The sequence below is a fragment of the Calidris pugnax genome, unplaced genomic scaffold (genome assembly GCF_001431845.1).
Source record: "Calidris pugnax isolate Ruff unplaced genomic scaffold, ASM143184v1 scaffold28, whole genome shotgun sequence".
NCBI classification, from domain to species: domain Eukaryota; kingdom Metazoa; phylum Chordata; class Aves; order Charadriiformes; family Scolopacidae; genus Calidris; species Calidris pugnax.
This window is the reverse complement of record NW_015090842.1, coordinates 6,167,108-6,303,434: the sequence shown is the minus strand read 5'-3', so window position 1 is coordinate 6,303,434 and position 136,327 is coordinate 6,167,108. Positions and strand designations below refer to the sequence as shown.

The 136,327-nt window shown below is 41.5% G+C and overlaps 4 protein-coding genes and 1 long non-coding RNA gene across 7 annotated transcripts in view; 2 read left to right on the top strand and 3 right to left on the bottom strand.

Moving 5' to 3' along the window:
• The window catches only part of LOC106888089 (arylamine N-acetyltransferase, pineal gland isozyme NAT-3), an 11,057-nt gene extending 4,321 nt beyond the window's left edge, over nucleotides 1–6,736 (bottom strand). Inside the window, exons 1-2 of one of the 3 annotated variants that reach the window (XM_014942115.1) lie at nucleotides 6,585–6,736; nucleotides 3,938–4,097 (exon numbers count right to left, since the gene is read on the bottom strand). The gene's annotated coding sequence lies outside the window, so the exon portion shown is untranslated. The remainder of the gene's footprint in view (nucleotides 1–3,937; nucleotides 4,098–6,584) is intronic. The other 2 variants (XM_014942114.1, XM_014942116.1) reach the window with 2 other exon arrangements.
• On the top strand, nucleotides 566–2,932 carry LOC106888090. The gene is made up of 3 exons (XR_001412032.1): nucleotides 566–685; nucleotides 1,136–1,432; nucleotides 2,761–2,932. It is a non-coding gene; the product is annotated as an uncharacterized LOC106888090 (long non-coding RNA).
• Nucleotides 6,737–34,596: 27,860 nt separating the features above from the next.
• Nucleotides 34,597–45,929, bottom strand: HSD17B2 (hydroxysteroid (17-beta) dehydrogenase 2). The gene is made up of 5 exons (XM_014942225.1): nucleotides 45,527–45,929; nucleotides 40,891–41,103; nucleotides 40,402–40,587; nucleotides 37,189–37,326; nucleotides 34,597–36,662 (listed from the first exon to the last, which is right to left on the bottom strand). The coding sequence occupies exons 1-5, from the start codon at nucleotides 45,801–45,803 to the stop codon at nucleotides 36,304–36,306; spliced, it is 1,173 nt and encodes a 390-aa protein (XP_014797711.1). The 5' UTR covers nucleotides 45,804–45,929; the 3' UTR covers nucleotides 34,597–36,303.
• Nucleotides 45,930–64,567: 18,638 nt separating this feature from the next.
• SDR42E1 (short chain dehydrogenase/reductase family 42E, member 1) lies at nucleotides 64,568–68,149 on the top strand. Its single transcript, XM_014942222.1, has 3 exons — nucleotides 64,568–64,616; nucleotides 65,091–65,192; nucleotides 66,533–68,149. The coding sequence occupies exons 2-3, from the start codon at nucleotides 65,125–65,127 to the stop codon at nucleotides 67,638–67,640; spliced, it is 1,176 nt and encodes a 391-aa protein (XP_014797708.1). The 5' UTR covers nucleotides 64,568–64,616; nucleotides 65,091–65,124; the 3' UTR covers nucleotides 67,641–68,149.
• A 3,857-nt stretch (nucleotides 68,150–72,006) lies between these two features.
• PLCG2 (phospholipase C gamma 2) lies at nucleotides 72,007–123,861 on the bottom strand. Its single transcript, XM_014942591.1, has 32 exons — nucleotides 123,623–123,861; nucleotides 113,824–113,964; nucleotides 112,012–112,105; nucleotides 110,859–110,906; nucleotides 108,066–108,150; nucleotides 107,222–107,305; nucleotides 106,058–106,101; nucleotides 104,843–104,915; nucleotides 103,714–103,815; nucleotides 103,425–103,543; nucleotides 101,984–102,069; nucleotides 100,916–101,036; nucleotides 99,600–99,768; nucleotides 98,685–98,789; nucleotides 98,376–98,465; nucleotides 97,183–97,361; nucleotides 96,186–96,386; nucleotides 94,784–94,903; nucleotides 93,556–93,736; nucleotides 92,162–92,230; nucleotides 90,853–90,962; nucleotides 89,954–90,050; nucleotides 88,995–89,061; nucleotides 88,591–88,748; nucleotides 85,843–85,945; nucleotides 84,661–84,870; nucleotides 83,911–84,056; nucleotides 82,780–82,894; nucleotides 81,373–81,540; nucleotides 80,560–80,648; nucleotides 75,666–75,850; nucleotides 72,007–74,938 (listed from the first exon to the last, which is right to left on the bottom strand). The coding sequence occupies exons 1-32, from the start codon at nucleotides 123,816–123,818 to the stop codon at nucleotides 74,896–74,898; spliced, it is 3,798 nt and encodes a 1,265-aa protein (XP_014798077.1). The 5' UTR covers nucleotides 123,819–123,861; the 3' UTR covers nucleotides 72,007–74,895.
• Nucleotides 123,862–136,327: the final 12,466 nt, after the last annotated feature.

Here is a 136,327-nt window from a genome sequence, read left to right as displayed (position 1 = left end):
GGGTTTAATATTTTTCCTAGAACTTTTTTTTTTTTTTTTTTTTTTTTTAATGAGGGGAAAAAAAAAAAAAAAAAAAAAAAAAAAAAAAAAAAAAAAAAAAGCAGAAGGGTGGAGCACGAGAGCTGGAGTGAGTGAGCAAACCCAGCAGCACTGACTCAACACATGCACGACCTGGTTGTTATTAGAGCAGAGGCTGCTTCGCGTTCTCACTCATTTCATGCCTCCTGCAGGGGCTGGCCTGGGCTGTGACACAAGGGGTATTTCTTTTGTTTCAGTACCTAGCTGAATGCGCTTGGGCAGTATTATTTTTTTTTCTCCCAAGTATTAGGTTACTATTTGTTTGGAAACAGGGGGGAGAAATCCTGCATGCGTTCAGTCTGGGAAGGTTTTTGCACTGTTCCTGAAAAGCAGTGAGATTTCAGCACCATAATTTGCCCCTGCAGCCCCCTTACCTCAAATAGCACACACCAGAACGTCAGCACTGCTGTTGCTTAATTTGTTCCCTATGATTTACATGCTTTTTTTTTTTTTTATTACAGTAAATCCCAGAGAACGTAAGAAAGCACTGGGAGAGGAGTGTGTCTTCCTCCATCTTTCCCTACAAGGAGCACCTGAGGATGTCGTGGTGGTGAAGATGCTATTGGCAACGTGGGGACTATGACACATAGGGAGCTCCATCCTTTCGGTGTGCTTCATACTGATCCTGTATCTATGAACGTTGCTTGCATTTTGTCAAGCTAAGTCTCTATTAATTCTCTCATATATGCAGCTGGATTCTTTCCCGTTAGCTCCCCAACAGTAGTTGCAGTCCTTCACATTTAGTAGCAACAGCAAGTTTCATTCAAACACTGATTTATTGGAATAATTAGCAGACATAATAAATCAGACCAAACAGAGATGTCTGTGGCAACCCGTTACACAGCTCCACTCCTGTATCAAAACTTGGCTCTTTATAATCCCATCAGTTGTTTGACCCCACAAGCAAAAACCTATACCCAAGCTGAGAGGCGCTGAGGGCAATGGAGGGCCTGCCCTCACCATGCTCCTCTGGGCAGATCCAATTTGGTACAAAGAGAAAGTTCATATTCCTGGGTGGATCTTGCTGTATGTGGAATAACCCTTTCTCTTCCCACAGGGTGAGCGCCCCTCATTCTGACGAAGAGAAGCCAAAAGCCAAGCAGACAGACCTGCAGTTCCAGTGGGAACCGTACCCAAAAGAAGCCCATGGACCTGACACTCTGCGATATGTGAACAGACCCCACTGTGCTCCTTGCCCAAAATCATTTCAGACCACAGATGGTGCCACAAGCAGTCACTTGGCAAACTTGTGAAGTGATTGAGGATCTGTTCCAGCTAATTTTGGAGTCTTGTTAAGACACAAGTGTGTTCTAACCAACTAGGAGGAGCAAAACCCATTTCTCCTGGTACTCTGGTACTCAGCTTTTCTCAACTCCTCTCCCTATAACATAGTGCTGATATTGAGCATTTCTTCCCATGTCTTTCAAATTCTCTTCTCAACTCGCTATCCCGTGCTGTCATTCCTGCATCACTCTCCTTTTTCTTCCCATTCTGCACACTTTGCTCCTCAAGCCATTAAAACCACGCGCTGTCATTCTCCCCAGGTGTGCCCAGGGCCATCAGGGGGCAAAGCTCACCCAATGAGCCCTAAAGGTAAGAAAAGGCTGATCTTGACCCAGGAGCCTTGCTGGAGTCTCTTTGCATTTCATCTCTGTGCCAGATCATTGGGGCTAATTTCAGGCTTGATGGGGCAATAAACTGCAATCACAGCGACTGGGTAATGTGGCTATGGTGGGCCTACACCCATCCCCACAGCACAGAGGGCAAAGTCCAGCTCGGGCTGGTGGGGTTACGAGGAGAGTGACCGTGGGGTGAAGGTGCAAACAGGAATGTCCTTGGAAAGGACACTGCTGTCCACCTGGATGCTGTAACGCAGTTTCCCAGCCTTGGCAGGACCTGAAGCTGGTTGAGCTTTTCCCAGAAGACCCTCAATGTCATTGCACTTGCTTTTACTTATTTATTTATAAATTTAAACTGCTGACAACATTTAATTTATTACTGAAATCCTTCTCTCATCCTAACTCTCCTGAGAGGCTGCATCAAATAACTCTCCCTCCCTGCTTTAGCAAAGTATTATGTGCTGCGATGTTTGCCTGGGGAATTAAAAGCTTAGGGTGCCCTGTTTGGGGTAACAGTCAAGTGTCTGCTCACTGTTAAGCAACTCCCCTTTACAATGACCTCTGTGATGGGCTGTATAACAAAGCAAGGTATGTATTATATTGTATTATATTATATTTTAATTATATTACATTACATTATATTATATATTATTGGATGCTTAATATACAGATTATATGGCATTCTACTTAACTGCCTGGTTTCAGTAGGGAGGACAGAAGAGAGACTTTTAAAGTAATAAAACAATCGAGGTGTTTTAAATGGAATTAGTATAAAATCTTACATTCTGACACAAGGGCTGTTTCTCCCATCCTGCTGAGCTCTGGGTCACTGGGAAAGGGAACACTGCATACCCTGAGCCTTGGCTGGCTCCAACCTTTAATTTCCAAAGGGAATTTAATAGAAGTAGGCTGCCCTGATACAAGGCTGGTAAATAATATTCATGGCCTATAAACATATTCATAATGGCAGAACTCCCTCATGCTTTATATTCATCGCCTTCCTTCAGTAATTATAGACATCAAATAGCTGTGGCTACATATTTTTCCTGATTTGTTTCCACAGCATCCATCACGTGCAGTTTTGGTGGTGTCCACCCCCTGGACCGAAGGATGAGCCCACAACTATGGCAGCACCTTTTGCCCATGGGACCACAGAAGGGAGTAGCTGTGCTGGACTTTGCTTGGCTTTTTCTTGGCGAGGAAGTGACCACATCTCAATTCTGGTGTTTCCACTATCTGAGGCATCTTTCTGAGGGCTGGTGAGTATCAAAAATTATCTATCTCCTCCGCTTATCTTTACCCTGTCAATATTAGGTTTTTCACACAAGCCAACTCTGAGGGTGCTAATGCAGAGTGAGGAGACCACGTTGGTCTGTAGGGCCTTCCACTCCTGAGGGTTTCAGCATAAATCTCTTACATGTAAGTGGTCGTAATTCAGTTAAATTCCATTACAAGGGGAACAATCGGCTTTTCTACATGAATGGCTTTATCTTGTGAGGGTTTGAAGCAAAAAAACCCACATTTTAAGTAGCTGCTTTGATGAAAAACCTGCCCATACATCTGGCTGTTACTATCAAGACAGCTGTGGTGGGACACATCGGGGCGGGATCCTCACTCAAGCGTGGTCACAGCCCCGTGGGGACACCTGTAGCTGCTTCTGCCACCCCAGCACAAGGCTCCGGGGTGCATATGAGGAAGGAGAAGTTGTCTTCCATTTCACAAGCAATAACTAACGTGCTGTAGCTGCCTCCATCTCGTGGGCCACCTCTCCTGGAGATGCCAGCAGTGTTGTCAAACTATGAAAACGTTGAGGAGAAAGTTCTGAACTGTAAAGCAAAGTGTCATGCTGGTTTTTCTGAACATGCCAGTAGGTGGGTCTGCAAGGGCTGGGGAGTGGCTGGGGAGGCTCTGAGCCACCGTAGCAGTGACTTTGCTGGCATCTGGAGAGGAGGAGAGGTGGAGAGCGCTGAAGAGAAGGACAAAGATGGCAAGGAGAGCAAGATGGTGCATATGCATGACCACTGCTTGTCCTGGTAGCTGAAGAAGGGGCTGGAGGAGAAGCCAGCAGCCTGGTTAACAGCCTGGGAACCTTCTGTATCCCATTGCCCACCTTGCCCAGGGCTGCTGTGGCCAGTAAACTTTTTACCAAATATTTTGGGTCGCTCAGGCTTTTGCAGCAGCAATTTGACCACCTTTGCCCCATCCCCACTAGCTGCTTCATGAGAGAAATGCTCTCCTACCTGGGCTCACATACTTTTCCTGTTGCCCACCTGGTATGTCCACAATCCCCATGGCCATGGATGACTCTGGTTTTTCCTTCTGAAGGGTCTGGTTCAAGACAAGCCGATCAGCAGTTAGCAGTGGTCTCCTCTGTGATCTGGGGTGTGCAGGTAACTGATTCTGGAAGCAAAATAAACCAAAACTCACTCTGCCACACTCAGACACATATTTCTCATGCAGCACTTGGACATGCCAATAAGGCAGCACCAAGAGGTCAACTTGTATGGGTGGGCAGGGAGGGAAGTCCCCTGTCCCTGGCAGGGAAGGGAGCTCCTGCAAGGGGTCGGGAGACACCAGCCCTTTCCATGCTGAGTGTTTGGAGCTGTGTTGCATCTGCAAGAGGCAGCTGATGTTTGCAGTCCTTTCTTCTGTACCTGATTTTCTCCCCCTCAACTCCCACAGGCAATGCCCAAAGTGCCCTTTAACAGAGTGGAGATAAGACAGCGCCAGCAGGGTCACCTGGCAGTGGTTTCAAACAAGAAATTCAGCTCAGCAGGAACAGGATCAGAAGCCATCTCTCCTCCCCTGGGACAGAGCCAGCGACTCCAGTCAGGGCAGCCTCCTGGCGAGCAGCAAACGGTGGGTTGGTTTGGTTCTTTTCCCCTTCCTGAAAGTTCAGACCACCAAGTTATCACACACCACCGCCACTTCCTGCAATGCTGGGCAGAGTGGGTCCACCCCACCGCAGGGCACAGGGCACCAGCTCCCTCCCAAAATCTTCAGGAAGGTAGGGATTGCCTCTTGGCAGCCTCCCAGGGAGCTCAGACACCCAGCACTACAAGTGCCTGAGATTTTACTGCTGCGGTTTAACTTCACAAGAAGCGCACAGATTCCCTCCCTCTCTCAGCCTCTGGCCATTGCCCCCACTGCCTCAGAAATACCCCAGTGCTTCCCAGGTCACTGTGCAGCCACAGCACCTTTGGAGACCCAGGACGTTAATCTTTCTCTCTTCATTTCAATGTTCTATCTATAAACTGGGTATATTCTGTTTTATTGGCTTTTTGTGCAGGTAAGTGCTCCCGTGATTAACCAGTTAATAATTGCCATAATATAATAGTGTTATTTCTGAAGGGAAGCACAACACTATACCATGTAACAGGGCATCAGCATTGCTGACTGGAGCCTGAGACAGAGTCATGCTGTCAAAAGCCTATTTTGGATATTTTCCAAATGGGAAAATCTGGAAAAATTTGGGGCTATTACAGAGGTGTAGCCAGACAAAATGGACATCCATAGCAGAGCCTGCAAACAAAGCAGATGGTCTATGGGGAAATACTCAGTTGCTAAAGACTGGTTTATAATTCTCTTAAATTTCACCACATTTTCATCATTATCAGTAGCTGCTCAGTAATTATAGAGCAATGTATTTTCCTGTGCAGGGACAGAAAGGCCTCATTTGACAATGAAGACGTTATGTTGGTCTAGTCCAAAAGCGAACATAAGACATCCCGTTAAAATTAATTAGCTGTTCATCTGCAAAAATTCTGTACAGTTGCTAAACCAATATATAAAATAGCCCGTGACCTGGGCTACATGTAATTCCACCCACCTAGGTATGACCTGCCTGTGCAAAGAGGATTTGCAAGTCAACAGTCTCTATCATTATCAGGCACATAAATGCCTGGGTATTCAAACCTGTGTACCATATGCAAGGAATATTGTTGCGAGATATTTTTAGAGGAAAATACTCCTGGCTAATCAACAGGTGCACTCACAAAAGGAGAGCTCTGTATGTGTATGAATACAGGGGGAAAAAGGTAAATTCACTCAGCCCTCTGAAATGTCTCTGGGGAGCTCACATTTGGGACAGCAGAGAGCTACTGACAAAACACTTGCCGTATTTCTGCGACTGGGATATGCAGCAACAGAAAGAACATCTCAAAGGGACGTATTCTTTAATTTTCCTACATGGAAAATATCTTGGCATTATAATTCATATGTTCTCCATACTGTGATCTAATTTATATTACTGGACAACTTATATATTTATATATACGCATATATATTAGCTCTGAAAAAAAGATCTTTGTACATGCGCCTAAATAACCATTTATGCTCAGTTATGCTTATAATGAACGTACCAAGCCCCATCCTCAGCAGGGTTAAGTTGTCCTTATTCCACAACAGCCATGGAACAAGGCTACTTGCACTTGCCTGGCTTTGAGCCTGCTCCTCCATAAAGCTCCTCCAAAACAAAGCTGTTGTTTCAGTGGAAAGGCTCTCATTGACTTCAGCGGGAATTTGGATCAGCCCTTATTCAGGCAATCAGCCTGGAAACATGCAAAGCGGGACCAATTACATGAGTTCTGTCATTCCCATTACTCAGATTTTTTTTTTTTTTTGGAGGTAGGTGGGAGGGAAACCTTTAATCTCAGTGAAGAGTAGGAAACAGAGAGTTAAGAGAGCTACAGTGACAGTAAAGGAAAAGAAAAAAACCCAACTGCACCTTCGGAAAACACATATTCATTACAATGCACTAACACATCACAGAAATAATAGATGTTTGTGATGACAACATATTCCCTCTGCCCCATTGCTGAATCAGGAGTGCCATTGGGGGAAAGAAAGGAGAGAAGCTCTGGATTCAAAACGCTCCCCCAGACTTACCTTTATTGGGGTTTTTTGGCTGCATGGAGGGGAGTCTGGAAGTTGTGGGAAGATTCAGAAGCAAGAAGATGGTCCTGCAGGGCTCTTCATTGATTCTTGGCAATAAATAGCCCCACCACAAATATTACCAGTGTCAGGCACGTCCATGGAGCTGGGTGTTTACAGACTGAAAGGTTTTCCCCCGTGTAGAAGCCAAAGGCAGTAGAATAAGGGTTACTGTGGCAACCCAGACTCTGGAGCTCTTGCCTTTCCTCCCTGCTACGTGCTCGCCAGGGACACTGGTGTGACTTCTAAGTGGCACTGCAGGGACTCATGGATACACATAGACCCTTTTCACATCTGTTGTCCACCTCCCCACGCACCCACAGCTGGCACGTACAGCAGAGAGTCCTGTGCACCACGTATAGGTATATGGAAAGGGAGATGAAGAATCCACACCTGGAGCAGGAGGAGAGCAAATGGAGCAGGAAGAAGTGGCCCGTGGTTTTGCAGGCTGGCACCCTGGGCACTGCTGTACCCAAGGAGGGATGGAGGAGGAACACAGCCCTCCAGGGGTTTGGGGGGGACTAGGGGCTGAGAAGCAGGTTTTAGATACGAACAGTGCAGGGAGTTGTATGCTGGAGAGCAGAGTGGGGAAAGAAATTTACTATTGACAAGGTAAATTGTCCTTTCTGGTGGGATCTAAAATCACATTCACATCTGCATTGCTCAGCTGGGAACTGAGTGAATCTTGTAAAAAAAGAAATAAATCAAGTTACTGAATCTAATTGTCTTCCAGGAATCAAGCTATGCCAAGAAGCAGCCCTTTCCCAAAAGCCAGCTCCATGCCTGCTGTGCTGCCCCAGTGCCAATACCCACAATATTATTATTTTTTTCCAGGAAGGACTGGTTTGATCCTTGATCATCTGAACCAGGGAATGGCCTTTGCTGTCAGATGATGAACCTGAGTAAAGTGGCATCGCCCCTGTGCGTTTTCATTCCACAAGGTAAAAGGCAACTAATTTCCATGCAACGGCAATGGTGCTTTCTTTTCATCATCACACCATTGCAAATTGATGCTACATCCAGGTCAGTGTTTCCTCTCAGGCGGACGCTGAGGATGCTGTCATGCTGGAAGGTTGTCATCCGCCTTTCCAAACCTTTATTTAATAGGAGCTGTGGTATCAAATTCTGGTGAAATAGTCCTTGAAAAGTAACCACCTGCTTTTTAAGCGGCTAGAGGCATACCTCTGCTGCTCCCCCTATTTAAAATAAATAGACCTATCACAGAGAAAAGCCTACGGTTCAGCCGCACACCGTGAAGTCCCACTGAGACCAAACCCAATGCTAAATTTGTCAATTCACACTAATGTTATTTTTAATTGCTTTCTCGACGGTTGTGCTCAGAGCCCGCCCGGCGCCGGGCACTGTGTGTTGGTGTTTCACAGCAGCTCCTGCCCAGAAAACCTCCTCATCCCCCCAGGCTGGAGCAAACGGAGACAAATATAACATTGACAAATATAGTGTTGTCACTGGGGCTGGAGACCGGGACCTCAGACCCCGACAACCAATGGGAGAAAGAGCTTTCATCCCAAGATACCTTTCTGCTAAAATATCAGAGCTGTGCAAACCCTCTGGGAAGTTTCCAAGGTGTAGCAGGACTCAGCAGCCAGCCAGGTGAGCAAAGTGGGTGCAACGTCCTTTTTCCCCCGATTTCCAGCTTTCAGAGGCACCGGGTGTTTCCCAGCCCTGCAGGGAAGACAGAGTGAGCAGGTCTGTAAACCCTCCAGTGAGTGAACCCTGTCCCCTTCACCACCTGTGAAAGCACTAAGTGACCTCACCTGAAGCAATCACTGGCCCTCTCTCAGCTGTCATTTGTCAGGTCATCACCCACTTAGCAATTACTCTTCTAATTCCTGCCCATGCCAGTGTAGCTAATATTTTTCCAAATAGTGTTGTATCAAAAGGTTTACTGAAATACAGAACCTGACGTCCCACTACACATTTCTTCCTTCTCGAAAAGCGCTTACCTAATCACAGAAACCCAGTAGTTAATTTGGGCTACCATTTTTAATCAGCTCCTGTTCTGTTATTATTGCTCACAACAGTCAGAGGCAGCCATAGCATCTGATGTGCCTGAATCTGTCTCTCCCTTAAACATGTATCTGAGGCATATTCTCCAGCGGCTTCTGAAATCAGATGGTGTGAATGTATATTCTGCTTTCAGCTAATAATTGAGAGACTAAACCTGCCTGCCTGCTAGAGACTCAAGGGAAGGGCTCAGAAATTGGCCAGGAGCTTCATTCTCAACTTTCATCAAAGCAGCTCCTGAACACTTTGTCATAAGGAAATTTGACTGCATATTTATACGGCCACAAAGATACCTGGTTTAAAAAAAAAACAACCGCAAAATCAATTCACCAACTGCATCAGTTATCACTCTCTGCTGTTACTCCAGCTAACCCCACTCACTTGATTTTCATCACTTTGCAGAATGAAGAGGCACTGCCTTGCCCCATCCTCATCAGAGGAAGTGCTTCTCTTCATCATTGGCCCAGTAACACTTTATCTACTTAAGGCTTCAGCTACAGCAGAATTTAAGCCCAGCCTGACCAAGTTGGCATGACTGTGGTCAGATTGCCCATCTGATATTCAAAACAAGAAAAAAAAAAATCCGTTTTTTAAAACTATGTCATCAGTCAATCAGTAACTTAGAGTAAAAAACACTCAATCTAAACATCACAAATCCAGTGAGCTCCTACTGCTGCTGAATGCAAACCCAAATCTCGCTTTGATTCGAGATGCAAACCTGAATTGTAGCTTTGATGCCCAATTGGTATTCTCTCTTTATTTGCTTTTTCCTTCAGTGTTGGTCCGACGCTCAGGCAGAGCTGCTGCAGCACCGCATATTCCTGCCATGGAATAGGGTTCATTTCGCTCTTCTCTCCCTGGGGACTAGCATACACTTTTCAAAGCTGCACATCATTTTATTAGTTCTATTCCCAGTCTCCAAAACGTCGAGCTTCTTTATATGAATGTGCTGCAATTTAGTACCATCAGCAAACTCTGCCGAAACAGGGAGAAATACAGACCCAGCAAAGATCCCTGTGGAAACCCACCCACAGCTGGCACTTTGCTCTGTATCATCCCTGCAGCACTTTAATTCACATAATCTACCCTCATTTGTAACCCACCTCATTCCCTGGGCTCGGTTAATGATCTGATTTTGTGTGTTATGTATTTAAAATGCTGTCTAACAATAAATGTTTTATTTTCTCGCTGGTAGCACCTCTGTGAAATATTTATGATCACTAGATGTCACTGTAATTTTACTCTCTCTCCAGCCCTACTGAACCAGTGTGATTCCTGGGCTCCAGCGAGCTCGCTTTAAAATCCTTTTGAAGAATTTATTAGCGATCAGAAAAACACCCAGCTGCTATCCTGATGGAGGGTTTCCCGGGGTGGGAAGGGAGAACCAGCCTCGCTCCAGGCTGTGGCACAGTTTTTATGGGCAGTTGTCAGGTTGTCGTGGTGGGAATAATGCAAAAACGTGCAACGTCAGAGCCAAGCGCTCACACGTGTGTGTGTACGTATTACCCGTGGCTGCACACACAGGTTTCTGCTCAACACATGAAAGTCCTGTTAATTTTATGCTATTAAATCTCCCCGGTGCATGCAGCAAAACATGTGTGCCCACACTCACCACCCTGGGCTGGGGCAGTTCACTGGGGCTGGCACATCTGCAAGGCCACTGTTTGACTGCAGATTTCCTGTAGCTTTAATGACCAAATGCCCTTAAAATTTTGTTGTTGTTCTTCAACCATGCCTCCACTTCTCTCCCAAACACACAGCCCAAATCCCTTCACCATCATCTGAATGGTCCCACCTCCTTCCTTTTAGTCCAATCATCCCATTCCTACTTAATTCAGTTAATTACACTCAGAAATCTCTACAGAAGCATCTTGCATGTTTCACTCACCTTAAAAGATTTTACAGAATATATTTCTTTAAGGCCAACTCAAATCCACACTCCCTATTTCCTGAATTGTTGATTTCTCCATTGGACTCAGCCTTTGGGATATGACAATTTAAATATTATAGACCACACTCCTGCATAGGCACACATGGGATATTTTTTTTTTTTTTAATTAGAAAAAATTCAGCACTGAAATTAGTGGAAACGTTTGCTTAAAAATCATTTGTCTCCATCTGATGACATTATCCTGATCAGCAGAAAATGTCTTCACTCTGTACACTGGGGAATATGCCAAAAGCAGGTCATTCAAGAGAAATCAGTTAGCGGGTGTGCAGCACAGAGGCACCTAATGCAGTGCTGGCAGCTGAGCCCGAGGAACCAAAGCTCTTTGCTGGCATCTTTTGGTGAGCAAGGAGAAAGGTCCTAGGCCCACAGCTGTCTCCATGTCCCTGCAGTGGCAAGGGATGGATGGCAGAGCCTGGCCACGGCTGAGGGACCTTCGCAGATGGGGAAACTAAGATCTGCTGTGAAGCAGTTAGATGGAGCCGCAGCTGTGTGAGGGCTGCTGGGGTCATGTGTGCTGGGTAGAAGCTAGTTGCAATGTCTGCAGCAACATAATTGCCTGTGAACTAGCCCACACTGGTTTTGTAGAGGTCTAGTCTGGCACCAGTAGGTTTTGAAAGGGTGCCTGCTGTTCCTGTAGCAAGAGATGGGCTGCCTGGGCAAGGGCTACCACCACCAATGAAAGGCACCTTCTAGCTTGCTACTTTCACCCAAATTATATGGCTGTCCACCTCTATTAATCTCAACATCTCTGCTGCTCTAATACGTTACATTCTGGTATCGACACCATCTCACTTTTGATGAGCCTTTCTATTCAGGATTCATTAAAAAGAGCCTAAATGAGCAATAATGCTTCTGGACAAGCATTTTCTTTTTCTGTGGAGCCACTAGAGGACCTTTGCTGATTCCCATCAGGTCAAACACCATTCATCTTCCATGCCAGCCACAGCCTAAAAAGTCCTACATTTCCCTTTAATTCAGTTGCTTGGTTGAAGTGACGCAGTCCTCTCTTTAGAAACTCCCACGTCAATTTAGATTAGTGGCCAGTAGAGAGAATTATCTCCTTGTTAATTGGAGACTCATTAGTCCTGGGTTAAAGCTAATGTAGAGTCATCAGTGCTTTGCCTGGGGCAGGAGGAGTGGGTTTGGGATGTGTTAGGTGCAGCACCCCAGCTTTGCAGGCACTCACTTGACAAACTCAGGGCCCCAAGGGAGGATTTCTGTGATGGACACTTCCAATCGTGCCAGCTCCCTCATTGGGTTCCTCTACCAGGAAGGGCACTGAAAGGTCTTTCATCAAGATAACTGGTAAAAAAAGGTAAGGAGGGACAGAGAAACTGAAGGACTAAAGCAACTAACTAATGAAAATGACATCCTGGATCTGTTTTGGTATATATAGCAGACTCTTCTTAAGGATTTTCATTAATTTTCTTATTCGTTTTGAAGGGCTATAAATTACGCAGGAGCCTGATTGTGCATACACGAAAAGTGTTGAAATAGTTCAATTACAGGTGTGACAACTTTAAGCCCCATTTAAACACGGGCAACTCCCATATAATCCCTCTCCAGGTCATTGACTTATTTCAATGTAATTCAACTCAATCAGGAACCCTTTCAGCAAATCCCCACATAAACTGTTGTCAACCCAAAGTGAGGGATTGCGTATTGAGAGTTAGCACACGTTTCATTTCATCGGCTGAAAAACAGATTAATATTACATGGAAAACGGTTCAAAACAAGACTAAAGTTGTGTGGAACACCCTTTCATAAACATTACTGTAAATCATATTTTTTTAAACAGATTTAATCTTTGTTTACCCAGAAATACCCCAGAAGACTAACTTGAACAATACAGGGCTATGAATTCATAGCACAAATTAGTTAAAGCAGATGGCGAGCCTGTGTGGATGCGCTCCGTCAGAAAAAATGTGGTCATAATTGGATTTATTTTAATTCACTTATACTTTGACTACAGGAGAAATGCTGGTAAAGTTCATCACGCAGACAAGCCCTGAGGTTAGGGCTTTCAGGGAGCTGCTGGCTTTCTTCCTCTTAACTCTATTTTGAAAATTGGACTTCAATGCAAAAATAACATTGGGTGCTTATAAATGAAAGCGAATCCCCAGTCTTAAAATGCTTATTCATGGCCACATCTTGCCTCCTTAATTCACTCTGACTAGCACTTCATGCAGGCGGCCCTGAATGACATGATTCTCCCCATAAACAGCATCTCAACGATCAAAGCATTTTGCGTGGCGTGGGCTGACGCGGGGCACGGGAGGGCATATGGCTCACCTCCAGCAGCTTCAATTCTCACACACTTTGCATCAGAGAGAGGGGATGAGTTCTCCAGGAGGTGCCATCCCTGCCACGCCGTGTGGAGCTGGGGGAAGGCAGGTGACAGTCTTCTCCAGCCGCATCTGCTGCTTCTGCTGCCTTGGATGTGCTGCATTCCCACCTCTGCAGCCCGCCTCCCGTCAGGGATTTTTCCTTCCTCCGCTTGATTTGTAGGCTTCTCGCATTCCCACACAGGCTAGCTGCTCCCTGGATGGTACCTAACCATCACTTTTAACCTGAGTTCTTCTTAAAAAGATGAAGGCTTGCTTTTTCCTCCTGGAAAAAGGTGCTGGTGGTCTGAGCCCTGACTTGCCAGAGGACGCACACAGCCAGACATGTGGAAGGGGTTCACTTCTCTCTGTACTGAGCTGTAAACGGTGTAAATATAACCAGTAATTACAGGCATAGTGCCGTGCAAACATATAATAAATGCAGCTCTCTTTTCCTTATGAATTATACGTTATGGACCACCCACACCACTGGCTGGACCACAGCTATTGCATTGACTGGCCATGCCGAAACCTGCCAGCAGCATCATCACAAGCTTCAGTTTCCCTTATAATTTCCCAAATGGTCTCGTTTTCAAACTGTCCCAGCAAATGACGAGTGCGGGATGCATGTGAGCCACTGACCAGCTGCCAACCACCCGTGGCTGAGGTGGCTGGATGGCCACGGGGTTGCGTGGAGATGTGTGACTGTGCAGGCAGACGGTGCGTGGGGAGGAACGACCTGCCTGTAGCTACCCCTCTGGTATCCGTGTGTTTCACCACATTTAATTGATGCTAGCTCTTCTCTGTGTGTGTGTGTGTGTGCTTATTCTATGATTTAATCTGAGAAATACCAGCTGGCTGAGGCAGCAAACGAAAGGCTACGGTGGCATGCCGGAGTAGGGAGAGCACACCACCCCAAACACGGTGCTGCCAGCCCTGGCCCCACATTAGCCAGGCTGAAATTATTGCTGAGTTGTTGAGCAGAACCCAAGTATTGTTCCACTCGTTCATTACTGCAAAAATCAAAGTATGTTTCCCCATCCAAGGCATTCGTGCTCAGCCCTGCGCTGTGGGCAACCCTTCCCTGAGCCTGCCCTGGGGGAAAGAGCTGCCAAGAACCCTCCAATATACAGATTCCTTCCTGCATTTGTTTTTATCAAACATCTCCTCAGCCATACTTATCTACGTACCCCTGATATATATTGGCAGTAGCCTGTTCTTGCACAGACCTATGTGTTTAAACTCAAATCACATCAATCACACTCTGTGATTCAACATTTCTTGTCAAAGAACCAGCTCTACTTGGCATGAAACCAGTCTATATTCTGGCACCTCACCCCAAAGCTCCCAGCTTCAAAGAATATTTCTTTCTGTATTTTCTAATTAACGAATAATGCCGTATTACTTTCCCTTGCAATTGGCTTTTCGAAATATTTCTGTAATTGGTCTACATTTCTCTGACCAGACATCTGCAAACAAACCTTGCTGTGTTACGTTTCAGCAAACAGCCAGTCCGTGGGGACTGGTGAGCCCACAGAGAGTGGGGCTGTGGGACACAGGAGGCTGTCCTAAAGGAGAGAGGGATTGGAGGGACAAGAGGCTGTTTTGGTGACATCATTACAGGCTTTGATCACTCTAAAGCATCCCAGATGCTGGGTATGACCAGGAACATGGGGACTACAGGGAAGGGTAGAGGGACTGCTTCGATAGCTGCGTTATTCAAAGAAATTCCAGCAATATTGTCCTTGAGCAAGGCTGGGAGGTCTCTAAATTCAGGCTGGTCTTGAAAGGCTCAATATTTCCATCTCTGTTTTGTTCACAGCATGCTTAAACGTCCAGAGTGAAGGTATTCTCACCTCCCTCACACCGAATTCCCATCAGCCACTAGATGTCACCACGATTTTATTTGCTTTCTAGTCTGTAGCCAACCAGGGACCGTAAGAACACAGGAAAATAATTAATCATTATTAATAAAAAATTATTCATCTATTACAACAAGCCCAGAGGAGTGGAAAAAGCACCCCAGACTCCTGCTTTTGGGCATGCCATCTCTGAGAGCAGACAGAGCACCTGTACCCATGGATACGACTTTTAATTTGTCTCTTGATGGCAGATAGTTTCGTATCTTAACGATCCCGTTTCTCCAGCTAGCAGCAGGCTAAAACTTTTGTTAATGCCTTTATCAGACCCCTATTTAATAATCCAACCGTGCTAGCTTTAAAGTTATCCCCCCCAGCTGGTAATCCCACCTGGAGAGAAGGAGGTAACAGAGAGCAGCATCACCTGGGCAGGAAAGTGGACAAGGAAAGATTTGGGGATGAGATGAACCAAATGGCTCCACATGCAAATAAATCAGCAAAGACATTTCTGGGAACCCCCCTGCCTCCAAAATGTGTGAAGCTGTAGGAAAACAAAGGGCTCCAGTCATCGCTGCAGCTGACACATTCATTTTCATTAACCTTCACTGGTTAATGATTTACCTATAACCATGCCATTCATAATCTGGAAGATAAAGATTAGAAATTGTGTTTACGAACCTCTGAGGCTCCACTTTATCTCTCCCCTCACAGGCCCAAAGTCACGTAAAGGCAGCCCTGGGCAGAGGTGGGATTTGAGCAGCCCCCCCCAGGCTCAGGGAGCGCTGGAGCCCAACCACGGTGTCCCAACCTCTGCACCTCTGCCAGCCTGAAACGCAGGAAACCTCCCCAGAAACGTGCTCAAACATGGGATGCACAAAGCAAGTTGTACGTGCCAATCCTACCAGCCTCCCGCGGTGGGGGCACAGCCCACGCTGTAGCCATGCCAAAGCCCAGAAATCAATCTCTGCTTTTGGTGATTCTCTCTCTCTAACACTATGGAACTGGTGCTAGTTCATGTGTCTGTCCATCAGACTTGGAACCTAAAGTCTGGTATTTAAGGAGCTTAGATACTGAATTGTGCAGAATTCTTTGCTTTTTCTTAAAATTCCTGGTCTCCAACTGTTGGGGTTTTTTAACACAGATATTGTCATAGTCCTACCCCACTGGCCTAATACTAGCACAAGCCCTACTGCCTGCCTGTTCCTCTTTGGCTGTTAAATTCTCCATCCAGCTCATCTCTTCAATCAGACCATCCTTGTCCTGTTCTTCTACTTCTTTAGGTCCAAGAAGATGTTTGTGGAAGTTCATCCCCCTTACTTGCACAAAAGCCCAGCTACATAAACGTCCTTCAAAACGAACTGAGGTCAATACCTCATTTCCTAAATCATGCAGAAATTCAGCAGATCCCTGTGAGACTGTTTGGCTTTGGATAAGCCCCGAGTGGCATAAATTACTGTAAATAAGGGTCCCTTTCTGAATACATTTCCTTCAAGAGTTCCACAGTCAACCCTTAGCAAGATGAAAGTGTCCGCCCCCCCCCGTCGGCCCCGGTTAAATCCCATTTCTCTGCTCAGCACTAAAGGCAATGACCCCACAGCAGTAACTACTGGAGATGCTCATGTCTGCTTAAAGGATTGTTCCGTGTCTCCCACAGCACATACCCTTTCAATCTGAAATCCGCTGCCTTCCAAGAAAAGTCAAACACAACAGACTTTACAGCTCTGCCTGAAGACAGCTTTTTAGGTTAAGTCCGGGGTTATTTTCATTTTTCCTTCATGACACATAATATATTTAATACAAAAGAAAATATGCCTGGCTCAGAACTTCAGCTAAAGATGACTCGTCCAAAATTATCTCAACTTAGAAATATTACAACCCAGGTTATTAGTCTTAGGTTTGGTTTATGATCACTTCTTCCAGCCGTGGAATTAATTGCAGCTTGTGTACTTTCTGTACAGGAGGCAGTGAAATAGAGTACGCATTTTATCACTACTTCTTGCACAAATATAAAAAGAGCAAAGGTTGCTTATTTTAATTTCTTTCATGCAAGTATATCTGCAACTTTGTTACTTTGTAGCCTTCTACTGGTTAGGAAGTTGCTGTAGGTTATCTTTCATTTCACTGTTTTCCTCAAGGAAGTAAGTATCCCTCTTTTAGGATTAAGAAATTCATTTACATTTCAAATTACCTTTTTTGATAAAATATCTTTGCTCTGATAGTAAAACGTGTGTAACACCCAGTGGGACTGGCTGGATCTCACCTCCATAAGAAAGACAAAAAGAAGTGCATATCTATCTTTTCATGCCTTGTTTCCTGTAATCCTCTCTTCTCTCTTCTTGCTTCCCACACCCCCCTGAGCAACATAGAAAAGACTCACCAGACAGGCAGGGGAGGGGATCCTGTACCCTGTGCCTGCCCACCCAGGGACACAGCTCCCACCCGGGATAACCCCCCACAGACACAGAGTCACAAGGTCTCTGCTCAGAAATCAGAAGTTGCTCAAAACCCCCAGATTTGGAGACTGAGATTTGGAGATTTGCCTTTTTTGTTTTGTTTTTTTGTTGTTGTTGACCAGGCAGACATATTTTTCCAGGGCTTTGATTTCTTAAGAGGTGGAAAAAACTACCAAAACTGACCATTTTATTCCTTATCTCTAACAAGGGTTGATGAATCCTCCCTACACGTTGATTGCATCATCGGGTGAGAGTGGCCGTCATTGGGGTAGCGTCTGCTTCAAGCAATGGTGCTGCCAGCATCATCAGGAGCCCCAGGAGATGGTCACCTCAGCAATCTGCTATGAACTCTAATTCACAACCAACACTTCAAAAAAAAAAAACAAAAACCAAAAACATCTGCAATGGGCACAGAAGGATAACTTCTTCTCTAGTAAATCTCCAGGTCAAAAGCCTAGTGTCTCAGTGCCGGGTGGATGATAAAAGCATTTGGGGGCCAAACTTTCCATGACTGCCCCAGTCTCTTTAACGGTTTGACGTCCCTAAAGCAAGTGCCAAAGTGCTTGATGGATGCTGGGAAGGTAGGTGGTGGAGAGGACCTACCACTGCCATGAATAATGCAATAAAGCAATGGCATCTTGCTATTCCTCTGCCTTGTTAGTTTAATACCACTTATTTAACTTGTCTATTTGCATTAAGCCCAACACTTTGGACGCCCTGATGTATTTTATGATACTTTCTTACTATTGCTTTTGATGGTCTTATTTGTGATTCAGCAAATAGTGCCTAAGTAATCAATATTCTGCCTGGGTGGACATTTTATTTATCTACAGAGCCACCATATGAATTTAGTTGGTTTACTGGAGGTCAAACGCTTTTCATCTTCTCCATGAGCCAAAGAAAATTGAAAGATTTAAAGTCTCTTTGAATTCCTTTGATTAACTCAGGGAAAATATCTCACTTTTTTTCCCCCCCAAACTCAGAAGCAGAATTGTCATCACTATAAATCTACCTCATTTTGACACATTGATCTCTGCATAATGGGTAACATCAAGTGTTGGGCATAAACTGGAAGATGAAGGAAGCTTTGGGAGAGTTATGAATGATGCTGTTATCAATTATCATCCATATATACACACCTCCTTTGGGTCGGGTTTAAAAAAAAACCACACACATAAAATCAATAAGAGCTGCATAATTAGCTGTGGGGGAACCAGGGCTGGGATCCAGGCATTTGTAAATTGCACCCTTGTGGCACAAAGCACCCACACTCTATCAGCAAGTGGTACCCCAATGTTATGTACTTACACCAATATCATCCCCTCAGTTGGACCAAATTGAGACTGCATGAGTGCGTGCAAAGTCACTGCTTTCATCACACTGTTTTAAAAAGCAAGAGGAAACCTGATGTGTTTCAGACACGTGGAGGAGAAAAGAAGCTGAAGACCAGATTTTGGCTCCTTCGCACCTCCCCTGAGCAACTCCACAACTCTGCAGTGCCCCGGCTTGCAGGGCTGACAGGGACAGAGAAACCCAATGACTAAATCAACTCAATAATGAAAATAACATCCTAGATCTCTCTCATATGCTTTCTCTGCTGGCTTCTATGATTATCTTTTCTCTTTTGTAAGGTTTTAGAGTCAATTTTTAAGACTGCTTAAATGATCCAAGCCTTTTCACATAAAGTTCCATCATTTTAAATAAAAACGTGACTTAAACCCTGTTTAGTTAAACAGGGAAATCCCTATACAAATACACATATCCGTTTTGGTTACTTGCTCCTAGTTACTGTGTTTGATCTGGAACTGGTTTAAGATTAGTTAAAATAAGGCACTCTTTCAATACACTGCGATTTGCATTCGTTTAACTAAATTAATGTGAAAAGTGGGGCCAGGTTAAGCAACTGCAGATTCTTCACGCTGACAGGACTTAAAGTTGATTCTCAGTGTGATTTAGACACTACTGCCCAGGATCACAGAAACTTCAAATACACTTAGTTTAATCAGCTTATACATTATGCAAGTGAGAACTGACTTCTTCCCATACAATCATGGCCTGGACAAAACATCCAGAAGTTTGCCCCGGATGGTTTTCAGAAATTCAGACCTGAGATTATGAGAAGGCCAGGGATGCTGGAAGCGAAGAGAGAGCAAGAGCTGCTGGGGTACCACCCCCTGCGCTAGGGCAGATTCAAGTAGAACACGCCTGCACTGTGCAGAGGAATTAAAGAAATCCTTTGTATTGTAATGCCAAATCCCAGATTTGGAACAAGGAGATGGTGAGCTGCCTCACCTCCCATCCACCTCCTACCCCATCACCTCCAGCTGCTGCCTGCTCCCCATCACCTCACCGCTCACCTCCGGTCAGCCAAAAAAGTCTGGTATTCCTCTTCAGCTGTCTCCCTCATGGACTAAACAAACCCTGTTCTAGCCACAGTTTCTGATAAGGGAATTTTTTTTAGAAAGCTTGAATTATTTTTGGTGGCTTTACCTCCAGCTTCCTTTCTCCCCCTCAGTGCATCCCCTCCTTCATGATGTGCAACAAAACCAGATGCATCTTTACCTCTAAATCACTGCAGTGCTTGGACCATTATTCACAGCTCTTGGAAAACAGTCCACGTTGTTGTGAATTTTTTTAGCCTGTATCTTCTCTTCTGGTTTTCAGGAATGACAACAACAGCGTCGATAGTCCTGTGAAGATAAAGACAGATCAACACATACTGCAGCTCCATTTTAGAAATAAATTAGATTGGCTTGATATTATTTGTTCTCAGAAATCTGTTTAGCAACGTATGTTCCTGTAGACATTTATATATTGCTTAATAAGGCTTTCCAGCAACATGCTTGGTACTGATGGGAGAGAAAGAAGGAATAAAAGGGGATAGAGAGAGAAAGAAGGAATAAAGAGGGAATAGAGGTTAAGCAGGTGAACCAGTGGACCCAGGACCTGGAGGTTGAGGAAACCATGGTGGACACTCCTCCGTGGTTCCCTGTGTGATTTCAATGGTGTTCTTCAGTTCTTGCTTTGCTTTTATGCACCTCAGGTGTATTTTTCTAGAGTGCTGACATGTTTTAACCTTTGGGTCCAACAGGCAGGTGGGTGCGTGCACATCCCCGAAACACCACCCCATGGTGCTCCCCCTTTGGGCTCATTTCTACTCTCTGCTCGTTCAAAATTTCTCATGCTTCATTGGCATCACTAAATATTTACATGAGGCAGCAGTGATTTTGGCTGTGGTTAACAGGGAGTTACGCCTTTGCAGCATCTGTCAGGGTGTTTGTTTTTGTTCCTGTGCTGCTGGCTGAGCGAGCACCCACACTGCCTCCCGTGCTGGTGGAGAACCAACCCTTTCCTCATCGCAAACAGTTTTTATAACAAATTACACCTAAGAAAATAAGGATGTTGAATCCTCATTGGGTTTCCCCTTGGTGGGGAAGTAAAATCAGCTCTTGGCTTTCATGTCTCCGTTGCGACACCACGTGACACTGCTGCCCCTGCAAACATCTCTGGTTCACCTAACAGCGATGGAGGGGGGTCTTGCTGGAGCACAGGAGCTGTAGATATGAAATGCATTTGTCAACACCGCAGCAGTAACAGGAGGTTGCCACAAGGTCAAGATAAAAGTGTCCAAAATGGGTGTAACAAGCTGGCAGAGAGCAGCAAGGGAGGCCACTGCAGCTGGCAGGGACAGTCACGGACCATGTGGTCCCCAGCTCTCTGGAGGTGGCACCACTTCACAGGGCTTTTTTTATGCCCTTAGAAAACTTGAGTGAACGAGTTTCCATTTCCAACCAACTGCCAGGTAATAACAATTTGTTTACTACCAACCATCTGACACGGAGGTGCTTGGCAGCGCCGTACCAGGGCTTCTGTCAGACACCAAGCAAAAAACAGACGATCTGCCTCAATCCAATTTGGCCACGAAAATGCTTGTGAGGCATTCACAGCAGCCCTGGCCTGCCAGCAATTTGGCTCTGAAGATCTTCAACAGTGTTTCTGGCCACCTGATTGTCTGCAACTGGGATAAGATGACTGGCTGGCAGTCGAGGAGAGGAAAAAGCCAGAGAGGATTGAAGCAACTTGTGGGTGGTGTTGAGCCTTGTCTCAGCGGGCTGAAGAAGGTGACCTTCATCTTAGTAGCCTGAATGATGCTCTGACAATGTCTGGGGTGTTTTTTTAAGGGATAATCCTTTGCCATGTTGAAATAGTCTTCCACTGAACCCTTAAAAAACATCTCCTGGTGAGCTGGCTCATGGCTCCATGAATCATCAGACATTCAATCATCAACTTTTGTTTTTTTGTGAAGTCGCTATTGATGTTGTACGTTATTAGTTTCTTGGCACCTCATACTAGGCTTTCATCAAGGCAAAACGCTGATGCAATTAGCAAAGGATATCAGTTTATGCAGCATTTCACATTATCCCTCAAAGCTTCATTAGCCTCAGCAGCTAAGGCACTGGAGAGAAAATTTGGGGAAGTGCTCCGTTACCTTCTGCAGCTCAGCCCATCTGCGCTGCCGCAGCGCTCCAGCGTTCCCAGATCTTCGTGGCTGGGACAGGGAGAGGTGACAGCCCAGCCGAGAGGGTGACAACAGCCTCCATCCACCCACTCCAGCCTGGGGACCAACTCACTCATCTCACTTGGGTCGAAGCTATTGTGTGGAGCTGAGCATGTTTCAACAGCCAGAGTCAGAGAAGCCAGGGTCATTATTTGCAATGAAAAAGTAAAAATAAAACTCAGGTTTCCTGTCCTAGAGACACCCTGGAGCTCCTGCCTGCGAGTGATGCTCTGCCACCGTGGCAGTGTGCCCTGACCGACTCCTGCTTCTCCTCTTGTTCTCTACGAGCACTCCTGAGGTCAACAAGGAGTAATTGCCCCATTATTTCACAGAAAAGCCATCCACGTCATCAGGAAACAGCTGCTGGTGGGATTGAAACCTCACTTAGCAGCCTTTTTGCTGGGAAGGTAATTTGGTCTTTACAACTCCAAACACAACCATCTCTTTATACCTGTTTCACTGCATTTACCGGCAAATATTTGGTCTCCAGGTTTTTGGTGTAGTTTTGTTTTTTTTTTTCTTTTTCTTTCGGCTGAATAACTTTTATTATGTTGATACACATTGTCATCTACCTCTCTGCAACTCTGAATACAAGCCTTGCCCTTGACTGCACAACACAATGAAAGCCTTCAGGTCACAGCTTTTAGAACACTTGATATTGTTTTTTCTTTCTGGAAAGAATAAATAATGTTCGTATCGCTGTTAGCGTAGAAGAAAAAATGAAAAGGAAAAGGCTATCAGCAGCATGTCAAACAGACTGGTATTGGGCTCGGATGATTCTAAACCCATTGACTAGTTTGCACAGCTCGACACAGAAATTAGCCCAATTAGCTGAGTAATTAAAGCGCATCATCAGATTTCCAGTTATGTGCCATAGAAAGACTTACCGGGGCAGCCGTGGCCAGGTGAAACAGTATTTTCCTTGTTTGTGCCTATCACAGCTGGAGCTGGTTTGTAGAAAAGGCAGGTATTGCCCCAGTGCTGCACCTGGAGGAGAAGGCTTTGGTGGGGGGACAGGCTGGGGGAGAGCTCGGGCTGGGGCTCACAGCAGAGTAGGCTCCATCTCTGGACACCATCACATCAGGAGCTGTGAGTGAGGTTTAGTCACGTACAAATCGCTCAGCTCAACAAAAAGGAACTGTTGAATGACACTGCCTACCATATTTAGTGATCTGTAGCAAGCTTGAGTATCTATGGATTTATAGAAAACTGAAAAAAGTGAAGGAACTTAAGTGACTTGTTCATGTCTGGTATAAAAGCAGCGCTGGAGTGTCCCGGAGAGACACTTGGCTGAACGCACTCCTGTAGAAACCCAGTCCCAAGACAGTCAGCAGCTCCCCTTCCTCGCCGGGACCCCAAGCCCAGCAGCAACATGGGTTTGTCTGAAGCTGGCAAGGGTGCCCTGTCGAGGGGGTGCTGTCTCATCTCCTGGAGCTCACGTCACGGTTTTCAGGAACAGGAGGAACTCCTCCTACCTTTCCAGGATGATAAATTTGATTCCCAGCTGGCAAAAGCTGTAACAGCCCTAAGCAGAATAAACTGAACAGCTGAGAACAACGTTGTTTTCTCACCCCCTCTGCCGAGGGGCATCCCCTTTCTACAGATCCAGCAAAAACAAAAAGAAGATGGAACATATGTTCCTACGCAGAGATGGCTGATACGTCCCACTAAAACAATAACTATGTACTAAGGTAAATCCTACCTCTTATTACTTACCCTTTTTCACATCCTTTCATCTAGTTTTTAAATCTTCTTGCAATTTTGCAAGAGGTCAAAAAAAAAAAAGTAAAATGCAATTAATTGTGCTACAACGGCTTATGCCGGCTACAACGGCATAAGTTATTGTCTCTTGGATTTTTTTTTAGCAGCTTGGAAAACAGCAGGAATTAGCAGAGGGTTTTTTTAAGTGAACTGCTCCATTTAAACCGACCGCATTATCCAGCTTCCGTCTGGCTTCATGCATGAAAACGCCAGCAAGCCCAATTGCTGGGCTGGGGGTGAGGACAGCCTGCTGGTAGGGACATCAGCACGGGACTTTGGAGAAGTGCAGCCAGTTCCAGGTCGCACGGCAGGCGTACGGTGTGCTCAGGTACACCTTGTACAGCCAAGGGTTTGGAAGCCATCACGGGCCTGACGATGCAGATCGGTGCCCCGACGGGACTCGGGGGCAGGAGCTCAGCATTTGCCTCTCCGAGGCACTGAACCACAGGTTCCCAAGTCTCATTAACGTATTTCAAAATGTCGGCGTGCTCAGACCTTTAAATTAATTGGATCTTAAATTTAATTAGAAGACCACTTTAGAAGATCAGGTAGAAAGAGCCCTGTGTGCCCCAGTGCACACCATGAAGCCTTAATGTATGTGGCAAGGTCAGACCATTCCTTCAGCTGCCTGGGATGGGAATACCCAGGAAGAAAACAAATCCCACTCTCAGCACCTTGCAGGGGAAACACTGGAGCTGCTATTCTCTTTTCTGAATCTCACAGCCCGGACAGGGAACACAGCTTAGCTCCACCAGGACTTCTAGGAGCTCTCCTATTTCTGGTTTTTCTAAGTAGGTGTTTCAGCAGTATCTGTTAGCACCCAAAGTTCACACCTAATTCACTCTCCTGATCCAGCTGAGGGCCCCTCTATGACATAAAGCAAAGATTACTTTACTGAGAAGTCCAAGACACTGCCTCAAACTAGTGGCTAGGCTGGCTTTGGAGGAATTACTATGTCTGATGAGATCATCCGGGTGCTATCTTCAGCTCTCCCTTCCCTCCACACCCTGTCCATTCAGTCCACGACAGGATCCTGTACATCCAGACACAGAAGGGCTGAGCCTCTCCTGTTGCCATCTGGGGAGTATCTTCAGGAAGAGCCCACATCATTCATTACCTCACAGACGGCCAACCATCCATCGCTGACTACCCTACGGCCATCTTCACAGACATCCATCACTTGTGGCCAACCACAACGTTGAGACGTTGAAGCTGAGTGCCATTCCTGCAGGACAAAGAGGATACCAGGCACTGCAAGGATGCGATGTGCTGTAACTTCCACCCTTTTTGCCTTTTCAGCTGTATTTTCATGACAGATGGCAGATTGCAACACGACAGTAGCATCTCCTGCTTAACTGCAGAACAACTTGCCCTTCTGGCTGCATAAACTCCATCATCGTACAAGCCCTCGAAGGCAGCTGCTGCAAAATCATGGAATATTAAGAATATTTCTCTGAACCTCTGCAGAATTGACAAAAATTGTGTTTCTGGATAAGATTTGAGAGAATAAAAGTCAGTCATCTAATTAAGCAGCACAGCCAGGCAGTCTCCTAGATAAAGAAGCAGCAAACGAAGTTTCAAGGTGTAAAATTGAATCTGCCTAGATGGACTGAAGAGAGGGATGTAAGGGCTCCAGAGAGAGAGATGCACTTTAATTAATGCACTCTGACAGGGGTCTCTACACCAGATACAGCCTGAGGCATATTATGGGCACAAAGAAACAAACTAAGAGCCCACAGTCATGAAAGGATTAGGTGAGGAGAGAGCTGTCTCCAGTTAAACCTTAATATCAGTAAGCTGAGGCAGTTTTTCTCCTTTCTTCATGTTCACTTTGGTGTTTTTTTTTTTAATTCAGACCTATGTTGTCTATTTAGACATACGAACAAAGAGTTGAGTCCTGCCAAGGGGCTGATGGGCTTCAGACCTTTCCTGCTTCCCTGGTGAACATTAGATGACCACGAGATAAGAAGCTTCTGGTGTTGGGGTTTGGCTTCCTTCTCTTAAAATGCTTTTTGATGAGAATAAGCAAATGAGGAGCCCTGGCAAGACTCTGGACAGCCAGCTGCATGCACATGAAACTGCAGTGGTTCTCATGCCCAGAGAGATTTCACAATTTCTTCTGAATGGTGCATGAAATATGATTTCATTTCCAAATTCAAGCCCTGTATTAGGTTGGGTTTTTTTCCCCCTTGGCTTTTGTTGTTTGCAAGGATTCAGATTTTAATCAGAACACCCTGTGAATCCCATTCTGAGTATTTCTGGCAGCGAGCACTTACTCAGGATGAGAATGGTGGTTGCCTCAGCCCGGTGAGTTCAGCGAAGGAGGGGAGGCTGAATGGTTGGCACTTCTCACTCGCCTTAGCCCAGAAAGAAAATTTGCAGAGTTAATTTCTGTTCAAACTAATTAAGGCCTTAACTTGGGACAGCGTGTATGGCGCACCTGATTGCAAACCACCTCCGTGGCTCACTCAGATTGGCTCTTGCTGGTTTTATCACTGTGTTTACATTCATGGAGCGCATAAAACTAAATTTATTTTTTTTTTTTAAAGAAAAAGAAGCCCAGACTTGCTCGTGGCAAACAACTACCTAGAGTCCCATGCAGACAGAATTATTTGCTGCAGGTCTGACACTGCAGCAAATATCAGCTGTAATATCAGCAACTGGACTCACATCCAGTTCCAAAAATGTGTATGAGGACAACGACGCTGCTTTTATAAAAACACCACAGCCTTTCTACAAAATGCATGACCTCGAAGCTGCCAAGTCAGAGACCTCCCTCTGCTTTCTGGAGACGTCAGATTATTGCACCAGTAAGAACCAGTCTGGTTGGGTGCAGTTCAGTATTACCAGGTTAAGCCCTCGGTACCCCCCTGCCCATGGGGGTCATGCTCACCAGGACAAGGCCATCTCCTGGCTCCTTGGAAAGGCAGCATTAGGTTTGGTGGGACATGTCCTGCAGCTAACTGAATCTCCTGTGCCTGGCATTCAGCATGCCTCGTTAGCTCCCTCCTGACAGCTCCCCAACACACCAGGATGCGTTCCCTCGCTTCCCATCGTTTTCACCTCCATCATTGGGAGACAGGAACCATTTCATCTGTCCTTCTTGGCAGCACACATGGAGGTGACTCCTCCCCAAAACACTAGTCTCCCCAAATGCAGCACAGTCATGGAAATCCCTGCTCTTCCTCCCGTTCTCCAGCTGGTTACCTCCACTCCAGTCTGACTTGCCTCATCATCTACAACAGAAAAACAACTAAATCACCTGCTTGTCTCCCTGTTAAATCTTACAACAATTAGATTATTGGAGTTAAAGAGACCATAGCTCAGCTGCAGAGGAGATGTTTGTGTTGGGTAAAACTAGCGTGACTTCTCAGGATCCTTGGGATTATTGTTTTTTTTACCAGTGTGTTGTATCTTTCCTCGCAGCCCAAAGCATCTCTGTAGGTGAGAGGATTTGTTGCTAGAGTTCAGGTGTCAATATGCTATAAATATTTAGCAAAGCGTAGTAAATTGTCTAGTTAATATGCCAGCAAAGAGCTGCTGGCTCTGATTGCTGTCTAAACAGAGTTATCAAAGCCTTCGCAGCCGAGCAGGCAGCAGCATGTTTTGCTGTCTGAAGGGGGATTTTTACCACTGAGTGTTGGGCAGCAAAGTCCTACCCCCTGGTCCCTGTGAGCACCAGCACCGAGGTGCCAGAAACATGTTGTTGTGCCCAGCAACACCTATTTTTCACTTTTTACCACTGGTCCCAAGTCACACTGCAGTCTCTGAATAAATCAGATCAGAGAGGAAGAGGAGCTTCAGCTGGTTTGGGTTGGAAACGGGTAGAAAGCTGCTCACAGGAAAAATTAGCAACCAGTTCCACTGCCTAAAGGGAATGGGATTGTCCAAGTCAACCTTGACACAAGTGGAGAGGAAACAGCTCGATGGCATGGAGGAGTCACAGGAGAAACAAAGTACTGTCACTAATGCTTCCCAAAAGATACCAGCAATATTTGGAAAGGAGAGATTTCTGTGATGTCGAAACAGCTTGTGTGACAACCCATGGGGAATCCCAGTTCATTAGCGTAAAAATTAAGACACTTGACTTAAATGCTCTGGTATTGAAAACTTAATTAGCACACCAGGAATTTGTTACATGTAGAAACATCCACTAAGAGCCAGGAACAACCCAGGCTGCAATACAGCTTCAAAGGATTAAGGAAAACAAGCCTGAAGAGCTTTCATTTCTCTACGGAGACATTTGTTTTATCTCCAGGGGCTCCCGCAATAGCGACACGCGTTGGACGCTGCCCCCGACCCTCCTGGTGCCCAGGGACCCCGCAGGCATTGCTGGTGCTCTGGCTGCCTCCCTGCCAAGCTGCACCCGGGCCCGTGGTGTCTCGATGGACGAAGCCTAACTGCCCATTCCCCATAGGAGAGCCAACACGTACCTTCACTCCCAGTGACTCCACTCCCAAGAGATAAATACGCTCCAGAGCTGTCAGATGGAGGCAGCTGTAACACAGCTCTGACGTGCAGGTGTTGTCCCCCTTGAGCAAACAGTAGTAATGTCACTCTGGGAAGAAAAAGGCCTGTGTAGGAATATCACATGGTCAGGTAGGACCTCGCCAGGTACCTCACAGGTGCCACCCACCATAGCAGAGCCAGAATCGGTCTTCCAGTGGCTGTCCCTTCACGTTAGCCATAGCAATGCTGCTTCCATTAGATTCATTGCTGTACACCAATAGCAAAATAGTGAGAACTTCCCAAGACCAGTCCAAATCAAGACCAAGCAGAGGCTCAGGGGAACCAGATTCCACAGTGCCATACGTGACCCCAGGAATATGAGACCATCAGACCTCAATAAAGGGGCAACCACAGGCAAACCCTATTCCATCAGCCCCATTTCCCTCCTCACACTGACCAGAACAGAACATCCTCTTGAGCTGACCAAGTACTATGAAGTAAGAGGAGAAACCCAAAAGCAATGCCTACTTTCAGTGGATACCAGGAAGTTGTGCAAAAGTTTACAGGGGAGACTCCAGAGGCATCTGGCACTTCTAAGCCATTTCACTCTAAGTGGTTGGACTGAGTATTTTCTACAGGCACTGGATAGGTTTATTGCAGTAAGATACACAAAAGGTCACAAGAGCCACCCCTCAGCTCACAGAGTCAGGAAACACCCCTATAATCCTTTCCTCATACCGAGAGGCTCACCTCTTAAGTCATTAATCCCTTAAAAGACAGACAGCAGGGTGCAGACACTGCTTATCACAACCGAAATTCTCAGATAACTTTAGGGTGAAGGTCCACGTTTCCTCCCTTTTTCACAGAGGAATTCTCTGTTGCTTAGCAATGCTTTCAAGAGACTTCAAAACAAACGTACCAACGAACATGCAAACCCAAAATACTCACTTTAGGCAGCCTCCTGTCCCTCCACACAGCACTCCCCACTGCTGCACCGGTGAGGACACCACCTCTCCCCAGCCAGGACCTCCCTTTATCTCCATTGCACAAAGCAATGGTTTGTTAGATTTCAGCTTTAAGCTCTACCTGGTAGATGGCACATCCATCACATCGCCCTCCTTGGTGCTTAGGTCCCCTTTGCTGCCTGATGCTCCAATGCAGGGACCACCACTGGAGTCGAGCTGCCGTGCTGCTACTCCTTGGACACAGCCATCCATTACCACACACGTGCCTCTGTCACCACGTCCCATTTGCTTCTCCACACCATATGTTAAACCAGTAGGCTGAGCAGAATCATTTATCTTCTTGGTTTTAATATCTATCCCTTTTTATTATTACTATGAGCCTTTTTCTATCCTTGAGAACACCTGAAAAATGTGAGGGGAGCAACGGCACGGCCCAAAGTCATGTCTCTGGGCCACTGCTGGTCAGTGGCTGGGTGCCTTTCTTGGAATACCTTTTTGTTGTTGTTTGTGGGTCTTGCATTTCTTTTTCTTCCAAGAACACTGCTTTCCAGTCTAACATCTAAGGCAACCCATTTGCAATCACAGTGGCAACATTTGGGGTGAAGGGATATAAACAACACTGTATTATTGCACGAACATGCAATTCAAATGAGGCCGTGAAACAGCCAACTCCCAACATGAACTTCTAACACAATTCTTCATAATAAAACATTTTCCAAAATGCCATGTTTTTAAGCCTTCTATTCCCTTAATTCATCTATGCCAAGCATGCAACATGATTACCTTGCTGTACATACATTAAAACACAATAATTGTATCATGTTTGCTCTGTTTCCCCCCATTCATCTTTTTAATTAAATTAGCCCTTTAGGATTTTGTCCTTCAGGCAGTGAATTGAGTTTGCTTGAGAAATAAAAGGCATTAAGGTGCTTTCTGAGATATGCAGAAGCCATAACAGTGATTTCTAGCCCTTTTTCTGAAAAGGTAGGATTCGCCAGCACACAGCAGGGGCATAAATCACCCTGGGGCCATTCTCAGATGCACATCTTCTTCTTGTTTGCTTTGTTGGCGGTGTCATACACGCATCAGAGATTTCCACATGCGCGGGTGGACCGGTGTCAGCGCTTGTTGCTGACAGTGCATGCCCACAGGAAACCGGGGACAGACACAACGCCTACTTTCACAGATTGCTGCTGTGGAAATTACTATGGCCAAAGGGCAATCATTTTTTTTTTTTCTTCCATTATGAAACAAAGTACGGCGTGACATTCTTTCCCCCAAAAGAAAGAGAGCAAAGAAGTAAACGCTGACAGACTTGTGCAGACTTAGCGTGGGAGCACTGATGTGCATTGTCCCACTGCCAACATCTCCTCATTTCCAGGGATGTGAAAACAGGAGACCAGGTTCTCCCATTACGACCCAAAGCCACTGAGAGCAGGTAAAGCTTGGAGCACCCACCCCATCCCTGCTGCAGCCCCTCGTGTCCTAGCAGGTCACCCCATTCATGTGGGATGGGGTGCTAGAAAATTCAAGCAACGGAAGTAAGGCTCCAAAGTCATTAACTTTATCACAGTTTACAGTCTCTTAAACAACACTTTTTAAAGTCAGGTGTTGAAAGGGGTGGTGGAAGAGGTGTGGAAGACAACAGATAGGCTAATATGACCCAAGCATGATGTGCCAACGGGGCTGAACCTGCTCGAGCCCGTTTCCTGAGCATCACTGTACCTACCTCCCTCCGCTGCCATTTTACTTGCTTTAGATCTGTCACTCTCACACCCCTTAATCTTTGCTTCATCTTTCAGCTCTTATTTTGAAGTTTGAAACACATTGTTTTATACCACAAAGGGAAAGTCCCAAATCCACAGGGGCTGGCTGGAAACATGGCCGGGATGTGAAACCGTCGGAAGAAAAATAGTCTAATTAAGAGGTCACTTCTGTAAGTCTCTGTAGAAAGAGCTACACACTCTGCACCTCCTAGAGCTCTCCCTAGTTATCAGACTAGTGGCAAAGGCAGAGCTGGCCCCACTAAGATTTGAGAGCCATCCTTTGACCACTGAGCCACCCTTACTTTTCTCACTCACGGCTGTTAGCGAGATCCAAATTCTTAGCTCACAGGACTAGTTTTCTGTTCAGTGCTCTTTCCGAAGCTAAAGGCAATACAATGAAAAAGGATACGAACTTGGATTGTTTAACCTACATATTCCAGGCATTAAACCTGTGGAGGCAGTTTATATCATCGTAATTACTTTCATACAGGTTGTTAAAGCCAGATTCATTAGCTTAGGTTACAATGACCTATCCAACATGCTTAAAACCCATTTACCCTATTAAATAGATTTAAAACTCTCCTCCTTTCATGAGATGTCAGTGATTCTTGATTTATGATTTGGTCATGCTTTAAAAATAAAAGCAATTACCTCTCTTACTATAGTAAAAGCCCACTGTCTCAAGGTTGCCACAATACATCTATAATTGAACAGCAACAGCTCTAATCTTCAGCTTGGATGACAAAAGCATTGGCTATTGAAATACTGCCTACGACGGTGTCTGCATTCCAGGGAGCTCTACCTCAGCTGACAAGTTTGAGCAGGAGCAATTGCACCTCAAGATCCAACGCATCGGGTGTTTCCTGGCAGCGGCGATATTTTCCATTTACGTATCCTAACCCTTTTAACAAAAGAAAAAAAAAAAAAAAACCACAAAAAAAAAACCAACCAACACCCTCCTGTTAATTTCATTGCAAGAGCCAAGATCTTTTGTTTGAACGCTTTTCCTTTGAAGCCTGCATGAATTTTATTTCAAAGGAATTTTCTTTGAGCGTTCCTAGAAATATGATGACTCCACGATGCACAATACGCTTGGGCATTGCATCATGTTGGGAATCCAGCTGGCTTACAAAACACAGCCATAAAAAGGCTAAACCAGGCAATGTTTTGTCCCAGGAAGGATCCCAGAACCAGTCTCTTTAGGAAAAATTACCAAACTCACATAATTATCCCAAATGTGCTGTAAATATTATTGATACACAAGTGGGTGCTGATGGCCAGAGGTGGACTCTCCGATTCAAGTGACTGAAGTGTGACCCATTTTACTGCATCTGAGCTATGTTGTGCTCAGATTGGTTATTTTACAGCAAACTGGCGCGTTTTGACATCACTGAGGTCTGAAAATTTCCTGGAAGCCTCTCCTTGGTATAAAGAATACATACAAAAATCATAAACGACTTTTCTTACACAACTATAAACAACAAACCCTTATACACAATAGGGGACACACTCATAGGAACATGGAAGTTATTCCCTCTCTTCTCAGGACAGCAGGGACTCAAACTTGCCAAATCTGGGATTCTCTAATATTCATGCATATCTTAACAGTAAGAAGTTGTTTTACCAGTCACATAGCTGAATTTTAAATACATTAATTTAGAAATAACTAAGCTTCTCCTCATGCTTAATAAATTTTAAAAAAAGCAACTATTCCCTTTCTCCCCGTCCCTGTTTTTGGCCTCTACCGGTGAAAAAATGGCTTTAAGATTACTGTATGTATTTGATGCTATGTCGATGGCTTTAGCTTGAACAAAGTTGTGTATAATTCTTATCAAGGCAGCATAAAACAGCCTGAGGCAGAAGGGGCTGCTCAAGCTCCTAGAGAGCTTGAAAGCCCTTTTAGGACTAATCCCTGTCCCCACAAGGGTCCGTAACCCTCATTGACCCAGAGCTCCTCACTCTCCTACACCTCAAGTTTTATCCAACCCAAAACTCACTGTCAGAGCTCTCATTTGAACACACTTTAAACTGTCACAGCCCTTTTCCTTACCTCCAGCCACACCGACAGTCCCACACACTAACGCTTCTTGAAACGCAGAGATGGTCCTTTAATAGGTGGCAACCAAGACTTCCACACTGTGGCTTTCTGCCATGGCCAGCCAGTGACATAACCACAAAAACACCTAATATTTTGAGCCTCTTCCCCAGCTCACAGTGCTAGAAGCACATATTAGATATGGTTATAAAACCAAAATACTTTATAACTTACCTTTTGTCTCATCAAATCTACATGTCTTAAAATCCATTTTCACATGAAGTAAGAACAGATGTCAGCCAGAGGAATAAAGGCAAAGTAGGAGAGAGGGAGCCCCGGGACACCAGCCAGGGATTCACTTGGTAAAAAGCCTCCAACAGCATTTACTCTTGGTCACAACCTGCATTCCAGAGGCTGGATCAGAGGGACGTGTTTAAAATCTACTCTTTAATCATGATTTCTGCAGCACATAACCCCTTTTAAACTATACACATGTGGTTTTTTTAATGTATACACTCTTGATTAGTGTGGGGCATTAAGTGAGATTTCAGAGCATTATTTATTAACCCTTTTCTAGGGCTACAGCCAATTTCTCAGATGCTTTTCTTCACGCCATATGCTTTTTGTAAGAAATGTTGTCTTAGAAAACAGGCTCAAATAATGGTCTTTAGTTTGGGGTTTTTAATACATCGGTTTCCCCTGCTAGAACTAAACATCCTCTCTTCCCACCACTAAACCAGCTTTGTATTAAATCAGCCTTTTTAGTAACCAAAGGAGCACAAGACCTAGACATTGGTCCTTGAGAGCACAAGCTACCACCAGCGTTAGCATCCACACGGGTGCATTGGCCACAAACACCCACAATTTATTCTGCAATTCTCCCAGTCTCAGTTTGGATTATTTGCAGTGCAAGCTATTAGGAAAAGAAATTTACCTCTAATGCTACAGCCCATTAAATGACACATAATTCAATAATGTGTTACAACAGAATTATCTTTAAAACACAAACTAAGATCCCTATAGGAACAAAACAATAACAATCTTTGATACCACAATTATTTGAGACTTGCTAAAATATCTTTGTAGTTAGGTGAAGAGATGCAAAATGGCTATTTAGAACACAAATTTCCAGGGAAATAAAAGTAAAAAAAAAGAAATTAAATCAAATCTTCCATGTAGATGCCTAGTTTAATATGTCTGCAACGTGCAAGACAACATACCTATTAAAAAAGTGAAGGGGAGAAAAACATTTACATTTTATAACCACAGCCAAATAACAAAGCAACAATTAAAGATTGTTATGAACATTGCTACACAAAACAGCTAGCTGGCTGTTAAGAACAATTTTGGTCGTATAATGCAAAATGTGCCTAAGGGCAAAATTCCAGCCCACCTAAGTTACACCTAAATTGGGTGTCAAGTGAAAAACAACCACCTCCGTCCAAGATGGAGATGGAGATAGGGTAACTGGCAGCAAGCTCCCTCACCCTGAAGGCAGCCAAAATTCAGAGGTTGCCACCCAGCACATCCCTGGCTCCACACCCACCTTTCCTTTCAGCTCACAGGCTGCCTTTGAGCCGTTGGGGTCCATGTCCTGCCCAAAACAAGGCACCGACTGCCACTTCATCCCCTTTCCCTGGAGAAGGTCCCCAATCACCTTCCTCCTCAGTGGTCTCCTACTGTGGGAACAAGGGCAGCCTGGGAAGGGAGGGGCTGTAGCACCAGTCCCCAAAAGTACAAAGGGTCAGATGAGACAGAAGAAGTATCACTACAAGCCAGTTACTAAATCTTTACATTTTTTTTTATTATGCACTTGTGCTGACAAATTAAAAAATTGGGAAATAGATAAAGGAAGAAATGGGAAGAGAGATAGAAATAGTCCCAGATTTTCTGAGTGAAAAACATTTTTGGTCACACTTTCTGAAAAGAAAAGCAAAAGTCTGTAATGAGGGGACTGATATAAACTCACAAGGAGATAAGCCTCAGTAGCAAAAGCAATAATCATGACAAAGTTTACAGGACAGGAGGATTTCCACACAGGGCATGAATTAAAATGGTGGGGGAAGTCTGCTGAGCATCCCCTGGGCACTCACCGGAGTCTTGCACTGATGTAAAGATGCAGCAAGAGATGGAACAAGTACTACAGATGCAAATTAAATTGTGATTTTGTTCAGTTGACGGCAAGAGCACATCACATGCGTTGGATTATGATAGAAGACTAGGAGTTGCTCAGAAAGGAAAGAAGAGTGCATCTACATTTAAAGCCCAGAATGTAATGACTTTGAATTTTTCATCATCAGAAAAGCAAGCATATTGTCAGAGCAAGGCACAGGACAGATGGCCAAACCAGGGAACCCAGGAGAATGAGGCTTTCTTTCAAAATATCACAGACTTTCAAAGCCTGAGGATGTGATGGGAAATGCAAAAAGGGAGTGGGAAAGGAAAAATATAGGCGAGCTGCCCAACTTGGCATCACTGAACATTTTATGGTACAGGGCACAGGGACAGCCAGCAGCAAGGAGGGCACCTGATGTTCCTAGAATGAATTTAGGGAAGAGGAGTGACCAAAATCTGTCAGAAGCCAGATGCTGGACTCCAGTAATGCCAACCTGAAGGCTCGCTGATCTTAGAGGAGTCAGCACAAACTCTCCCCAAAGCAGCAGGCGACACTGGAAGGTGTCAGGAGAAGAGGGCAAAAATGTGAGTTCTTCATAAGCCCAGAACTGAGTAAGGAATTGTACAAAAAGCAGAACTGAGATCAGAGTTTACTAATAATTAAAGAAGCACAAGCATATACAGGCAATGTACAGAATGACCAAGACAGTCATATCAAATTAGCAGCTGATATACTTACTATTACTTTTTCTAATACTGTAGAAAGGAGATTGTTCGCTTCTTCGTGAAGGTCTTGATCTTTGTTCATTTTTCCCCCCACCTAATCTACGTTGCTTAGTCTAGCAAAGAGTACACATTACAAACATCACAACTATACTTCACAAAATTTTGGGGGAAAAACAAGGTCAATCATTTCTCAGCTCCAACAGCAACAGAACCAAAAAAAAAACCCATCGTATTACGCTGAAGCTGCAGTGAGAAAGATTTCCATTAGACATTGCTAAATCTCTCCAATGATAGCAACATATGCAACTCCTTAGAGTGCAAGAAGGCTGTTAACTCTCAAGGTTTTTTTTTTGTTTTGAAAAACAGGTTCTACATCTCTGTGTGTTGGTGGTGCCTTTTGATGCAGAGAGGAACTGTATAATCTCAGGAGATACCTTACACAGAAGGCAGGATTCAAAGACATCACAAAATCATTGGAATTCCTCCAAAGATGCCCCATCTGGGGATAGCTTTCTATTTCTGTTTATCCACTGCTTTTCCTGAACATTACTCTTCACACAAAGATTTACCTCTGTTTGTAAGGCAGCGTAAATGGAATTTAGCAAATACAGTACAATAAATAGCAGTGTCTTTAGAAGAGTTTTTCCCCAGTTATCTCCTCAAGCAAGACAAACGCTGATGGATACCTTAGAGATTCTTGCTTTCAGCTTCTGCTGTTCTCAGCGCCCTTGGGACAGGCTCAGTACTCAGCATCTTACCCATGAAAAAGTCATAGAACCAGAGGGGAAAGTAGCAGAAGATGCAGAGGGGCAGGTAAGCCCCTTTGCCAGGGGTGTACAAGCCGTGGGGTCTCTTGGCCAGCAAGGCGTGCAGGATGGCGCTCAGCACAGGGGAGAGGTCGGCATCACAGTAGGCAGGCATGTGCAGGAGGTAGCTCTTCAGCCCCAAGAGATAGTCCTCACCGTAGTCTTGCCTTGTGTCTGCTGGGAGGTTCTCCATCAGCTCCTTTTCTTGCTTACCCCACAAGTCGGATGTGCCTTGTATACCTGCAAGAGCAGCATCACAGGATAGCAAGTGGGTTTGGGGCTGAATTAAAAAAAAAAAATCATCTATAATTAATAGTGAGCTGTTCTCCACCACCACCCCGGTTCACAGTGCTCATAAACTAGGTCAGTGAAGAACAAAACAGCTGGTTAGCTGAGAGGGCTTCTACCCGGAAGAGAAGGGAAGGGAAGGCACGAAGCACAGACTACACAAAAAACATGGGGTTTATGCATTGTTTGGTTACCAGCTGTACCTAAAAAGGTGCTCTCACAGCCAAGTCAGCATTTATTTATTTTCCTCCTTCTCCCTGCTGAGGGGAAAGCTACACTCACGAGGCAGAGGCAGGTAGCATGCAGAGCTGGAGGGAGCATCTCTCCCAAAAAACACCAATCTTAATTTCCATAACCCATGTGAAAAATGGGGGAAAAAAAATTCTGACTGAGAATCACCGAAGGCTCTGTTTGAGGATGCTGGACTACAGGGAGAGAGGAGAGGCAGAAAGCACTACCCAAAATGTCAAACACCAACCTGTTCGGAAGCCTGACGGATGAATTGCAGCAACTTTAATTCCCCATTTGGAAAGCTCTTGCCTCATTACTCCAGAAAACATGGACAGAGCTGCTTTTGATGCACCGTATGCAGCATACCTCGGTAGTGGAATGCCTCCTGCAGGAGCAATATAAACATGATAAAACTCAACGGCAGCTCTTTCCAGCCTTTATTTTCGTGATTTAGAAGGAAGATTATAGTGCAACCAAAATTATGCGTCTCTCACTGAGGTTAAAGACAAGTCAGTGAGGGAATCATTCCTTTCTGGAGGTTAAAAAAAAGTGAAAGTTGTAAATTAGCAGTTGCTTATAGCAGTTATGCTCAGTAACACCTGATAAGACACCTTGTATGGCAGAAAAAATAAATTGTATTGCATTTAAGGGTAAAAACTACTGAAAATTATGACTGTTGGTTTCAGAAACACAGATAATGTTTTAGTTCATATAAATAGTGAAGCAATAGTTTAATGCCGCTGTTCTTGTCACTGTAACACGAATTTCAAGCTCCTACTATAAACCACAGTTACAACAGGGTAAGTAATCTCAATCTTAGCTTTATAAAGCCAACTTATCTTCCAGTTCTTTCCAGCTAGTTTCAGAAAGACCAGAGACAGCAGAGCAAAACCTCTACAGATAAACCAAAGCTGGAATCACACCACCCAGGCAACAGGGCTCTCCGAGACCCATCATGGAAGCAGATCCCTTGCCTGGAGTTATATCTCATCTCTTCCAGTCCCAGCAGCATTTTTTCAGATGGAAAAAAAGATAGAAAACAGCCAGTATTTTTCATTAATTTAAAGTAAATCCATATGCTTACAAAACAAAAGCTTCCAGAAAAGACTCTCTCCCAAATACAGAGATTTCCTCTGTTCCATAAACTGGCAGACTGTCATTTCTTTAGAAAAATCCAAAGACGCTTTGATTTGAACTTCCCTTCTTCAGCTCCCCACCTCAAGATTTCTCCCCAAGATTGGTGTTATCCCCGCACAGAATATCACTGCCAGATTTAGGGGTCATCACAGCCACCATGGGCTGTGTTGACACAGCGGTGAGGAGGGAACAGAATGGCCAACCCTTCTCCTTGGGCCACACAACACCTCCTGCCTGCATAGCCAGTTGGGCACATCCTCTGGCACGGCCTCCCTTCCACACGTTACACATTTATCTCCAGGTATTCGAATCTTTTAATAGAAAATACTTCAACACGGGAATTTTCGAGTAAGCCACTGGTGCCATTTATTGGGTTTTGTACCACAACGACCAAGGTATCACGGGGGCTTCTCACGCGGAGTCATCCCTTTGAAGAACTCAGGCCAATTATATGTTAATTATTCTTCTGTATGCATCTGAATAAGTTTGAGTTCCAATTGGTTTGAGCCAACTGAACCGCGTACTCTTTCCCTCTGAGGTCAGGCTAACCGAGTCCAGTTAAATTAGCTCTGTGCAGACAGGAATAGATTCGGCACAACGAGACCTCACTAACCTTTTCTGCTAATGTTCTACCAAAGGACCCTCAGACCCTGCGTTAAGAGGAAGCTATTTACCCAAACCAGCTCGTGTGTGAGAACATCTGCGCGAACAGCTACAGTTTAAGCAGGCTCGTTATCAACTCCTGTAAGGGCAAATTATTCAGCACAGAGCAGCTCTCCATTTATCCCTACAAGGCAGCTTGAAAATTCATGCCAAGAATTAAGACATCTGCCCCAAAACACCACCCAGGTGCTCAGAGAAACAGAGGTCTGTCCGCTGTCTCCGTTCTTGCAAGGGTTGGTGGGCAGAGCAGCACCAGGAAAGGTCCTTCTTTTAATTCAGCTCTGATTTCTTAAAGTGTCAGCAACAAACCACAAACACAGACATACAGATACAAAACATATTTGGGATTATAAAAAGCAAACAGAAGACACAGTGTCAAAGCTGGGCTGAGGCCACATCCTCAACATAAGCCATGAACACAAGGTAGTGCTTGCACAAGCCACCTCAGCAATACAGCAGGATTCAAGTGGACACCAACTGCACAGAAATAAGGGTCCAAGAAGAAAAGGTGAAGAAACATTTGGGAAGCAAAGGAAACAGTAAATGCTTAAGAGGCCTTAAGCCAAAATACTTTCCAGCATCATGACATCCTGCTTCTGGCAGGTCTCATTTTTAAAGGAGCATTCTTGCTCCCCAGCTGTTGGCTACCAGACACTGTATTACTTCAGTTCCTACAACTTAGCATCTCAGCTGTCCTCCTAGACTAGAAGATTATGTTATAAAGGCATATATATAGTGAGAACAGGACCCAATTTATGGGTCAAAACTAGAAAGTATATTATATGCTGTTTTTAAAGAGTTATTTTATTGATTAAAAAAGTACCACTTTGCTAATAAATTAGGCTAAAGTATTTCTAGGAAGATAACCAAAATATTTTTAGACAAATATAAACACACACAGTCTGTTCAGGTCCCAGGTTATTAGCAGACCATGCTCTAGGACTGCGCACTCTGGAGAAAAACATAGAATGCAGCAAAAAATAAAACTGCCTTCTGGTCTTGAAGGACTAAATGTTTCTCTTCAGGGGATGCTTTATCATCATGTTTTCTCACTTTAACATGAGCCCTACAAGGGTGCAGGGGTAGAGCTGCCCAACTGAAATATCCAACATTTATTATAGACTGTTACAAATGGCAAATGTCATGAACATACCCAAAATATATTTATGCTTCAATTTTAACCCAAAGTATTAAAAAAAGGTCAAAACTTTAACTGTAACCAGCCCAAATGGAAGAGAGCCCATCTCTGAAAAGGCAGACAGCTTTTGGGCATCTCCATGATGTGGTTCAACAACACACAAACCGAGATGGTCACAGACTTCTGCAGTGATATGTTATAGAAACATCTGTGATTTACCATCCATCTTTCTGGAAACTCACAAAGCTATCACCCATAGCATCTATAACACATGATCTGAATTTCACCATCTTTTATATAACAGCACATTTTTAGCATTACTAAAATCTTCTGCTTTAAGGGCTGGTTTTTGGCAACAGTCTCCCAAACAAAAGAAAACCCCACACTTATTACCTAGATACCAATTCCCTGGGTGTATTGACAAGCAAGGCTGACCAACACCTTCCTCAGCTTTTTTGCCAAGGAAGTTCCTTGTTTTTTCTGTTGTACCAGAAATTCATTTGGTGCTTTAGTTCAGCTCACCTGCCATGCTGGACATGTTAACCAGCCTCCCCTGGGATTTCCGAAGTAATGGTAAGAAGATCTTGGACACCTCTACAGCCCCAAAGAAATTCACCTCCATGCATTGCCTGTAGGTGCTCATGGGGAGCAGCTCACCGTCAGCAAGGAAGCCCAGGATGCCTGCGTTGTTCACGACTCCCCAGAGCCCTGGGAAGAGGAGAAAGCACAGGACAGCTATACAGCAAGAAGTCAAATCCATAAAGATTACCTCCAGATCAAAGCAGATATTATCTGCAGATACAGATGCACAGTATCCCCTCCTTGAACAATCATCACCATTTTTCATAGGTCCCAGAAAGCAGGAATTCCCAATATAAATACCTTGACTGTCCACATACTGCAGCATGGAAGTGACCTGCACACGAAAGCCACAACGCAGCCAACGGGTAAGAGATGGACCTTGTAAGCACCTACATTAGGATGCCCATTATAATGTCAAAAAAGCCATACCTGTATTTTGCACCTTCTCTGAGACTTTTAGATAGGCTTCCTTGACTTGGGTGGCATTGGTTATATCCAGCTGCAGGAGAGAGAGCCTCTGAGAACAGGTCCGTCTCAGTTCCTCAGCTCCAGGTCCGTCCTTATTCAAAACCCCAGCAAACACAACAAAACCCAAGTTATCCAGGTATTTAGCCAGTGCATGTCCAATCCCAGTGTCGCTTCCTGAAAGCATCGAAAAAGACATCTGAAGAGTAGGTCTGTCCTAAACCATCATCTAAAAAAACATTAATTGGAAATACATGCAAATATAACCAAAAAGATGACGAAATAAACTGGAAATATACCTGACTGTGGGAGGAAAGGTTCAGATCTGAAAGTTTGAGGAGATAGATCTCTGAATGTTCCACAAAGAGTGACAGATCTTGGCCTCTTGGCTCACAGCCAATGGCATCAGTTCATAGTCTACCACTGACAGATTTTTAAGGCTTACTTCATACATACAGAAGAAATAAAACCCCAGATTTAGTTTATACAAATATTCAGAATGAAACCTGATAACAAAAGTATCTAGGGGGAAGAAAAAACTACCCAAGAAAAACGACACAACTATTTTAATTTGAAATCTCAGATGAACAAAGCAACTATAGGGCATTGGAATTCAAAAAAATTATTGGATTATATTTCTTAAATCCAAGAAGTAGCATTATTTTATTCTAATATCTTCCACGCAGATCCTTCTGATACTTTTTTGTCCCAGGTTGCCACCAAGCCAAAGCTGAGCTACTGTTTCTTTACCTGAAAAGGAGTTCAATGTTTTCAAACCCTGAGAAAGCTTCAGAATTGCATTTTTAAGCTAAGCCAAATAGCACCAACTATTTAATTCATGCAAACTTGCGTCAGGATTTCTCTTATCCTCTCTATTCTCTTCTAAACTTATTCCCAAACTTTGTCCTATAAAGCAGTGAACTACCAAATGCAGGAAGCACTCACTGTTAGAGCAAATACGGAACAACGATCTTTGCAACCATGATTGTTACCGGGTGGGAGGAACTGAACAATGATTAATATTTAACTAACAGGTCAATCGATTCACAAGTTTCTCCCGTTGACACAATATTTTGCAGCCACTATCTTAAGACACTTCTAAGTGTTCTCACTCCTGTGTCTTTTTTTTTTAATTCAGGTTTCCATTCCTCCCATGTGCTAGTTGGCGAGGAAGGAACCACCTCGCCCATCTGCCCACCAAGACTCTCCGTGAAGGATCCTTTTGTAAAGGACAATACCAGGAGGAAAAAGAGGAGTTTAAGAAATTAACACAGTTTTTACACTGTAAAGCAGAGCTCCACCAGCACATCCCACGACAGGGCACTGCACCCTCTGGTGTAACTGCAGCAAAGAAGGCTGCTGGATGCTGATGTGCACCAAGATCCCTGGAGCTGCCCCAGGGCTTGGCCATCTCCTGTGATGGACATTTGTTATATAAATGCTCAGCTTCCAAACCCACCTGTGTGGCTGGAAACCTGACCGTGGGACAAAGGGATGGGACTCCTGCCAGTTTTGTTTTTTTTTTTCCTCATTTCCTCATTTGTGAAAGAGCTGCAATACTCCTTCCTTACCCCTACCAGCAACTTACAAGGATTAACCTGTGATTTTGGCACACCAAGGCGCATATCAGCCTAGTCATTCACAGGCCTGCTCCTGCACTCCAAATCCACAGAAAAATAGAATTTGGCTGCCAAAGAGATTAATCTTAATCACACTAGATCTTCATTTCTGGGTTCTGTCTTTTAACTGGGGATTTAGTGCTGAAAGGTGAAAAAAAAAAATTAATTCCAGGTGATTTGAAGGAAACACATACATTGATTGATCCAGGAATTTAGTAACATGTTGAGAAGAATTACTCATGCTCTACTTAATTCTTTAAAAAAAAAATAAACACCTTGTGGCATTTTTTGAAGTCTGCATTTGTTGAAGATGCACCAGAACACCACATACATCACACTTTGCTTCTCGCAGCCCTGATCCAAAAGAGAAGAGCAAACCTGCATTTTTGGAATTCCCTAAAGAGACATGAAGAAGCCTGCAAATATCCCAAAGACATGACAGATTGCTGAGTTTGAGGGTGGAATGTTTTTCCTTTTTTTTTTTTTTTAGTGAATAACCCTATTTTCTGGATCAAATCCTTTCCCTTTCATCCTCCCCAGCAAGTACACAGCCACAGAGCTACATATTACTTAAGTTTTACAGCGCAGTTTTAACTTGGGAAGGAGCAAAGTGTTAACAACTTTTATCTCCTGAGGAGGAAATAAAAAGCAGTGCTTGTCTGTGCGTGCCACAGGGTTTGTCCCCAGCTTTTATCAAAACAATTCTGATTGGGTTTCAGATCTCTTACTGAAGTCCAGAGAAAACCCTTCAACTCATAAAATTCAAAGGGTAGTTAGGTCTCTACAGGGAAGAAATAGAGAATTGCCCCCTACCCCCTTGCTTCTATGTCAAAAATAACAATTGGTGAATGATTAGATGCTTTATTACAAGAAAAACACTCAATACTGAAAGTAACTGAGAATTTATCACCAGCTCACACTGAGCATCAGAAACACCAAGTGACACATCAAGAATGACAAGACCAAGTTAACTGGAGACATTCATCCCACTGGACACAGAATAACCGAGGCAAAAATGTTTTAATTCCTGCTACTTCCAATCTTCATAGTAATTTAATTTTTAGGGCAGCTGGCTACTGGGTCTACCAAACTACACTAAAGCGTTCGCATGCCCAAAAGCTTCTGTTTAAGGACACTGAAGCACTCACTCCCAGCAAGAGGATCAACAGAAATGTTTCACCAATGACTTTAAAACTGCTCACATGCCCACAGTTACTCATGTGAAAAAGCATTTTGACAACTGGCTGGCTTAAATAAGTAACACACAGCAGCACCTGTGCAAGGGACACTCAAAAGAGGATCAGAGCAATATTTGATAAAACCCAGGGAGAGAAGCACAGAGATGACTCCATCCTCTGGCCAAGGGCAGTCAGCCCACAAGTGATGCGCAGAGCACAGCAGCATTCCCCAACCCTGCGGGGCTGAAAAGGGTATGGAAAGAAAAAAAAATAAAAATAAAACCCCCACCATTTCCCATGAAGTGCCTACTTCAAGTCCTGTCTAAATTGGAGAAAGCAACATCAAAATTGATTTCAAGGCACCTCGCACCTACACATGCATGCAGACACACATCCCACCACTGGTATGGGGAAGAGCAATTTAATCAAGAAATGTGTTGAGTAAAACTTTTGTTTCAGAGTTTGATTGAGTGATTGCATACCAGTCCGGATTCAAATACAGACCAAGAAGAACCTTCTCAGATGTGTCAGCTGCCAGAGGTGTCCAAACTTGCATTTCTTCAGGACAGCTGCAGCACAGGTACAACAAAAGCACATTCCCTCGCTGGAATATACCCAAGTGTTCTTCACTTCCCTATATTCCTCCAATTCAAGTTCTCTAGAGCAGATAAGCTCTGAGACAGTCCTCTTTCTTGAAAAACTGCAGTCTTGCAAAGAGCAAGAAGATGCCCAAGTGCAAACAGAAAAACCCTCACCTGCAGGGGTGGGAAAAGGAGTACTCCCTGTCCCCCCCACCCGATACTCATTTTCATCTGAAACACCTGCAGGGAGAAACCCAGCTGGCAGATAAACCACGAGGGGAGAACGTGCTGCTCATCTTGTCCTCCCCTTCACTTCAGCATTTAATCCCTGTATTAATGCTTGCTAGGCAAATCTAAATTATTTCCAGGTGTCCCTATAAAACAAAATGAAATTCTGCAAGAAATAGCTATATAAACCAAAGCAACTTAATTCAGCTTTCCAGAGGGGGAAAAATAAAACTAAAAAAGAGCAAGTTAACAGTGCAAGAAGCAGTTGGCAGGCTCTCTGGTAGAAGGTTTGATTAACACAAATAAACAACATTTAAAGTTTTAGAAGAAACAGGAGAAAAGCCATAAAACTACAAAAATGCCATCCCTGCAAACTAAAAGTGGCTTTTGAGTAGATCAGAGTGTTAATAGAGGCTGAATTCATTAGCGGTGAACTTTCACTGCTTGTGAGGGAAATTACTCCCAAATGATTTCATACATCATTTCAAAGAAATGGCACCAAACCACTGCCTTGAAATACATGCATGATATACACGGTGTGCACTGTGTAAGCGTGCACACCGAAAGATAACCGCACACCCGTCCCCAGCGCGATGAATTCAAGTAAACAAAAGTAATATATGAATGTAGCACTCTGAGGGCTTCCAGAAATTAACGTCTCTCCTAAAAAATTAGACCACCGTAAGTATTCTCATGCCTTTTGCACCAGTTAATTTCACAAGTATGTCTAAAAAGCTACTTGTAAAGATTAAATGAGACACTAAAAAATAATAGCATCTATCAAGATGCTTTTCTACTTAATTTCAGAACACTTACTTACCTGGAAAAAAACATCTCAGGCAAAGCAAATAAAACAAGAGAAAGAAAAAAAAATAAAATAAAAATAAGAGGAAACATTATGAGCACGCATTTCATAGATACGTAACCTGAGGACACAAAGTTTTCAAGCCCACTTATGAGAAAAGCCAGTTTTTCCTTGCCCATGGCACCTTACCTGTGATGAGCACGGCTTTCCCAGCCACAGGCAGCAGCTCCTTGCTGCCCAGGTACGTGGAGAAGACCAGGCTCACGGCGCAGAAGACCACCAGCCCCCCACCAGCCCCCAGGGTGGCCACGCACAGCAGCCCCAGCAAAGTGGGCAGGAGGCTCCGGATCAGCACCTTCCTCTTCTCCACCGGGTTCTTCTTGGCCGTGCAGAGGACAACCATCCCCAAAAGCGCGGTGGCACCCACGCAAAGCCATCCAAGGGGGCTGGGGGTGAGAGCATCCATCGGCAGTGGGGAGGAGCAGGCACACACAGCCCACCACCAGCTGGGTAAAAGCAGGTGTTGCTTAAATGCAGCACGTGTTATATAGGAGCAGGGGGTGGGGCAGAGAAAGGGGACTCTATCTTTAAAGGTTCAACATAATCTCACTCACCCTTGGCATCAGCAAGAAGCAGAAGCTTTCCTTTTCTTACCTTTTATTCCTTCTGCCTGACAGCTCCACCTTCTGAACAACGTGCTGGCTGGATAATGATTGACAGCACTGGGAATGGACATGATGTAACAAGCGTTGGCTTCAGGAAAAAAATTAACTGCTATACGTTTTATATGTGTAAAGTACATTTTCCTAGACAGTAAAAACAGAACAGCTTCGTTTATGTGAAATAGTTGGAATTTCCTGCCAAAAAACTTAGGGTGTAGTTTCAGTGGAACTGATCTGTGATAGGCAGTGGCAAAAATGAGTCAGGACAGGGTTATTTACTCTCTGTAATACAAACTATGTGGTTAGTGCCGGACTTTATCACACGTGGACCACCCTCCTCTTTCAACAAAAACCCCAAAATGACCCCCTTTGGTTTAGTGTGCACCTTTGGCTATTTATCTTCTTCACATTCAGCAAATACCTATGGTTAATGGCCATTGAAGGAGATTCAGCAAATACCTATGGTTAATGGCCATTCAAGGAGGGCTGGGAAAGGTTCAACATAATCTCACTCACCCTTGGCATCAGCAAGAAGCAGAAGCTTTCCTTTTCTTACCTTTTATTCCTTCTGCCTGACAGCTCCACCTTCTGAACAACGTGCTGGCTGGATAATGATTGACAGCACTGGGAATGGACATGATGTAACAAGCGTTGGCTTCAGGAAAAAAATTAACTGCTATACGTTTTATATGTGTAAAGTACATTTTCCTAGACAGTAAAAACAGAACAGCTTCGTTTATGTGAAATAGTTGGAATTTCCTGCCAAAAAACTTAGGGTGTAGTTTCAGTGGAACTGATCTGTGATAGGCAGTGGCAAAAATGAGTCAGGACAGGGTTATTTACTCTCTGTAATACAAACTATGTGGTTAGTGCCGGACTTTATCACACGTGGACCACCCTCCTCTTTCAACAAAAACCCCAAAATGACCCCCTTTGGTTTAGTGTGCACCTTTGGCTATTTATCTTCTTCACATTCAGCAAATACCTATGGTTAATGGCCATTGAAGGAGGGCTGGGAAGGGGTGATGGCTGATTTGCCATTAAGGGCACTTCGTTAAGTGAACACAAGCAACACACCTGAGATTGAGCCTTCAGTTGACCTCCAGTGGTGACATTCACCTTAGTTTTGACATGAGTCACTGGTTCAATACCCACAGCAAGTTGGGAGGGAAAAAAGGCAATCAATGAAATGTATTGGAGAGATTTAACACTTCCTGTGGTGTACTCTGAAAGTTATTTAAATAATAAGAAAATTGTAAAATCCATCTGGCTAAAAGGATTGCAATACAATGAAGGCAAATTTAACCCAGTTTAAAAAATCCCTGCTAATTGGTTTGAGAGATGAGCCTAAGTTATTACACAACCAGCTAACACGATGTAGCTGGTTTTCTGAAAGAAAATGCAGTGCTGACCTATTTTATTTCACACAGACAAGGGAAGATTGAAGTGCAGGCTGCAAACCTAGCATGAGACACCAGCACATTTCCATGCCATTATTCCTTTGAGGTTTTACAAGATGACAAATGTGTTGAATAACATTTTTTTACAGCCAGTGAAAATGTTTACATACCTCTCTATGCAGTTTACATGAGCCATGAGGTCGCTTTCTTAAAAGAACATTACCCTTAAGGGCGGCTTGTCATTCATTGCTGTTGGGAACACCCATTCATTCATCCTTCCGCTGGTGCACAGTGTGTCAACTATTTTAACTTCCCTTCACCATTTGCTGACTCTGCTTTTATCAGCGTGGTGGTCTTGAGGTCAATTGTAGCCTGCCCTTCGTTAAGGTGTCTTCTCAAAGATCTCCTCGGAGAACTTTGCTTTCTCTTCCTGATTGGACTTTACTGCATGATGTAGATGATCACAAATATGCTGGTGTTTAAAGCATCAGCTCTCACACTGGTGATGGGAGTTTTTTGCATGGTGGGAAGAGGGGTAGGAGTAACCATGTGCAGCCCAATGTCCACCCTGGCTCCCCTCTGCCTGCAGGGAAGGGACCGAGGTGGGAGAGGGGCCAAGCCATGGTGGCCACCATGCCTGGTCCTTGCAGAGCAATCTCCACTTGAGCCTTCTCACCTGCCAGGTCCCCCATTGAAATGCATCTGTGCACACACACACACCCTCTCACCCACACACTGAACTGGAGGATGGGGACACTGGGGACACCACAGACATATGTTGTACACACGTCTGCTGCTGTGTGCTGGCACAACACCCACAACACTCCAGAACGACTGTAGGGACGTCTGTTCTGAACTGATCTCTGTCTGAATTAATGTTGATTTTATATTTTGAATACAAAACGTGACCAATAGAGGTTTGGGGGGCGGTTTTTAATGATAAGCTGACCACACGTTCACCCTGGTGTGTGAATATGTAAGTGCATAGGTTACACATACCATGAAACGGGTTGCTATCAGAAAGGAGGGCATGATCTAAAATTATTTTACTAGACAGTATTTTTACTTTCAGCACTTTCACTTTGTCCAGAGGTACCACGTGCCATACCTAACAGTTGCTTTCTGCTGATATTCTTCTGTCCCAGCTGCAACACAAATTACATTTTCTAGAAGCACAAACCATTCTTCTGCTGCCATGGCTGCTTCTGCCAGTCACAGATTTGTTTTTCAGTTCAGGCTGGAATTTCTCACAGAACTCTTTAGTTTTCCATTTTGTTCTATTTTGGTTTGCTGATTCAGGCTTTTTCAGCCATGCAATGCAATGACTGTCACTCCTGAGGGCTCCTGCTCCATGTGCTTCGGGTGCTTTTGTGGCTTGGGTAGGGGACCTGCACTTCAAGTTCTATAGGGAGGACCTTGGCTACAAGGCTTTTACTGGAAAATAATTTCAGCAGAAAATAGGTTGGACTCAGTTTCACCAAATGAGTCACTAACCAAGACAGAAAAATTATTCTCATGAGCAAATACATATATGAGCACAAAAATATGAAATTATTTACTTCGATTGACTACAGCTTCTGAGAGTACATAAGCACCTTCATCCATTTGGATTTTGGTGGATTTAATGGCTAGACAAACACTTGTCAGGCTGTAAGTCCTGGATGCAGAAACTATTGAACTTGCATACCCAAAACTGATCTGGGCGAAAGCTTTGCTCTTACAAATACTACTCAACTTCTAGACAAAGGTTGAGATAATCCTCTGCCTTCAGTCAGTTACCTGTTCACGCACTCAACTGGAAGCACATGAATGGTGCCAGTAAGGACAACAAAACTATCTGTCTGCCTAAAGCCAGGAATGTAGCCAAGTACCTTCGCGAATTAAGATCTCTGAACTCACAAGCGTGTACTGAATAAGGGCAAAGATTACCTTTAACTGAAAATAATGCTGTGTAACCTCTCCTTTGTTTTCAAACTACTCCTTTAATAGGCTGTTAGAGAAAATAATTCCTGTCAAATAAAGTATGTATCCATTAAAGAAAAGTAAGAAATACGTTCTACCTCTAAGTTACTGGAGATTTTGTTTTTAGAAATACAGTAATTGTAAAGATTGGAATTCAGAGACAGACAGTAATTCCTGAAGATCACTCAGCAGTGAAGAAACAGCTGTAGCTCACCATTTCTCAATATTCATATCTAACAAAAGCTAATAACAATAATTACTTCCTCAGCTGAATCTCCTGTTACTTTCTTAAGTGTAAGAACCTCAGAGAGAGAAGCTCCTGTACTGATGACCAAACTGGACTTGTAAATCGTTTTGGCAGGTATTCATGCAACACACACCTTAGCATTATACAATCTTCAAAAGAAATAATTGCAGCCTGTATTTCCCATGTGAATCCAGTGCCTGCAGCAGCGCTCTCTTTGCTTTGAAGCAGGTCTCATAGAAACATGCCATATGAAATGTAGCCATGAGTTCCACGTTCTGCCTTGGTATTTACATGAACTCTAATCACCCTTTGTAAATTTTCTGCAATAGACAAAACATCTTAAATCAGAGAAATCATTAAGATTATGAGCACTCTGTATTTGCAAGGGAGGTTTTCTTCTCTGACTCTTCAGACATCTCTGTATCTCCAGGCTTTCAAGAACAGCTAAAAGTAGATTGCACTCTATCCAAAATAAGCCATTTTTATCAACACAGTTGTCATTATTTTCCAAAAAGAGAACGGAATCAAAAACCCCAAAAGGCAGTTAGGTACTCTTTAGGAAGTTAGCCAGGAATCATCTCTAGGTTATCCTCATGAGAAGTTACACTTGCCTGCCTTTCTTCTGTCATCTGATTACATGAAACGGCTTTCACAGAACCATTAGTGTTAGAGAAGAAAAAATACCAGTTTATCTTAGTCCACTTCTCTGACAGCAACAGACTCTTCCTTAAAATTTCCTTTGGTACATTCAGAGTAAAATTCCAGCCCTGGACATTGCACAGCACAGTGGTGCCTTAATATATGAGAAATAAGGATGTAAGCTCTACTCTGGACTGGAAGATTAGCTTGGTTTTCAAACTAGATTTTAATTGTATCTCTCTGTTGCCTTTCCTTTCCTACAGCTTTGCCTCTCTGAAGTTAATGGCAGGATTTACCTGCCCAAACCATGAAAGATTTCTGCATTTTCCTCGCCCTCAGTCTGCTTATTTCTTTGCAGATGCTTCCTGAAATGCAGCTTTCCCTACCCTACTTCTCGGTGGTTTGTCCCAACCACAAGTCATACAGACCGTAGGCACATCAGAAAGAAATACTCTTCTGCATCTTCCTTCTGTAAGTTTTCCTCCTCCACGTCTCCAAACAACAGCATATTGGGAGAAAGATCTGTTTTACATCCAACCTTTTCTATGCATGTTAACAGCAGACCACAAAACGTTTTCAAATAGGTATTATCCATGCAAAAGTCACGTAATTTTTACCATTATTTTACCATTAGTTAAATTAATAAATGGCAATGTGAATATGGAGGCACAGAGAAAATTAGGCATACATGGCAATCAAAAGCCTGATTAAAGCATGGGTGGACAAACTGAGTAGCTAAGACTCAGTAGCAGCACTGATGGAGATGCCAACCTCAGCAATCCCAGCTTAGCAGCGGCTCCAGGTGCACATGGTAGATCATTAGTTCCCATTGAAATCTAGGTCCTGTAGCACCTTCAAAAAATTTAACCAACTAGTGCTAACTTGCAGCTAGCATAAAAACATACCTTTAATCATACCTTTAGGTTCCATCTAGACAGGGGCCGATATTGTCCAAAGCAAGATTTTGAAAAAAAAATAATCCTCAACTCCAAGTCCAGTTGCACTTCTCTCTTTTGCCCTCGGGAAAGAGTCCCTTCAAAGTGAGGGGATTTACTACATCCCCAACATGACTTGTCATTCATGGTAGATAGTGACACCATTAAAAATAAATCCCATAAAACTTGGAGCCCCAGAACACGTCACTGAGCTCTACGTGTGGATTCTGCAAAGGGGATGAAAGAAAACGAGTGGTGGCATCTCCTCGTTGTCACTTGGGTTATTAACTATGCACATCTGTGACATGCCGCCCCTTCCATTTGCAAACTCTTAAAAACATCTCTGCCTCTCATAAACAGAATTCACTTATTTTTAGATTTTCCGCACAGTTACAGCAGCTAGTCTTTGAAATGAAAGCCAGAGCAAAATGAGATGAAAAATGAGCGATGATTCAAAAAGCATTAAGTGATCAACCATGACAAAGCGTCACCTGCCCTAAACACATTCTGTTTTCTGTCACTTGAAGGACAAGTCCCTCGCTTCCGAATGGTGAAGCCATGTATTTTTCCTGTTGAGGAATCGCGACCTCACTCTGTGTGTAATCAATGACTTACATTATTATTTTGATGGAATATGTGGTTGCCACATTCTGAATGTCACCGCTTTCTCCTTTAATGCTGCTGATCTGAAGGGCATCCCCGTCGCCTTTCGGCGATGTTTGTGTTGCTTGTAAACCCCCACAATCACAGTTCGGATGTTGTCAGCGAGACCAGCTGTTTGTCAGGAATGACTTTGTGATAGATGATCCTCCCGTGGAACAGGGGGACAGACTAGATGACCTCTCAAGGTCCATTTCAGAATCGGTGGGGGCTCTTGATGGTTCTATGGCAGGTAGCACTTTAGTTAAATGGTATTTTTTCTTTAGGCGATTCACCAACTATGGAAAAATCTGTATATTCGGTGTCATTTTTTGTTGTTTTGTTTCCCTTTATTACATTGTCCGTCTTAGGCATTTTATATCACACACAGTAACCTCAACCCCGACTCAAAAAATTGTTTAGATGTAAGCATATCTAATCCCATTAAAATCACTACAACTGTCCTCACACGAAACTAGACAGACGATATAATAGGTAACTGAATGATGGTCCCAATACCCATTAGGTCTAAATGTTCCCTGAGAACCCAAACCCACAGACACGTACATCCTTAAAAATGAACACAGATACTCATACACAAGGACAGAAATATGCAATACCCAGGTATTTAAACCTGTGCACACCTGCAGAATTAGACCCTGCCTTAAAGACCTCCTCCACCTGGATTTGAGACATCCTAACAGATTCATGCAAATGAACCTACATCATAAAACTATTTATTCTGCTTTCCAGCTGACAAAAATATCAAGTGCAACTTAAATGAACTTCTCCAAGTTTTAGAGTCTGTATTAAAATATTGTCAAGCCCCAGGTGGAGGTCATACCCGAACAGGCAGGGATTCTATGGGGACAAGTCTGCACAGGCACTTCACGCTAATCATCCCTTGCAGGGGATTCCTCCTGAGCTGCACATAGTTTGTAACTTGTTTTATTAATACTGTAAACTATCACTCGACTTTTAGTTTTCAAGACTGCTTTTTAACAACACATACAACAGCCTCAGGGCAAACCTCTCTCTTGGATGCACGCAAACTTTGCTAGAATCACTAAGGGCTATGCAGGCGTAGCTTCAAAGGCAGATTTGGGACCTATAACTTTAATTCATCCACCAAATGGAGCTCCAAAATCCATTAAGGAAAAATAACTAGTAACCATCTGTCTTTATTCATCAGGCTGAAAGCAGTTAATCAAACCTAGTGGACATTTTTACTTTCTTCTTTCTCTCTCAACAGCTTTGAACACAGATGCAGCCTTTCCATAATTAAGCTGAGCATAGTAGCTCCTAGACAGATTAATTCTGGGGAGCTTGTCAAAAATGTCAGATGGCATACAGGTTGTGTGTCTTGTCCCTGGGATTTCTGGGAATTTTATATTATTTTTATATATATTTTATATTTTTTTTTTCAATATATATACATGGTCAGATTCAGAACACAATTATTAAAATTAACAACTATCTATAGCCCATGGTCTTAACCTATCACAATGAAAGCAGTGTTAGGAGAACCTGTATAATAAGGTATATTTTTTCTCTCTCTGTTAGGGATGCAAGTCAGGATATCACCTCCGCAGCAAACAAATGTTTCTGGGATCCAAACTGAGACACGGGATGCAAATGGCCACCATAAGGCAGCTACTTTTACTCACTGCTGAACCACATTTTTACTAGTTACTGAAGGGGAAAAAATTTGTAAACTCATTGACAGTGTTCTAATCAACCTAAAGATGCTCCAAGTTACAGGAGTTATATTCTAACAAGCTGGAATATAATTAGATAGTTCACGCCTAACAACTATTCCAGACACGTGTTTTCAGGAAAGTTCTCAGATATATGACATCGTTTCTATTAAATTTTAAAGGATATGCCTAAATATCCAAGGTGGCTTTTAGATTTCAATTGCTATTAATAATGAGCTCATATGTGTTTTCAATTTCCCTTTTCTGAGTTCTAACATTTTAAAGCAGAAAGCATCTCCAATTCTTAAGGATTTTATGTTACTTGTTAAATATTCTGGTTTTTCAATTTAACTCTACAATCAAATTTATGGGCTGAAACTAGGATTTAAAAGTACCAGCCTAGGAGCAATTTTTGCTTCCTTCAAACCGGGTTTTTATTTTATTTTTAAATAAAGTAAAAGCTCATGTCAAATATATCTTTGTGCTATTGAAATTAGAATTTCAATGTCACATAAAAGTTTAAAAGTTCTTACCTTTATAACTGGTTACAGAGAAGACTTGATTACTATTACTTTCAATTAAACAATGCAACTTGAAAATGAGTTGGGCAAAATAAGGAGAGACTATCCCAGAGAAAGCTATTCAATGACTCTAGAAAAGAGACAGGCTTTCAAAATAGTCATGAAAACTGGAGCACAGGCAGTGCTGATAGAAACTAGCAGATACTGGCCAAACTTCACAAGTCAAATTCAAATGAAATTTAAAAATTTACAGGAATCTAAAACGTGGAATCTGTTTGTGTACTTAGGAGTATAATTTTGCCTCCATGTTTTCAATTGCTGGTAACTGGTTCATCTATCAGTCTTCTGTCCCCACAGATACATTCAAAATAGCAAATGGAAATGAGGCACCCAACTGTACTTGGAAAAGTCAGGAGGAATAAAGTACCCTTAGTACCTCTAGATATCAGACTCTACAGGAGAAAAAAAGAGAGGAAAGAGGCATTTTGAAGAAAAACTATGATGGCATAATCTGTCTTTAAATGGTGCTCCTTTCCCTCAGGAATATTTAAGCACTTAGCTATCATAAATGCTCTAAGAAGCAAGACAGAATTACTGTTCCCACAGTACACATGAATGAACTGAAGCAAAGAGAGGTCATCTTCTAATTAGTCAAAAAATCAGAGATGAAAACTCCCGTTATCATGGCACTTGGTCTGGACCCTGCTGCTTGGATATGCTGTTGGTAGAGATCAACTTGACAGGAAGTGCTCTCTGAGTACCAGAAGCCTAAAGACCACCAAATAATGTTTTATAGACACCATAACAGAGTTTAAAGGTCAGCAGAGGATCGCGCTGTAAATGCTTATACAGAATTTCTCCGGAGACTGATAGGAACACGAGAACAAGTAGGAAGATGCTGAAAAAATAAGAAGCGGGCAGTGGAGACTGGAATTGTGGGCTCATCAGAAGAGGGTGTGAGCATCGCTCTGCTAAATCAGAGATAAGCATAGAAGATAAAGACATACATGTGTAAATAGTCACACAAATAGTGTAAAGTGGAAAAAAAAATTACTTTTACACAGAAGGCAGAGGAAGAGAGGTATTACTAATCCAAGGGAATTATGCCAAAAGGCTGAATAAAAAAAGTTATTTTACAAAGACATTGCCATGGTCAATTGCCAGCTTTGACACACCTGGCCTCATTTGTGTGATTCACAAGAGCGTTTTCTACACACAAGTTATTCCTCTTCTATTTACTTTTGCTGATACTATCGTCCCCACTTACTTCACATCTGGTATCATAAACTAAATTTCAGTATTGCTAAACCCAAGCATAATTAATAAAAATAAACAAATTCATTTTTTAAAAGGGCAGGAGTCTAAACATTCTAAATGTGAGGCTCTTCCTACTTACTGTTTTGGTTTTGAAGGCACAGTGTGTTCGGACTTGAACCAACTTGCCAGCAGAACAAGTCTCAAATCCCAGATCTTCACTCAGGCACAAACTGTATCTACATCGTGGCAGAGCCACGTTCGGCTAGAATTTGTGGAAAAAGTACCAGCTAAGCCAGGTGAGGTTCCTTCCAGGATGCTGTTTTGCCGAACTGCTACAGGTTCAGTCCTGAGCACTGCCTCAATTTCACAACTCTGGCAGGAACTGACTGCACCCCGCTCTTATCTTTTCATCTTTCATACATCTTCCTTGAATCCACCTAGAAGAACCTGAGTGGGACTCTTGCCACCCGCTCTGTCCCTTTTAAGAAAGGATGCTCCATGCAAAACTCTTTGGTTTTAACCAACTGAGGCCAGAGAGGAGGTATCTCACAGAATGGAAAAAGTACAAAGCTGAGCCTCAGCTCAGGCAGATGAGTACCTTTAAGGGCTAGGAATTATAGGACCATTTAGGTTGGAAAGGCCCTTAAGATCATCGGATACATGACAGAAATTAGTATTACTGGAATCTTTAAAACCAGAAGTTTAGATTCTGTGAAACTTTGTCAGCATGTTAAACAGCTACTGCAATCACATGAGGCTAACCCACAGCCCAGCGCTGTACGGCAGCACACCTGACCAGATGGGGATGCAGTCTGCAAGTTATCTGTTAAAATGAAAATTCAAGTTTACAGTAATGCAAGCCAGAATATTAAGAGGAAAATACAAAGTCTTTTAATGAAAAGGTGAGAAACGGCAACAATTATTTTCATCCATTCTTTTGAATGCCACTACAGGCATGTTGTGTTGTTACAAAGAAGACTCTTTTGAATCTTTCTAATCCCTAAAGTGTCTAAATGGCCAGAGAACACATAAAGCTTTTATATAATCAGTATTTATTTAAAGGAACATGAAGACTTAGCTGAATAGTATTAAAGGTTTACATTTGGTACCTCAGCTGCAAGAATAGAGTTCAGCTACTAAAAGAGTCAAACTTGGACAACTCCATCACCCAGAGACTTCAGAAAATGCATCTGAAATATGATGGTCATAACTCAAAGGCTGCAAATGCAGCCAGATAGCACATGCACCAGGGGAAAAAATTACTCCAACAACCTTTCTTACAGTGCTGTTGAGCAGTTCTCCAGCATGATGCACTGAATGAGCTATAACTACTATGTGTGAAGTATATTCCGTAGTATTTACATACATATGTTTAGTTTAGCCTTTTTTTTTCTTTTTTTTTTTTTTTTGTTCCCCCCGGGCAGCGGCCCGGCCCTGAGGCGCCGGGGTCCCGGGGCTGAGCCGCCGCCGCCTCCTCCTCTTCATCCTCCTCCTCCTCCTCCTCTTCCTCACAGAAACCAGCGACCGCCGGAAAACCCTTTTCTCCTCATTTTCTTTCCCAAAGGGCAGGGAGGCCGCTGGCCTTCCCCTCGGCGGCGGGGCCCTGCCGGCGGTACCGCCTCGGGCTGTCCCTGGGCCTGGGTTCATTAGAAACAAAAATAACCCAACCCCCTTTTTTTTTCCTTTTTTTTTTTTTTTTTTTTTTTTTCTTTTTTTTTTTTTTTTTTTTTTTTTTTACTAAATATTCCTCTTTTTATTCCATAAAAGGAGAAAGTAAATCAGAAGTCTGTAACTCACAGCACCTTCATCCCAAAGTATCAGGCCATGATATTAACTTCAGCTATTATGGTCAGAAGCACGCAAGGGTCAACTTGCTAAAGAAATTTAAAAACTCAAATAACCAATTAATTCTAATTTTAAGAAGTTTATATTATGGAACACATTAATGATGTAATATTGCTCCAAGACTACCTATAAAAGCTGGATTCAGTGGCAGTAGATGTCAACCCCCTTCAATCCTTCAGTCCTGGATGGAGTTGGACTGCTTCATTTCTTAGCAGAGATAATAAGGGGAATGTACCTGAATGGGAGGAATGCTTGCAGCCCAATTTGAAATTATCTTCAAGTTAATAAACTTCATAATGAAAATTTTCAACGATGCAAAGATAAACGATGAGAAATCCATCACTGACAAAAAACTTACTGAAAAGGCAAAAGCACCATGACCGCAAACAAGACACAAAGAGAGTTAGGCTGCACAGCATATTCTTATTAACACTTACAAACTGTGAGTCATTTTGGTTTTTTAATTACAATTATGGAAGGCATTTTCTTCATGAACAGATAAAACATCATGGGAGGTGGGATGATTCTGCCTGCTAAGCTAATAATGTGTATGTTGCTCAAGTGTGATTAACTGCCTGCTTTAGTTGATGCCAGTTCCTAGCAGAGAATACCTTTATTTATGATGGTAGGGAAAGGAGCCAGGATGAAAACTGCATGAGAAACATAAATAGAGAAGTTTGTTTGGCTGTACTATTAACAATATGGCACTCAAGAGATTCTCACTGGCCACTCAAACCACTTCCCAGGCTTTCCCAGACGATTTTTCGAAAGGGCAATCTAATATATCTAAATATCTAAATTGATTAGGCAAGTAATTTTCCTCTATATCATTTTATTCAGCTAGTGCATAAAGAACTCCCGTGGTAATTATTATTTTTTTTAACTTGAAGATTACATAGTAGACTTGAGAAACTTTCATTATACAAGAAATCTGGTTACTAGAACATGTCGTTCTTCTAAGTCATTTAGAAGAACATTTCAGTTTATACTGCTTGTCCATAATGTGTTTGATGCTTGAGTCTTCCCTGTTCCTAGGATGAACAAAGAATTAAGTTGATGTACATCCTGGAATTAATCCAGCATTTTCAACTGGCACAAATTCTGTTTCAATGGGCTGGACACTCTCTGAAAGACAACGAAGCAGCACTTCAAATGCAAAGCTCAGTCAGAACTCTTTCACTGCAAAAATCAAACAAAAAGTCATATATTTGAATCCCCTGGTTATTCAGATCTTGTTTCTCCCTCAGAAGTAGCAAAAATTCAAATGTAGTTATAACCAGACGCTGTGCCCACAACTTGTTAAGTGGAGTGACAATTAAGAGCAAGAATGCCTTGCAGTAAATTAAGTTACAGCAGGCTCACACTCCCAGCTGAATAGCTCCCACTTGGAACATGTTCTTCATGTTACCATTCTGGGGCAAAACATGTCCAAATAAGGCTTTTGAACAGAAGATAAATGCACGTTAGAACTATCTCGTCTCTGTAACTTCAGAAGCTTTGCTCCATTGTAGAGTTAAGGGATTTATTTTGTTTTGACCAAGTACCTTCAACTTTCAAACTTTTCGGTTCTGAACAAATCCGTTTCAAAGGAAAACTCAGTTTTGTGCCAGAACTATTTGATTTGAGATAGAATTAACTTACACATCAGGCCACAATAAAATACTTAGGAAATCTGAGTTCTGCAGTCATTAGTTGAGTGGAACAGAATAAATAGTATCACAGATACATAAGAACACTATGCTATTGTAAATACCAAGGTGCCATTAAGTAAGCCTTATAGAGGTTATCTAACTTAAATACAGCTGAAGCAAGAAAGCGATTGCATCCTTTTTACGAAGTTGTTTTCCTCTGCTTACATGTTCAAACTCTTACCTAATCCTTCCTCTGCAAAATTATGTAATTTTTTGCAACGTTTTCAAGGTAATTACAGAACTAAAATGTGTGGTACCATTTTTAAGCCAGTGTCTGTTCTGCTTTCTTGCTGTTATAAGTGCCTGAAAATGGGAGACCACTGCCTAGACCTTGAACACAATATCACGAACATGAGAGCACCAGAAGTAAATTTGGAGATGGATAACATTTCCTCAGCAAATATATTTCCGTTCCCCCTCAGCAAATACAGCTTCCACTGAGAAACCCCCAGAAATGCTACAACAAATTCAGGCTTTGGTGATCTTGCTGACACATCTCTTCTCGTCCTCACCATCAGCACCTGCAGACTTCTTATTCACAGACAGAAAATTAACATAATACAAAATACAGATTAAAGAACACATTTTGCCTTGAGTTTGTTCCACATACAGTGCAGCACACAGTTAGCTGCCGGTGAAGCTGAAATATACTTTAGATCCTTCCAAAAGATCAAAGTAGTACATCTCCAACCATCAACTGGATGTCAATTATTAGTGTCAATGATTCTTAACAGACCAACCTCATCTTGGTTTTGGTAGCTAAGAGGGTAAGGTGTCTGTAAACCTATGGATAGCTGAATTAAATCTAAATTACTACAACAGGGATGCATTCCTCGTTATCAGTGTGGTACAAATGGGCAGAATGCACATCAAACACATTTGAGACCGAATCAGACAATTACTGAAATGTAAGTATATAATTCTGCAATAGTTGCCTATTTAAACTTACGAGAAGGCTTGCTTTAAGTAACTGAATCAAAGACAGTTGCACTGTCTTTTTTTTTTTTTTTTTTTTTTTTTTTCGGAATTTCAGCATTGCATTCCAAAACCTGTTCTCTCTCACCTTGAGAGTGAAATCATCTCTGAAAGTCTTTTGGGGAATATTTTGCTAGTCTTTTCGTAAGATGTTTCTTAAGGTGCTAAGTTTTAAAGCATATAATCCTTTCAGGTACACAGAAGCTCAATTCTTTAGCCCTTGCAGTGCTGTGCACCCCCTCTGCATTACTGAAATTATTCATGAAGTTACAGGGTGGGTGAAAATCTGGCTTTTTACCTCTAAGGTGCCGCAATTATATTGGATAACATCCTTTTATACCGTTAAGTACTAATATCTTTGCAACATACTTTGCAAACAGATATTAGCGCCTCAGAACATCAGGTAATACATCAGGTCAAATTATATCTTAAAAGAACCCTTAGGCTTAAGGGAGCTCAGGATCAATGTTGTTGGAGCAACCACTTACTTCAGACACCCAGAGTGAAACACTTAGGAGTGGCTGTTAAGAGTCCCTTGAGACTTTGTTTAGCTCCATGGAGGTTATGAAGATTAATATCCACTCATTCTGAAAACTGGGTTATCGTCGTGCCCTGCAGAGTGCCCAAAGAGACACACGGACCATCAACAGCGATTTGTTATCAACGTGAAAAGGGAGAACACGGGTTATTCCCAGTCCTGTGCTCTAGCCATTCGCTTATTCTAAAATATGTAATCTTTCTTCCCTTCCTCTTAGGATAAATAACTAAATGTTACTTTTGAAAATATGACAATGTGCATTTTTCAAGCATTACAGAACAGAAAATAAGTTCATTTCTGATGACTCCACAGAATGCATGCTTCACTTCATATGGCTGAACAGACACCTCAGAATCAAGCTTGTTCTTCAAGAGTCCTTGCAAAAATAATTCAAAGCATTTTCAGTGTCTTTTATAGTCACGATTTTTCATAACTACTGCACTAAAGATGACTAGAGGGAAACCCACCCATAAAATTAAACCTCGTCAAGGCATGAGTACCGAGCCTTGGTTGTTCCCATCTGTGAATGGCTACCTGGAAAGAAATCTGACTGCTGTAATCCTGTTGTTTACAAGATACAGTGCCCAAATATTGCATAAAATACCTAGCTGGTAACTAAGCCGTAAGGTCTGGTACCATCACATCAAATATAACACTGATATTAACAACGTCAGAAGCTGTATCAGCACCGTGGTACAACAGCACCCTCTCTCAGGTCACACTGAAGAATACACAACTGCAAAAGGAATCGTCCAGACACTTTAAGAAGCTGTTTCAACCCACAACTGCTCAATATTTCCACCCAACCTGATCATAAGCAGCCGGTTTAATTAGTAACTGCTCAGTATTTCCACCCAACCTGCTTTTTGGGGGTGAAAACGACCAAAGTTTGAGCAGTTTGTACCTTCTGAAGAGCTGACATCACGCCATGGCAGAGCTGCCGCCGTCACCTGGTGACCAGTGGCCACCAAAGGCTCCCAGCTGAGCACAGCTTTAAGCAGAGCTGCCCCAAAACCTGTGAGAGGGTCCCTGCACTGCTGCTGCCAACATCCCCTCCCAGTGGGGTCTTTGTTGGATCCTCCTCCTGGTCCTGTATGAAAAGGAACTTGCCAGCTAGAGGTTAACATTTACCCCAAAATCTGCATCCACATTCAAGAGGATCCCAGAGCTAAAAGATGGAATTTAGCCACTGTTTCACAGTATTAGGAAGAATCATACAACAAAGGCACTGACCTTCACTGCAACATAAATCTAACCTCTTCCTTCACCCAAAGACCTCAAAATACTCTGCAAACAGTATGACCCTTTGCAAGAGTTCTGTTGAGAAAAACAAAACAAAACACAAAACCCGCTTTCCATTTTGTGAATTCATACTTTGATAAGGAATCCACTACTCCCCACATCTCCTTCTAGTCAGGCCTAGAAATGTGCATAAAGTCATATCTCCTAAAATGAAAGAACACAGAAGAATTAGTAGGGAAATTATATAAAGCAACTGTTCGGATGAACAATTTTAATCAGCCTTAGTGAATGGTGCTCACTAAACAGTGAATACCATTAATGCTGAAATCTTTCTCTTTCTCAGTGTGGAAGAGAACAGTAAGTTTTTCCATTACTGGAACTCACAGGGAAAAGAAACTTTAAGTACTCTGATTTGTCATCACCACGTCACCAAATGCATGACACTTTCCACAAGCAACGCCGTGCAGTGAACAGGTGTCCTAAGGAGAAGTCCACACTGATGTTTTTGGAGGGTCTAACTTGCATACTTGCCTTTAAGTCTTTAAGCCCCATACAATTGATTTCCTGATTTATTAATATTAGTACAGCGAACAGTTCATGCGAACTCTTCAAGTGACTGACATAATCTGATTCTCTGCAGGCTGGGATACATGCAAGGGACACTACAGCACGGCACAGGCTCTGAAACGCCTGGGTCTTTGATGTGAAAAGCGGTAGTAGAGACCAGGTTTACATGTTTTGACAAAAAAAAAAAAAAAAAAAAAAAAAACAACCCAAGAAATGAATTATTAATACATGACTGTGCTGCAAAATATATTTTTTTCTTTTTATCTTTCCACACTTCTCTCCCCCTGCCCTCCCACTACAACTGTGTATACTGAATTACTTTTACATTTTGGGCAGAAACTTCTGGATCATTAAGTAGGAAAAAAAAAAAAAAAAAAAAAAAAGAACCAATCCCAGAACAAACCTTCCATTATATATAAAGTAAATCTGGAAGTCCATTTATTTGATGGCAATACAGAATTTATGTTACAGTCAGAAAGTCCATAAAGTCTTAGGGAAAGCAGGATCTCACGGGAAATGAAAGAGCATGAACAAATGGGTTGTGCAAAACGATGAGATCGCAAAGTGTCAAGTCTTAACATCAAATCTGTCAACATAAAATGAAGACAATATTTACCCACAGCTCTCACAGATGTCACCATTTTGAAGGAACGAATGTTCCTTGCTATTCATTGCAGCCAAAAAGGACTATTTACTATAATGAGAAATGAAACTGATAGTGGTTTAAGAGCAGATGCTTTACAGTATCTTAACTACCACTTTAGTATATTCATAATATTTACCCTAATTATGAGATAATTCATAATATTTACTCTAATTATGAGATAATCTGAGACAATTCGCTCACTGTAGATAATAAACCAGGCAGAAACCAAGTAAAAGCAGAATGTAGAGAGAGCGAGGTGTCTCAATCCTGCAAACTGTCCTGCCTGGACATACCACAAAGCCCAGAGGACATAAAGTCATCCTGAGGTTAACAGCTGCCTATTCAGATACAAGGATTTAGCCCCACAACATGGAAAGCAAGGTCAGAGACACCATTCAGACAGTACAAAGATCCATATGCTATCAGGAGAAAGTGGCTGAAGGTGTGAAGTTTCCATTCTTGAAGATATTCAGTACCAACCCCACGTAACCTGCTCTGGCTGAACCCGCTTTGGGCGAGGGGTTCCACTGGGCAATCTCCAGCATTTCCTTCCAACCTCAGCGTCTCCACAATTCTCCAATATTCTATTCAAACACATTCTGTTTGATCTTAAGATGGACATCAACTGTCATAATCTACCATGATTCTTCTCAAAGATAAAACGCTTTGTGTTAGCAGATCTCAGGGAAGAGTTCGGGACTCATTTGCACTTTCCAAATGATTAAACAGTTGGGAAAACTTTCTAAAAATCTTCAAGTAGATTGGGGTTTTAGAGATAAATCCAGAAAGTATATGCACAGTTACAGAATTCTTATATTTAATGTTTAGGGACAGGTAAGTGATTTTTCTGCTTCTGAGCTAGAATTCTTATACTTCTATGAACACACCACTGATTGTATGTCTGTACAGCATTTTAAGGGATGCTTCATGGGTGCCTCAAACCCACTCTCTGCCCATAGACACAAGGAAATCAGCTGTGATTTAAGGATGCTCTCCAAACCAGACACTCTGTGCATCTACCCAGATGCAGCAGCTCTCCATATTCAGGTTGTACAGCACAAGATCAACGCTTGAGACTGCTATTGAAGAGTCACAGAGACTCACCAGCAAAAAGCGCTTGCTAAGAAAAACTCTTCAAAGCTCACAAAATTCTTTTCAGAATGTGCTTCGTTTTAATTCTTGCCAGCCATCAATCAAAATAAAAACACGGCATACTGAGGCTACTTCTGTTAAGGTTCTGCACAACAGAAACTTGTGTGTTTTAAGTAGTTTTGGCACAGAATCCACTTTTTGAGTTCTTTCTAATGTTCTCCAAGCGCCTCACTGGAGAAACTCTCCCACCCGCCCAAACAGCCAGCACGAAAGGGTTCCTCAGCCACCAGAGCCCTCTCTCAAACCCCTAGATCCCTGCAGAGCCTCGGCCCCTGGGCCAATACAGGGAGGAAAAGTACAAACATCGGGTTGTGACAGCTGGAAAGGGCTCAGAGCTCAAAGACAAGGGAACATTCCCCATTTTGAAGTGCCTCCAGCTGAGAGCCAAGCTCTGCTCACGTGTCGCTGGGGAAGGGAAAGCGAAAAGCTGCATCTTCTGGGCACGCAAATTGCCGAAACACGGCAAACTCCGGCAAACCGACGCCCACCGGGACAAAAATTCAGTATTTATCGAGCGGCTCCCACTGCACCGCCCTCCCCACGCTTCCCGCCCAAACCGCCCCGCCGCCATCTTGTGGCCCGGCACCCGCCCCCGCCGAACTCCATTTCCCGTGCAGCCCAGCGGCGGGGCACTACGGGAAGGCGGCGGCCACCGGCAGAGCAGGTACGGGGCGGGAACTCCCCACCGGGGTTCGGGCGGGCAGCGACCCCGAGACCCCTTCCCGCCGCGGGGGCTCCTCAGCGCTCCCCGAGGGTCGGTTCGGAGGAGGCGGCGGCGCTGGGCCGCGGCCCAGCCCTGCTGAGAGGCCGGTCCCGCCCCGCTGCCCCGCCTGCCGTCGGTGTGCGCGGAAGAGCCGCAGAACAAGGCCTGGGGAGGGGAGTTGAACACTTAACTCATCGTAACAGATAGATATATCTATATATGTTTATGCTTTCTTCGCAACAGCCATCTTTCTTCCGAGCCCCACCGCCCTCCCGAGGAAAACCAGGGCAGAATGTGGTTCTGCCTCGCCCAGCAGATGGTGAAATGAAGGGCCTCAATTAAAAGATGACAATAGATCTGTGAATAACTGAATGTGTAGTGATGTGTTAAAACTCAGATTGGTTTTAATGTGCGTTTTTACTATGTGTTTTATAGGTCAATTTCCTTAAATAGTGCCAAAGGAAAGAGGATGGAACCAGAAAATACTGCCAAGGAAACAGTCCTCATTACTGGAGGAGGTGGTTATTTTGGCTTCCGGTTAGTGTGTTACTTACTTACTAGGTACAAGAATAAACTTAATGGGTTGCTGCTGGTGAGGCAACAAAATCTGTCTGTAAACGGGAGGACTGTGGGCCTGATACAGTTCACCCCATCTGATTCATCGGGACCTCGGTTTTAAACAAACATACTATTCTGTTTCCACATGTTTTAAGTAAACATGTTATTCTGTTTCCAAATGTCAAGCATTGACTGACTCACAGACATTTACCTGGTCACCTCCGTAATGGGGGTTTAGATCCTCCTCCTCCAGCCTGCTCTGGAGAGCAAGCCTTCACTTGTCTGCAGAGCTTTGACAGTTGGCCATGGCCTGCAAATAGTGACACACGTGCTTAGCTGTAGAGATTAAATACTCCAGCTGCTCTCTACACTCAAGAATATGTTTATTTTTATGGACAGTGATGTTTTAGGATTGGAGTTGTTAATAAAGGTACCTATTTCAGTGAAATCCATCTCCCCTTACTGTAGGTGGCTCTGCAGGCCATGTAAAGAAAAAAAATCCTATTTTGAGCTATCCTCTAGAGTACTTTCAGAGTTACAACTGCTTACATAGGTGAAAGAGATTACAGTCATGACCAAAAAGTAAATTTCAAGCGCGGGTGGAAAAAAAAAACAAAACCAAAAACATACCTCAGAAGATCCCTGTCTGACTTCTGCTTGGCTTTTTCCTCCATTGTCTCACCCTTTACGTACTATAGAAATACAACAGTTGTAGGAAAGGGGAGAGAAATACCAGATTTACACTTTGTGTCAATACCTGTCTTTATACCTGTGACTCAGAGTAAAATGTAGACTTGGCAAAGTATTCGCACCAGCTTAGAAGCATCTCGCCCGTTCCTCTTCTCCATAAATTTCAAACACAATGGCAAAGACCAACCTATTGTTATGACAAAACTGGGATGGTACAAAAGCAGTAAGATAAAACCAATATTAATTTTTTAAAAAATATTCAGCTACAGGTTTACATCTGAAAGGTTTGCTGTAGCTGATCTGTAGGGGACAGAAGCAGAGTAATAGCTGGGTTCTTCCAAAAGGCTGCGTTGGTTATTTCTGTTCTTAGTTTTCCTTTACAGCAGTTCCACGTCTTTCTTTTTTTTTTTTTTTTTTTCCCCCAAAGTATCAATGGAGCATCAGTACCTAAAGTATCACAGTTGAATCTTGCCCGTAGTAGATGGCTGAATATTTAAAAGACCCCCATCAGAAAAGAAAGAAAAAACACCAGTAATAAAATAGTTAATCGTCTTCTCCTACCTCCAGGTGAAATGTTTCATGCATCATTATGCTATGTATACTAACATACGGTTTCTATCATGGTTTAGTTTAGGTTGTGCCATATACCAAAAGGGAGTTGATGTGATTCTCTTTGATGTCACGAAGCCACTTCAAACCGTGCCAGAGGGAATAAAGTTCATGCAAGGGGATGTCTGTTGCCTGTCTGCACTGGAGGAGGCTCTCAGAGATGTAATCTGCGTATTCCATATCGCTTCCTATGGAATGTCTGGCAGGGAGCAGCTGAACCGAAAACTTATAGAAGATGTTAATGTGAAAGGAACAGAAAATGTCATCCAAGCCTGCAAGAGCACAGGAGTGTCAAGTCTGGTTTATACAAGCACGTATAACGTGATATTTGGAGGCCAGATTATAGAAAATGGGGACGAATCTCTGCCTTATCTACCGCTTCACCTTCATCCAGATCACTACTCCCGGACCAAATCTGTAGCTGAAATGAAGGTGCTGGAGGCAAACGGTGCTGAGCTTGGAAACGGGAAAGGTGTGTTAAGGACCTGTGCTCTCCGACCAGCAGGCATCTATGGGCCTGGAGAACAAAGACATCTCCCAAGAATAGTTAGTTACATTGAAAGGGGACTGTTTAAATTTGTATATGGAGATCCTCTTAGTTTAGTAGAATTTGTGCACGTCGACAATCTGGTTCAGGCTCATATCCTTGCCTCCGAGGCCCTAAAAGCCAACAAAAAGCACGTAGCTGCAGGCCAAGCCTATTTTATTTCAGATGGTAGGCCTGTAAATAACTTTGAATTTTTCAGACCGTTAGTGGAAGGTTTGGGTTACAAGTTCCCAACCTGTCGTCTTCCTCTCTCCCTTGTCTATTTTTTTGCATTCCTTACTGAAATAGTTCATTTCCTTGTAGGTCACATTTATAATTTTCAGCCTCTCCTCACGCGCACAGAGGTTTACAAAACTGGGGTGACGCATTATTTTAGCATGGAGAAGGCCAGAAAGGAGCTGGGGTATGAGCCCCAGCAATACAGCCTGAACGAGGTGGTCGAGTGGTTTAGATCTCAGGGATGCGGATCGAAGCCGAGGAAATACACCACTGTGCATCTTGTGAGGGATGGAGGATTGCTCTTGCTGCTGCTGGCTCTGGTGGTCTCGTGGTTTCCATCCGCAGTTTCACTGTCACTCTGAAAAACGAAACACTGAGTGTGGAGAACAGAATTTAGTTATGGTTTCTGAGCACTTTTGCTTTTGACAGACAGGTTAAATAAAAAAACCACACCAAAACAAGAATTAATACACGTTTGTGTCATTCAGGTAAATGCCTTCAACAGTTTTATCCCTAGGAAGCAGAAATGCTGAGTAAAAAAGTGTAATTTTTAGATATGTTTCCTCTTCAGAGTAAAACTGAGCTTAGTATTACTGCAAACAGTGTTTTATTTTGGGGTACAGCAGCACACTGCAGCGAATGGAACAAGTGTCCTTAGACTGACCCTTCTTCTCCCTGATGGGATTATACTCTTCATCCCTGCCCTTTAGTCCTAAAAAGTTTGTGCTGCATGGTCCAGTGGAGAAGCAGCTGAGTCTTTGATCACATTCCAAAACCAGATTCTGCTTTCCAGCTTGGATGCATATATACCTAACCAAGATTAACTGATAAACAATAAATAAATAAATGCTTTTTTTTCTTAATTAATACATTCTGGTGTGCTTTTCTGTGTTAACTGTGATATCTAATGACATTTCTGGAAAATGCACTATGGTTAATCTAAGTTATAAGCAAAGTGCTTGAAGCAGCAGATTTGTAGATTTTTCTAACGGTAAAATATGCCTGTTTAAAATGAATGAGCTAAAGTGCATTCATAAATAAAACCTATGATTTTCCCAGCATTATTGAATGGTTAAACAAATAATCCATCAAAGATGTTTGGTAAGTCATTACATTCACATTTCACTGTTTATAGAACATTTTTAGCCTTTCACAGTATTTCTTTAACACCCAACACCATTTGAATAGAACTTTGCCTTCATAGTAGGATGTTAAATATTTGATACAATGAAACTCCTAATTTTGTGGAGTTTTAAGAACAGAAAAATAAGACGTTGTTAAGTCCAGGTCACTACTGTCTCCAGCAACTCCCTCCTCTCTGTCAGTTTGATGTAGGAAGAGAAACTGAGAAACTTCACATCAAAATGTTAAAGCACAAAGTTGTTTTCCCTTAACCCATGGGCAGTACAATTTCAGTGCTTCCCGATACAAGGATGGTCCTTCAAGAAATTCACACTTCTCTTTAAACTTTACTCTTTCCATTTTAACAGGTGAAACTATGCTGATCTTAAGTTAATTTTGTGTAAGTTCCAGTTAGTTCAGTTCTGTGAAGCTCTACTGGGATTTAAATGGGGACGTGAAGAGGAGACAGACCGTGGTTCTACTGCGCTGGTAAAGCATTCTCAGAAAACAAAAACACCCAAATAGAGAAACCAAGCTAAAAGTCCACTGCCACCTTTGTTTAGAAGATGGAGATTTTTGTACTTAATGCTGACTGAAGACAGCATTATTTTTAGGATGTTCAGTTCTTTTCCTAAAAAGTTTACCTTTAAAAGAAAAAAAAAAAAATCACTATTGATAGCTAGATGTTTTGTTTTGCTTGAAATTTGACTTCTCCTTTGTTCCCCTCCCAGTGTGTACACCGTGAAAGATGCTGTATTTAACACTTAGCTTGAGGGACAGCTCAGGAGAGAACTCAAATTGCTTTTTTTTCCTTTTTCCCCCCTATCATAGCAAACAAACTGAGGGGCCCCGGGGAGCGGTGTTTGTGTAGCAGGAGTGTTGTGTTCCCTTATAAAGGGCTTATGTGCCTCTGACAGAGCACTGGTGGCAGAAGGGCCACTTTCCAGAAGTCATTAATACACATCATCATAGCCTGCAGAAAGAAGAAAGTTTCTTTTTAATAAAACAGGAAAAAAACAGACAGTTGTGACCTTATGGAAGCATCCAGCTATGGTTCTCTTTCCGACAAGCCCTGTTTCTTAAATGAAAACCGCGTGGTAATTTTCCCCTTTAAATTCTCTAGTTTTGACACAATGTTATCAGAAGCAGATTAAGACATTTTAATGCCGGCAGAAGCTCTAGACAAAACCAAATGTACAAGAAATTGCACAAGCGCCTGTTGCACAGAACCACAGCATTGGTATTTCACACCAAGTCTTGTAAAAAGATCTTTTTAAGATAACTCTTTTATCTTTTATCTAAAATATAACTTCCAAGATAACTCCCCGAGGAATTTCTTCTGCTATTTGTGATCTTTTTATTAGCAAAACTCAGCTGCTGCCATCATCATTATCTCAATGGTGGAAAAAAAAATCTATGAAAGGGTCCTAAACTCAGGAAGCCTGAACCCGGGCTGTTGATGGTGGCTGGGGTTAAAGCCCTGGGTAGCTTTTTAGGTACAACAGAAGAGCAAAATGCTAAGGAGACAAAAAAAACCCACAAAAAACCACAAAAAAACCCCACAGTGTTTTGTCCTAACAGCCCGTGACCTGTGCTGGAGCAGGGGCTGCTAAATCAGGTCCTTGGCAGGAGAAACAGGCAGCAGCCACCCCAGGCCTCATCAGCAGCATGTCAGAATATTCCGTAATTCCCTGCCACTCAGCTCCACCTAGTAAAAAAGGCAAAGTCCTCACTACAGAAGAGCTGAAGGATACTTTTCCCCTTCCCAAAATGAAAACAGGAAATCTGTGGCTTAAGGACATACTACAAATTTGCTTTAAAATCACATATGTATAAAACCCATCACAGCTGCTCTATTTTAAGTATTTTACAATGAGAATTCTCTCCTTCCTGTTAGGTCTTTTTTTTTTACTTTTTAGTACTACTCTTGTGTGAACAGCCGAGTAAATTAAGGTAATTAATTCAAGTGTGTCTGTTTCCAAATTTTAATCTATTATCTGCTTTCCTGAAAGTGAATTACCAGAAATGCATCTAAAAACTGAAAAAGCGGAACGGAAAATATAGCACAGCTTCCATTTTTCCTAGTTCTCAAAACTCATTTAACAACTGATGGGTGCCTCACTACAAACATCAGCATCGTTCTTTAAAGTGAATAGTTTCAGAACCTTTGGTCAGGTGCTTCACCTCGCATACACAGCACATCAAGGTAAAAACTCTTCCAGACATACATGAACAATTTATACTTCTAATACATAAATATATTTATTTTAGAAGTTTAAGTATCAATCATCCCTAAAGTAGATCAGATTTTTATAGTGTCTTCTCCTAAGTGACCCTTCATTACTATTTATTAGTAATTTCCACATATTGTCAATAATGTAGTGGCATATTTAATAACTCGTGATGTGATCTTCACAAAAATGTGTCCTGAACACTCATAATTTACACACATTGTAAATGATCTAGGGATTAAATTGCAACTCAGGAGTACACAAGCGTTAAGGGAACTATTTCTGCTCTATTTTAGTCAAGCTCACGATTCCCTGTTTTGAAAGGGTAACACCTAAGAATGTCAACAAGCAATGAATCATAGAACGGTTTGGGTTGGAAAGGACCTTAAGATCATCTTGTTCCAACCCCACTCATGCTGACACACGACTGTAGCAGGATTCAACAACCGGACTTCAGCTTCTATGCCACAGTCAGAGTTTTACAACTAGTCTGGAGAATTCAAAAAGAATCTCAGGTACAAAGCTAACACCATCTCACCATGCAGATGGTTAGTTTGAGAATTGCAAAACTGAAAAAAACATGCTCACAACAGAGAAATTAACAGATGCACTGGGGTGGAAAAAAGTGAGAACATAGGCAACAAAACACCTCAATGAAGCAATTGTTTGGACTTCAGAACTTGTGCATACCAATACTCACAGATTTAAAGGTGATAAAGACCATTTGGTTCATCTCATGACCTGTGGAAGACCTAGGCTGCAGATACCTCATATTAACTCCTGCTCAATATATGTAATAATTTTTATCAAAAGACTGAGAAAAATTTTGTTCCCAAGAGTCCCAACTATGAAAAAAACCACAATAAAAAACCAGCACGCATTCACCCAGCATCACTTCTGCCCAGGCAATCAAGAGGACCTTATGCCCAGAAGTAACGCTGGTATACTTTTACGGTGAACATCAAGATAACTGAGCTTCCAAATTACTACAAACTCATCTTTGACTTGCTCAGACTTCATTGTTTGAGTTGATCCAAATCTGACGTGCGCTGGGCCTGAAGGTTGTATCTACCTATCACTGAAAAAGGTCGGTTCGGAGTTGCAAGTTAAACATGATCTTTGGCCTTTTCCTCCTGCCCTGCTTGTTTGCAGCCAGGTGAAGCGCAACGATAACCTTGTCTATGGAAACAATCAATAAGTCAGTTCATCTTAAAAACACAGAAATGCCCTTCATCCAACCTCCAGCAGAACACACCCGAATACACCAATTTTCAGTAAGAACTCACTCATACTGCCTCAAGTGACTGGCAAAATTCATGAAATTCAGTGAGCAATGCTTAAACAAAGAAGCATCTGGCATCATTCACAACACTGCTGAGATATCAAAAATTATTTATTAAAAATAAGTTATTTTAAGGATTTAAAACAGTTTCTATAAGAATACAACAATTTAACAGATATTGTTAACTTCAAAAAATTAGCCATGTTTTTCCTCCTGAATTGTAAAATTAGCACACACATCCAAACCTAATTTTACATTAAAACAGTTGCAACTGGGAAAAAGTTGCTACAGAGTCTGCCCTGATAAAGAACGGAGAGGTGAGGTTTTGGAGTTAAAACACAGAATGCAAGAAATAAGAGAAGAGTCAGTACATCGCCTTGCCCATCGCTTCAAGTGAACAAAACAGTCAATGCAGTATTTTCCTTCTGAATACAGCGTAACATTATACTCTGGGGAAAAGTCTTTCTGTAAAATTAAATGCATTTTCATAAATACAGAGGGAGTGCCTCATAACTTTTGGCATCACGTATGTGTGGAGAATGCACGCAGGACTTTTCAAAGGACTATAAAATGTGCTAATTCTTAAATATTTGCACAGCAGCAGCACAAGGAACTCCTGTGTTCGTCACACAATGGCTGTTCTGTGTCAGGAATATACACACCAACGAAAGGAGCCAGGACAAATCAACAATCTGGTTATGTCTGCTCTGGAACTAAGCTTTAAAAAAAAAAAAAAAAAAAAAAAAAAGGAAAACCCCACAAAACGAAACAAAACCCCATCACAGCAACAGCCTTGAGCTCCAGGGTTGGATCTCCCCAAGCCCAAGCATCTTGTAGTCTCCTATTTTTTGTGATCAGTCCATACCTAGCTGGTATTCAGCTGCCTATAAACCCCAACCCACCTGTAGGAACAGCCTCAGGACCTTCCAGACAGGACTTTGGGCCACCTTGTCTGATCAACACTGACAGCACCATGTTTGCACAACATTAAAAGGGAATAATGGAGGCTGCTGAATGAAGTATCACACAGGGACTGATCCTATGACAAACTAACCACGTCCTGGAACATGCTATAAAATGCACGCACACCAATGGTCCCCCTGCCTTGAGGGAGAGCAACTGGATCATCTCATTACACCTGCAGATAAACCCAGCTTTATCCAGCAGTCCAGATTACAGCTCCACCTCCCAAATCCTCAGCTTGATATGATTTTTTTCCTTATTTGAGGGAGGTTTGCTCCCATCTAATCCCTGAACAGGTCAATCACAACTGTGTACTGAAGAAATTTCAGGCAGGAGGAAGAAAAGCAGATAATTGCCTTTAACTTTGCTCTCTTCTCTTTTTCAGTTGGGTGATTAGTAATTAATTTCTTTATAATGAAAAATTTACAGAAGCCACCCCATTGTGGGACACACTATTGTACACTTTCATCTTCAAGACAAGACTGTCTTTACAGAATAACTAAAACCTCAAGGGGGTTCCTAAAACCATCTTCTGTGAATGCACAATGGCATCAATTAAGTGCCTCCTGAAACAACAAAAGTCATAGCATGGGGAGCAAGAAAAACTGAAAATTGCTGAGGCAGCTTCATCAGGCCACGAATCCCAAATCCATGCAAGTTTTCTGCAATCAGAAATACAGCACTATGTATGCAGTGTTTTAATGCCCCAGGCAGTCACTGAGATGGAAAAACTTGGCTCCTCTGCACACATTTGAAAGTTAAAGCCGAGCATACAGATAGCAAAACTCCACCCATGTAGAGATAAAGCAATGAGGAATTTGATAGTAATAACACAGTGCTAGCACAAAGAACCAACATGTGTACAAATTATGACAACTGGCGTTAAATATGCCATTGAAGGACTTTGGTTCTGCTCTAGCAGGAAAACACACTTGCTCAACTAACAAGTTTTCTCATCTGTAGCTCCAGTTCTTCATTTGATTAAAGGCATAAGAACGATGTACCTCTATATTTGTGCATACTATCACTCTTGGATTAGATACATTTTGGGAAAATGGTCTACATTTACAGCACACTATCATTTGACGCTATCATCTAAGTAGGATTGCAAGATTAAAAATGGACAGTTCATTAAAAAATTCATTTCTAAGCACATTAGCAGCTGAAAGGATTTGCAAAATGATACTATACCAAAGTAAATGCTTTTCAGAATTTTAAATACCTTTCCACAAACAACCAGGTATTTCCTACTGCGTATCTTAAAACTTTTCCTCCCGGTGCCCTGAGGCTGCGAGCATCGGTTCAGAGGGGCTATGGACACGGGTTCACACATCATTCCTTTCTTTAACCTTTGCAGAGAGTTCAACAGGAGAAACACAACTACAGTCACAGAGAGTACTTGGTTTCAACAAAATTAACATATTATCTAGTTCTGAAAAATGTAACAGAAATATTTTAACAGGAGACGATGCGGTACGAGCTATCAGCTGCCCACAATATTTTGTACAGTATCAGAAGTACAATCTGCTGCCTTGGGGCACTGTAACATACATGACATGACAATGCTGGTGTAGAAGTGCTTTTTATAGCATTTAATAAATTAAAAACTCCCTACCAGTTAATCTTAAGGACGCAGATTGTTAAAGTGGTGTGATTCCAGGCATGCAAACTCTTGTGAATGTCTTTATCTATAGCCTGGAGATGATTTATACTTGGACTTCAGGTATTGGTAATAAGAAGTGAGGTCTATCCAGCTACATGCCCTCAAATGTTAAAAATCTTGAATACACAGAGGGTCTGGCTGCACAGAGGGTATGATTTGTACAGAATATAAATTATTAGGAATTAAAACAGTTTTTCTTATTACAAGAAATTATTAAGGAAACACATCTTTCCTCCTCCTTCTCTTCTTCTTCCAGTCATTCAGTCTGATGAGACCGTCATTGAGTAGGATGACCAGGATAAATTAGTATCTCTTCCTGAACTGCACCACAAAGCACACATCAAAGAACAATTGCTTTAAGAGTAGAATTTGCTGTTACTGACTTTCTTCTCCCTTAATCTTAAGAGAAAAGAAAAAGAAAAAGTTAAGTCTACTACAAATTCCTCAGAGGAAAACAGTCTACCAAGTTCAATTTACTTAGACACAAACAGTGAGCATTGCAAATTTTTTTCCTCAATAAATAGGAGTAAACCAGTAATTCCTAACAATATTTAAAGAAAAGTCTTCCTCCCATCCTATCTCCAATTCAAGACTTCCTCCTGGTATATGAAGCTTCTGTCTCCCTCCCTCACCCCCAGCCCAAAGGTGGCAGCAAAGGAGAAAGATCCTTCCCCTAATCTTTGGATAACGTACTGACACTTAACTAACAATTCTATCTTGTTACAATTCAATACTGGTTTTATATTTTGTGGTGGTGTGTATTTGGAAGCATGTTTTTTTCCCCACATATCTAATATGCTAATGACATTTCCAGGGACATGACTTTGACAGAGGAGTGAGGCAGTTTATTTATTTGGCTGTATATACTTCTAGGCTTTTCTCCTGGAAAGCAGAAGAAGAGAGGAATATAAACTCACGGGATCACATGTTTCGCTATGATCACCAAAAGCAGACATTTCACAGCATCTGCTGGCCTCTAGTGGCTTGCAGCCCAGCCTTGCTTCACTGAAGCCCTTCCTCGCTTCAGACACACTCACTCTTTAGATGCTCGTTTTGATAAATCTGAGATTTCCCTACCATAAATCAAGTCTGGGTAGAGCTGCCTTGGAAAGGAGAATGAACCCACCTTCGGTTGCATGTCTCTTGATATATCTGCAGTTTGTGCTCATTCACATTGAATTCTTTTAATATAGCATCTCTGTTAGGATTCCTTAAATTCATATGGGTGTCATAAAGGAACAGCTGGTTATTAAGCTCCTCCTGCCGTTTCCGAAGTTGCCGACATGAGGAATAAAGCTCTTCTTCACTTTCCTTCAAAAGAATATTGGAAATCAATGTAACTTGTAAGACACATACCCAAAGTGACACAGAATCAACATAGCTTGGAGGATTATTTTGTTTTCCTAAACATGTTCCATTAGCTTTATATAGAATGTTTTATAAAATAAGTTTTATAAGATGTTTCTGGAACATTTATGGAAACAAACTAACTAAGCAAGCCATACTCTTTAACGGGGGCATCAGGGACATATCTAAAAACTTCTATTGGAATATTTTTCCCTAATAAAGCCTGTCGATCTGTTGAGGAAAGGACAGCAAATGGTTTATCATAGTGGGATATCAGATTACAACAGTTTCAAAACTACTTTGTAAACAGTTTAATTTTTGACTGTTCCATCATATTTGTATGTTATGCTACATACTACCTGTCCTGGTGCTTTCCTATGGAAATCTACACTAAAGGTGGAAGGACTGGTAAATAGGACCCTTAATAGAAGCAAGTGCTCAGATGATCAAGAAAGGAGGACAGATCCTGTGTTTCTGTGGAGTTAATGGCAATTCAGTACTTGCAGATGAACCAATAAGTATTTGAAGAGTAATTTGCAGCAGTTTCTGTTGTTGTATGCAGCCCACAACAGTAATTTTCAAAATACTCCACGAGCCTAAAATAATCATCATGATTCCTTTTATGACTTCAAATTATTTTAATACTTCAAAACTTTGGCTGCAAAAGCTGCCTCCTTTATAGAGTTACTAGTGGGGAATAGTACTGGCAGGACCGAAGTCTTAATTTTCACATCAGCAGCAAAACAAGATACTTATCCTACAAGAAATGACATGCAATCAATAAATGTAATAAATCTAAACATTTTCAGAGGCAGCATACTAATGAGAATTCGTCTTTCTGCACTCAGTCCAGATCACGGAAAACTGACAGCTTACCAACATACCCAAGGGGTTTCTCTTACAGCAACAAGATATTTTCCTAAACCTTCCTTTCCCTCCTGCACCACATTCCTACAGCTCCCAAGTATGAGTTGAAGCAGCTGAAACAGCCTCAGTGTCATGCTACTGATTAAGTTTTAAAAGGAATTTTTTTTTCTTTTATTTACTTTTTGTTTTAAAAGGGGAAGGAAACTTTGCATTCACGAAGGGAAAAGCAGATTGCCAATTACCAATTTGCAGGTGTAATCATCAAGATGCATATGTAATACCATTTGTTCTTGTAAATAAAGGTAATCCACAAAACTAGACTTTAAAAACCCATTTAAGAATGTCCACTTCAATCTTTATGTTAAAAACATATACACCATTGAGGCTGATTGCAATCAGAAAAAACTGAAGAGAAACACACACTTTCTAAAGCAAGTAAATAAATTTTCAAGCAAGTAAGACATACTTATAAATGTAACAACCACCTCAGTGTAGTACCATTTCTACAACACCACGAAAACCTGTTAACTTCAACATAAGGCCCCACGTAATAATTCACAAATGTGAACGCTTACATCTACAATATTCTTGCTTCTCTATTCCTGAAAAATTCCACAGCCATCTGTAATTCCCCTTTACAATTCTCTATTTCATCTCTAAGAGTATGCAGATGGGCTCTGTATATAAACAGGCCTGTTATTAAATTCTATCATTTTATGGAGGGTCATCATTTTAAAAAAAGGGCAGAAGAACAGATGGAGACAGCCTTGATCTTTTCTAATGCTTCTTGAACGATCTGGCAAAAGTTCTAGAAGTTGATTAACCACGGCAAGTCTTGGTTTGTTGCAGACTGCCAAACAAAAGGGGAAAATTTTGAAAGTTCTCCTGCCACCGCATTACCACCCCGAGACATCAGACACTGTAGAAACACAGAGCTGTGCTGCATCTTCATTTGGCTTAACAAGCAGAAGGGGCTTCAAGAGCGCGCAATGTGCTACTGTCAAAGGAGTCAGTGCTGACAGATTGGGAGACATACTGCTGCTATGAACAACACTTTAAGAGCTACTCCTGCCCCAGGCAGCTAATGATCTGAATTTCTGAAGAGAAACCACGGCAGGAGGAATTCACAATACATCTACAAATGATGTCCATGCTCAACATTAGGCAATGGTGAGCTGCTGCCAGTTTTCTCAAAGGCAGCAAGCCAAAAAAAAAAGCAGTTTATGACGCCTCCTCTATCAGACTTGTGTCCATGAAACATGAACATTTTAAACATCTTCAAAGGAGACAGGTCTCTTTTGTTTACAGAGACACACACACTCCCAATCTCAGCTTCTGGCCCTCTCCTGCTCTCATGACTCTCCATTAGCCAAGAGAAGGAAGCTTCCATGGCTGCCAAACACCAGCATTTTACATCATCTGCTAGAAGGTGGCTTTGTAAAAATTTGACAAGGAGTGTTTGAAAAAGGCTGCCACTGCTTTGTGAGGAAGAATGTGACTGAATTCAGTAATTTCCATTTCAGTGTATGCAACTGCAGGCACAAATCCCTCCAGAGACATAATGACTTACAGTTAGCAGAAGTTGGTGTTTTAATCAGGGAAAATAATGTACACTGGTGTGAACTGCAGCGTAAGCCTGACTGTTTGTAAAAGACTATAAATAAGAAGTTGGACTTTTTTTTTCTCTGAATAAAAAGGGTACTGGAAAGCACCCTGAAATACCCACTTCTCAGAAACATCTTTAAACTTTCATCACATGGCCTCTACACCAGTGTATTTAAATTACATAAAATATTATTGAGACAGAGAGAGAGTCTAAAAATAATCCCGCTTCAAATCAACATCTACAGCAGCACCTTTGAAACACCAACAAATGCTGTTCACAGATCAGCCACTTTAATGCCCGCCTCCGTGAACAAGGACACATCATTATTTTTCCCCCCTGTATATTTAAAAATACTGAGATTTCAATTAGGTGTTTTAGAGAGGCTTAAAAGACGAAGATTAGCACTTCTGTAGGAAACAGAATGTCTTCCACCTGATGGGCTATTTATTTTAATGAAATACTGGAAGAAATTACTATCTTATCTTTCTGAAGTGTTGGGGTTTTTTATGTAGGACCTTTTAAAAAAAGGATTATTCTACAAAGTTAAAGTTGAGTTTAGCCAGCTTTGCATGGCATCAGTCAGTTAACAGGGGAAGACAATGACCACACTGTTACAGCAAAAACTAGTGGAGGTAATGAGGCTTTGTTAGTACATTATTTCTTTTAACAACTGCGTAATCCGTCCACCCAGAGGGAGAGTAACTCAATTTGTGTTATTGGTCTTCCCCAGTACCTGCAGAAGAAATGCCTGACAATAGCACCTCAGACACAGAACAGAGAAGTAAATCCTCATTTCCTGGTTTCCACAAAGAATGTCCACCAGGCCACAAAGACATACTGTCTAAGTGAACAAAAAAAAAAAACCCAGTGGTTCTCACCAGAACTTGTTGCATTTCACAGTGAACCAGAAGTGAGGCCAGCTCTATATCTTCACTATAGCCATTCTTGAGAGGAACAGACTTGTGTCCATGAAACATGAACATTTTAAACATCTTCAAAGGAGACAGGTCTCTTTTGTTTACAGAGACACACACACTCCCAATCTCAGCTTCTGGCCCTCTCCTGCTCTCATGACTCTCCATTAGCCAAGAGAAGGAAGCTTCCATGGCTGCCAAACACCAGCATTTTACATCATCTGCTAGAAGGTGGCTTTGTAAAAATTTGACAAGGAGTGTTTGAAAAAGGCTGCCACTGCTTTGTGAGGAAGAATGTGACTGAATTCAGTAATTTCCATTTCAGTGTATGCAACTGCAGGCACAAATCCCTCCAGAGACATAATGACTTACAGTTAGCAGAAGTTGGTGTTTTAATCAGGGAAAATAATGTACACTGGTGTGAACTGCAGCGTAAGCCTGACTGTTTGTAAAAGACTATAAATAAGAAGTTGGACTTTTTTTTTCTCTGAATAAAAAGGGTACTGGAAAGCACCCTGAAATACCCACTTCTCAGAAACATCTTTAAACTTTCATCACATGGCCTCTACACCAGTGTATTTAAATTACATAAAATATTATTGAGACAGAGAGAGAGTCTAAAAATAATCCCGCTTCAAATCAACATCTACAGCAGCACCTTTGAAACACCAACAAATGCTGTTCACAGATCAGCCACTTTAATGCCCGCCTCCGTGAACAAGGACACATCATTATTTTTCCCCCCTGTATATTTAAAAATACTGAGATTTCAATTAGGTGTTTTAGAGAGGCTTAAAAGACGAAGATTAGCACTTCTGTAGGAAACAGAATGTCTTCCACCTGATGGGCTATTTATTTTAATGAAATACTGGAAGAAATTACTATCTTATCTTTCTGAAGTGTTGGGGTTTTTTATGTAGGACCTTTTAAAAAAAGGATTATTCTACAAAGTTAAAGTTGAGTTTAGCCAGCTTTGCATGGCATCAGTCAGTTAACAGGGGAAGACAATGACCACACTGTTACAGCAAAAACTAGTGGAGGTAATGAGGCTTTGTTAGTACATTATTTCTTTTAACAACTGCGTAATCCGTCCACCCAGAGGGAGAGTAACTCAATTTGTGTTATTGGTCTTCCCCAGTACCTGCAGAAGAAATGCCTGACAATAGCACCTCAGACACAGAACAGAGAAGTAAATCCTCATTTCCTGGTTTCCACAAAGAATGTCCACCAGGCCACAAAGACATACTGTCTAAGTGAACAAAAAAAAAAAACCCAGTGGTTCTCACCAGAACTTGTTGCATTTCACAGTGAACCAGAAGTGAGGCCAGCTCTATATCTTCACTATAGCCATTCTTGAGAGGAACCGATCTAAAACCTGGTGAGGGAAAACATGTACAAAGGACAATTAGAGTCAAGAATCAAGGCGAAGGGTTATCTGCAGTCACAGAAACGGTGCACAGAGTCCTGAGGGCCAACAGATCCTCCACTGCTCAAATGCTCCACTGCTGAGGGCAGGCTTTGCTATGACAATCACGGGGAAGCAAAAGGCAAGAATGGCAAAACTGAGAAACACACAATTTCACATGTTCCTGAAAACTAAAGCCAGAAGCAGAGGAAAGCAGAAAGCTCACTCTATATACATCCTCATCCAAGGAAATGGCAAAACTGAGAAACACACAATTTCACGTGTTCCTGAAAACTAAAGCTAGAAGCAGAGGAAAGCAGAAAGCTTACTCTATATACATCCACATCCAAGGTAATTAACAAAAGAAATGCACTGACACCAAAACAGAAGAAGAATCTTCCCAGATTTTACTCAGAGCACACCACCCTGTTGCTGAAGTGGAACATGTAGTAAAGACAGTGCAAGTTATTCTACATAATGCTTTCCTATCTCAATTTTTAAAAAAGGAATTTCAAGAGGGTGAGAGAATTACTTTAAATACTTATATTACAGACCCAGTATCATAATAAACAACGAATTAAAGGAACTGAGATCCTTTGGCACGTTGCAGCTGCTACTGAGAGCAAAGTCACCATACAATAATGCTGAACAGCCTCTTTTTTATTTAGTCCTTTATTATATCCACCCATCTTACCTGATTTGATTCCTTTGATGGGAAAAGTGGCGTGTGCTAAGAAATTGGGATCACTGAACATATCCTCCTCATAAACAGCAAAGCGCAGAAAAGCGAGATTTGGATCATAAATTTCAAATTTGACTTGCTCTGGACAGGGTGCCCAAACTGGATTAAGGCCATTGTCATCTGTAATGAAAAGGAAACATTTGCAGTATGAAGCAATAATTTCACTTCATTCACATACGGGTATGTATCCCGGGACATTTTCTGGGGATACAAAGGCCCAAAAATCCTATTTACCATCTGTTTCTTGTTGTAACCTTGCTTCAGAAGGTTTGTATTTGTTTATTTATGAGAGGAGGTAGGAGGAAACTTGGCAGGGATAGAAATCCATGAAGAAAAGCTATTATTTGTATTTAAGCATATAAAACCTATTTGGGCACATATTTGGGAAAAAAAGCTAATTCATTGCTCATATTCATGAGCCTCATGCTCCTCATCAGAGTAGAAGCATGAAAAGCACTGGGAAGACTAATGTACAATGGCCCAATTCTTAAAGTAAATTATGGAAGACCAACTAATTTGATATGTGAGCCACAGCGAGAAAGTTTGCTCTCTAAAGTCTTGGTCACTTCCCACAAAAAATTAAAATCATAATCCTCTTCTCTGAAGTAGAGGAGCCACAACACACATTCTGCTCCTGATTCTGTGTCGTTTGGATAATTAGAACAAAAGCCTCTTGTCTACTAGAGGAACATTGCTGCATCCAGAAATATTAAAGGTGAAATATTAAGTGGCTGAGATATTGCCCCATTTCAGTGCACTTAAATGAAGCTCGTGTACACACAGACACTCACACAAACACACAGTCCTTAGCCAGAACTCACCAGAAGTGAGTTTTGATCAAAATTCTGTTGCATTGCAAGTTATACTACTTTACAGCCACGTATACCCACGCTGTCTCTGAGGGGAAGCCAGTCTTATAACCCAAGTTTAAATAAACACAGTCTGGATCTCACAGTTGCAACTCCCCATTTGGGCCAGACTTTTGGGAACTGACTAGCGCTGTTGGAGGCACTTTCAAGACAGTTATTTTTTAAAATATGCAAATACAGAGACTTATGCATAGGCAAAACCATAACACAATTGCGACTTTTTTTTTTTTTTTAAACAAACTGCAACAGTTTTTTTTTTTCCTAAATTTTATATAGATTGAAGTTTCTCAAATTAACTGACCCTGAGGCAAGGAAAAGAATAATATTGTATGACTCACCAGTCCAAAGCAACAGATAACTTACTCCTCCCTACACAGGCTGCTGGCCAATTACAGACAACATAAATTCACGGTCATCCTCTAGTCACTTTACTTAAGGGCACTGAAAGTAGAACCATATCCCTACAACACAGGAAACTGCAGATACTCACTCACAACTGTTGTCTTGAATTTGTTGTTATCATATTCAGCCCCACAAATTTCTACCTCTACAAAGGGACAAGCGATGCTTCTACCAAGTTTAGGGAGATGACGAGCACCTAAAACCTGCAAAAGCAACAGTAAATTACAACCACTTCCAAAAGAAACTTGGCAGCATCATTTCTGTACAGACGGTAGCCTACAGAATTAGATGCTGGGGGGAAATTCAGAAGAATATGCAAAAATACACACTCCCTCTCCTGAATATGTTTGCATGTATTAAACATACTATCTGTGCCACCAATAATAATATCTTCCATAGTTTGGGTAACCCAATGATTTTCATGTTACAACACTGTAGCTGATACTCATTACACCCAGTCTGTAGTTCCAGACCAGGCCTGTAGCATAAGTTTTGTTACGTTTCCTCAGTCTTTATTACATACCTATTTTAAGATATTCCTGCTTTACATTCACAGCCCCTGTTTACCTCTTCTCTAAACTGTAGTGAAAAGCAGTTAATGTGTTTCTTCTTTCTCAAAAAACATTTTCAAAGGGCAACCCTTGCTGTATAGCAACTGAGAACAGAAACAAGTTCAATTCCTGCTTGGTATCAGGAGACAACATGGCATCACTTTCAAATGTTTAACTCATCTCTCCATGAAAAACAAGAATGACATTCTGATTAAGTCACAGTATACTAAATATGATTAAGGGTGAGGGGGGAATCAGCTTATTACTTTTTCTGTGCAGTTTCTATATTTCATTATAAATATCTTTCTTCCACACTGGAAATGTCTGAACTAGTTAGACCGCTACTAACCAACCTCCAAAAGGACCCTTCTGTTGAAAAGTAATTAGATAGAAAATGCAAGTTAGTTCATTTGGAATTTTTATTAGCAATTATATAAAATTATCTCAGGATTGTGTTTTCAGCCCTATAGAATGTGCTTCATTAGCATGATAAAGATATATATTTCTTTTCAGGAACCAGTCAAATTAGTTTTATTCTCAAACACACTGACATTTAGAAACAGTATTTTGACAATCTGTCAGATCTTGCTCTGAAACATAATAGCTTTATTTTTAGTTTTATAGATATTTATGACTTGTAAAAAACATAATTTACAAAAGAGATTTACCCTCACTGTCATAATCATCTGCAATTTCCTCTTCGCGTCATTTGGCATTGGGTCATATTCTTCATTTCGCATGCTTTCTGGCTGCAGAACATAGCCAGTGCGTCCATTAAGTGAAAACAAGGCATGGTTCAATTGCATGTATTTATCTAGGGAGAGAGTTAAACAGTCACAACAGAAGATCCTCATTTGAATAAAGCCAAAGAAATACCAGACTAACGGCTCCTCTCTCTAATTCTTTCTGGGCACCACTTTATCCAACCGAGCTGCAAAGGTAAACTGGAAGACTCAGTTCCCTTCAGTAACTGAACCCAATAGGCTGTTTCTCACCAATTTTAATCCTGATAAAACCATATCCATTCACAATTAGTTTCCTATCAATGTGTCATAAGCTGGCCCTTAACAGAAAGTGCAGTACAACCTTCCCCGTGTCTGAACAACTGTTCCTCCACTTGAAACTTACTGTAAAAATCTCTGCTTGCTTACCACAAAGAGATCAAGGTGAAATAAAGCCTTTAGAGTTTGGGGCTAGTTAGGCTCAAAGACAGAGCTTTTAGAGACTGATATCTGAGGACCAGCTCTATCAGGCAACCCCCACATTCAAAACCAATCTTTAGTTCTTGCACATCCCTTCTTGCTCGGAAGTACAAATAAATAGGACAGCCCCAGTGAGCAGAACAGCAGAGGGGCTAGAAAAGGGCTCCTTGGTGAAATTTGGGAATTTGGGAAATTTGGAAATAATGGGAATATTACCTGGAGTTTGGAAGTTAAGAGCCACCATCTGGGAGCCACAAAGCCAGAGGCGAAATGGGTCGTAGTTGGATGAATCGACCCTCTGTCCTTTAGGATAGACACGTGTCAGTCCCTTCAGGTTGTATTTCAACAACTCAACTGGCTTTTGCTTAACAATGCTCTCTGCCTTTGTTTCCACAAAAGAACGGATTTCTTTGAAATCAGGATTTTCTACACAGGGTAAGGAGGAAAAAGAGTGGTTACTAAAGGAAGAAAGAAGTCACCATTTATAATGCATTTCTACTAACACTCCATTTTACTTTGTTTTGCTTTGTCCTTTAATGCAATAATTGCCACAGTTTTCATGCAGACACGGCAAATTGGTTGAGCATCAAGTCTGAAAGTTAAAATTGCTTGCCTGCCACATGCTTTACAGCAGGGCAGATAAGAGTCTATAGTCATGTTCTCATCTCATCATTGCTAATAATGCACTTCTGACCACTATAACACATATTTAAATGAGACATCTTCTCCTGAGTTTAAATAGGGAGAAGAAAGGGTGAGCCAGGGTTAGCCAAGCCCTCAAACAATGACTGTAATTATAATGTCTTAACCACACTGACAGCTTATTAAAAACGTTTGCAAAGAAACTTAAGGAAGAAGGGCACATTTTCTGCCTTCTCCAGCAGCAATGACAAAAAAATGGAATAAGAAGTACATATTTCAGTGTCAGATTCCACATCCGCACTTACACAGATCCCAGTTCTGGTTTATAGTATGAAACCATACACCATTCCAATAGCTTACATAAATGGCAAACATGTTCTTACAGTAAAATTATATGAGGTAGAGTAAATCCATTTTGAAGGGTTTTAAAAACAAGTCATAAGTGTTCAGCCAGAGTTTTTCATCTCAAAAAAGTCAACTGACACATAATTAGTAAGCTTCCCCACAGAAGACACCTACGAGAGGGTGTCTCCAGTTAACTAGTTAGAAATTTGTGATGGTTTTTTTTTTGACAGTTGAATAGCATCAGTTCCCTAGTGTACAATTTCAAAGAGCCACTGAAAACTGCATGGGTGAGACAGAACTTTGTTTTCCAGTAGAGAAAGGATAGATTTTATCTTCAATTCTAAAATTTCAACTAACATCAGAAAAGAGAGCAGAAAGGGTGAAATTCAGATGTAATATTAAAGGAAATACCTAAATTGTCCTTGGTTTTGCTTGTTGGCTTGCAATAGATTACCAGATCAGATAATTCAATAGCAATCAGTTGATTCTTTTCCCAGTATTTCCTCCTGTTCTCCTGCAAAATGTAACAAAGCTTTAGATTACAGACACACTGAGTACTATGGTACAGTACCTTCAGGGCATACTCTAATGAAATGACAGTTGAACATTTTTTGTTGCTCAGATTCCTATCCGATAGTTTAGACACTTGCAAAGATGTAATGTACTTTTAGATCCAATTCAGAGAATGGGATAACCAAGTGCTTTTAGGTTTTAGTTGACAGTGCGGTTTTTGAGGGGTTTGTTGTGTTGTTTTGTTTTTCTAAGCAAGTGTTTCAGTGCTTCCCTGATCACTCCTACTCAAAAAAACTCAATTTTTTTCTTTTAATGTGGCTCTACTCAATTTTAGTTACATTCTCAACTCTATACCTCATATAAATGCAGATGTATGCAGAAAAAATACAAAGGGCAGTGAAGTGTATCTCTGTTTATTTACAATCCTGAGCAGGACAAGTCTTGTTAGTTAACTCCCAAACTGCTACATTCAAACCCTAAGAGCATCATTCCCGTAGTTTTCTATTTGCACACCAAACCAACAGTGTTATCTATGGAAAATCGTGTGCAATCTTGTTGTCACCATCTGTAAAAACCCCACTATTTCCATGTTTGCAAGCAGCTGCCCCATGGGAGCTGAGCAACTGTCCCTGCAACCAAAGATTGGGAACTACTGAAATCAGCAAGACTTGTCCTGAGTGGAGACATTTAGGCTGGAGGCTTTTCAGACATAAGAAGCAATTACAGCATCAATCATGTCAGAAGAGCCTCATACTGAACAGAGATTAGCTTTGGTACAAGAGGTTATGAAGCAGCAGCAATTAGGAAGTCTTCCAAAAAATTCCCTCAACAAGACAAACTGAAGAGGAATGACAGTCAGAGCTAAGGAGCCCGGGGATTCCCGAATGTTTCACTGAGCCAGAGATTATACATTGAGATCTAAGAAAAGCAAAGAAGAATATGGCATTTGGACTTGGAAATAACCTTGGGAAAAAGCTGTACAAACTTCATTGTACTCTGTGATCCACCACAGTTTCCCAGACATCGCTCAACAGTAATGGGAGCTCCAAATAGCAAATGGCCACTTCTAGTTGCCATGTGCTCATTGTTAGTCATAAACCTCTGGTGGCAACCAAGCAGGAGAGCTATCAATGAACACCCATTCCTAGGGACATGGCAAGCGTCAGTATTAAACGGATTACAAGATACGTGAAGCTTAGTCTTATTTTTTTTTTGTATAATGGACACAGGCCAAAAATAAACTCATAAAACACCTCTATCATATTGTAGCAGAGTGTTGACTCACAATGCTTTTTCCTTCCCCAAAATTCAGCCTGCGAACTCTACTGGCAAAAAGGGCCTTTTCTCATCTCTCTCCCCTGCCCAGGCAGCAGTCTATCATGTGAACTTTCTAGAGGCCACGCTGTGAGAAAAGCCTCCTGACTGACAGAAATGAGTTTTAAAGCATCTTTGAACACAGACTGTTTAATACTTCTCTAACTGTACGGAGGGAGAAAAAGCTGCCAAGCTCCTGAAGAGCCATTGATGCACCATAAAAAACATTCCATTTAGAGACACTTCTTCTAGGTCATGTTTCTCTTTTTCTCATTTTTATTTCTAAATGAAAGCCTGGCCTAAGAGCTGTATCTCTCCTCCCCCAACAATAGGTCAACAGCTCCTGCAACTTCTTCCCTTGTCGAATTTGCAGTCCTCTGCTTGAGACACCAACTTGCCTGCTATAAATAGGATCATGATGTCCCTCAGAGCATAACCACTCCAGATGACAGATGAACAGCATGAGCCAACATGACACTGAAACGTGTTTTTCATCATTCATATCACCCACTTAACAATAAAAAGTGAGTAAAAGAGACCAAGGGAAGAGTATACTTAAGCACAGTCATTGTAAGCGCTTTTTGGTCATATCAAAAACTTCTTAAATACTAGAAAAGATGACAGGGAGGTAAATTAATACATCAGAACAGGAAAAGCAAGTCCTAAAGAATGTCCTTAAGCTGCAGTATTCATAGAGGGACATAAAAGTTAAACTTCGGCAGAATCCTTTCATCTTTCGGCAAGGATTTGAAATACTACTATAGAAGATCTGGTAAATCCAGAATGTGCCTATTAGTTACGAATAAATAAAGTATTAGGCAAACAATTTCCTACCAGTGCCACTGCATTCACTGGAAAGCAGAGTTAGTAAACAGGATTAAGAAGAGTTTAGGCAATGTCAGCTCAGAGATTACATATACTCACTAGTTGAGTGGCAATTCTGAGCAAAACAGATGGCTATCTGAGTTTCTTCTGCTTAACACTAAGGTTGAACCCATGTAATCAGATGTAAAATGGTGTAATGGTATCTACTTGGTACTACTAAGTACACTTCTCCACTGAGATACAGGGTGACACACGGACAGGACTCTGCTGAAAAACTCCTGTTTACGTAAATTTACATAAAAAGCTAATTTACGTAGCATTCCTAAAAGAGTTTAGGGAACAAGATTCACAGCATGATTAAAATGAACAAAGAACAATATGCAAGAGATCGAAGGACCAGGTGTTAGTAAGGTTTACCAGTGTATGGCAGCTAAAGACAAATCCTATTGGAAATTTATAGCAGTACACAATAAAAGAACACCCAACAGACATTTTTTTTTGCAATACCTCCTCTGCAGTTTTCCAAGTGATTTCACGGATACTTTGGTACCATTCAAAGAGTTCTTCTACTTTATCAGTTGCAAACTCAACACATGGATCTTCTGCATTCTTAGGTTCCAGAATGAAGACAAAAGGCTTTTTGTGTTTCCCTTGTGGTATTTTCACTGTTAGGCAACATAGGAGCAAGAGATTTATACTAAAATCCAGCAGTTGTTCTTCTAACCTGTCATTGTTGATTTACTGCAACAGTTAGTATCGCAAAGTTTCATCTTATTAATCGTATTAGCTATATTAATACAAGCTGGTGTTTTGTTTTTATAAAAAAGGAAAATCTTTTCTACTAAACATAAAAGAGTCTACTCAACACAGTAAGCTCAGGAGTCCACTTGTAAACATTAGAAAATACATACCAACATTGTAGGTGTTGAGTACCAGTATGCCACGACAGAGAGAGCCTAATGGATTGTCCTCAATAATCTGAAAAACAGGAGTTAAATCTGACCCTAAACGTTCTCTTGAGTGAATATGCACAGGACATTAGCAAATAATAAGCACGGACCATTAAATCTAACCTCAGTTTTACTGAAAGCATCCCTACTTTAATGTTTAAAAGCCTGCTTCCATATCAAGAATTTCTCATTTTGAGAAACACATGAGAATCTGTAGTGAGACTAGTCAAAATGAGGAGTGCAGCCTCTGTCCTCACAAAACTGCTCATTTTTCAAGTCTGCTTAAAGCTGCAATGGCTGGGCTGGGAAATCTAATACATGTGTTTTCCTCCACAGACTCCTAGAAAATCACTGGAAGTGCTTCAGAACAACAAAAGTACTCAACGTTTCATTTTTTAAGCTTCAAAATGTCAAAACTGCTTACTATGGAGTTTTGTTGTCTTTTGTTGAAGAGATCTTTGTCCAAGACTCTGGACTTGATTTTAGACACTTTTCACAAACAGTTTAGGGTTAATTATGCATAAAAACTTAATAATGGAGTGTGAAATGGCTAGTAAGATGTGTTTGGACACATAGTTTTCTTATTTGCAAATATTAAGGCAGTCATTATACAGGCAATATAGTTACAAGTTTCAAGCATATTATTGTTTAGCCAAACTATCTGAAAAGCCTAAGCTGGTATGGCTTTCATTAGCAGGAAATCATAATCTTCTAAAACCCCACCAAATCAGTTATCTCCTCAAGAAGTTTTCTATGAGGGATGCCTTGACAAAAACTTCCAGCAGCAGAGAACAGTGAATGTCTCTACTCTGTGTTCTCTCAAACACAGCATGCAGAGTCATAATTCTATAAACCAGACTTTGACTTCCAGTAGGCAGCATCTTCTAGGGAAATGGTAGTAGACAAACCTTAACCCTCACCTGGCTTTCAAGCTCAGCAGAGTTATCAGATGACAGTTCTTCAACATAATTAGATGGAAAATAGTGTTGGACTTTTTCTCCGTAATCTCCCTTCCACCTGAATTTAAAAAGAAAAGTATATATATATATATATAAAATAAAATAGTTTAAGAGCTTCAATAGGCCTTTAATGAAGCAATAATCCTCAAGAAATTGGTCATTAATACCCCATACTAGCTAGTCGAGCTGGCTATCACCAAAATTTAAATGATGAAGTAGCTAAAAGCTTTAACAAAGTGATCATTAACCGCAGTAACAGATGATTTCAGAGGGATTACAGTTACTGTAAACCACAATTAATCACTTAAGAGGCCTTTTCCCCCTCCAGTACTAAAAATACTATTATGTGGTTGATTACCCTGCAGAAACTACAGGGAAACATTAGATTCCCAAGCTTTCCAAGCAATTTACAAGCCAACTAAGAAAGAAAACCTCTTATGTGAGGAGAACGTGCAGATAACTGAAAACGATGGGTTTGATTCCTGAGAAGTACTTAGCAGAGCAAGGAAAGAAACAGAGCAATGACGACAATGGAAATAGATGCATGATGTCCCAGAATACACAAGTGCTCAGGAAGGATGAATATAGTAAAGGAAAAATACTGGATACACTGGGTTATAGAGATTCTGCAGGCTGAGGTTATTGCTGTCGCATAGAAAAATAGAAAAGATGTGAAAGAAGACTTGAGGATGAGGGCGTTTGACTTTTGGTGTGTTTTTTTTTTTTTTTTATAACACCACAGCAAATAAGCAGCAATCAGAAAACAGGCAAAGTTTTAAAAAACTACTATCCAAAGCTCAATATTTTTCTCCATCTAGTAAGTCACCAGAAGTTCTCAGATGAGGAATCTTTGTCCTTACCAGCCTCCAGTTTCCTTTGTGACATTATGAATTAAAGCTCCTCGAGAGAAGCTCAATTCATCACTTCTTTTGGCTCTGTAGTCATACAAGGCTTTCACTGTTCTCTGAGGCTTTAAGAGAAACAGAACAAAGGGGTCATCTAGGGGGACGGGTCATATAATGATCAATAATGCAATCTTAAAAAAAAGAGGGGGGGATTGGATCCCTTTTTATGTTATGAAGCTTAGAAAACATAATACTAAAGTTCCAGAGTGACATCTATTGGTAGAAGCAAGTGATGCTACTTAACTGCTATTCTTCAAGTATAGCTCAGAAAAAAAGAAAAAGAAAAAAATATTTTTTCTTTTATGGGTGCTGAAACATTATTACTGTAGGGAAAAAAAAAAGAAAACCAAACAGTGAAATATCAATCCTCTATATTCATTATACATATTCATATGCAATTGGAGTTTGTAGGCTTAGATGGCCTACAAAGGCTCTGCTTCAAAACCACATCAGCTATCTTGCTGGTCACATTTCCTTTAGGAAGACTCCAGTTCAGCAGGACAAGCACTTCTTTATCTTGAATTTACTACTACCCAAATTCTTCAGCAGCAATGCAAATTCATTGGCTAAAAAGACTAAAAAGAATTACAGTGACAAAATTTACAAGCAGGTGAATTTTTATGAGAATTTACAAGTTAGGCTCTAACAAGAATTAGAGATAAATAGATGCTTGCTGTGCCACTTGCTTTTAAAACATTATATATATCTTAAAAGAAGACAAACTTTAGTAACTCATTAATAAACCAAAGACACTATTTTTATATAGAAAGCAGATAAATAAACTCTGCATCTATTTGTGCAAGCAGGCCACATTTGCTAATGGAACTGCAATAAGTGTGTGCACAGACAAATAACAGTGCACAAACACACGCACGCTTAGGGTTCACATGTTGTACTTTCTTTCCATGAAGATTTGTCCTTCTCAAATTAAATCTCATGGATTATTTACTTTGGGGGCACACCTGCATAAGCATGTATGACAAATCAAAACACCTCCACAGAATCAATAGCAAAAAGTGCCCTGATTCCCAGCATGGATGCATCAATACAGGATTTGCACACAAGAAAATGTGTGGGTACAAATTTTAAAGAGATGCTAGAAAAAAAGTCACACCCTTTAAATTTCTGCTGTCCAGTTGCCCAAAATTCAAGCAGCCTAACACTTTCAATTATCCTTTCCATTACTGCTAACAGGAAATCAACAAATAAATCTCATAATTTTCAAAAGTCTATAGTCAATGTGAATATCTCTCTTTAAACATACCACTGTAGGGGTGATTTCACTGGGTTCCACATACATCTTGACATCATAGAGGGAGTTAATATCTTTTTCCTAAAAACAGAAAGGAGGGAAAAAAATAATGAAGTCACAGGAATCAAAATCAAAAAGTACTTAATATTAATAGAACATTCATTGCTGAAATCACCTTTCTGACAATACATAGGCAAACAGAAGAGAAGCCAGTGTTATGTTCACTTCTATATCTGAACATGAGTTTGTTATTTAACCTATGCCTCAGCTTAATGAACAGTAAAACACAATGAAACAGCAATACTGCACAAAGGTATAATCAGTCAAATAGCTTTGAGACTGTGAGTATCCTTTTATGTGCAAACAGGGAAGAGAATACCTACACTTATGATTTCTGTGTAACAGTACTTCAGTTCCAGTACTGGTTTCACTATTAGATAAAAATTCTAAAACAATATACACAGTCGTATTTTTCATTTTATTCTCTTCCTGTGTTCCCATTTGTGTTCCTAGGACCCTGTCCTAGGATACAGAACCTTAGCTATAGGCAACATTATCAAAAATCCTGAGGTCTATAATCTTTTCAGTTCTTTTTAGTCTCCCCAAAGGAAAAAAAAAACAAACAGATTTTGATCTTTTTTTTTCAAACGTGCCAGACATGTTCTTCCTGCAGCTCCTAACAGAGATCTATTTGAAAACAGAAGACAGCATCTCAGGCTTTCCAAAAGCCGGTTAGCTCAGCTTAGCTCTCTTGTCATGAAACACATCCATCCAGAAGGTAAGCCTCTATCTTGAGCTAATTATCTAGGCTCCTAGTTTAGTCAATGGACAGAGACAAATATCTCTTGGGGAGGTTTCCTCATGCTTATCTCAAAAAGCAAGCTTTCAGAAGCACCTCTACCTTTTTATCACAGAAGGCAGCTGGACACCACCCTTGAGATGGCTCCAGTGAAGTGAAGCAAATGTCACTGCCCATCTAGAGCAAAAGGCACAGCAGAATATATTATTTTTTCTGAAACAGTTAGTAATTGGCACCTGCATCACCATTTTAAGATGTCCGCCTACTCCAGCAATAGAAGAGAGGAAAAACTGCAGGCAAGGCTATTATCAAAAACTCATTTTAGCAGAGCAATGATCCCCCACTTCACAGAGCAGCTTTTCTTATCAAAACATAAGGAAGGCAAGAGTCAACCTGTAATCAAAGATGAAGCTCTTCCCTTCACGTATCTCAAAGATATGTGAGAGAAGTCAGTATAACCATCTCAGTTTCACAGATAAGAAAACTGCCTGCTTAACCTCTCCCAAAGGTCACTCCCCACAGCCAGAACCGAGCCCAGCATCCCCAGCATAGATCTGGGGCTCCATTCACTCCAGCAACTGGCACTGGTGCACAGACCATCACTCACCGTGCTGTAACGCTCCAGCAGCTCCTCAGTCACCGGGTAACGCAATTTCATTTTCCTGTACAGCGGATGCTTCTCATAATAGGTTACCAGCTCCACTAAACTCTCAAAATAGGCCGAGGTTCCAAGCACAAAATGGCGTCCTTCTTGCTGAATTCGGAAGTGCTTCACCTTCCCCTCCGCTCTGTGAAACAAGGGCAGGTGCTGTCAAAAGTACTGGGATTGCACTGACAGCCCCAGTGCTGCAAACTGGACCAAAACCGCTTTGTGCATCTAAATCACATGAAATAATTTCTCCCTCTTCCAAAGCCTTGTTTATTCAAATTGAATTCCAGTTGCCTGGTTAAATTCACAAAAAGACATTCTTGCTTTTCTACGGTGTACAGGGCCTTGGGATAAATCCATGGTTTTGCTTAGATTAAATTTCCCCATTTTCCCATTCCCCCTAAGCAACACGCTCCCCTCAAAACAAGTAGCTGCCTCTTCCCTACACTCATTTTGATAACTACAGGAATCAATTTTGAAAAAACCTCTTGTGCTTGAATACAAAGTTTTACACTGCACTGATGGCAGTAAAATCATCTACTGACAACCATCCCACCCACAGAGGACCCCTGCATCCTTTTGAAGCTGCTGCCATTTTGGTATTATTTGTTTTCCCCACTGTGAAATGGTTTTACTGAGATGTTGCAGCTCAAGTTACTTCAATATCCACCTTGATAACAGCAGAAAGCTTAACACCAAAGTACACAGGGGACTGGGGAATTCTGGACATATTCAATATGCAGTAAGGCATGTAAATAATAGGAAAACAAGTATTTGTTTTTCCAAAGCAATTTTATACGTTGCAGAAACAGGCATTTTCAAAGAAACACAATTTGATTTGGAGGCACAATGGAGCACACCACTATTCTATACATTTTATTAATGTTGTTGCAAGAACCACAGTTTCAAAAATATTTTTCCTGCCAAGAAAAGCTGACAATTTCATTTCAACATTTCATTTCTGTCAGTTATATGACAGGGCAGGATTTCCAGGGAATAAGGACATAGAATCACTGCTGAACCAGCACCAAAGAAAACTTCAAAATAACACCCTGTAATAAGGAGTGTCAAAGTTTGAAAGCAAGCATTTTATGACTCTAAAAAGACCACAGTATTTTTTTTAAATAAGAAAAAACAGAATGTTGTCAGGCTACTAGGTAATGTAGTCATACCTGTCTTTTCTTACCTGAAAGTCATGGCAAATGAGTCAGGCTCATCTCTCTTTCTAATCAGAAAGGCTCCATCTCGAGGAATTCGCATCAGCATGTCTTCTGCCTCTCCCCGACTCAAGTTGCTGTAGTACCAGCTACAACAGTCAAAAATCAAAATGGACAAAGGATTACTTGTCAAATGTCATTCTGTAAGAGTAACAGGGAGTGTTATTAACAATAGAAGTTCAAACATTACAAGAAAAATTATGCATTAGATTTTCACCATCTCACTACCTATGACAAGCAGTTTATTACAAAACATTGTAACACAGCAGCTTCTTTTGGATGAAAAGCATGAAGAATGTATCAGAACACCTTGTCTGTCTGACATGATAAAATATAAATCTGCATTTCTTCCTGAAACAAAGGCACTGGATCATAGGTTTACTTTGCCATTCAGTTTTCAGTAGTTTATTCAGTTCTGACAGCAGATTTAAGGAAAAACCCAAACACAGACAGAAGAACACCACCAGGCATTTGAACTCTTCTATTCAGAGCTTGATTTTATCTTTCACTGCAGGGATGGACCTATCTTGGATCGAATGTGCCTTCAGTGAAGCTGTGGCCACTTATACTGGCAGCACATCTCCACCTTATACAGAGAGGCAGGAAAGCCCAACCCTTAAGCTCTACCCTCCCCTCTCATTGGCTTCCAAAGTTATCTATGGGTGGTCAGTGACTCCCAGATCCCAGGGGGAGCGAAAAAAGGAAGTTTTAGTCACAGAGCAATATTTCACACACAAAGGAGATTCACTTTTTCTCACTGCAAAGAAAACAGAACAAAGGGCAGTGATTGGAGTGTTCTGCCAGCAAACGAGCAAGCTCTGTTCAGGCTCTACACCAGGCAAATACCAGCTGGAAATAAACACCAAGCTATTCTACTTCCTATCGGCACGGGGCGAAGTCAGCCTAACCAGCTCTGACAGGGGTCAGGTGGAGAGCAGAATTAGGAAAACATAGCTCTTTGGGCTCACTGCCCCAGTAATAGAGTTTCCAGATGGCACAGACCATGACCACTTAGTTGCCAGGCCACAGCCAACTACTAAATATCTAATCCAACCCACTGGGTGTTGTAAAACACTGAGCAGAGAAAGAAGGAATTGGCACACTTCCCCAGCATTACAGTTCTCACTGATTTTCTTAGTTGCTGCTAGTAAATTGCTTTCCCAGTGACTGGCCTCTGTTGTACCAGGTTCTCACAAAGTCAGTGATCTTACTCAGCATCTTTCAGAGAAGCCCACAACATCCGTGGACAAGCAACACTCAGGCGTGCTCCTGAATCCAGGAAATTTTCTAGGCAAAAATCCAAGACTATCTAAAAACAATGCAAAGGACACTGACATAACAACCCTGGTGCTTGCCTTCTCCTGTACGTACTCTTTAGTCTCATGAGGGCTGGGATTAGGCACAGCATCGGTCAGACGCAGCTCGAATTCAGCACATCGCAAATGGGCCTCCTTGTAGTGTTGAATGAGATCATAAATGCTATCAAAAGTGAGGTTGTCTGTCAGGTAGTATTTCACAGTGTCCCCATCACTTGAAGAACGGATCCGGCAGTGCTGGACTCGACCTGACCTCCTGAAGAAACGAAGAGGAAAAGGAAGGTTTTCTAACAGGTTTTCTCACTTTGAAGCATTTCCTTGCCCCTTCCTGGTCAGCTACTTGGTGAGCTTGCAAAGAGGCAAGAAATATGTATTATCTCATAAAACAATCAAACAAAAGCAGCAGCAAAAATCCTGACAAGTAATTGTAATTTTCAACCCACAATGGTTTAAAATCTGGCACATGCTTGCTCCCTGAAAAATTTGCTCTGACAGCTCTCTGGTTCAGAAATCCATCTGATACGCTACTCCTTATAATATGCCAACCAGAAGGAAAAAAATCCCAAAGCTACCAAAAACCAAACCAACCCCTCAAAATTCTTAATTATTTTCCCTAAAGAGGATCCTTTCATTGAAAAGATCAATCTCTGCTAATAAAAGTAAACTCATGAGATCATACGGAAACCAGTAATTTATTCCATAACTAAAAGATCAAATTTTTGGTCCAGTCATTGAGGAAATCACAAATCTTCTATCGTGCCACAGTACTAGGAAATGGGGGGAGATCAAACCAGTCAGTCCTGTCTTGACAACTGTTAACACTTCAAATAAGAGTCTGATGTGCTGAAATGCACTATGCTACACTGATGTTTAATTTAGAAAGTAGTCTCTCACAATCCCATCAATAACATTTTATTAATTATAGCAGCTCCTTATTCCTATTTCTTCTCAGCTATAAACGCATACTTGAAAAATACACTCATTTTTGTGCAATGCCGTAAAATAAACAAATAAACAAACCCCAGACAGAAATCTCATGACAGTCACCATACCAGAATGACAAGGTGTAATCATTAGGGAAAGCCCCACTTTCCCTAACTAGGAATGTCCCATCCTTGCCACCCATTTCAGCGCAATATTCCTGGAGCAGTTTCTCAGCAGTTGTTCTCCCCTCTTTCATTTTCCCATGGAACCATTTCTCTTTCAAATGCAGTTCACTACGTTTCACCTCCTAGACCAGAAAAGAAGAATTTTTATAATGCATTTCTAATTTTATCATTTTGAAACATAGTACTTGTTATTGATATAACAATCTACTATTTCAGGATTTCAGCTCTTCCAAGCCCTGACCTCCCCTTCCACAAACAAGCCAATCACCTTCATAGTCACCCTTGACTCTCCTCCCCAGTCAAACCATTTCTTTGGAGCAGTGATCGACTTCAGCCTTATTCAAATATGTAATCAACAGAAAATGAGAAAATGCAGCAAAGCAAACACCAATTTCTATTTTCAAGGCAAAGCATCTTACTGTTAATTCACAGAGTTTCTAATCAGCTTTTTCCAGAATTCATCTTCCAGTTTTTCCCTACACATTAATTTACTGACATTAACATCTAGGTGAACGGGCAAAATGTTCTGCATGCACAGAGAGATCTCTGAACCATGTACATACATGTTAGCAATGAAAGAGTGTGCATGGAAACCCAAAAGGTTGGAACACGAAACATCACGGTTATCGCAACCCTTACTGAGCTTCATGTTTCTGCTTTACCACGTACAACAGCCAAGTAGTACATGCTCACCTCTGGCAAACACTTTGCAAATGTGAAATGAACAGCAATGCACTATGTAAGACATGTGCTGTATTATTAACACAACAAACCTTAGTTCATCACACTGTCTAGTTTGAGCATACCAATAACACTTAGCCAAAGGCATATAAAGACTTTGATTGTCAGTGCATGCATCAGCATTAGCATTTAAGTACCAAATTTGATTTCACTGTCTTTGTACTCATCTTTGCAAGTCCTCAATTAACCAAGGGAAAAAGTTATCTTATTAAAAATACAGTTAACCAGAGTAACTTGGCAAAGACCCTTTTTAAAATTTTTTATTTCCAAATACACTTGTTATCTCACATAGACCCTCTACAATTTCAACATCATCAGCAGTGTCTACACAGCTGTAGACACTGAAATAATCTGAGATAATAAAAAGAACACACTTAAAAAAACATAGCCATCACCTTTGATGAATCTTCATCAGCATTCTGTTCTATATCATCGCTGAATGAAAGCTTTTCATCAGCAATAGCACAGTAGTGCCGAGTCCATTTCTAAAAGTTGAGAGATATCAGAATCATTAACAAGACAGAGGAAAACTCACTAACCACAATTTCAAAACAGGGTTTAACAGTGAACAAAATAAACTCTTCCCCTCATTTACACCTGTTCAACTGACAATGTTACTTACACAAATATTAAGAAAATTAATGTAAATTTCCAGTATTACACAACCTCGTAACAAACTGTAGTAAATGCCACATAAACGATACCTGCTCTATTGTGTCCCACATGTAAAGTTCTCCTTGTTGCTTTTTTTCTTCTTTCTTGTCTTCCAAGTTCACATCAATGTCTCCCTTTGGCCCCAGTTTTTTGTGCTTAAAAACAAAACAAAACAAAACAAAAAAACCCACATTCATACACTCACATAGGATCATATATAAAATTGGTCACAATATTTCAGCATACTCAGTATTACTGGAAGTATCTCACTCCATTGCACAGCCGCCTTCTGTCATTACCATAACAGCTTTTCCACATGGCTTTATGCAACAGGGCTGGAATTTCTTTAACATTTAAATCTGATAATAAAGGTTAAAAATTTAGTAGAGGTATCATTCAAGCAAGGAAGAAACAACTAGTTTATTAAGACCTCACCATTCTTTAAGGACAGAAAACATGAAGTGACACATACCAAGAAGTAAGGATAGAACAAGAATCCCTCTGTAGAGAACAGGACATAAGGAACAAAAATCAAAACAAAACAAAACGATAAGGAATTAAAATGAATAGGGAATTCACTCTTCTACAAGAAAAATGAGCAGAAGGGACATCTTTTACAAAAAGAGCCACATTGCATAGGAAGTCTATGATGAGCATTTGCAGCAGTGAACCCTTGCTGAAATTTAGCAGGGACATCTCTAAAGGTCTTCCAGCTCATGAAAAGAGCTGATATTCGATCTGGCGCTTGAACACTTACTGCAAAAAAGACCAATAGCAAGCACTTTTAATATGTAGCTTTACAGAATTCCGTATAATACAGCAAAGTGTTACTAGTACACACTTCAAGCATGGGGTTTCTTGTCTCTCAACAGAAACTAAAAGCTAAACTGTGAAGCCAGAAGTAGGATTCCTGGCTCCTGTTCTTGTTTTCCTATTTTATCTACCAGCATGCAAAGCAAACCTACCTTAATGATGATTTTTTCTTTCAGCTGGGTTGGTGACGGCAGCTGATCAGCACTGGCTTCAATAGGTTTTGTTAAAAGCTGATCTCCAAACACCTCCTTGAACACTTTGGCCATGTGTCGCTGCTGCTCCACACTACAGTGTTCCTCAATTGACAGAATGACAGGGTATCTTTGATGGAGAAAACAAAGGTGAATGAAGACAATTTCATTTTGCTACAACTGGCGAGGCAAGGAAAAGATCATCCCAAAGATCAAAGAAAATATTTACAGCAAACAAGAAGACAGAAGGAATAAAGACAGACACATTATTAATAGATAATAACATATGTGCAATCACAGAAACATTAAGGTCAGAAGAGACTTATGGAGGCCATTTAGTCCAAAATCCTTCCACAGGAAGGCCCAATTCCTAGGTTAGACCAGGCTCCTCAGAGCTTTGTCCACCCAAGATATGGATATTTGCAAGGACAAAGATTCTTTTCAAAATCTTTGGGCACAGCTGCAGTGTTAAAGCACCACTAAGTGAAAATTTGTGTCTCCTCTCCTCAAAATTGCATTTGTTTTCCTTCACATGCACTCTGAGAAGAGTCTGGCTCCATCTTCTGTACAATCATCCACTAGGGAGTGGAAGTCAGCAATCTGACTCCCTCATTAATCTCTTGTTGAAGCTAAAGAAACTTAGTTTGTTTATCCCTTGGATATCATGTGCTTCAGCAGCAAAATTGAAAACTGAGTCAGAGAAAGCACTGCTCCAATTCAGCAGCTGGTAAAGTGGAAAAATAGGACACTGACAGCCCTACCTCCTTCCCAATTTGGGGACAATATTTTTGAGGTTAAGGACATCTCAGCACAAGTTATAGAAGGGTAGAGCAGAGACGCAGATTTAAACCCATGTTACCCGCTCAGGAGGCACACTATGAATTCTACATCTTCTCAGCTAAAATCCCCCTACAACATGAACACCACCTGGCAGATATGTTTCTAGTCACTTGTAGTATTTTATTATTTGGTTTTTAAATTTAAGGCATACTACTCAGCATTTGAAGTTTCACACCTCAATTTAATGAAAGACCCAAGCAAGGAGATGGGAATCACTTCAGGGTACTCACTATATTCCTTAGCAGCAAATTGTTATGTAATGGAACTTTTCCTCAAAACTGAATCTATTAAAGACCCACATTCGGCAGTAATTAAGACTGCTAGAATGTCATTAAGGCTACTAGAATGTCATTATTATGTCTAGATTACAGAGACATAAAGTTCAGGAAGGTCTAAGCATATTTAAAAAGGCTTAAGGAAAATAAATCAAAGCTTACTCAGATGCAACAAAAGCATGATCTTTGATTGCCTGCACTACGTCATCAAATTTGATCTTTGTTGTCCGTGTCCATCCATGGTAAATGATGGGTTTCCCATCAGGACCATCCCAGCAATCCACTAGGAAAGACAAACAGTGGAAAAAGGAAGAGACCAAGCAGTTACTTAAATAACTTTAGTATAAAGAATACATCCAAATCTTTATTGTTCCACATCTTGAGTCATAGACTTTAATGTTCTAATAAAATATTCTATTAGATGAATTTATATCTCTCACAGAGGAAATTAAGTTCACTTAAGTAAGAGCAATACAAATAAAATACAATATAAAATTTTACTACAGCATTATTATGTGGGAATCTGGAAATAAGGAATTCAGGCAGCTATATTGTCAGTCTACCAGTTTACTACAGTTTTCCAGGGATAAATACATTCCCTCAAGTGGCAAGTTGATAGCTTATTTATTTTGTTGATTTTAAGCCTGGAACTCTAATTTGAGATACATTTTGCACTAGCCAAATTGAACAGGAAGTAGCAAGTAGTTTTATGAAGTAACTGGTGAAATGACATTAAAGTAAAACTTTTCATAAGGTACACATGCACAGGGATGAAGACACGTACACAGTGGAGAACAAATGCACAAAGACATCAACTAATTTACAAGCAAGTTAGGATGATAAATGGTACTAAATTACAAAAATCTCTGCTCCTTAGGCTTTGTGTATTACAATGAAGGCAAATAAACTATCTATGCTACACAATAATTCCAGTTTAAATCCTGTGCCTTCATATAGTAGATGCAAGATTGACTTTCTGGTCACTGGTACAGTGAGATGAGATTTAGAAAGACCTTCTTAGTTATAGTGGAACAAGAATTAGAGCAAGTGAACAGGGCAATAGTGAGGCATAAGAAAAATAGGGAATCAGTGTTTTTTTATATGACTAACTTCAACTTAAGAAAACAAACTAGTTCTTGATTTCAGTTCTTTTTTCTTTCTTGGTAAACAGGGGAAACTCTACTTATATGGAAAGCATGTTATAAAACACTCCACAAACTCTTTACTCACACTCAATACATCGACATCCCATTCTAAGGCACCTGATGTAAGCTTCTGTGGAGGATTCACTTCTAAGCTGGTCTCCTGTCAGGTATCTAAGCAGCAAAAGGAAATTGTGAGAGACAGGCAGTCAATTTCAATGATTTCCCACTCATTCACCGGGCGACATTTTTTCTCCTGTCATGAAGAATGTTTTTTGATTTTATTTATTTTTACTTGCAATGGAAGAACTGGACTCTGCTGAACATGATGCTATCAGATTTCTGAATTGACCAAATTACAGGAAATTAAAGGCTCTAAACATCAATCAACTGTAACTGACTCTGGAAAGCAAATCATGAGCTTTGAAACATACCTAATCTCATCATGATGAGGCATAAAGATGTTGGAGGGATGTGGAGGGTATTTGAGTGATAACACATCCTATACTTCAAAATATACCTATAAGCTATATCCATGTGTGCTTTATTTCATTCCCGGTAATATTTTATTTGTTCATCTCTAGTCGTTCTCTTTACACCTTCCTTCTTTTGATTACAAAGCTAGATGAGCAAATCATCTTCATGTGAAGGCAGTTCAAACTCATCATTGCAGAGGTTTGTACTTGGGCTAAAGAGCTTGCATGACACAGACTGTCAAAGAAAAGGGCTGGATGCCTTAGACAAAAACTACAGAAATCAGCAGCTAAGTTCCTAAGCATAAAATTCTAAAAACAGTAACAACAAAAATACAGTCCCCAGGCCTTCAAAGTTCTGGCTGTAAAATAAACTCAAAATATTGAAGAAGAGTATTGATACCAAACTGCACTCCTCTTCTGTCTCAAGCACCTCTATCTGTTCTAATTCTTGTCATCCAGGCAAAAACCATCAATAGCCAAGTCCTGATCATCAGATGTGCTAATTTAAGGTCTCCATATTCCTTTCCTGCTGAGGACCAAACCTCTTCCACTTTGTGACACTGTAAACTGTCAGAGTATCTATCAACAGTGCACATCACTGCCTCCTTCCCCAAGACAACAAATCCACTGCCCTCCAGATCACACTAACAGGATGGAATTTTCCCACAGACAAGTGGGGTCCTTATGCCACTTATGTTTAGGTATAATTAATGCTGACATTAGCTCAATGAGGCTGGTAGTGCTTGGAAAAAACAGAAGCTCCTTCAATAACTTTAATTTCTGAAAGCAGGGAGGCTCTAACAGTTTCAACTCAAGACTTCTTATTTTTGTAACAGGATTTCTGGCAGCTGAGCTCACCTATATCTCAAAACCTGTAACTTCTTAAGAGAAGGGGAAAAAGAAGTCCCACAAACTGTATTTGCCACATTTAGATCACACTTTAGGAAGGTTTCACACATCCATGCAGTACATTTCTGGCATGAAGTATTACTTTCTCCTAACATGTCTAGGTCTGTTTGAACAGAGATAGACAATGGAGTTTTGGTAACTTACGTGTTATGAGAGGAAGAAATCCAGTAGTGGGACAAAGGATTATTCATGTCCTGCACATCTATTGAATCATATTTCTCATCCCAAATACTGTTTTCTTTTGCAAAAAGGTAAGTGAGGAACTACAATACAAAGACAGAGACTGATTTAGATGTTTTTCCCATACCATAAAAGAAACCCAGCAATGTAGCAAGAGAAGCCTAGAGGATCTGTCATCCAATTAACAAACTAGGAATTGGGAGTGAAAGAAAAGAAATCCACAAGGAACTATTAGAAAGTACCATTATCTTACCTCATCAACAAAGAGGAAGGGTTCAGCAGTTTCTCTCATAGTGTCATCAATAAACTTTGTCATTCGTTCTCGGACTTTACTGAGATCTTGTGCCCAAGATTCCTTCAGATAATAATACAGTAGAAAAAAATAACTTTAGAAGTGGTGTTATGCAATATAAGATCAAATAAGGAACAGAGACACCTATAGATGTGATTAACGTCTCTCTCAGCTGGCTAGTTTACTGCCAATATATTTTATTGTACCCACATATATTAAGAGTTTCCTCTGTGATGTCTAAGGGTGAAAAAAAAGATCTCCATTTAAGTACCTTTATATAGATTGGAGGCCTACAAGATACGTACTACATATGTACACATACACATATGCATGTACACACACATAAAAAAGCTGGCCTCCTTGAAGGATAGGCCTTATCTATAATCTCTCTCACTTCTAAGTGCAACCTGAACGTCCTTTTAACACAGTGAAATGAGAGAAAAAGAAAGTAGCAAGCTTATACAGGAACTGTAGGTCTCACTTTTCAATCATATTTGCAAATCTGGAGCTTAGCAGCACCTATGAAATATTACACAATTTTTTCCCATAGTGTCTGCGCTAAATAACATTATAGAACACCACGAAGACACAGTTCCAATCCCTGCTTCCATCCTTATCTGCTTGCTGGTATGGGACATTGAACTGGCCCCATTCAACAGAAAATTACCTTTCACTCAAATGCAGGCAAGTCAGCTCAGCTTTTTATGTAAGAGGTGCTAAAATGGGCTGCGGTGAAAGCATTACCCCAGATGTAACAGCTGTAACTAGGCCAAGCTATCACCTTTCACATACATCCAGTGTTTATTTCTAACCTTGTCTGTTTATCTGACTAAATGGAGACTTATTAAAACTAACTTACTTCATCCACTCCCTCATCCTCTGATGCACCTTCAGAGTCTTTATATATACATGAAAAATAATAGTTCTTGTGAACTTCAATGGCAACAAATAAGGAGAAATCTTTTTAAGGCCTACTATCACAGCTGATACCAATCATATTCCATGACACATCACATTTCTTTTTAATGAGCTTAGAAATTTGTGAGACAACCTCAAGAAAAAGAACTCAAAATTTCTGCAACCTTCGCACCTGCTGCTCATGTAGCAGGAATCTCTGGAAGTCATGGAGATGAACTGCTGAAGCATCTGGACGGTCAGTATTTCTTTAAAAAAAAAAGAAAGGGAAAGTGAAGATAAAGAATTAACAGAGCAAGTGTCATCAGATTTTACAGCATAAAACGATACGGATTCATATCTTGCATTTACAGGATACATGTGCTGCCACCAAGAAACTTTTTATAACCTCAGTGGAATTTAGATTAGGCTTGTAATAGTGTTTTATCTAATTACTAATTTATTTTTCTATTTTCTATTTATTTATCTAATTACTAATATTTTGAGCCTTTAAATAAAGCCCCCTGGATTCTCTATGCATTTTTGATAGTGATTCACTGGGAAAAAAACAAATCTCTGCTCATTGCTTTGTAGCAAATGAGCAGCATTCACTTGACAGGGGTGTTGCTAATCTTAGTTGACACATACGGAGACACCATTCTTTTAAATTATCATAGAGTCAAACTTCCACAAATAATATTATTCAGATGATATATTGTGATAAAACAAAACCTCCTGAAAAAGAAGACAAGATGCAGCTGCACCAAGAGAAAGCAGCACAACTGCTTTCTCTCTTGTAGGACATAAACACTGCATCATCTGGTACCAATCTTTGCTTTTAAGCAGTCTCACAAAGTTTAATTCATATGAGATGATCCAGGGCTAAGGAAATACCTCCTTAATCTGTTAGCATAATACTCCAAACCAAGATAAACTGATTTAATTCACAGTCAAAATGTTAGCAATGCCTGTGACCTCCCTTTTCATGCTATACACATCTTCCTTACATTTTCAAGTGCACTGAGAGATGCAGAGACTGTTACTATCAGCATTCTGCTCAAGTCCAGGCAAAGCCTGTGCACCACACCACTCTCCAGACTGAAGTTAAAATTTCTCCATCAAGTTGTCCTTCAACAGCTCTGTTCAGCTCTTAGAAATATCATAAATTTGCAATATGGTAAATTTGCTTGTTTAAATCCATACTGTTTTGGTAGTCAGAGGTAAAAAACATTTATCAAATTATAATCAGGACTTATTTCCATGATAATGGAAATGTAAAATGTAAAAGATGTATCGTTTCTTTTCACTTACTAAAGCATCAGAACAAAAAAAGCGATGTAATGCAACACTAATTCTGCAGCACTACAACCATATGGAAATGTGGAAAAATAATGCAAATGAAAAGTCTCACCCAAGAATGAACACAGAGGAATCCTTTTTGAATTCATCAAGAATCTTAAAGCAAAAAACAAACACACAAAAAAAGGGAAAGATAAATAATAAAATATGCAATTTTCTAACTAATTCCATCTAATAACATCCATTGGTATGGGAAGGGGAAATATATGCATTTTTGCTCTAGAGAAGCTGCATACAAGTTGGCAGTACACATTTTGAATTAAAGGCATAAGAGGAAACACACTGCCAACGCTGGCAACCGCACTTCAGGCCTTTCAGTGTGAAGATACGCAGTTCTCGGGCAAAAAACTTGCCTCCTTATTGGGTGTTTCACTCTTCAACTTTCTGCTCAAGATAATTAACTAGACTTTCATGACCAAAACTGAAACCCTGTCAGTAAATGGAGATTCTTCATTACTTCACAATAATTTCAGCATTACTTTTAAATAGCATAAGAAAGCTCTATTGCCAAAAGAAACTGCACTTTCACTATCAAAGTTTCTATTTTAGCAACTGCAAATTGAATCAACAATAAGCATGTCATCAACAAAGACTTTTATGCAAGTAATGTCAAATTGTATGTCTTCTCACAGTTTTAAAGAGTTCCTAACATTCAGAGTCACTGACTGTCTGCAGTTTTCACCAACTTCATGAATCTATGCCGTGCATACATGGCTCCCAAGGACTGTCTGATGCCTGTCCTGTAACGGACTCACCACCAGTAATATCCAAGCATGAGAGACGATGAGAACTATAGCTGTTATTTGATGGTCAGGATACATCCTCATGATTTACAGAATGTTCTTAGTGATAAAAAACTAATACAAGTACGGAAAAACCTTGCTCCCGTTAGTAAACGGATCAGCAAAGCCTAATGAAGAGATATTCTACATCCTGAACAAACACACAAGAAAAGTTCCTCCTAGAAACCCCGTTATATCTTTGCATATCTTTACTACAAACACACAAGAGGCAGCATGAATGGCTTATCTCCTAAGCCAATTGCTGATGGTGACTATTATCTGCACATCAAGTACAGTACTGCACCCTTTTTCTGTTACAAGAAAGGAGAAAAAAGAACATTACTAACAAATGGAAACAAGAAAATCATCAACATTGACTCCTAATTCTGATCGAGCAGTTTAACAGTATGAAGACTACTTATGAAAAAACTTACCGATTTCTGTTGTTCAAACATTATTTTCTTGTAGAACAAATGAAATTGTTCAAAACTAAGCTCTTCCTTGTGAGCACCTATTTCCTACAACAGAAAGTAGCAAGCAGTGAATTTAGAATTCCCTGAGCAGCACCTGCACAGCAAACAAGTTACTCTTGCTCCAGCTGCCACTCTCCCAAACATTCTGTTCTACTCCAACTTCATCTGTTTTAATCACTTGGGATTTTTTTAATTTATATTTTTTTGATACAAACAAGTAAACAGATTCTTCACTCCCTAGTGCTCCCAGCCCACATCGTTGCCCTTGCATTTTGTACCCTGACTCCATTTCCACTATGTTACTGAGAGTGAAGTAGTGCCTCATTCAGTCATTGTTAGCTGGAGGAACAGAGGAAAGAATGTATGTTTTAAGGGTGGAGAGTTGGAAAGCAGGAAAAGGTGGGGATATCTAAAATTCCTGTAGGAATGGAAACGACCTTCCAAAGTTATTAATATTAGCACAAATTGGAGTGAAGATGTTATTACTAGATCATATTGAAAAAAAATTACCTTATTCTTGCATATGAATTTTATCTTAAACATAAAACAGTTTCCTATGCACTTGCACAGGATCAGCACCAGAGCTCAAAAGCCAATGTTGGCTTTGGTCAATGGTACAATGAAAAGAAGGAACATTAATGCCTATATTCTCTTATAGCCTTAGACATAGGCAAAGCCAAGCTGAAAAATTAACTGATTTAATACATGGTAAAAAGCAAAAAAAAAAACCAAAGACAGTATCTTGACCAGAAATAACAATACCCATCAGATAACACCAAACAGATGTAAGTTATCAGGTAATTACCGCAAATTTATCCTTCAAGAACTTCATGCTGCTCACTTTGAAGTTTACTTGGGGAAGGACAGTTTTCAGCTCTCTAAGACTGATACTGAGAAAAAAAGAAGAAGGAAAAAAAAGATAGCAAAAACTTCACATTCTGTCGTATCTAGACAGCTACTAATATATTTTCTACCAACACAAAAACATGACTATGGAAACATTTTGGGTAGGGCTCATCTCAAATAATGGTAAACTTCTATAAATATAACACCTACATATGAGCAAGCTAGACATCTTATCCTGTTAACGGGGAGACATCAGCATTTCAATTAATTTGGGCATCCCTATTAGGATGAAAAGAACCATGCTGCAGAGACACCGATTTCTCTCCATCAACAATTAATCACATCTAGATGATGAGCTTAAATGTAGCTGTTTACACATTAATGCAATACCAGCAGGACCTGAGAAAACAAGGGTAAGACTCTGTCTTGAACCACAGAGTCATTCATAAGATTAACTCTCTGCAAACACAGGGTCAGAAAAGAGTCGTTTAAGAGCAACAAATTAGCATGTAGATGAAAGTAAGGCATCTATTCTATAGCGTCCATACAAGCAGCTACCCTGTGAGATGGTCTCATCTCCATTATGTACAGAGCGAAAGAGGCAAAGCAAGAAGCAACTTAGCCAATGTCCATGCCAAAGCCAGATTAGAACTCAGGAAATTCCTGGTTTTCCGCCTTGTCGCCAGACCTCTGGAAAAAAACACTAGTTTTAGGAACAAGAATGAGTACTCCATTTGTACCCTAAACACCAAGCACAAGAGATTTCCTCTGGCCAGACAAGTGCAAGCCAAAACAAAGAGCTGGGACTTCATTGCCACTGGAAAAAACTCAACCTGTGAAACAGGACTTGCCTGGAAGCCTAACCTTTACAATTAACCTCCCTAGAAACTGCAACACTAAACACAATGAAACTCAGCCCAAACTCCTTTCCTGAATTTTTCTAAAAGCATGAATCATCTACCAAGAGAACAAAAAACTGCTCTCTCCACGGTGCAAGTCCCCTTGATCCTAACCAGACTGCCTTGAAGTGATGAAACAACCCTAAAGCAACAAAAGAAAGCTCTTCAGCAGACATAGAGTCTCAGCCACAGCTTCTCCATTCTAATATTTGCTTTTGCTTCATGTTCCTCGCCAACATATCCCCATTGCAGGACTAGTTTTTCAAAACACATCAGGAGGTAGAAGCCAATATCCAGTAAAGGGTGGTACTTTCCTCTTCACTCGGGCCAGCTTAGGAAACACCGTTTATAAGCAGCGTCTCAGCTCAGCCTGAAGCCAGCTGCACAATGCCACAGGCTGTCTGCAGAACGGTGTTATTTCCTGCAATAACACAGTCTCATTCACACAATGAAACACCACACTTGATTTTGCTTTTAGGAAAGGGTCTAAATGAGAGGAAGCGCATGTACTTTTCTACATTGAATTACACCTTAGAATAAAGCTCATGTTCCAGACAAAGGGCAAAATCATGGTAAAGGAACAGACGTGGGGGAGGAGGGGTTAACATTCTTCTCAGTGTCGCATGATTTCTGGCAACTCTGAGAGGTATGCAGCTGAATTCATTAAAGAGGAAAAAAAAAGTCTCCTTTGTTGTGCAGAAGCTAGAAACCCACATCACACATGGACCTGAAATGAACTACTGAAACTCAAACATACAAAGCTACACAGCACAGTAGGAGCTACAACCCATGGGACTTCTTTCACATGAGAAGCACCAGGTCCAAGGTCATTCTTTGGCTTACATTTGTCATACATTGCAAAGAGAAAAGCCCATGTAGCCAGGCCAATTGGTTAAAAAAAAAAAAAAAAAAGATTTTGCCCATTAACTTGGTTTACTTCTATATCTATCCTCAAGAGTATCTTGTTTCCCACTGCCAAAGTCACTCTTTCACATGGTACTACCCTGTCATACCAGTAGTCCTCCTCCTCCTCTCCCCCAATATCCTCAGGTATCTCTGTTATCTCCTCTTCCTCTTAATATTCTGTTCCATTTTCCTCATAGCTCTGACTCCTGCAGGAAAGAATTCATGTTATTGCTGGGACAACCCTATCTCTGGATATACCTGGCTCTGCTGCTGTGACTCATTTCAAACTAGATACCACACATACTAGCCATGTTCAGGCCCCATCAGGACTGAAACAAGGGAAGACAAATCACTTAAACATCTGCACATCTGCCCCAGATCTTCAGCAGCCCATGTGGAACTCTGTTTATGCAGCTTCGTGGTCACTAATGACCAAACAAGCTTTTAAATGCTAATTCTGGTCTGTCTACATCAGCGTGTAGTCTCTCCAATGCCGACATGCTTCAGCAACGAAGGAAGAACTGGTGGCACAGTGGCACAGGAAAGCTCACAGCGGGTTATACCCTCCAAGCTGCTGGGCTCTAACTTGGCTATGAAAGGGCAAAGACCTCTATAAAGCAAGCAACCTAACATACCTGCCCAGCTGAGCTGTGTCTCTACAGTAAGACTGGAAGAAGACAATGACCTTTCCGCATTCTGGCAAGGTAATTTTAGGCTAAAAGCAAAACTATTTATTTTTCATCATTTGTTTCCTCATTACATGAACTCAAGTGAGTGCTATGAACACACTGTGTTTAGCAAAAGGCAAAACTAAAGTTGTTAAAGCAAGAGCAAATGCCATTTTCAGGGGTCTCATATTTCACATCCTGGACAAAGAATTATTTCTTTCCATTCCATGTTTGAACCTGCAACAAAAGTTCACCAAAAACAAAGAGAGATCTTCTTACCTATTTCTTCTAGTTTGATCAACAGAATAGATCTGTTTTCTCAGCCAGCTTGTGGAAAGAAGGAAAAAAGAAAAAAAGGATTATTCCAAGAAGTATGAAGAAAACACACCCAATGAAATATCAAAATCCATAGATGAAATTTAATAAAAATATTTGCAAGTCTTAAGATACATGTCTTTTAATAAACCAAAAACATTTCCAGTGCAGCAGCTAAGGATTCAGTCAGTTTTATAACCATATGTAAATATATACTTTTCTGCTGCTTAATACTGCATTTTAAAGCCACATAAACAACACAGGAAGGGGAAGGGCGTGCAGGACAGAAAAGAATGAGCAACCAGAAGCTGTAAAAATATAAGTGGATAAAGTGAGCCAAAACTTCTGCTAATATAAACTAGAGTAACTCCATCAAGTCAATGATTTACGCCAGCTGAGTCTGCTGCCTCAAAGATCTATTAGATGCATAAAAATTAAAATTAGGGGGAAGCTGGGGAAGGAGTTTAGACAGTTTTAACGAAAATCCTCATAAGAGTGCACGTCAGTTTTAGGAGCACAGCAAAATACTATTAGCAGCATTAAAAGTAAATATATACACACTAAATTTGTCATTATTAAGCTTATGCTTAGTCTCTATGGGAATCACTCCCCTGCACAAACATAGCCTGGAACCAAGTAGCACTTTGTATCACAGCTCACTGCAATACCATACAATAGATAAGAATAGATAAGGATAATTTCTCCCCAACTAGAACAGCAAGTAGGTAAAGACAAAATCAATGTCAAAGCCACAATTTGGTCAGGTAGCAAGCGAGAACAGGGTATAGTCTCACAATGGGTAACAGCAGTGACCACAAAAAAAATGTCAGCACTAATGAAATGCAATCAGATATGGAGACGGTGTTCAAAACTTGTCAACAAAACTGGCATTACAAGTAGTGGATGAAGCAGAATGCAATTCCAGAACATGTATATACTGAAACAGATGTGGAGAATTTCCATATGAGCTTTCTGTATCATACACTAACTGGAGAGTAACTGTTCTTAAGGTAACTGGCAGGCACCACTTGCTGCACCTTAGAAATGTCTTTCAGATTTTCCACTTTCAATTCCAAAGAAACATCCATTATCACAAAGTGAAAATATGTCCACATACCTCTCTGTGATCGCCGGCGTGGGAGCACTCATGACCTCTTGATACAAGATATTCAAGCCACACAACCATTTATCAGCATCATCTTTAGAGTCAGCTGAAATAAAAATAATATGCTATGAGAAACATCAAAACAAATCAACACAAAACCAAGATATAACTTGTGATGTTTAGATAAACCCTAGTATACAAAGTATACAACCCTAGTATACAATATATATTGATTAACCTTTCTCTTTGATAAATCTCATAATGTAGTTTCATGTTGCTCATAACAAAACCAATAAAAACCAGCATAAATTTGGGGGTGGGAGGGTTAATTCCAGAAGCTTTGTCAAAAAATACCTCCTTTTAGAAGTCTGCTTATCTGTGTAGGCAAGTTTCAATATCCCAGCAGAGAGAATATGAAACTACTGCTGAGCTCTTGTAGTAACACAATCAAAATTCACTTTTTTATCTTCTATCTCCTAAGTGGCTAAATCCCAGGGACCTAGATCTAGAGCAACTTGAAGTGCACAGACAAAAGGAATCAGGGTGTTATAGCATAAAGCTAGTTCATTATATTCCAAGCAATCTACAAGAAAACTGTAAACTACTGGCTTTTGATGAACATAAACACCTGCTGACTGTCCTAATCATGCCTCTAAACACAGATTGTCCCAGACTTAGGCAAGAGGAACAGGAAGGGAGCAATGTACAAAACTGGTTTAGCTTATATAGAACACATTTTAATACAAGTTTAAAAAAAAGTATAAAATCCCTTACACAGCTTAACACTAGGTACATCTTCCTCCCAATGTTAAAAATTGGTTTATCACTGTCTTGTTTTGTTTTAAATGTAGCTTGCCTTTCCATTTCCCGAACCAGAAAAGTCCTCCACATCATTTAACATGATCACATTTGGTAATGCTTCAACCCAACAGAAGCAAGATGATGAACTGCCTGCTGGGTACAGCCTTCCCTAGGGAATACCAGTTAAGTTGAAACCAATTTTTTCGGCCTTGGATGAGTTGTTATCATTACAGCTTTCAGCTGGGCAAAGCCCATTTGCTTTAGCATGCTGGTTCTGAAATTTCATGGAGGCATTCTTCAACTCAACCAGTTCTGAAAAATTATTTTCACACAGGAGCTGTAATCTGTGCAAATTCTTTTAACTGCCTTCAAAGCAGAACAGTTTCTCAAAAGATTAAGATTACATTTTATTTAAACATACTTTCAAACAATGCTTTATCCCCCAAGGATGAAGCTAGAGCCCAGCCTCAGCTCCCCATGGAAATGTTTTTCAATTAGTCACAATTTCGGAAAGAACACCCACTACCACTGCCAAACCAATTCTTCTCCCAAGACAATTCTGCCCTTTATGACAGCTACCATTCCCTTTAAGTAACAATTATTTTATATTGTTTTAAGAAAAAGCACTTTAACAAGGAAAAGGATTTCCCACTTAATTTAAAGTTATATCAAGTTGTTCTACAGTTCAGCATCACAGCAACATATCTCACGGTAACGAGTATTTTAAAAGAATTGGCAAACTACTAGTTTCAAAGCAAAACCAGAAGAGGCCTGGTTTTGAGAAATGCCATGGAGAAAGGATGCGGGGTTGTTTGAGGAAATCAGCCTGAAGGACCTGGGCACAGCTGCACTTAAGCACAGCCACTTAAAATTTTCACAGAGTTCAGCCAACAATGGTAAAACTTATTTAAAGTTAAAAGCCTATAACAATGGATTAGTGACAAGAAGTCTTTCATCTCCAGTGCAATTGATTGATTTTTTCAATCAGTCGGCCTAAAGAAGAAACAAGGAAGAAAAAAGTACCTGCTAAGCTTAAGGTGTTGAGGACAAACTGGGTACCATAAAAAATAGTAAAGCAGTGTTCTTCTCTGTGCTTTGCTTTGCAACGCTCGAAGTCCTTTGAATTCTTTCCTGGGCGAATTTCTTTTATTTCCATCAGATCCACTGAAAGAAAACAATATTCAGTCAGTACAACCACACTTCAGTTCAGCAGAGCCTGAAACAATAAGATAAACAACTCAAAGCATGCATACATAAATGTAATACCTATATATATAAACTTACAGATCTTTATTGAGCAAGAAATGGAAATTGCACCAGCTTGTAATCCACAAATCTACAACCAATTATATACAGACAACAGAGAAGGACCAAAAGAAGGAGAAAAATAATGTCATGTTTTTATCATTTCACTATCGCTGATTACCTATGGACAAAGTGTATACATGTACCCCTTTTGGGTTACAGAAAATGTGATTTCACAAGTGGCATTTACTCTGAGCAAGACATGACAACTCTTCAGAGACAAAAAAGAAAAGATACAACTGCTAACTTACCCACCTAAAAAATTATGCATCAGATCTTAGTCAGCTAACCTTGCCAGCTCGTCAGCTAGTATAGTCACTGGCACTTGTAAGAAAATTGTTTAGAGTATGAACATTAAGAGAAAATCCAGCTTAACAATTAAAATGTTTGTGAGCTTTTTCCTGGTCAACTCCAAAGAGATCGCTGTCATTTAACATAACCGGTGTATCACTTTTAACTTGCCACTTTTTACAGAACACAGGTACGCATTATAGAGCACAGCAGACCGGGAACACTGCACAAGTACACATTCTTCTCAAGTCAGCTCCCTTTTAATCAAACCCTTACTACACGGGCTGCATAACAGTAGTGAGACAGCACTGAAATAGAAATATGTGCACTCTCTAGATAAGATACTTATTAGAAAACTGAGGAAGTGGTTTTTTGTTCTGCCTGTGGACCAGACAAATAAACAGCTCTTCCCACTTCTGGACAGTCTTATGAGCTACACAACGAAGAGTGAAGAAAAACATTTTGTGGCTGCTCTTGAAATGTGCTTATCAGACTTAGCAAGATCCAAGGAAAATAGCTGAAGGCTTCTGTCCATGCATTTAAGAATGCCACAAAATAAAAATCCTGTTTTAAATGAGCACCTCATCAGTAACTAAGCACAGTTAATACCATAATGGAAAAGCAATTTTGCTGCCAAAAGAAGGGGAGCTGAACACTGGTTAAAGCTTTGGCCTGTGTAATGCTGTGTTTCTGTGATGCCAACATGGAAATGAGAGAGACAAGAAAGGAAGTTCATCAATAAAATCCTGATAATGAAACATTAATTCATCTTGGCATTTCTCATTCTCTGTAAAGTATCCCAGGCCAAACTTTCCACCAGACATTCCTTTCTACTAGTCATTAAACAACTTACCTTGGGGAAATGGAACCTCAAAGGTTAACCTGAACTAATTGCAGGACACAAACATCTTTCTTAAACTATTTTTTCCAAATTTAATTATCTTCAAGATAGAGCTTTTAATGTCTCAACCTCTGTGTCTCAGCCCCCCTCTCAAACCATGAAAACATCTACTAAGATTGGCATACCTGATTGGCCAAGAATGCAAAATTTAGATGCAAACTTCTAAAATAAACTCATTACATGACCATAAGTGGCCACAAACCAAAAGCTCCTACTGATGGCTCTGATCCCCTTAGCATCCAGAGTACCACTTAGATCCCTAGTGGTGTATCCAAATATCCATCCCAAAACACCATCATCTGAAAAACATGATCTAAACCCACCTATTCATGTTAGCATCAACAGAGAAGAATCAGGATGTGGAGACAGAAAGTACTCAAATGGAGAGGGAAGGAGGTGGCACGGCTGCAATAAACAGCGTGGGACTGCGCACTGTGTTGGCTCAATCTAACCATGGGCAAGAGCAAACCCAGTCTTTTGCAACCCCAAACCTCTTTTCCTTTCCCTTCACCCCAAAAATCCCTGCTGAAAACCAAAGCTTTAACTTTAAAGTGAAGCATACCTTTCGTTTCAGACTCCTATAAATCCACACATATAAATACCACACCACAAAGCTCCCCTCTAAGTATAAACTATAAGCAGCGATAAAACAGATTTCACAACCTGCCTTGCTGTTGTCCTTTCCAGTGGCTCTTACCTCATACCGACCTCTGAAGCAAACACACAAACTTACTCAATGTCACCCCTCAGTTACATACACTCACTACGCTTCTTTTCCTTGCATTAAAACCTTTCAAACTACCATCCCGTTCTCCTGCGTGAACATACATCTATATACATACAGGGACAAGGATTCTTGTACACACGGTCTCACACTGGTAACTGTATTATTGTTTCTCCAATTGGCTTTTGAAAAAGAGATTACTATACTCTAATTGCTAAACATTCAGTAAACAGAAATGGTTCAGCAGGTGAACAAAAGGCGGGGGGGGGGGAAGGGGGGAAGAGAGAGAAAATATTTATATAAAAAACTCTCATATTCAGAATTTTACATTCCTGTATTCTTCAGGTAACCTATTATATGTGTTCTACAAAATTCAGGCAAGGTATCATTACTTCAATAAATATATGAAACAGATGTACAAAGCAAAAGTTTTATTAAATATTCTTTAGATTTCATGAAAGAAAGATATAATATATGTTATAGGTAGGTTGGAGTCACCTGGCACCCTCCACACGATGCCCACTAAGTCCAGAATGGCTGATCCCAACTGAATGGAGAAAGGAACGGGCCAGAAAAAAACTGCAACATGTTTCAGACTCAGAATAGAAAATCTACTGTACCAATTTGGCTGTTACGCAGTTACTGTGAACTTTTTATAGCACAATCTGAACAATTACAATGTAGCTTCATGCCTGTGCCAGAACTACAAGCACAGCACCTCAGACACTGTGTCTTCTTACTGCCTCAAAGTCCTGGAGCCTTCCTCCTTATCAATCCCACCTACAACTCACAGAGCAGCATCCTGGCCCGGCTTCACAGACAGGTATTCCTGGGGCCTGACGCTCCTGAAAAAAAGCACAGACCTGGACACACACAGCTTGCAATGTCAGAACAAATCCAATAGGCTTGCAACTGCGATTTCCATAAAATTGTGCAAGATTAATGCACTTCCCAAGGAAACATAAATCAAAGGATGCCCTGTAGAGAAGTTGACGCACACCCAGCAAGACAAGGAGGACACTCACAACACATTCAGTCTCCAGCCAAACAGCTTAGAGGTCTAGTGCCACTCTAAAAACCGTACAATACTAGTTTACATTTCATCCACTCTTCTGTGTGGTTATTTCCGCAGGTTAAAAGGATCTCCTTGGCAGCCTCATCAGTCACCTATTGATTCTGACAACTCCCGCAAGTGGCTCTTTAACAAGACTGGACTCCGAGGCACCTTCAATTACCATCCCGTCTCAGGCTCTGATCTGGACATGCAGTATTTGTGGCACTTCAGAGCCTGAAGCTGCTGAACCTCAGCTCCCACTGTTGTGTGTTGTTTGGCAAATGAGCTAATTGAATGGATCATTACCCTACCACATAGCTAGTTTCCAAAGACTGCACAGATTAATTGCTCAGTGCCTTCCAAAGCGCCTGCCAGAGATCTTTACTGCCATACACTTAACAATAAACTTTTGATCCTCAGCACCTCCACTGATCTCCATTCAAATAACCTGGCAGTAGTGATCACATTTAGTCCCGCACTTACAGATATGAATTGCTGTTACCTTCCCTTCAGCTACACTTAGAGGCAGACGGTAAAATAGAGCTTAGATTTCATGACAGGAGATGCTGTGCAAGCTGAGCAGAAGACAAGACATAAGGTAGAGAACGACACGAACAGAACGGCAAAAAAACCTACATTGTTGTACACAACACCCCTTGTGCTCCTCATTCCAAACCAGCACTGCTAGTCAAAGGGAGAAGTTCTGCCTCTGTCCAACCCCTGTTCATGCAAAACCCGTCTCTGGTTGGGAGCACAATTGTTCATCAACCAACAGACCAGTGGGTAAGGGAAAGCACCCTGCTTAAAACCAGCCAATGCCAAGAGCAGAACACCTTCTGTTAGCTGGAAGTGCCCATGTAAATCCACCGTTTGGAGGCATGTTTGCATAGACCAGCTTTGGTCAAATCAGGTAATTTTAGGCTGGAAAGTCAGGCAGATTGTATATAAATGGGATAAGTCAGAAAACCTTAGAGGTTGTCAACCTAGCAAGGTACCCTTGACAGAAAAGTCTGATAAATGGTGGAAAATTTCAGGTGAGACTGGCATGATGGACTACACTGTCTCATAAAATTGCACTTCCGATTCAAAGTCCCTGGGAGTCTTTCAGTGTCGGTGGCCACAAACAATAGTTGATTAGAGCTCAGAGTTATGTACTTAATGGAGGAGAAGAAAAAGCCTACAGAAATATGCAAAGGAGGCTTAGAACTGGAACTCAGGTCATGAGCATTATTTACTTCAGCAGGTATTTTCCTAAATCTCAAGAAGTCTAAAGGGAAACTATTGGTAACGTTTCAGAGAGGAAAATAAGGGACTCTGATCACCTAAGTGCTGTGGACCAAGACATCAGGTGGGCATCCTCTATACGAATACATTCAAGTTTTCATGTGTGTGTGTGTATATATATGGCAACATTCTGCATTTAAGAACCAGTTTTCAGAATCTACATGTTTTTTCAACAATTTGCATTACAAAATATTCCAAAGAAGGTTTCATTTCAGGAAGGCAGAGACTGCCCCCTGCAACACAGGCTAGATGCAAATGAGCACCCAGTGAATGAAGAAAGCCTTTAGTGTCCTTTTGCAAATGTACTTCATGGTGGTTAGTGAGAACAATGGCTTTGTTCTCACTTCTGCAGAACTAAAGATTAACTATACAAGATGTGCCTTAAAAGCCTGTTTTATTCAGAGCAGCAAAGAAACATGTCCTTCTCTGAGAGAAAGCAGAAATCTCCTGCAGCACGACAGTACAGATGTGGCATGGAAAGTAATTCACCTCATACAAACAGTGAAATTTAGTGAGATATTCAGTGGCCCAATGAAGTCATTAAAGGTAAGCCACAAAATTATCTGAGAACACAGCTAAAAGGATGGAACATGAGAAACAGTGTGGTACATCTTGAGAAGGCACACATGACTACCTTTCCAAGGGGTCCTCTGGGGATTTAGCTGTGACACTGACTGACGTAAGCTTTAGAGAAGTGCATCTTTTAAACCCAGAGGTTTATAAGTAATCAGGGCACACAGAGCTGTCATGTGCACTAACAACAAACTACCATTAAATTAATAACTTCTCACTGCTCAGTAAAGCCCTTCCCAGTCTGAGCTCTAAATTCAAGGGGCCATCCATCCCCAGTGGCTATTGGTTTCATATTAAAAATTCAAAGGCACTTTCACAAAATGAGATAAGAATATGGCAAATTTTAAACATGTGCCCATAAAAGTTTAGATTCTACTCCATGCAACAAAACAAACCAAAAGTGTTGCCACATGAAATTTTGACTTTGGGTAAAGCAACTGGTGTACCGACATCTTGCATTCACTTTGTTCAACCACATTAGGGGTGCTCAGGTCTGTGAGGTTCATTCCATCCCCGTTTCGCTGCCCGGCCATGACAGGAAGTCTGGTCGTTCTAAGTTAGCATTAAACATTGCAGAACCAAGCTGCTAAAGGGAAGAAATTATTTGAAAACAGCTTAAAGGCTACACACATTCATTTTTTCATTTGACCACGGAAACCAAGCTCTAAATACTCAGCTGAAGACTTACACAAAGATCCCCTGAGTAGCAACTGAAATACCGCCATTTCATAACAGAAAAAAAGGTGAATTTTAACGTTCCTTTGAAAAGAAACTCCGCAAAGAGCAAGAAGTGAATTCACTTTTGCAATGACATACTGGCTTTTAACAGTATTCAGAATACAGAAAGAAAATGACAGAATAAGGACTTGGAGTTTTCAATGTGAGTTACGCTTATTTATTACTTTATGTCTGAAACAGTAAGGAAATTCAGAGAGATATTCTGCTAGGAGTAAAAAAAGAAAATAAATAAGTCATTATTAGAAATTAGCAAGGTTAAGTCTAACATTGGAGCAAGAAGCAGCATTCAATTCACACTCCTCAACAAAATACGTAGATACTCATTACTTCACCCAGAACGGTATAGATGCTGTAAATTTTGATACCATCTTCTCCAAAGGGAAAAAAATAAGTTTTCCACCACAGAGGAAGTCCACATCGGCATTAACAATTCTACTAATTAAATGACTAAGCTGTTTAACCTATGGAAAAAAAAAGATCCCCCATCTATGTTTAAGAATTTAAGGCACTTTCAAAAGTAATAATTCAGGTGTCAGGTTTTTTAAGTTTCCAATGTATCTAACAGCCAAAAGGATGCACGGAACCAAAATTTGCTCTCTTTGGCAGGTCAATTCAGGAAAGATTTTAAAAACAATATTAGAAAACATTAATTTCAGGGAAAACATGTTGCAGGATAAAATTCGCAAAATACAATAATGAAGATTAAAAAATGTATGCTTGTATTACAGAGAAACACACACTTGCATGTTCAAGGAAGACCCCGTGGATTTCTCGGAGCATAATTTCTCCTGGCTGTGAATCATCACTTAACGCAAAGATTCATGGAAAATGCTTGTATTACAGAGAAACACACACTTGCACATTCAAGGAAGACCCCGTGGATTTCTCAGAGCATAAATTCTCCTGGCTATGAATCATCACTTAACACAAAGATTCATGGAAAAGTATGCAGAAACATATGTGACTAATCAAACTCTAGTCACCACAAACTTTCCCTTAATAATTGTCCTTAGAGCACTTTGCATCTGATAAAGAATGAAATATCCATCATGGATCAGCCTCCTGGAGATTTACAGCTTGCCACCTACTTGCTCTACAAGCTTAAACATCTTAACCTGTTTGGGCCCTCACTTATTGATGTGCATATAAATGTCTATACCACAACATGAGGAAATCTGGGAGGCTTTATTTGGTAGCACTGAAATGTACTCTCAGGCAGCAAATCCCAGGTGCCAGCTGCACAGACATGTCTCTTAGCAGAGCACTGACAAGCACCTCTTACTCCTGGCCACCCCTTCCTTCCCTTCTGCCTTTCACTGCTGTCCAGTTCACCGCTATCTCAGCTGTGACAGTACACTTGTTGGCAGGCCATTCGGTATCCTAGCAAAGAAACAGCCCTGCAGAGTAGCTGATGTGGAGGCAGAAGTGACCCCCAGATACCAGGGGGATGTACAACACACATCCATTGTGCGGCCAGCCTGGGACAGTTGGAAGTGGTGAGAAACAACACAGGGTGTGTGTAACCCAAGGGCCACCACGGGGACCCACACGTGGTCGTAAAGGGTACGTATACAATAGAAATACACAGCAGAACCATAAGGAAGTGACACGCTGAGCAACACACCGCCATAAATCATGCTGCTAAGTCACAGCTTCACAGTCATGTAGCTAGCATGCATAAATTAGTTTCTGCAAGAAAAGGGCCCATTACAAATTAAACACGCAAATCAATTCCTTCCATACAAAGAAACTGAAGCTTCCTTCTCTCATGTGTTAATAAAGCAAAAGTTAGTTTAGCTCTACTATAGTTACCAAGATCTGTAGTTCTTAAATTGCAAAGCCACGAGTGTACAATGCTCAATAAAAACTATTGATAGATGATCCATGGCCAAGTCACACTGGGTCCCACTCGCACTAGGGTATCTCTTGATGAAAAATGCATTCCCCCACCACCACACACTTTCCCCTGCTACGTAATCAAAGTTGCCAAATGCCTTCCCCAGCACCAGGCAGCTTCCAAGTCAAGTTGTGCTACAGCAAGTAGTGAGGGAAGACCATGGTCCACCCTAGACTTCTAAGAGATTTGCTTATTTTTTCTGGCAATGGTATCTATCACCAGCTGCAGATCTAGTACCATGGGGTTTAGACCTACAGCCCTGCAAAAAAGGGCTCCTTTATTTCTATGCTGTCTTTTACACTCAAAATTCCTCCCGAAGTTCAAATTACATTTTTACATTAACAGTGCTTTGCAATAGAACTCCCATACTTAAGCCAACTGTACAGATGAAAGAAACAAAGCACAAAAAACCCCACACTGCCTCAGAGTTAGGAAGCTGGTGTTATTATGCTTTTTATATAGTCAATGGCCAGAGCAAGAGACTCCAGCAGACAGTAATTGAGAGCAGGAACTAAACTTTGCTCTGGAGGAGCCTTTCATTCTCTCAACTGACTCTCTGGGCAGACAGGTGAGACTAGCCATGTAAGTTAGCTGCTTAATATTAGGCTGTGAAAATATTACCTCAAAGTTATTTCACACACAGTCAGAAATACCAGGCCTATTTATAGGCCTCACACCCCCAGACCCCGTGCATTCTGCATCAGAGTCACTAACCTTTTGCTGAGTGACTCTGTGGGGCAGTACTATTGCAATGCTCACTTCTTAGCCAAGAAATGGAGCAAATTTCCCCTACTGAAATCAATGACAGAGGCTCCACTGAAACAACAGTTAGTATCTATACCAAGAAATATACATGGCAAAAAAAACCAAAACACAATGGCTTGAAAGCACCAGTGATCTGATGAAGTACTAATACTACACTGCAACATACAAAGCACAGCAGGGGGGAAAAAAAGGAAACAAAAATACAAACAAACAGACAACACACAAATCCTCAAGGGAAAAACTTTTGTCATCAGAAGTTAAGCCAATCTTTTGGCACCGATGACATGGGTGGCATAGGATGAACGGTGCTGAGATTACGAGCCCCACAAGCAGTCCCAGAGCCCACCTAGTAAAGTTTAGGTTATCTTTAACAGTTTTAAATGAGGACAATGCAGAACACAAAGAAATGCCATTACTAAGTAAGAGGGAAAAGAAAAAGCTCCGACACTTTGTAGCCAGCATCTACAAGTATTTCCCTCAGATGATCTTAGAACTTATTAGGGCATCTAAAATGTCTCTGTGTATAGAGGAATCACAAGCTGACTAAAAGAAGCCCAAGCATGGCTGAACGCAGTCACCCCTCGCCCCGACCTGCTTCCTTCAGCCATTTGCATAGCTCTCTGCAGGCCCACAGAAGGAAGCACGTGTTGCTGGCATTCATTTTAATACACTGATGAAACCCTGCACGCCAAACGTCCACAGAGCTTTCTCCCCAGTTCATTTTTGTTAGAAAATTCCTTTTGTACAAGGCGACTCAAGTCTTCCAGAAGGTCAATGTCATATCTCCAGTACTTAGTGTGTGGTTTGAGCCGCACAATGAAGACAGAAACAGTTTAAAGCAGATGTCCTAGCCTTTGTATATCCTCACTTGTTACCACACCAAAGGCCTGGGTCTAGAAAGAGTTTTCTAAAGAAAGGTATTTCCATTTTACTTATTCATCTAGAGAAATACATCTGCACTGAGCAGGAAACAGCCATAACTTGGCAACTCTTTCACTCTACACAGAATTCAGAGAACACAAGCACCATCATATTCAAAGATGAAAATTTTGAGAACAGGGCATAGGGTAAAAGCAAGTTAATCATATTTAAATAGTGTTAGTACCTAAATAACCAGCTGCAGAAGATTCTTTACCTACATTGCAACAATTCACAATATTCTCAGCAAATTACCAAACTCTTTTCAGCCAAAAACTTCATTACATTAACAAAGGTGCATTAAATCAACATTTGACAACTACATCAATTTATTAGTGACTCCAAGTTAATGTACACTTTGCAAATACTCACAGAAACCTTCAATCTTGTCAGCTGTCTTGCTCCATGCTACCTGCCTGGTTTCCATTATGACTTGAATAGTTCTCCTTTCTGGATTACTCTTCTTAAGACTGAATACTGTCATAACAGTTCCCAACTCCAAGGTCCTTTTGATCTGGCTTTTCTCATACTCCGGCAGCACTCCATAGTCCATACTCTTTCTGGGCATTTTGTTTCCTTTTTTTTTTTTTTTTTTAAATCAAACTTTTATGGTTTTCAGTGTCCTGAAAAAAGAAAGAAAAGGGAGAAAATTCAATATTTAAAACAGTGCTTTTATTTCTTTAAAAATGACGTTTGTGTAAGTTAAAGCTACCTAATAGAGACCCCTGCCCATTCAAATACAAGGCAGATCCATGGCTAACATTAACAGCATCATTGCTGTTTTATCCTGAAATGAAGTATGAACAGCCTTCACAGAGGGTAGTACCAGTGACACTTTGGTGGCATGCTGCTGCAAAATCTGTTGAAAACAAAGAGCTGGGCAGAGCAGCCGCTGCACGCAATGAATTGTGCATTTTTTTTTCTTTTTTTTTTTTTTTTTTAAATCAAACTTTTATGGTTTTCAGTGTCCTGAAAAAAGAAAGAAAAGGGAGAAAATTCAATATTTAAAACAGTGCTTTTATTTCTTTAAAAATGACGTTTGTGTAAGTTAAAGCTACCTAATAGAGACCCCTGCCCATTCAAATACAAGGCAGATCCATGGCTAACATTAACAGCATCATTGCTGTTTTATCCTGAAATGAAGTATGAACAGCCTTCACAGAGGGTAGTACCAGTGACACTTTGGTGGCATGCTGCTGCAAAATCTGTTGAAAACAAAGAGCTGGGCAGAGCAGCCGCTGCACGCAATGAATTGTGATCTAAATTTCTCAGCAAGACCAATGTCTCTCTTCTAGCTACATCATAGCACTACCTGCTTCCTCAGGCTTCTAACACAGTTTTCCACACTGAAATAAAGTAAGCAAAGGTCTGTTTAGCCCAAATACATAAAAATTACGTTAAGAGGCATAACTCCCTCTATGCTTTTATGCATGCGCATCTTTAATTGCATGTACATCTCCATCACCACTAATACAGATTCACATGTCTAAAGTCTCAGCATTATAACAGAAAAAAAGCGGGGCAGGGTGGGTAGGGGGAACCGACTGAGAAAAAAGACCTGGAAGAAATACTGGATGTAAGTATACCTGAGTAATAAGGACAGAAGAGCAAAAATACAAAGCATGCAAAGTACCGAAATGCCAGAGAAAATAACATCTAGGTCACAAGAAAGAAAGCATTTAAGTCTAAATAAAACTAAAGAACCCATTGGAAAAGTGTAAAAAAAAATGTGTTCAAATTAAAGCAGAACTATGTTATAAACCTCTTCTAAAGAAGCAGTATTTAGTATATCTGTGGCATTTTCTGACATATTTTCTACATTCTTTCCTAACTAAAAAATCACTTGCACAAATCGCTTTGACCAGAGCAGTTTATTTCACTTACCAAGCCTCCACCTTCTGTGCCCAGTGTAACCAGCATCCAAGGAAGGATTACTCCCTGGGATGGTTACACAAGCAACTCTTGATTAGACAGCCAAAAATGCTACCTAGTACAATTATTAGGAGAATGCTCTTTTGTAATACCTAGCAGGTTTCCTGTAGCAAGTATATCACTTACAAATTAGACATGCACATCAAATGTAAACAGTAAGCACACCACATATTCTGTCCAAACACACTTCTACCAAAACAGTACCTCATAGCACTAAGAAGTAAGAATGCACCTCGGAAGCCTTCAAATAGCAAGAATATTTCTTTCCTGAGAAAATGGCAACGGTTACTGGTAGGTCCAAAGTAAGACAGACTTCTTTAAAGTTCAAACTCTGACTATATTTATCATGATTTGTTGACTTCAGGAGTCTCCTCTATCAAAGAATGCGCACTTCGACCCTACCAAACTCCTTTCAAGCATCAGATCTGCTGTTATTTCTTTTATACAGAGTGAGATGCCTTTGCTTATGGAGATCTTCTCCAACTGACATAGAGACAGAAGTAGCTCTTATAAGAAATCATCATTCCTATAAAATTTCTGTACTGTTTGATGGTATTTGTAGAATTATGCTCCCTAAGAACCTCATGGGGTCTTGAAACTGACAATAGTTTAATTTCCACTACTGTAAGAAATATCTGGAAACCCATTTTGTCCTACATACTGACAATCTAGATATCAACACAAGAAAAGCAATAATTTGGAACAGATCTGAATCATACTCAAAATCTTTCTATGCTCCCAGGATTATTTTTTTTTATATATTCCCAATGCTATCTTCAGATAACCAACATGGTGTCCCCGTGGTGAACCGCAGCAGGTTTGTTCTTCTTCTTGCCCTGTATTACCAAAGAAGCATCAGATTTGCTGCCCAAAGACACCTCTGAAATGTGAGAAGCCTCAAAGGCTCTGCAGCCACTGCTGCTGTCTTCTTGATATTATATCAAGGAGATGACATTAGGAGGAGCTAAGAAGTGCTGATGAGTGAAGCCTAGCAGTCCAACGACAAAGTAACACAAGAAATAATGACATCAGCTTGCATAAACTCTTACACTCTGACCCATAGGAGAATTTAAACCAGCTAACTGCCTTTCTGGGAACTGTAAAGAAAACGGGGGGAAAATACAAGTAAATACAAATACTGAAACAAATGTTGGCTATGGTAAAAATTCTCAGTTTATGCACCTTTAAAACTTCATGGCTGTGTTTCTCCTACACGGCCTCCTTTTCCTTATGCACAGGTCAGGTGGCAGGTATTTGTGTGCATACACTCAGGACAAATCTTGGGACAAAACAGCCAAAAGAGAGATGTATAAACAGCAGCTCTCATATATATTAGCAAGTTTCTGTGCTTTGGTCTCCCACAAGCCATTGCATCAAACAGCTAATTACAAGCTTGATTACTCTTCAGCAAGATTATTTACAAACAGGATGCCCCGGAACCCGCTCTTTCATCCATGCACAAAGAAGGAAGCATATCATTTTCACACAAGTAGCAAGAGCTCCTGCCACACGGTTCCCAAGCATTCCCCTTAACCACATCTCTGAGCAGGACAGGTTTAAAGAATCTCTCTGCACATGCAGACACTGGGCACAGCACCTCCTCGGGTTCTCTTCCTCTCCTCAGTCCACTACTCTCCATCACAAGCAGTTTCAGTTTCCGTGTTGATAGCTAATTCGACCGTGCCACTTCTCGCTTCCCCTTCGTAACTTCTTCCAACCCTCCTCCCCCTCACCCCATGTCAGTATCTCCTGACCTGCTCTTCACTAAAGAGCGCTCTTTTCTGCTCTCATGAATACCACAAAACTGTCTTTCACCATCATGTCACTAACTGCTTGCAGTGCAATCTATCTGACTTTGAAGCTGTCCAGTGCAATCTTTCCAACCCCTTTTTAAATTCTACCACTTTGATAAACACTGTTTTTCGGTAAGCTAACAGAAAAACAAACAATAGGCCCCTTCCTACCTGCAAGGTGGCCTCTTCTGCATTGCACAGAGAACCTGAAGTGCTCTATAGCAGGAACCATGTCTCACGCCATGTTTTGCAAAGCATTATACAGGTTATTTGATGTTTAATATCTGTAGGCTTGTTATTGCAATAAGAAAACGGAGTACCGTTTCTTTATAATACTGAAAAACACATACACAATCCCACAACTATCTGTAGGCTTGTTATTGCAATAAGAAAATGGAGTACCATTTCTTTATAATACTGAAAAACACATATACACAATCCCACAAGCTGTAGGCTTGTTATTGCAATAAGAAAACGGAGTACCGTTTCTTTATAATACTGAAAAACACATACACAATCCCACAACTGAGCGGGAACGGACAAATTGTTAAAGCTAGTAAGCAACGGTAGATTTTAGCCAGAACGTAACCAATATTTTTTTGACTCCCAGGAACTAATCAGATAATCATTTAAGTTGTCACAAGCTCACATCTGACAGGACAGCCATAGTCATCTTGTCTTGCTACAATGACTTGTAATAACAGAATTGAAAGGAGGAGAAAATAAAAAACTAAATTAAAATCTTTGTACAGTTTCTGGTTTTCCGACAAAAAAAGAAACCTTCTCTTCTCACTTGGCTCTTTTTGTAATAAAATAAACATGACGAAGAAACCTTCTCTTCTCACTTGGCTCTTTTCATTAAGAATTGTAATAAAATACACATGACATGATTTGGAACAAGGTTTAACTACTTTAGTAACACTTAACTGCAATAATAAAAACCCCAACTTTTCAGTGTATACAGTTTTTCAAGAGACTATAACAAAATACACATCTGCTCTGCCTTTTACAGTACAGCGTGTAGCTGTAAAATGAAACATGACTTAAAACAATATGAAAAGGAGTTTCTAAATACAGCTATTTAATAAAAGGCAATGTAGCTTTTTTTGAGAGAGAGATTAGTCCCTTAGCACAAAGGAACTGCCTCTCAGAGGTGGCTTCTTAAACAGTTTCCGCTGAATATAATATATTGGACTTCCCCTTTTAAAGTAACTCTTTCTTCCAAAACCAGAGTGAACGGTGGTTTTAATCTAACTTAAATTCTAAGTCGTAAGGCAAGTTTTTAACTTACTATAAAACAATACTGTAGCTGAGGATACCTATTTCATCAGTAAAAGTTGGAAAGAATATCATAGTATTTGATCAATCTGACTGTTCTGTTTTCACTACCTGCTCCAGTTTAAGAATAACATCAAAGAGCTCTTTCTAACAGTAAAACGCATTGCACCTCCCAAAAGAACTAATGGAAGCCCTTGACATTAGACCTAATCTTTTTAACACTTGGAATCTCCTTACACCCACCCGCAGGCATCCCTCAGCCTTTCTTACACCCATCACTGCACAACTATTTGAATCAACAGTATTTCTACCCATTCACGCAGCAAAAGTCCATAATGACCCTCATTATCCCATTATCAGGATACCTCTAAATCAGTGGGGCATGAGCTACAAGACACCCTTATGTGCAATAGGAGCCTTACTGCTCTTCGACCAAAGAGTTATTGTAGGCTACAGCACTACTTACATGATTTAACACATGAGCTAAAAGTCCAGAAACATATCATAAGCTCTAGTTTAGACACAGACACGAATGGATGACTATTTCCCCTTGACTGTAGGCACTACAGGAGCAAAACTTTGATGATGTCCTGTACCATATGCAGAATTGGGGCCATTTGTTACTGTTTGTGTAAGAGTAGTTTCTATATTGTCTTTATTGAAGAGCCTGACTAATTTGGACTAAAAAGTCAGAAAGACTCACTGCAAGTAACCAAGTAAACACGGACATGGAAAAAAACCCTACTTGGTCTATCAAAAAAACCTGTATATTTAGTTTTACTTCATTTCAGTACTTCGGAGTTTCAAAAACAAACCCTTCTTATCTGAAAATCAGTCTACAACTCAACTCTCTTTATGATAAAGCAAAGAAAGAGAGGAAAAACTGTGGTTAAGGCAAACTATAAAGGTACAGGCTAACAAAGAGCATCTCAGATAAGCACTGCTGAATCCATACTCGTAACTTCTCTCATATGACACAGCAGGTGCTTTCCAGGTGCAGTTCAACCAAGAAGTGCAATCCGAAGTTCGACTCCGGTCAATTTCTAAGTTTTCCCATGTGCTGCAGACACTGAAGCCTCCACTTAGGCAAAAAGGTTGCTGCATCCTCTTCCCCTAGCTCTACCTTTAGACGCATTTAGGACACAGAATCATAGAATTATCTAGGTTGGAAGGGACCCTTCAGATTATCGAGTCCAACATCACCTCCCCGAAGCAGGCACTGCCTCAGCACAGCACCAGGTCATTACCACAATGCTAATAATTAATAACAATCAACACACAGCTCGCTGCACACAGCTTCGTAACACAGCTGGCTGCCCTCGGAGTCCTGCGGTCTGGCCAAAAACAGGGGACGGAACCGCAGCGAGACGGTTGCCCACCTGCCATGGGCCTGCCAGGGACTGAAGCCCTGGGCCCAGGCTGGGGCCCTCACCCCTGGGCAGAGCCCTGCGGGGCGGCTGTCAGGCGCACACCCACACCGCCAAGGGCTCCCGCCTTCTTCAGAACCCCGGCCCGGGGCGGGGAAGGTGCGGGGAAGGTGCGGGGTGGCGGGGTCCCCTCAGAGAGCCCCCCGACTCCCTGCTCCCCTTCAGGCCACGCACCCCGGGCACGGCCCTCCCTCACAGCCCGTAGCCCCTCGCCCGCTCCCAGCGCTCTCACCCAGCCCCTCACGCCGACAGCCCTCTGTCCCCCCTCACAGGACCCTCCCTCACGCCGCTATCCCCGCCGGGTCGATAAACCGCGCAGGACGAGGCTGCGCCGCCCCAGCACCGGCGGCACCTGCTGCCGCAGGGGGGGCCGAGCAGAGCCGGCCGGCGGGGGTCACCTCCCCTCACCGGACCACCCCGGGGACGCTCTCACCTGCGCAGCGGCGGGGAGCTGCCCCCGGCGGGTGGCGGTCCCGGTGGCGGTGCCTCGTCCCGCCGCGCCTCTGCGGGGCTCCCACTTCTGCTTCTGCCCCAACCGGGAAGGGGCGGGGGCACGGGACCCCCCCCCCCCCCCTCCCGCCGCGGCCACCTCCTGGCGCGCGGGGCCGGACGAGCCGGGGCGGCGGTTGGTGCCTCAGCCCCGCTCTCTTGGTGCCTCAGGCCGGCGGCGGCCGCTCGCCCTCCCCTCCCCGGGTCTGCCCTCCCTCAGCGGGGACCCCGGGCCGGGGCTCCTCGTCCCCGCCTTTCCACCTTCCCCCGGGGCTGGTTCGAGGCGAGCTCCCCGCTGCCGCCGTCTCCTCAGGGACCCGGTCCCCAGTCCCCTCAGCCGTCCCCTGGGGCGGGAAGGAGAGGCGCCGTGTGCCCCCTCGCCAGGCCGGCCGGCCGCTCTCCGGGCACTTGAAATTTATATGTTCTCCTGCTCAGCTGAAGCGGAAATTTCACTGGTTCAGCTGAGAATCGTGAAATGACCAAAGGGTGCCTTGGGGGAGCGAGTTTAGGAAAAGGCTTTAAAACTTCACCGTCACCGAAGTTAAATTTTCAAGTTAAAATTAACTTCATTTTATGGGATCCCCTATAATCACAACCACTTCAGCTTACGATCGGCAATACTAAAAATATTTCCCCGTTTGGGATTCAGGAGAGCAGTGATGGGATGTAACAGACTGTTTCCAGGTCAAACCCAGAGGCCGCCATGGCATTTGAGGTATCGATCTTGTCCCAGACCTACCTGATAAAGCTGTGGAAAATTCCTACATCCACAGACAGAATATCAAAGCCATCACAGGGAACAAGTCACGCCAGTTCAGAAGAGTACAAAACTAATGCCTAGAAACCAAAGCCAGGGACGGTACAGTGTCTGCAAGGAACGGATTTTCCCTGAGGAAAGCTCTTGGCCATTTCTCCAAGGGCTGGTCCACGTTACAGCAGCAGAGCCCATGTCCCAAATGCTGCTTCCCAAACACTGAGGTTAAGTCTGGCAGAGATAGCTCTTCATCTCCTCTCCTTCCAGCACCGGTAGCTGGCACAAAGGAGTGAAAAGGACATGCCTTTTAACAGTCTAGAATCTAATCTGTTCTACTGAGAGGAAACAAAATTTTCCATCATTTCAGTCAGCTTTATAACTGGATGAACAGCAGTCAAACATTATTTTTTACTAATATTTTCACCCTATACATGCAGAAACTACTGAAACAAAGTGACATCTGGAATGGGGTAGAGACAACAAGTACTGCAACAAACACCACCAGCAATACTGCCCAGATGCTCAGGTCAGAAGGAGAAGAAAACATCCATTGTATCCAGCAAAAGTTGTGGGAGCAATTTGGGAAACTCTTCCCAAAAGCAAACTAACTTTGTCACCACTAAAGTGTTTCAAATGAGTATGACTTACCAGGAACAGAACTAAAGAATGCATTCAAAATACACCACCACAAAAGGAAAAAAGCCTAGAACCCGGTACTTGTGAAAGGTGTGGATCATTTTAAATGCAAAATAAACAGGTCACCGTTACAATCTCGTCATTGTTCACTATTTCATGAACCATTTTCCTCAAGCCTCTTCACATTTTTTCCTCATGCCAAACCTGGGAAAGGCTTCCCTCTATATTGTGTGACACAAATTCACAGAACAACATCTTACAGGACACATGATGATAAAAGATCAGAATAGCAGAATATGTATCCATCATGTTTAGGTGTTTCTCCTGTACTTTATTTTTAGCTCTTGATCTTTAAAGCCTTCAGTGCTTCATGTTGAAGCTGCCTTTCAAATTACATGAACGGTGTCAGAATGCTAGTGCCAAGCGACCAACTTCCCCAGCTACAAAAGCTAAGACCAAAACGTTCTTATGGTCGAAGCCACGAGCTACGCACCACAGAGAGCTGAAGGGCGCAGGTGAACCTGGGCATTTTACAAGCAGGAGATAACAGTATTCTCTGAATCCCAGCTATAGGACCCAGGATTCATCTGGCTACATTGACAGTGAATCTAAGTTCCAGCAAATACCAGCCTCAGCAGCCCCTCCTGGTCCTGCTTCGCTTGGCCAGGTACCAACAGTCTCCTCAGCAGTCGTCCGGCATAGCTTCAGCACAGGAACCACCCTTGAGCAACCCACAAGCCGCACAGGCACAGAGTTGACCATCTTTATGATACTCAGAGACTTTCCTGCAGAAGTTAGGACTGCTGCGAAGTGACCGGACTTTGGTCTAGACATACTTCAGTGTGGTTGTGCCTCAGCAGTGTCCTGGAAGGAAGACTAAAACCTACCAACTCCCAATATTTCTTGCATAACCTTAGGCTTTCTTGATAAAACTTTCCCTGTTAAAGACGAAGAGTCATTATATAATGAAAGAAAACACGTACGTGGAAGAAAATTATAGCTGCAGTGCGGATCATAACATTGAATTCCGTAAATTGCTGGATGTAACAAAATCTCAGCCACAGAGATGGAGTAAGCAATCCTTAAAACCAAACCAACAAAACAGTAACTCTTAGAAACACCAGCTGTTACTCAGCACATCTCCTACACCAGAAGTAAGAGTACTCAGACACCCTCACAATCACAACAGAAGATTCAAGCTACTGTCAGAATCAGCAGCTCTGCCATCCAACTTTCAAACCTCAAAAGCGGGACCTTCCAGGTAGACAACAGAATTTCCTGTAACTAATATGGACCTCACAGTCACAGATGATTATCAGGTGACACGTTCAGCCCTTTTTTCTGTAACAAAAAAGCCTGAGGAGAGGTGTGAGAAAAGTAGTTCTCTGAATCCGGCCCCAGCAAAGGCAGTGTTTTTAAAGAGGAGAAGGTTAGCCACTAGAATAAAAACCTCCCTTTTTCTTTTCCTTTTTTCTTTTTTTCTTTCAGTTTAACTTTCTTCTTATAATTCTAAAAGGCTCTTTGAATTGTTAAAAAAATATAACCACAATTCATACTGCAAGATCTGAAAAGAAAGTTTTTCAGCTGGGAGTATATTTTTACATTTCAGTCATAAACCTCTCAAAAGGGAATTCATAGTGTTGACACTGACACTTTCTTAATTGCAGCTTTGGAAACTTCAGCTCTGTCTTATTGTTGTATTTGGTAATGAAGTGCCTGAAGAATAAAGCAAGGCATGAAAGAGAGTCACGGGACTGGCTGGGCGGCCTTATGGATTAATGAAAAATGGTCACAAAACTGGTGCCACTTCCTCACAGAAGCAACAAAGAAAATACAGCTTTTGTGTAGGAGATAGAAGTAGAATAGCTTTATCCCATCAATTGAGAGAAATGTTAAAGGGTCATTTAGGGAGGAGGAACAGATATTTTTGAGATTGTCCTTGACAGACTATCTAGCCTAAGTATTTACCACACCATCACAGCACTTTCACTCCTTAGTAGGATGTACATTAGCTCAAGTAGATTTTCTGGTTGGAGCTGCAGAACCTATAAACAGAAGTTTCATAGAAAAAGCTTCATTTTCAAGCTTTTCTTTTATGAAGTTTTCATCTGCAGGACCCTGAAGCAGATTTTACACTCATCATCAAGAGAACATGCATACCGGCATTTTAGGATTAGGTGTCAATCCAGTTTGCTATCAGAAAGCAAGTGCCAATTTGTTAGGGAGAAGTCTGTGATCATTGAGGACTAGCTGAAGACAGTTCTTCCACATGGAGTGACATTACCTCTGCAGAACTGTTTACTGCTTCTTGGTTGGATTTACGGGAGGGCACTGGCACACGCATCCACATGAACTGTTTGGCTGCTGGCATTCTAGAGGCCAGCAAATGCAAAGGACATGTTGCTTTTTTATAGCTTTTATTCAAAAACTCATGTAGTTTGTAAAAATTTTTCCCTTGCCAAAGAACATGAAATTGTTTATGTAAAGGACACAGTAATCAAGGCTAGTCCAAGGCTGGAGGTTGTCCCAGCAGGCATTGCCCAGTGTCGAGGTGGCAACAAGGGCTGTATCCTGCAGGAAGGGGAGGAAGGACACTGCTTCCAGTGTTGTCACTGCAGAGCAGTCCTGTACCATCCCAGCTCCTCATGGCAGTAGCTTCAGCTACACCAGGAAGCCTTGACCAGGTTTTAATGATCACTTTTAGTGTCTCAGAGGGCCTCCACAGCAGGAAGCAGCACAACTCAAGGAACGAACTTTACAGGGGACCCGCCTTCAAACACGATCATGCTGTGTGACAGGTCCGACACCCTCAGCACACCTCAGCATAACGGAGTTCGGGCTCCTTGCAAAGTCCATGTCTTGTAAAAAGTGTTCTAGTGTGTACTTGGCTCCATTCTTATCAGAGTTTCATTTTAATCTCAGTAAATTATTGTCACTTAATCATAATATTTAAAGTAAATATTGATTTAAAGTGAACTACTTAAGTCACTAGCGGAAAAGCTGACATGAAGGAAGGGCGGTTGTACTTTTAAGTGGCTGGCCTGTTGCCTGCTGCGATGTTTGTCTGAGTCCTAAAACGTTCAGCTTCTCCCCAGTTCAGCCACCCTGTCCCTTGCCACTTGCAAGCACTGCATTTAAAAAAAACCTTGAGGACGCCTTTGGTCCTCATACACAAAATACAATACTGGCAATTTCTGTAACCATTTTCATTGTTACAGATGTCAAAACAATTTTTAAAAAGAATGGAAATCATTATTACACATTTTGGAAGGCATCAGGCCCAGAGAGAGAGATTTGCCAGAGGTCTCACAGCAGTAGCACGCCTCGGGCAGAACATTTCTTCCAGGTTTTATACGAGCGTCCTGACTTAGGAATGGTATTTCCTCATAGCAAAGCTAGCTATGCCAGAAAAAAAAAATTCATTTGTCAGAATTATTTTTTTAAAGCTTCAGTTGAGCAGAAACCCTGCTGTGTGACTTGTGAGGATCAATAAAATCCTAAAAATACATGCAAGAACATTTGAACTAAGCATCAAAGTGAGGTTTTATACACATACTAAATAGCTATTTACTCAATATCTCAGGCCAGTTGTGCTGGCTGTGCAAAACCGGTATATTTAAAGGGCCTGCAATCACACCTTCAGATGAAATGTAAAATACTACAGCCACTGCATCCACAGTGGTAAAATGCCAGCTGCTCATTACCAGTTCTATCAACAGTGAGAAATTCGACATTACCAAGGCCGCAGCAGAACAGGAGAACTGTGGGAGGCTCTGCACGGAACCAGGAAAACTCGTCTCCTGTGTTTTTTAAGTCAATAAAACGAAAATCTTTCATAAAACCAACGTGATTGCAAGTGGGAAGCACTGAAAAAAAACCAGCATTTGACAATACTTTTGAACGAAGGGAGTTGCAACTCAGCAAGAAGAAGCCTACTGCAATCTGCTCTCTTGCTGGTCATTTCCCATTCCCCTCCCATTCTGCTGAAGGCTTCTTAACTTTGACTTTGCTGCTGCTGCTGGAAGATCTTCCTGCACCATTAGTCACAGCCTGGGTCTTTCTCTACTTTATACATGGCTGCCTGCAGGGATTTATTATTGTCTCAGGCCTTCCCTCAGGGCGCACAGGAAGGGAGGAGAAGTTCCTTGCATCTGTGCTCGGTCATGCAAAGCTCAGCTTTAATTCGTCACATGCTACATCAGAAAAGTTTAGAAAAGGCCTCCAGCTAATCAAAGCACTGGAATTAGCTGGGGATGGAGACAGCGCACTGGCCCGACTACAGATAAGCATGTAATCACGTAACAACACATGTCAAAAGTCCCACTACCATCAAAATACGACTGAAAAATTAGTGATGGACTTGAGTGATATTTTCTGAATAGGGGTAGAATGAGAGGCACTCTTCTGGGATACGCACTGCAGACACGTGTGCCTTGGAAGAGCATCCATCTGGTGTATCTCCAGGATCAGCATATTTGTATAGAATGCAAATCGTTATTGCAACTGCTGTTATCTTTATGTGCTGCAGTCATAACTGAATGAGTCACATAAAAGGGTCAAAACCTTCTGTTCTACTTTTTATGATAGGCATCTTTTTAACATACAGTGCTAGAGACCTTGTGCGTCAACAGAGCGAGGTAGGAGTTGGTATTGGGTGAAGTACGACAGACCTTGACTTAGGCACCCAATTTTGTTAACATATTTGTTAACAATTTAAAGAGGGAATAAATGAAGGGGGGGGGGGGGGGGTTTTTAAAAGTTTCTAATC

Excerpts from the sequence above, each read along its gene's own strand:
- HSD17B2 (XM_014942225.1), bottom strand. The coding sequence starts at position 45,803 with ATGGATGCTCTCACCCCCAGCCCCCTTGGATGGCTTTGCGTGGGTGCC. Across the intron at positions 41,104-45,526 it reads GAAAGCCGTGCTCATCACAG|GAAGCGACACTGGGATTGGA; the intron begins GTAAGGTGCCAT and ends CGATGCTTTCAG. Across the intron at positions 36,663-37,188 it reads TCCGTCAGGCTTCCGAACAG|GTATACAAGGCACATCCGAC; the intron begins GTTGGTGTTTGA and ends CTGCTCTTGCAG.
- SDR42E1 (XM_014942222.1), top strand. The coding sequence starts at position 65,125 with ATGGAACCAGAAAATACTGCCAAGGAAACAGTCCTCATTACTGGAGGA. Across the intron at positions 65,193-66,532 it reads GGTGGTTATTTTGGCTTCCG|TTTAGGTTGTGCCATATACC; the intron begins GTTAGTGTGTTA and ends ATCATGGTTTAG.
- PLCG2 (XM_014942591.1), bottom strand. The coding sequence starts at position 123,818 with ATGCCCAGAAAGAGTATGGACTATGGAGTGCTGCCGGAGTATGAGAAA. Across the intron at positions 108,151-110,858 it reads GATCAAACTAGAAGAAATAG|TATCAGTCTTAGAGAGCTGA; the intron begins GTAAGAAGATCT and ends TTTTTTTCTCAG. Across the intron at positions 74,939-75,665 it reads CAAGAGACATGCAACCGAAG|ATTAAGGGAGAAGAAAGTCA; the intron begins GTGGGTTCATTC and ends TTTTCTCTTAAG.